This window comes from Tasmannia lanceolata, unplaced genomic scaffold (genome assembly GCF_043159265.1).
Source record: "Tasmannia lanceolata isolate RefF3 unplaced genomic scaffold, GAP_Taslan_0.1 ptg000011l, whole genome shotgun sequence".
NCBI lineage: Eukaryota > Viridiplantae > Streptophyta > Magnoliopsida > Canellales > Winteraceae > Tasmannia > Tasmannia lanceolata.
The window spans coordinates 7,694,980-7,816,875 of NW_027518688.1; the positions used below are offsets into that span (position 1 = coordinate 7,694,980).

General features: G+C 39.3%; 3 protein-coding genes across 4 annotated transcripts; 2 read left to right on the forward strand and 1 right to left on the reverse strand.

The window, feature by feature from the left end:
* Positions 1 to 52,210: 52,210 nt before the first annotated feature.
* On the forward strand, positions 52,211 to 56,318 carry LOC143886397 (Leucine-rich receptor-like protein kinase family protein). Its single transcript, XM_077390353.1, has one exon. The coding sequence runs from the start codon at positions 52,394 to 52,396 to the stop codon at positions 55,790 to 55,792; it is 3,399 nt and encodes a 1,132-aa protein (XP_077246468.1). The 5' UTR covers positions 52,211 to 52,393; the 3' UTR covers positions 55,793 to 56,318.
* A 4,091-nt stretch (positions 56,319 to 60,409) lies between these two features.
* Positions 60,410 to 120,407, reverse strand: LOC143886399 (putative 1-acylglycerol-3-phosphate O-acyltransferase). Its single transcript, XM_077390356.1, has 9 exons — positions 120,196 to 120,407; positions 103,195 to 103,431; positions 83,760 to 83,806; positions 78,696 to 78,814; positions 78,454 to 78,614; positions 63,171 to 63,277; positions 62,994 to 63,093; positions 60,899 to 61,022; positions 60,410 to 60,728 (listed from the first exon to the last, which is right to left on the reverse strand). Exons 1-9 carry the CDS (start codon positions 120,330 to 120,332, stop codon positions 60,603 to 60,605), a joined length of 1,158 nt encoding a protein of 385 aa, XP_077246471.1. The 5' UTR covers positions 120,333 to 120,407; the 3' UTR covers positions 60,410 to 60,602.
* LOC143886398 (uncharacterized) lies at positions 115,548 to 118,682 on the forward strand. Of its 2 annotated transcripts, none has more exons than XM_077390354.1 (4): positions 115,548 to 115,909; positions 116,043 to 117,850; positions 117,941 to 118,145; positions 118,245 to 118,682. In XM_077390354.1, the coding sequence occupies exons 2-4, from the start codon at positions 116,044 to 116,046 to the stop codon at positions 118,543 to 118,545; spliced, it is 2,313 nt and encodes a 770-aa protein (XP_077246469.1). In that variant the 5' UTR covers positions 115,548 to 115,909; position 116,043; the 3' UTR covers positions 118,546 to 118,682. The 2 variants fall into 2 exon arrangements, with proteins under 2 accessions (XP_077246469.1, XP_077246470.1); XM_077390355.1 differs by having other exon boundaries at positions 115,548 to 115,856.
* Positions 120,408 to 121,896: the final 1,489 nt, after the last annotated feature.

Below are 121,896 nucleotides of genomic sequence, written 5' to 3' on the forward strand. Positions count from 1 at the left end.
CCAACCTTTCATTAAGTCATGTGATTCTGTCCAATCCTTGCAAGGCATAGGATTCTGTCCAACCCTTGCAGAGTCGGGATTCTGCCCCCCACGCAAAACATAGGATTCTGTCCAACCTTTGTAAGATATTAGAAGTCTGTCTTACCCTTATGATGATAGGAATCTGTCCTCTTGACTCAAAAGCAAAAAAACATCTGAAAAATCCAAAAGCATCTGGAAAATCATGAGTCATTAAGAGTGTAGTTAGGAAAGTCTGTTTCCGAACTACGTTGGCTTGATCCCTTTCCACAGGGTACGTAGGCAGCTTGAGACTTTCATCCCAAGTTCAGTCAAACCTTTCAAAATAAACATTTCAAACCTTCTAAAAATATAAAAATTCTTCAAAACCTTTCCAAAAAGATTTTCCCCGAGAGTTAGGAGTCTATCTTAGAAGTTTGGGGTGTCTTAGAGTTAGGAGTCTGTCCTGGTTATGTTGATGCTTTTTGTGTCTTGTCGTGTGAGTGTCCCTAGAGTTAGGAGGCCTCGAGTCGTGGTTAGTTAGACATTTAGTGGAACCGATGGCTAGACTAGGATGCACTTAGTTAGCCCATTATTATCCTTATGACATACAGCCTAGTTACACATAGGATGTATGGCTCACCTGCATTAGTTTAAGGCTAAAAACTTTCATTAGTTAGGGCATATAGGGAGTCCTAAAAGTTACAATTCACTTGAACTTAAGCAATTGCACAAGAAGCTTTAAAAACTAGTCAGGTCTAGTTGATTGAGTCTATGATAGCGGTCTTAGATGGTTAAGCATCGTAGTTTAGAATAGGTCACCAAACTACGTTGACTCTGATTCTTCCCGAGGCCGGGATATGTAGAGCAACAGGGATGGCCATCCTGGTCCGAGTCAAATTTCACATTAGAGTTTAGGGTTTGTCGTGTTGAATCGTGTGTGGAGTCGAGTTGTGTTGTGTGTTTGTTGTATTTTCTTACTTTCATGTACAGACATTATACCTTTAGTTGTAGCGTGCATGTGTTTGTCCATCAGAACTTAGACACCAGTTAGGGCTGACACTCATAACCTAGCTATGTTTAGGTGACAGTTCTTTCGTTTATCTTTTGTGCGTGCTTATTATTTTCTTCCCCAAGTCATGCATGTTTAGGTAGACGTTTTCTCGGGGATATCCGTTCCCATTTCACATGATTTTAGCCCAAAATTCTTCAAAGTTAATAAATAAATGGCATAAGAGACCGGGTGTTTACACTCGGGCAAATTGGGGAGGCCTAACACCTTCCCCATTCGTCATCAGGCACGGACATTTGTATCTCTAGCTATCCGTTGCGACAGAGTATAGTATGGGATCCAGGGCCTACTTCCTTGGATGGCGACTATGAGTTATTTTAGGTACATCTCGGTTCCAGGCTTGTCTCCGAATCAAGAGGTATCTCATTTTACATCGCCACTCATGCTGTGAGGGGCACTCTTTTGAGAGTTACTTGGTAGAGCTCTCCTTCACGTGTGGAGGTCTCAGAGGATTGACGGGGATCTTGCGTCCTCGTCACCTTCCTCGGGATTGGGGTCCACAGGAGCTGATAGCCTTGTATATGGTACGCTGCCATCAACATTTTCTCATCCATCATGAATAACTCTTGATGCCGAATGCAGGCCCATTCATATTCTGGTAGACTGCTTTCCATCAGGATTCTGAGTGACGGGATTTTCAATTTGATTGGTAGGACAACTTCCTGTGGATGTACGAACAGACGTCCTGTATGCCCAAAGTGCGAATTGCAGTTTATTTAACCAATCCCTATAGGATCGGGTCATTTTTCGAAGAGTAGTCTTGATATTCTTGTTGGCTGTTTCAACAACGCCATTAGTTTGAGGCTGGTACGGAGACTACTTATGATGCTTGATTCTGAATTCTTCTCACAACAAGGCTGCCTCTTTCTTGAAGTGGGATCCATTGTCTGATATCAATTCGTGCAGGACACTATATCAGCAGATGATGTTGGCCCTGATAATCTTGAGGACTGATGCCGATGATACCGAAGCATATGACTGTGCTTCGATCCATTTGGTTTCAAAAAACGTGATTTTCGTCTCTTTTGACGGGTTTTCGAGAAGTTTCGGCGGACCGTAACTCCTCCGTTTGGACACCGAATCGCACGCGGTTAGATTCGTTGGATTCCTCGTTTCGAAGAGATTCCAATGAACCTAGTATATATGGTTTTCGGAATACGAAGTGTTTTTAGGTAAACACGAATGTTTGCCTCAAAGTTTACTTCTCGGTTGAAAGGCCGTGTGAAAACAAACTTTTTGGCCGTGCAGTGAAAGGCGAGATACTGTCTAAAGACGGGCTCTGGTTTCACCTCGGGGGTAAAGTTCATTTTTGAAAAATTGTCCTAATTCATAACCTAGAGAGATTGAGAGAAATACCATCGGTGCTATGGAACTCGTCATGAGACTCTTCCTCGCGACAACCTATCATTAGTTCCACCTTGACAAAATTTGGTGTCTACAGAGAGCAAAATCACAAAAAAATCAAACAAACAAAAAAAGAGCAATAAAACAACACCACTCTCGTGGGTGCAATGGGATAACCTCCTGAACAGGTACCACAGTTAGGTGTTGGAGCCTCCTCCCATCGGAGTCTTAAAGTTGAACTTTGATGGTTCTAGTATGAGAAACCCCAGTCTGCCAGGGATATGTGGTGTATTAAGAGATGAGGTTGGCAATACTATTTGGGTTTCTAGTATGAGAAACCCCAGTCTGGCAGGGATATGTGGTGTATTAAGAGATGAGGTTGGCAACACTATTTGGGCGTTCTCAGGCCCAATTGGGGTTGCCGAGGGGAGATGAGTATGGCGCACAAAAGAATAAGAATGTTGGAGCGAGATTGTCTAGATGATTTTAGCAAGCATTGAAACAACAAAGGATGGTGGTACCAACAACAGAGAAATGAGTTGGATTGCTGTACAATCTTTCCCTTGTGATGCAATAAAGGTCTTCATAAAAAATAGTTGGTGAATGATGTATGCACATTTTTTCTCACGCATACGTTGAAGAGTAGCCCAATTGTTTAATGATCCACCTTTTATCTTGTAAGCATTGCTTGGGATGGTTCACACCCCATAAATCCTCCCCCTCGTAATATTCTTCCAAGCCTCCAATTTGTAGAAACTTTCTTGATATTTACAGTTGCTTTATTATTTTCATACCCTCCATTTGGGGGCCATAAATGGATTTTGGACCATGTCCACCTCATAACAGTGACAAGACCTAGCATATTAATGGTTTGGATCATTGAACAAGTAGCCCCACTTGGACTTTCGTTTCTCATATTTTTCCTTCAACACGTATGATATAACACTTGTCATAAAAATATACTTTTCTTATGTAATTGTCACACAATCGATGTGCATAATCATTCTAAGGCTCTATACCCCGTAAAATGGGCGAAAAACCAACTTTACACCCGTCCAATAATATTCGACCATTTCACTTAAAACGGGCTTAAAATTCCACTTTAAAATGGGTGCAAATTTGTTTTACAACCGTTTTATGTCAAAAGAAATGGAGCCTAAGGGAAAATATATGCGGCCAAAAGCAACAGTGGGGACGTTTTGTTCAATAATTCAAGTCGTTTATCTGTCACAGGCTTTGCTATGGCTGGCTCATGCCCCAAATTCCCCCAGGATAGTTATAACCATCCAATTTGTGATCGTTAAATGAATTATGACGATTTTTAGGAAAAACTCCACATGAGAATGGATTTTGGAGTATAGCCCATCCTTTGCATGCCATAACAAATAAATGGTTTGGATTATGGAAGAAATGGGTCCCACTCATTACTTTTATCCTGTCACATTTTTTCAAGGAAATATATGAGCATCCAACATATATGTAACAGAATTCTAATATGAGGGATGCTCATCAAATAAATTTGAGCAGGCAAAATTACAAGTGGGGTCACTTTCTCAGTGATCCAAGCTGTTTATTTCTTATGCATTGACATGGATGGACCATGGAGAAAAAGCCCCTCTCACCAGACGGTTCTAACCCTCTAATTTTTCTTAATTAATACATGGCGGTGATTTTTTTTTCTATCTTCTAACTAGGGGTGTAAATGGATATTCGGAAATTACCGTCCGCATCAGAATCCATTTAAAGCGAATATTATCCGAATCCGTTTCAAGCGGATATTATCTGAATCCGTTTATGAGATATCCGGCTCTTAGCGGATGCGAATCTGGTAAATGGTATATCCGATCCGTTTAAAATCCGAATCCGAGAAGTAAATCCTTTTTATTTTTTATTAATAATATCATTAATACTTATTTTAGTAATGACACACCATCTTTTGTTTCTATAAGAAAAGTGAATATTCTTTTTAGAAAAATAAAAATAAAAACAAAAATAGCCCAAACCCATTCCATCAAATAACCCAAACCCATTCCATCATATACAAAAAAAAAGGAAACACCCAAAGACCACTACCAACACTATCATCCATCCCCATCGCCTCCCTCTCTCTCTCTCTCTCTCTATACCTTTGTTTTAAAAGGAAGAAGAGGATCTCATATATTTTAGGGTTTGAGAGTTAATTTTGTGAAGAGAATGTAGAGGTCTAGTTTTAGGGTTTGGAAAATTCATTCGAGTAAGTAGGAGAAAAAAGATAAAGTGCTGCAATAAAATGTTCGAATTTACCTGATAAACGGATACGGATAATATCCGAATTCGAACAATATCCGACGGATACGAATTCAGTAATAGATATTAAATATCCGTCGAATCCGAATTCAGATAGTATATACTGTAATCGAATTCGGATATAGCCATATCCGCTCCGAATTCGATCCGTTTACACCCCTACTTCTAACTGCCCATTTAGTGGACCATGAAATTGAAGTGTTAGAATTGTCTAATGGGGGTGGATTTTGGTCCATGACTAACAAGGCCTAGAAAATAGATAGTTTGGACCATTGAGCAAGTGGCTCCTACTTGTACTTTTCTCTGCTCATAACTTTCCAATGCATGTCAATCATATAAGAGCCCCATGTGACTCATTCTTTTTTCATCTTTTGGGGGGACCATATATGCCTCTACAAGCCTAAACAACACCTGATACATTATCTATATGTCTATATAGTAATAATATAATTTAATGTGACTAGTTCAGTTCTTCATCTCTAAATGGGTTGTCTTAATTTTCTTCACGAGAGAGAGTGAGAAAGATGAACAAATCATAAAATAAAGTTACGAAGAGCAAGGTGGAGAGACTGAAGAATAAATCATATGAACAGCAAGGAGAGAGAATTGAATAATCACAAAATAAAGATACGAAGAGGAAAGTGGAGAGAGAGAGATGGAAGAATAAATCATAAAATAAAGTTACGAAGAGGAAGGTGTAGAGGGAGAGAGAGTCATGAAATAAAGTTATGAAGAGGAAGATGGGCATGAGAGAGAGAGAGAGTGTGATGTGAATGAATCATGAAATTCAAGGTGGGCTTGATCATTAGATGTTTATAAGAGAGATGGAGAGAAGTGCTGAGCCTCTTGGTAGTTGGTAGCCATAATCACCACACCCTAGTTATAAATTTTACAGCATTCAGAGGGAAATGTCAATCAAGACAAAACATACAATGCTACTTTAATCAATAAAACAAAACAACACTTTTCATCATTTCTTGTCCACTTGGCAGCAAGGCTACACTTCAACCCCTACCATTTCGTTTCCAAACGGACACTTCCCCTTGTTGCCACCCCTAAAACACCCAAAAATGACTTGTTTCTATCATGAAGCTTTGTACAGTGTTTTCAGAATTTTCAATTTTACTTGAGAAATTAAAAAACTAAATGAGTTAGGCTATGTGATGGAAATATCGTGCACTGGAGCGTTTGAATAGCTTCCATTCAAAGGTCATTTTATTTTGAAAAAAAGAAACGTTCCAGCCGTGTTCGCTTTGGATTTTTAGAATGGATTAGAGAATTGATTATTGTCACGACCCCAACCCATCAGCACAAGCCATGGTCATGGCAGTGCCGCATGCCTATGGCCCTAACCTCATATGCATGCAACGTCTTTGTTGGAAGGTTGCCTTATTCCCAGAGTCGGTGGGAGGAAAATAGGAAAGTGGGTGTGTAGGTTTTGGAAAACCTACGGCTTTAAAAGCCCTCTTCAGCAAGAGTTTGGTGGTAGGCTGCAAAACAAGAGAGGGAAAGAGAAAAGGAAAGAGAGAGAGAGAAGAGAAGAGAGAGGGAGAGAAAGAGGGTTTTTCTCTTTGGGTTTCTTCTTGGATCCTCTTGGGGTTTCTTCTCGGGGATTTCTCTTGGGTTTTTCTCGGGTTATCTCTTGTGTGCGATCTTGGGTTGAGAAGCAAGGAAAGAGTTGCGGGTTTTGGGTTTTGGTTTAAATCCATTGTAATCCTTGTATATTTTTTTTCTCATAGTGGAAGATAGTGTTTCTCGCTCATAGAGTAGGCTTGGCCGAATCACGTAAATCTTGGTGTTCATCTTGTGGCTTGATTTGTTTATTTTACTTTTGCGTTTAATTTGTGCACGATCAGAATGTTTTGCCCGGCGGATTTTCTCAACCACTAGTATCAAAGCTCAGGTGGAGCGATCGTCGAGCCTGGGTGGAGTGATCGTAGGTGTTGTGGTTGGATCGCGGTTAGAGCGATCTTTGGGAGTAGAAAGATCGTCCAAGAAAGATTCTCGTTCGAGGTGGAGCGCTACACAGTGAAGTACAGAGTAATCTGAGATGGCCGTAAAATCAAGTTCTACTCAGTTCAACATCGACAAATTTGACAGAAATGGTTGTTTCATCCTATGGCGAGGGTGAAGGATATCCCAGTTCAACATGGCTTGGCTAAGGCGTTGAAGAGAAAGGATGGGAAGCCGGAGAAGATGACGGGTGCCTGTGGGACCCGATCCCGCGAGAGGGTCACGAGCGCGCGAAGCGCGACGCATCTCTCTTGGTCTCTCGTACCCACGCGAATGGCGTGTGATTTTTATTATCGATTTTAATTACCCAACCAAGCAGGCAGCAACCAAGCCATAGGGTGCAAACAAACGTGCAACCCAGTACCCATAAGGGCAGGGGTAAGTCGCCGAGCCTAGCAAGGTGTGATTTAATTCATCTTTTCCATGAACTTGGGATCACTAAGGCAATCCGAATTCCACGCAAAAGAGAGTGACAGAGTCGCCACCTAGATGAGGGATCTAGGACCCATAATTGACCAGAAATCTAAACTCGTTATCTGGTTACGAGAATGGAAGGTATGGGGAGTTACCACCACATGCACCATTCCTGCCCGATACTCGGTCTTCAATTCCAAAAGTTAACTCTTTTGAATTTCTTTTAAATGGCTCATTTAACTCTATATTAATGTGCGAACTATGTGACATGCATCCTAAGATCTAATTTCAATGTAATTCCTAAATGTGTATCTTGATTTTCTTAATTTGTTTGAATTCAATCTAAGTGAAAGTTCTCCTAAAATTCTAATTTGAGGGAAATCCTACATATTTTAATAAATAATTTATAAGAAAACTAATATACAAAACCCCACCACTTATGTGAGGGGCCGACTTGTGATTGGTATGCCATCAAGCATCCAAGTTGCCTACGTACCCAAGCCTCACTGGGATCAGAGTCGACGTAGTTCGGTGCACCTAAGCTAAGCTACTTATGCCTAACTCATCTAAGACACCGATCTAGACTGGATTGAATATTTCAACAATTTTAAGAGAAGTTATTTAATTCAAGTTGAAGATTTTATTATCCTAGGACTTCATCTAAGATGCTATATGATCCTATCTAAGTGCAAGTTATCCCTTAGACTAATGCAGGTTAACCTACATCCTAGGTAACCAGGTTTGTCCTAGGTGAAAAGTGAGGTGACTAGTGTAACTAGATCTATGGCACGATTGCTATCCGTAGCAAACGCCCGTGATGAGGCTGAACTCCCTAACTCTAGGACACCCTAAAACCTAGGACATGACATGACATAAGTGTTCCTAAGGGGGCCCTAAAGGTTCCTACGATGGGAAGCTGTAATCCAACGGTTCCAAAGACATGGAGTGAGTTAGTTCAATTTGTTGAAGTTGATGATTTTTTATTTCAAGGATTTTTGATTCCTAAACATCTAAGGAATATCAAAGGCTCTATGGTTCGCAAGTTTCGACCTCGAATCGCAACCATGGAATGGAATCATGCTCTCAACCCTTGTATAATTTTAGCACGTAAATTATAGTATCTTATTCCATGGCATATTTCTCAGGATTTCCGTGGACAGTGTACCTCGGAGCCAATATCATACTATAATTTACGCACTCCAATTATGCAGGATTATTCGCAATTAGTATACGATTACGGTTGCGATCTCGGCAGTTAAATTGGCACAGCATAGCCAATTTACAAAGGCAATCTATGAACCCTAAGGTTTCTCTTTCAAACAAGTTAGGGATTAAATTTATCATAAAAATTTAATGTTTTTTGGAGATTTTTACTGACTTTTGTATTGATTTGCTATTAAATTGTGATTTAATATCATTACGACCAGATTGCTAAGAATACACAGTAACCCTAAGCAATCAAACTCCAAATCAGTTGAAACTTTTTCTGTAACAAGATATGGATGATTGTGGCTTGTTGGAAAAATTTCATGAATTATCATTAAGATTTGATATCAATTTCCGATTTTTCAAAATTCAAATCAGATTATAGATTAACACAGTAACCTATATCATATCAATTTTAAATTACTCCAAACTTTTACAGAATAAAGATATAGATGATTAAATATTACTGAAAAATTTGCATGAATTAGCATTAAGATTAGATATCAATTTCTGATTTTTCAAAATTCAAATCAGATTATAGATTAACACAGCAACCTATAGCATATCAATTTTAAATCAACTTAAACTCTTACAGTCTAAAGATAATTATGAGATTAGACTACTGTATGACTTTCATAGATTTTTATTATGATTTGATGCCCATTTAAATTTACACAAAAATAAGATGAAACCAAAGAATTACTTAAAAAGCAAACCTAATGGTATCCTAAAATCAAATAAAAACTTTCAGCAGATATATAATAGATTATAAATTTATTACCAAAATTTCAAAACTTAAAACTTAAAAATCCTCCATAAAATTGCTTTTTAAATATAAGAGATCAATTTGGTTCCTAGGCGTTAAAACCCGTTTATTAAAATAAATTGTAAAACCTTATCAAATCTTTGCAAAATTAATTAAAAATATTTATTTAACATTCCAATAACCAAAGTTACTGGTCTGTAAAGAAAATTTTTTAAAATATATTAATTTAATAAGAAAAAGAATTATGGCACGTAAAACGGGGAAGCGATTAGAAAACAGTAAAAAACATATTTTTTAAAATATTTTTCAATGGAAACTTCCATTTATTATTAGGATTTAATTCTGAAAAGATAAATGATTTGGTATTTATTAAAAATAGCCGAAATTTAAAATAATTAATAATCCTATTAAATAAACTCCAAAAAATATGAAAATTTTTGGTTGATCTAAAAACCTTGTAAAACTACTAGAAACAAACTTTTACTAAATTTGGACATGATTTGATATACGTTTGGCTCTATTCATCAAGAAATAACCCTTTTCGGGGTTATTCTTTGAAAAATAGAATGAAAAATAAAACGACTGAACCGCAGTTGGAAATTAAGTTTCCAGTAGTTTTGTATTTTATATAAAACCCAGAAAATATCATCTTTTAAAAAGAACCATGTTTTCAAATACTTGTTTTGATAATCTAATTTAAATCTATATTGAATAAAAACAAAAGAAAACCATTTTTAAATGGAGAAAAATTAATTTTTGGATCAAATTTTAGATTTTGAAAACTCATAATCTATATTATAACATACTGGAATTTCAAAGAAAAATTTGTTCATTTGATCCATTAAAATTAAAACCCTAGCATGCTTTTTCTACTTCACAAAGATGAGGAATCCTTACCGATGATCGCGATCCTTGTCTCTAGGGTTGGTGATCCAAGATATACGCTTTGTCCAACCCTTTTATACGCTAAAAAAAGGTAGAAAGAACACTCCAATAATTCTTGATTGTGTGATGCCTTGGAGAAGAAGAAGGAATTCAAGAATTTCTTTTGTGAAGAACACTTGAGAGAGAGGTCACACTTAAAGAGAAAAAAAAATTCTTAGGAGGAGAGAGAAAAAGGACGAATTTGGATTTTTTCCCATCTTTTTAGGATTGTTTGCTTTAATTTTTATACAAAAAAAAAAAGCTAGGGTGAAGAGAGAAATAGTAATTTCCAATGTGAGAGCTCCCTTTTTGGCTTGTTTCTAATTTTCCCCTCTTGCTTTCTTTCTTTCTTTTTTCCAAATTGGCTTTGATTCCAATCTTAATTTCTTGTCAATCAAGACATGCTATTCTCATTCCACATTGCTTCTTTGGAAGAAAACTTTTTTAAGCAATCATTCATCTTTTCCTTCTTTCCTTCTTTTCATTTTTTATTCTTTTTATTTTTCTTTTAATAAATATGATGTCACCATTGTGACATCATCAAGGTTGGGTGCTCAACTATGTGGGTCAACAATATGGGCCGCCCACCATGGTAGTTGACCCATATGGGTGAACCCACATGAGCTCAATCTTTGCGGGCTTTAGCCCAATGGGCCATTTCACACGGGTTTCAGGTTTTTCCGTAAAAAATCAGTAAAATCTTTCTAAATTCAACATTCTATATATGAACCCAACCCATTTGACATTTATGGTGCATCCCTCACACATGATCAGACCATTTTTTTTGGAAAACAACTTTTCAGACCAAAATGCCCCTATTTGACTGTTAGACATCCAAATGCGACCAAAATACCCTCAGATTGGTTCACCCCTAAAGGGAAAAAATAAAAATGGAAAGTCTTTGTGGTCAAACTTCAAAAATAGAAACTTTTAAAATTGGGTCCTTTCGATGAGCAATATTAAACAGGATCATTTGGTATCCCCTGAAAATACCCAAAATGCCCTCAACACTTAGAATTTTCAAATTAAGCGAAACTCCTGAGAAATTCTAAATTTAAGAGGTTTTTTCAAAATTCAGGAAATTATTCATAATCTCTAAGATATATTTCGGGGATCAAAAGAATTACACAAGAAAAGACCAAATTACACCGAGGTGCTAGAATTTGGCAGGACTAAGGAAAACCTTGAGAAATTCTAAAAATAGCAGATTTTTAAAAATTTATGAACGGACTCAAGATTTCTAAGACACAACTTAGGGACTAAATATGATATGTTTGGAAATGTCTAAAATACCCCCGAAGTGCAAGACTAAGAGAAAATCTTGAGAGATCTAAATTTAGCAGGTTTCCCAAATCTTACGAAATTACTCCTAATTCATCACCCGTACCCTCGAGATGGTTTTGGACATATGAGAAATGATTGAAATATCCATAAGATGATGAAAATGTGGAAGCCTCATGAGTTTCTAAAAATAGCAGCTTTTTCAAAATTTCTAAAATCACTCAAGATTTCTCAAATATAACTCGGGGGTCAAACGAGACACATCGGGAATGACCAAAATATCCCTGCAGTGCAAAATAGGCAAAAATGAGGGAAACCCTAAAAATTCTAAAAATAGCAGGTAACTTTCACCTTCCAGAGGCCAAAGGAACCCCCTAGAGACCTTCAGGATCGCGAATCAACTTCAAAACTCACATAATGAAGTGAAATCTACCCTAAAATGCATAGATGCCTAATCTAATGCTGAATACGGACTCAAGACTCGATGATACTACCGAATCTTTCGCTTTTTAAATCGTAGCAAAATGGGGGTGTCTACAGTGCCGATTGGGAAGAGATTGAGTTGAAGGCGGTCAGCACGATTCGACTATGTCTGGCAAATAGCGTTATGTTTAGCGTTATCGAATAAGAAGATGCGTCTAAATTATAGGAGAAGTTGGAAAAGCTTTATATGTTAAAAGGCTTGGCCAACCGGTTGAATCTGAAGCGGCAATTGTACGGGCTGAAAATGTAGGTTGAATTACAAAAACTATACTCATCATGAAATTCCTATTTAAAGTTATTCAATGAAATTCACTAGATGTGAATGAATAAAGTTATTCTTGCTTATCATGATGAGTCTATAACTCCACATCACCTCATGATAAGATTCTAATAGGAATTTCAAAAATAAAAGGGGGCTCATCATGCTAAACTATACACTTGCTTGTTTTCTTTCATGATAAGTAAAATATAAGCTTTAACTTGCTAATCTATTATTATATTACGGGTCATAGGGTAGATTTATATTGGATTTATATATATATATATATATACTAAGATACACCCTAAAAATTTGTGCTAAAATTGAAATGTCTCTTTGTTTTGCCAACATAGGCTTGATTTGTTTTGTGATTATTAATTCCTATGTTGATTGTCTCTTATCATGCCATATATACTTTGGATTACACTTTGATTTTAATTGGTAACTCATGATAAGAAGTTAGGGGGAGCATCATATTCTCATTGAATATCTTTGATACTTTATGTAATAGTGCTTAAATGCTTAATCCTTCCTTTTTGCTAATGCCAAAATGGGAAGAATTTGTGTAATTGATTAGATCCATAATCATATGCATTCTTGTACAATAATTTGTTAAATATAACTTATGCATATGTTGAGGAGGAGTAGTCGCACTCATCTTGCTTATCTATTCCTCATACGAGGATCCTCCCACCTCTCTAATCAATTTGATTTGTCATCATCAAAAAGGGGGAGATTGTTAGCCCAAGGGTTCCCCATGGGTTCACTCAATCACCTTGTTTTGATGATTAACAAACGCAAATTGATTAGTCATTTATGGACTAATTATTTGCCTTGAGTGTTGTGCTATAGACAAGTAATTCACAGGTCAATCCATGCTAGCACACACACAGATGGCCTAAGCTTGAAGATGAACCAAATAAAGGACAAATGAGCTAGAGCATACTTGGACAAACCATACCTTGGAGGATCAACCAAGGAGAAGTTCCACACAACCATCTTAAAGCATTGAACAAGCAAAGGAAGATCAATGAAGGCCAAAGCTTGTGGATCAACAACTTTCAAAGGAGCTTGAACCAAATGGTGGCATCATCCTTGGAAGGTGTCAAGCAAAAACACTCAACCTTGAAAATCCCAAAGCAAGCCAAGCACACCATTGAAGATCAAATGAAGATTGGCTCAAGAGAACAAGAGAGTACTTAGAATGGTAGTATGTATCACCTATCTCTCTTGTGTTTTCTCTTATCAAGGCACATCTTAAAACCCCTAAATATCTATTTTTCAAAGAGACTAACACACCCTTTAAGGACTTAAATGGATAACTGAATGGCCATGGTGGTGTACCAACATGTTGGGACTCATATGACATTCAACACAAGAATGAACAAAACAGAGTTCCGAAGCAACAACCTGGACCAACAACTAAATCCTATCAAAACTTATTTAAAAAAATTTCAAATATTTTTAAAAATATTTTTAACAAATAGTTCTCTTTTTTCTCATATCCGTAGAGTATAAGAACATCGAAATCCGATGAGAAACGAATGAGATATGAATTTTTCAAATGGGACACTGTTTGCTGGAAATCCAGTCTCAGAACTCCGAGAACATTCTCGGAGCTCCGAGAAATGATCCAAGTTCCAAAAATTAAAAGCTCTGTTTGAATTCTTGGAACTCCGAGAATTTGCTCGGAACTCCGAGAATTTTCTCGGAACTCTGAGAAATGAGCTCGGAACTACAAGAAGTGTTTTTGTTCAAAAAAATATAGTCGTTGTGGTCCAACGGCTAGTTAACTATTTGACCCAGTTTTGACTGTTTTACCCCCCCCCCCCCCCCAAACGGTCACATGGAGTTGGGACACCATATATACCCATCTAATGGGTCTAAAATTTGAGATGAACATTGTCCAACTTCAAAAAACCCTAGAAAATAATTTATGAACTATTTTTGGGTAATTTCTCTCACCAACCTCTTATGCCTTGATTTGAGAAAATCATTTGAGATTGGTTTAGGCTTAAACTTGTTTATTCTTGAGAGCATCATTGGAGCTTCAACTTGCATTGTAGTCTACATAGAGGCAAAACTTTTATCTTCTACTTTATTCGATCGGTGGCAAGGGCATCCGTTGTTTTTAATTCCCTTGGGTGAAGCGCTTAGAACTCGGCGGAGAAGGAGAGTCATTGTAAAGGCGGAAGGGCATCCTTATTTAATTCCCTTGGATTGTAAAAGCCTTGGAGCCGGGCGTTGTGGAGGTCTCAATAGTGGAAACCCTTAAGTACGACCTTGAGAAGAGTGGAGTAGGCCGTTTGCCGAACCACTATTGTCACTTGTGTGATTGGTATTTCTCTCACTCCATCTCACTCTCTAATTTGATTATTTGTGCTTAGAATTGAGTGAGTAGTTAGCATTGATAATCAACCTAAATATCTTAACCTTGCTAACTAGGCTATTAAAATCACCTAATTAAGTTTGCTAATCAACAAGGATTTTGAACTTATATTAATTTGTAATATTGTTTAAGTTCAACTATTTCAAACTTAATTAAACAAGGGATAAGTCTTGGGTGAAATCTTAGGAAAAATTTTTAAAAGGTAAAGATTTTATAAACATCCTATTCACCCCCCCTCTAGGTTGCCAAACCAAGTCACTGCTTGGATTTCACTTACTTCTCTTCCTGATTCGTATGACAACCTGGTGACAACTTTACTGCATGGCAAGGATACGATAAATTTAGAGAAAGTCATGGCGTCGCTCTTATCGAATGAGATGCAGAAGAAACATGTTCTTTGTGGAAGTGAAGAGCATGGGTTGGTTATTCATAGTGGGAATAAAAGAGGAAGGTCGTCTAACAGGGGATCAGAAAATGGTGGGTCAAGGTCTAGGGTCGGCGGAAAGGGAGTGCAATGTTACCTTTGCAAGGAATATGGTCACATCAAGCGAGATTGTCCAAAGTGAGTGACCAGGGGACCAGAGGACAATGGTGCTATGAATACTGTGGTGGCGGTAACGGATGAGCAGAGTTTCTCAGGGGTTTCGCTTGACCTCTAGGGTGTGCCCTTGCTAAATTTTATGTGTCAAGGGCATTTTGGGTATTTTCAGGGGTACCAAATGATCCTGTTTGATATTGCCCACCAAAAGGACCCAATTTTAAAAGTTTCTATTTTTGAAGTTTGACCACAAAGACTTTTCATTTTTAACTTTCCCCTTTAAGGGGTGAACCAATTTGAGGGTATTTCGGTCGCATTTGGATGTGTAATGGTTGAATAGGGGTATTTTGGTCAGAAAAAATATTTTTTCTAAAGGGGATGGTTCGACCATATGTCGATAGTGTTACCATAAATTTCATATGGGTTGGGTTCATCAATAAAATTTTTAAATTTAAAGGATTTTATTGAATTTTCATTAAAAAAAATCCAAAATACATGTCATAAGGCCCATTGGGCTAAAGCCCACAAGGTGGGGGTCCATGTGGACCCACCCATGTGGGTCGGCCACATAAGTGGGTACCCCACATGAGGAGGCCACATGCAAAAATGACCAACATGGGATGAGGTGGTTGGTGACATCATATTTGTTTTAGAAAAATAATAAAGAAAGGAAGAGTTATAATTAGAAAGGGCTTGTATGGTCAGGTTATTAAAACGGTCATAACTTTTTATCTTTTTGTCTAAAAAATTTATAATTATACTTGTTTCGAACGTCTTGAAAAGATCTACAACTTTCTGGTTTATAAATTTTCCTGAATCAACATCTAAATAAGTAAAAAAATGAGCTCAAATGTCAGACAACCCTTTTTGGACGAAAATCATTCATAAAAGCTAGTTTCCTATGTGAGAAGGCTTCTAGATTGATCTTGAATGATCTCCATTGTGTAATTTAGCATTGCTTGGCTTGCAAGAAATCAATATTAGAAGTTAATCCAATTTAAAAGGTAAGGGAAAAATAAGCCATAGGTGAGAATTGGAAACTAACTAAAGGTAGAAGTTCTAACACTGGAAACTTCCAAATCCAATCTAACCCTAACTTTTTCTATAAAAACAAAGCAAGCACAACCTTTGGCCTTTCTCTAGAAAATTGATCAATCTCTCTCTCTTCCTCCTTGGAATTCATTCATCTCTTTTGTTGCTTTGATGTTCTTCTCTTCTACATGGTTCTTCACAAAGTGCTTTCACATATTCAATACATTCAACATATTGGAGGCTAGTTTATGATTTTTTGGGGTTTCTAGAGCGTATAAAAGGCTACGAAAAAGAGTATACCTCGGATCTACTCACCTTAGAGACAAGGAGCGTGATCAACGGTAGGTTCCTTCATCTTTGTAATATCAAAAGTAGAAAAGCATGCTAGGGTTTTTATTTTCGTATATAGTTTAAATCAGTGAATTTTTCAATAAAATTTCAGTATTATATAAATAAATAATAATTTTTCAAAATCCAGAATTTTATGGGAAAATTAATTTGTTTCCATTTAATAATGATTTTCTTTCATTCTTTATTCAATGTGGATTTGAATCGGGTTTTCAAAGCAAGTATTTGAAAACATGGGTTTTTTAAAAAACTGATATTTTCTAATTTAATATAAAATAAAAAAATCACTGGAAACTTAATTTTCAGCCACGGTTTGATCGTTTCATCTTTCGTTCTATTTGTCGAAAAATAACCCCGAAAAGGGTTATTTCTCGATAAATAAAACCAAGAGTATATCAAATTAAGTCCAAACTTCAGGAAATTTTATCTCCACTTATTTTTTAGGATTTTTAGATCACCAAAAAATTTTAATATTTTTTTGAATTTATTTAAACCGAATTTAAATTATTTTAAATTTAGCCTATTTTTAATGAATATCAAATGATTTTGAAAATTAATGAAAGTTTCCAGAATTTAAGTTCAATTATAAATTGAATTTTTCATGAAAGGAAATTTTGAAAAAAATATTTTCTTTACTGTTTTCTAATCAATGCTCCATTTTACGTTCCATAATTCTTTTTATATCAAATTAAATAATTTGTAAAACTTTTCTTTACAAACCAGTAACTTAGGTTACTGGAACATTAGAAAAACAATTTCAAAGGTTTTTACAATGTTTTGATATAATTTTTGATTTATTCATAATAAACGGATTTTGATTACAAGAAAGCATATTGATCTTTTTTCCTTTTAAAATCAATTTTATGGAGGAATTTTAATTTTTAGATTCTGAAATTTTGGTGTAAAATCTTAAAATTCATTTTATATCATATATGAGTTTTCCATCATTTTAGGATGTTAGCAATCATGTGTTTGTGATTTTTCTTTCGAAATAGTCTGATTTTGTAAGATCAAATATTGATAGTAAATCACCTCTAAAATTCATGAAAATGTTAATGTAATCTTCCCTTGTCAAGATCAAATTGCTGTAAAAATGTGAGATTATTTTAACTAGATCTAGTATAAGATACAGTGTAAATCCATGATCTGACTTTAATCTTTACAAAATAAAAAATTGATAGTAAATCATATTCAAAATTCATTAAATTTTTACAGTAGGCTATATTCATTTGTTTTTTATTGTTGTAAAAATTATAATTGATTTGGAGTTTGATTGCTAAGGGTTTCTTTGTATTTCAAACAATCTGGTCTTAATATTATTAAATCAGAAATTAATAGCAAATTATCATAAGAATCTATGAAATTTTCTCAGTAAGATGTATTCGTCTACATCATGTTACTGTATAAAATTCAACCTGTTTAGAATTCGTTTGCAATGGGTTGCTTTGTAGGGGTCATAGATTTCCTATGTAAAATAGCCTGGGTAAGATAGTTTAACCGCCAAGATTGCATTCATAATCGTATCCTAATAGTGATCAATCCTCGATGATTTGTGCATTTAAATTATAGTATATTATTGGCTCCGAGGTCCATTGTCCACGAAAATCCTGAGAAATATGCCGGGCAATAACATACTATAACTTACGTGCTAAATTATTCAAGGGTGGAAAGCACGATTCCCTTCCATGGATGCAACTCAAGGCGGAAACTTGCCAATATTAGAGCCATTGGTATTCCTTAGATTTTAGGATTCAAAAATCTTTAAGGAACTGAAAATCATTAACTCCAACAAATTGAATCAATTTAGCCCACATCTTTTGAAACCGTTGGATAACGGTATCACTTCGTAAGAACCTTTAGAACTAATTAGGAATACTTACGTCACATCCTAGGTTTTAGGGTGTCCTAGAGTTAGGGAGACCAGCCTCATCACGACCGATTGCTATTATTAGCAATTGAGTCATAGATCTAGTTATACTAGTTACCTCTTTCTTTCCATAGGACAAGGCTAGTTACCTAGGATGTAGATTAACCTGCATTAGTCTAATAGATGTCTTACACTTTGATAGGACCATATAGTATCTTAGATGGGGTCCTAGGATAATAAAATCTACTCAATTTGAATTAAATAATCTCTTGAAAACTGTTGAAATAATCAATCAAGTCTAGATTGGAGTCATAGATGTCTTGGGCATGTAGTTTAGTTCAGGCACCGAACTACGATCGACTCTGATTCCAGTGAGGCTTGGATAAGTAGGCAGGTTTGGATGCTTTGAATGGTATACCGAGCACGAGTCTGCCCACCACAAATGGTGAGGTTTTGTATATTAGTTTTTTCTAAATTCTTAATTAAATTAACTAAATATATAGGATTTTTTCCAAATTAGAATTTTAGGAGAACATTCACTTAGATTGAATCCAAATAAATCAAGAAAAATCAAGATACACATTAAGAAATACATTGACATTAGATTTCTGGATGCATGTCATATAGTTCGCATATTAATAAAGAGTTAAATGAGCAATTTAAAAGAAATACAAGAGAGTTAACTTTTGGAATTAAAGACCGGATTATTGGGCAAAAATGGTGCTTGTGGTGGTAACTCCCCATACCTTCCATTCTCGTAATCGGTAGCGAATCTAGATTTCTGGTCATTTACGGGTTCTAGATCCCTCATCTAAGTGGCAACTCTGTCATTCTCTATTACGTGGAGTTCGGATTGCTTTAGTAATCCCAAGTTCACGGAAAAGACAAATTAAATCAATAATAAATGCACACTCCAACCACGTGGGTACAAGAGACCAAGAGAGAGTGTGGCGGGTCGCGCCCCCCTCTCGCGGGATCGGGTTCAACAGATTAACAAAAGGATTCGTAGTGACGAGATCCAATTAATTGATAGGGGATGAAATCCTTGGTGACAGGATTCGACCAGTTGAGAGGATTTGCTAGTAATTTTATGGTTGACAAAGACGAAAGAATCTTTGATTGGAAATCTGGTAGCGAAAACCAGGGTTTACACGAGAGTTTATGAAATGTGGCGGACAGGCCTTGCGGTTTGCAGTGTGGAAACAATTTGAGTTCAGAGAACTCGATTGGGAGGCATTTTAGTTGTTTGGTGTAGATACCCAATTTTGTCAAGGTGGAACTAATGATAGGTTTTCGCGATGAAGAGTCTCATGACGAGTCTTAAAGCACTTGTAATCTTTCTCTCAATCTCTCTCTAGGTAACCAGGATAATTTTTCAAAAATGAACTTTACCCCTAAGGTGAAACAAAAGCTCATCTTTACACGGTATCCTGCCTTCCACGGCACGGGCAAAAAGTCTGTTCCACACGGCCTTTTCAACCGAGAAGTTAGTTTTAGGTCAAAAGCATTCATTTTTACCCAAAAACACTTCGTGTTCTGAAAACCACCGATATTAGTTTCATTAGGATCTCCTCGGAAAGAGGAATCCAACGGATTTGACTACGTGCAATTTGGGGTCCAAATGGAGGAATTACGGTTCGCCGAAACTTCCCGAAAACCAGTCAAAAGAGAGGAAAAATCACATTTTTCAAAACCTTGGCGACCTGACACTGACATGTCATGTCCCAATTCACAGGTTGCGAATTTGTATAACCCCCAATTCGAAGAGTACAGAAATTTCGCACTCTGCGAATTTGGGATCCGTCCCCCTATAAATAGGGGGTAAGAGTAAAAATTAGATTTTTAGGTTATAACTATCTCTCTGTTTCGTTTTAAACCTCTTATTTTCACCCACCTCTGGGTTTTTACTTTTTAGTTCAAAAACTCTTCTGAATATCAGAAGACCCTAGTTTCTTTGCTTTAGAAGAGAGAAAGTAGAGAAATTCATAGGTAGCTCATACTAGGTGTCGGCATTCTGCTGAATTTTTGAAGATTCAAAGTGACATCTTACAAATAGTGTCGTTACTCTGCTAAATTTCATATAACTACGAGCTATTTTTCAATGATAGCGCTGTTGTTCTGCCGAAAGCTTGGCAAACCCAAAGCCCCTTTGCCAAAATAGCGTCATTGTGCTGTTGAATTTCAGAAAACGCGAGGCCCTATTATCCAAATAGCGTCGTTGTTCTGCCTAAATCTCAACAAACCCGGATTCCCTTCATCCAAATAGCGTCGTTGTGCTACTGAATTTCGGAGAACATTAGGCTTTATTATCTAAATAGAATCGTTATTCTACCAAAATCTCAGCAATCCCGAAGCTCCCTCATCCTTGAAGCGCCGTTGTCCTGCCGAAATCTCGGCAAATCCGAAGTTCTCTCGTCTAATCAGAGCCATTACGCCGCCAATTTCTCGACAAACTCTCACACTCCTCCGGTAAATTTACATTTATTTAACGACTTTCTACATTTATATTACAAAACATGGTGCAGGGTACTTACGGGGTTTAGGGCTCCTTTTGCTCTAAATCCTGTAATGTAAACGCCTCTCATCTCTGTAAATAGGTCTATGTTCCCTCTCCTTATCCCACCACTCTGTCTCCGGTCCTACCATAGACAAACGAGACAGAGGCGAGAGCCCTGGTGCTCCACGGTATTGGACAAACGGAGGAAATCATAAACCTAATGTTTCTTTTCCTTTCAGTAATGTCCTTTTCCGTTTGATTTAGTTAACCTGATTGTGATCAGCTGCGAGATCTTTCGGGACTCACACACAACATACGATCTCAATCAGAATAAATGCCGCTTATTTTCTTTCTTTTGTAAATTCATTTTATTTACATTCTGGAATTAAGCATAATCCAAATAAAGGATAACAGTATAAGTTATCCTGGTTAAATTCTTCGAAAAATGCCAAATCAAGTTAAGAGATTGGATTCATCCGGACAAGAGGGCTGCCTAACACCTTCCCCGATTGTAACCATAACCCTTACCCAGATACCTGTAAGGACCATGCCTTAACAAACAGAGTAAAATTAACATGTTCTAGGCCCAGAGCAAAAGAACCCCTTTAGTTATTGTTCCTCCAATGAAACTCGGGTACTTCTCCCCTTTTCATCGGAAGAACAAGCATGGGTCCTAGGCCCTAACCTAGGTGGCGAGTCTTAGTTTCTCTTTCTTGCGGAGTCCGGACCACAATCCCAGGTATGCAAGAAACGCAAATCAACTAAGACTCCCAGAAAGCCCGATGTGGTGATCCCTCGCAGCCCCGGCGCGCGCGGGAAAGAACCGGCTCCCACAGACTGGCGACTCTGCTGGGGATGATCTTTGCTTAGTTGAAAATCAAAAGGTTATAGCTCTATATTGACTTGGCTTGGCATTTTCAAAAATTCAATCAAATAACTTGGTTTTTTCTGCCTATATTAGGGTTATCCTTAACCAGATGTAGCTTTTAGGGGCACCCGCAAGTTGCGAACATTTCGTAAATTGCGGATACTCCTAACAAGCGAAAATAAAACAAGTGTTAGATTTACTTTCAGTACCATACGCTTGTTATGGAGGGATTGCTTTAGCCAATGCTTTAAAATGCAACCAAATTGCGTGAAAATGCCCCAGGAGACACCCAGGCTTACCCATTTATTTTATGTCAAACACTGCACACACCATATTTTGCATACCTATTACCCTCGAGTGTAACTAGCACTTGGGACGGATGGGTGGCATTTGGGATGTCATTACCCAGATTGTTGTTTGTCATGGTTTCATTTGATGTGAAAGCACCACCTCTTTGCATGTCGCCCTTGTGGTGACTTAAAACGATGATGTATCGAGCTTCCCGCCGCACTGGGGACCACCTGGTAAGGGTTGTTCGATCACTTCGGGCAGAGGGAGCTTCAAGCCTTCATCACAATGCATAAGCCCAGCATATGCATATAGATGTATACCATGCCCACATAGGGCATGCTGAGCTTAGAGTTAGGCGAAGCCAAAACCAGTTACTCTCAAGAGATGTGAGCATATTCCCAAAATAGGAATATACTAAACATCTGGCCCACTTAGGGCATGTCGAGTGAGTCTAGAAAGGTGTCCCCGGGTTGCCTCAATTCTTGCTAGGGTTGTCATTACCCTAGCTCGATGCGCAAACGGTCACATCTCATTTTTTACCCAAAACTAGAGGTTATTCCAAACCTTTCGTTTTGTCCAGAGTCATAGATGCAAACCCATATCATCACCTTCCTTAGAAAAGAAACCATTGTACGTTGGAGGAATGTTCGTTTTACGGTTAACACGCTTAACCAAAAGACTCACATTCTGGTCCTATCTTTCATAAATAAAGGTTATTATTTCTCTTTGAAATCTTAACCCCTCATTCATCTTCCATCTTGACCACTGTTATGGTCAATGCAGCGAAGCTGTGCCCAAATAAATCTATCTTCCCGTTAGAAGATAAACCTGTTTTCGTACCGTCCTGGTCACAGCCTCACCAAGCTCTACTGTTTATCGAGTCTAGACCCGTCCTGACAATCATTATGGTCAAAACGGCGGAGCTCTGCTCAAATCTATCCTTCCACTTAAGGTAGATGTCTTGACCGTCTTGGTCACAACCTCATCAGGCTCTACTGTTTACTCATTTTAGACCTATCCTGACCATCGTTATGGTTAAGGCGCCAGAGGTTTGCTCTCGTAAGTCTATATGTTTTACAGACTTGACCCGACTGTCCGAGTTGAACCCTTCTTCGAATCTATCTTTTCACATAAAGATAGACTTTTTTAGACCACTGTTATGGTAAAAGCGGCGGAGCTCCGCCCAAATAAACTTGTCTTCTTGTAAGAAGATAGCCTTGTCATGACCATTGTTATAGTCACAGTACCTGAGCTTTGCTCAAATCAAGTCAGTCTTTCCAAAAGGTTAGACTCGTCCCAACCTTGTGTTATGGTCAAAGCAGTGGCAGAACTCTGCCCAAATTGTCTCTATCTTCCCTTGGGAGGATAAACTTTTTTTCTGGCCATCCTCATGGTCACAACTTAGGAGTCATGCTCAAATCTTTTTGTCTTCTCCAGTGAAGACAAAGCTATTCTGACCACTTTTCATGGTCAAAGCGTCAAGGCTCCATTCAAATGAATATATCCTCTCAAGAGAGGATATACCCAGCTCAACCTTTGTCGTAATTAAAGTGTCGGACCTCTATCCAATTGTTATTTCGAGATCAGGGTTAGATCTTTATCTAAACCCTGATCAAATTCAATCTTTCCAGGGGTGTCTAACCAAGTCACATACCACTGGGGCAAACCTTGTTCTCAACCCCTTGCCTGTCCGAGATCCGTCCTAAATTTGTAAAAATTACAAAGAAAAAAAACAACAAACAAAATATCAAAAACAAAAGTTTTACTGAACGTTTTATAGTTATTTTACCATGTTTTGTTCTCTGTCTTCTGTATAGATAGATCATGGACCTAGGGGAGCTGGATGATTGGATCCATAATTTCTACTATGTGAAATTTTTTGACTTTAGCCGATGGTTCACCAGTCCATTCATTCTTTCCATTACTTTCGTCCATTCAGATCGATTGGAATATCCTTAGAGTTGTTGCTCAATGTTAGGATAAAGACAATCATGTCTTTCGATTTGGATTGGATGAAACTTGTCTCACCTATGAGGAATTTTGTACCCTACTCACGGTACTGGATGAAGGACCCTCTATCAGGCCCATCATCAGGCCATGTTATGTACAACGAGTCAAGCGACTTTTCTGTATCTGAAATTCCACTTAGCAACCCAAGAGGGGGTGAATTGGGTTTCTTTTCAAATTTTAAGCATTTTGAAAACTTAGATTGCACTAGTTTTAGATTGAATAGAAACTCAAATTTAGTATTTAAAACAATAGTAAAAAGCTTACCACAAGAGAAGAGGTGAAGAGACAAAGAAGCTTTGACACAATGATTTTTATAGTGGTTCGGTCTTAGCTCAAGACCTACTCCACTCTTCTCAAGTTACTCTCCTTGAGGATTCCACTATCTTCTCCAAGGAACTTAAATACGGCATTCCTTCCGCCTTGTACAAATCGAGCTTCACGCTCCAAGGGTCTTCTACGGCGCCCTTTGTGCCAAATACAAAGAAGATGAAATGAAAAAGCTTGCTTGCCTCTAGATAGGCTAATTTAAAGTAAAGCTCACTCACTCTCACAAGAACAAGATGAATAAATGAAAGTCTTAAAGTCTCTCAAGAATAATCTAAGAAAAATGGCACAAGAGAGAGATTGAGAGTGAAGATCTTGAAGAGAAGGAGAATGAATGCCTTTTAGTGCTCTTAAAATCTTTGTAAACTCCTTAGGTGGAGTTCCAAGAGTCCCTAGATTCATATATATAGAGGGGAGAAAAATACACAATTTTTTCGCTCCCCAACGGTCTTCTCGGACTCCAGGCTCAGAGCTCCGAGTCTATTTTTTTTTAACCTGGAACAATTCTCGGAGTTCCGAGAAGCCTAAGACAGCAGATATTTTCTTATAATTTTTGCTGTTTTTGTTTGGGCTTTTGGAACTTTAATTTATCAAGTGAAATGGAATGTCATGAGGGTCCAACAATGTTGGGACACTACAATGATCATTCACAAACCCATTAAGTTCTAATTAGTTTGATTTTAAATCTTCTTTGTGCCATAGACCTAGATTAAACATGAAGGACCATTTACATTCTAAATTTACTTGGTCTTCGATCTTGTTGGCACCTTGTAGAGGCCTTGACATCTCTTCACTCAGCTCCACTGATGCTTGAGCCAAGCTTGAACTTTTGAGATGATTACCATTCTTGTTAGGCTTGAGTTCAACCTTGTCTTTGAATACCTTTGAGATGGTGATGCCTTCTTCATGCCTTTGATATCACTTTGAGCTTGAATGATTTGCCATTTATCATGCACTCTTGAGGATGCTATGCTATCAACACCATAACTTTGCCAATGGAAATCATTAGTGTATAAAACCTTTATTTTATAACAAATTGAGTTTGTTAATCATCAAAACATTTCAATGGGAGTACTTGTTGAACCCTTGGGCTAACAATCTCCCCCTTTTTGATGATGACAAACATAATTTGTTTTAGGGTAGGAGCTCCCCCTTTAGGGATGAATAAAATAATTTGGGCTCCCCCTAAGAGTTTGATTTAAATGAACATTTAAGGCATTACTTTTAATGATGAAAATTTGATTGCAAAATTTTAAGCATAGAGCTTTGCTCCCCCTTAATATATGCATGTTATTATTACTTGGGAGCTCAAATATTCTCACCCTTTTGTCATCACCAAAAAGGTGGAACAAAAGGAAAGAGGGTAGGTGTAAGCCAATGCGACAAGGGAATTGCAATGCAATAGAGAAAGCAGGCATAAGATAAGGTATGCAAGCAAAGAAATAAAACAGAGAAGCACACCGCACAGTAAACCAAAGAGATATATATAGATAGATGATGTGAAATGGCATACATAAAAGTGCATACAACCAGTCAAAGGACATAGCGTCCACGACACATCATAACAGTGACAGAAGGAGATAAACGGAATACATCCCAAAAAGATCCAACTGACTGGAGAAGGATCTAGCTAATAAGATCCATACAACCAACAGATAATAGAAACAGATAGATAAGCCTAAATTAGAGCAAAATGGGATCCACCATCAGAGAAGGAGAGCCATCTAATGCTGCGGAGGAGGCGGTGGCTGATGAGAAGAACTGCCCGGTGCCTGGCCCCACTGGTCACCGGAGAGGTAGCGATAATAGGCAGCCCACTGGTCATCAACATGGGTAGTGAAGGTCTGGAAGCGAGTCGAAATCTCAGAGTCGACATGGGTAGACAGCCGCTCAAACTGTGAGGCCATGGATCGCTCAATAGCCTCCTGCATGTGAGCCAAATCCTGGCGAGTGCAGAACTGAGAGGTATCCTGTGATGGCTGGGGTGCTGGTGCAGTCTGGGCCTCGGCTTCGTAGCCGCCTCTATCGTCAGAATCAATGTCAATCGCTGCTTGATTGAGAGCCATGCGGTTAAAGGTCTGAACATCAAACGGGGCAGTTGGAGTCATGGTCATCTCTCCATCCAAGATGATGCCAAAGTGGCGGAAGACACGAGTGAGAATCATGCCATATGGCAAGGAAGAGCGGTAACGGCCAGGGGTCTGAAACATGTAGCGAAACATGATATAAGGCAGACAGAGCTGGCGGCCCTCTAGGATGCTGTAGATAATATAGGCCTCTAAGGGTCGTAGGGCTTCACGCATCCCAGCACGAGGGATGAAGATGTGGTACATGAAGTTGTGAAGCATGCGCGCAACCGGAATGAGGTCGGCGGATTGTACGGGCATATTAGAGTGGTAGCGCCGTGTAATCCGACCATAGACAGTGTCATGATCAATATCATCAAGTGAATGGGTCCCATCTTCCGGCCAGAAATAGTGGGAGAGGCCCTCAGAGCTAATCCCAAGAAGTGTTGCAAAAGTGTGATAGTTGAGTTTGATGACTGTTTTCTTGATTTTGGATTTGATTTTGAAGAAGGAAGGGGAAATGGTGAGATTGGCACAGAAGAGACGCACCAATTGAGGGTAAACTGGTTCGTTGAGGTGAAGGATGGGTTTCCAATGAAGGGCATCAAATTTGGCCTGTAAATCAAAATTTTGAAGGACAGGGGGGTCAATGTACCTGCCAGTGAGGATGCCCCGAGTACCGACGTCGGCCCAGAGTTTCTTGGCCTTATCCCAGTGAAAAAGGAGTTGGACACAACCTCGGCCACCACAGCCTTGGCCTTGGCCTTCTTCCGTGAAGGCCCTTCTTCCTCAGGAAATTCTTCAGGAACGTATTCGGGGTCTGCAGCTTGGGAGGAGCCTCCAATGTTAAGATTTTTGGTTTTAGGAGGCATGGTGAGAGGAAATGGGGGTGTATAGAAGGATAATGTGTTAAAAAAAGAGAATAGCTCTAAAATGGAGGAAAATTAGGAGAAATAGAGAAGGATAATATGTTAAAAAAAAAGAGAATAGCCCTAAAATGGAGGAAATTAGGAGAAATGGAGAAAGGAAGAAGGAAAAAACGACAAAGGGGGAAATCCTAGGGTTTGAATGGGAAAAAAAAGGGTTTTTAGGAAGAAGAGAGTGATTTGGAAGGGAGAAGAAGGTTTTGGAGGAAGATGTAAGGAGAAAATGACAACAAAACAAGAAAGATGGAGTTAGGGTGTGATGAGAAGGGGAAGGAAGGGGGAAAGAAGAGAGAGAAATAAGAAAAAATGAACCGGGTCCAGGGATTTTAACGCTCCTGGCCCGACTCTCGGAGCTCCAAGAAAACTCTCGGAGTTCCGAGAACACGTTTTTTTTTTCTACTGGACCTAATCTCGGAGTTCTGAGAAATTTTCTCGGAGCTCCGAGGACCTCCTGGACGAAATCTCGGAGTTCCGAGAACCTTTCCAGGTGCCCTCTGTCCCTTTTCTCGGAGTTCCGAGATTTTTTTTTTTTTTTTTTAATGTATGGATGACATGATTACATGATCCAATGCATGTAAGTTACACATATGACTTATCGAAGGTTTAAATGATGGCACATGGCCAAAGTTTTAGGTATCTTAATTAAGGGTGATGGTACCGACTCCCCCTTGACATGAAGTGGGCTATGGGTACCAATTGAGTGAGTTTTAGATTTAGGGTTGGATCATCTAAAACCATGTAGTCACTATAAAAAAGAGATATATATATATATAGATAAATACATGGAGAATTGTGTCTTCTATTTATGCTTCATGTGCAAACTCTTTGACTTGATTCAAGCTCCAAATGTTGAGTCCACTCCTAAGGTCACAAAATCGATCCTCATTAAGGGGTTTTGTGAAGATATCCGCCAATTGTTCATTGGTGTGGATGTACTTAATTTCAATATCCCCTTTTTGAGAATGATCTCTTAAGAAATGATGCCTTACCTCTATGTGCTTAGTTCTAGAATGTTGAATTGGATTTTTTGTCAAGTTGATGGCACTTGTATTATCACAATGGATTGGAACATTACAAAATGCAAGATTGTAGTCCATGAGAGTGTTCTTCATCCATAGGATTTGTGCACAACAAGCGCCGGCCGCAATGTATTCTGCTTCAGTTGTAGACAAGGCTACCGAGTTTTGTTTTTTGCTAAACCAAGACACTAGAGACCTTCCTAGAAATTGACAAGTGCCACTTGTGCTTTTTCTATCAATTCTACAACCGGCAAAGTCAGCATCCGAAAATCCTACTAGTTTGAATTCATTCGATCGTTCATACCATAAACCTAAAGAAGGAGTTCCTTTGAGATATTTGAATATCCTCTTAACGGCACTCAAATGAGACTCTTTAGGACCCGATTGAAACCTAGCACAAATGCACACGCTAAACATTATATCCAGCCGACTAGCGGTCAAATATAATAGACTACCTATCATTCGTCTAAACTTTTTCTCATCAACCGGTTTCCCACTTTCATCCTTTTCTAATTTGGTGGAAGTGCTCATAGGAGTTGGCTTGATTTGTGAGCTATCCATGCTAAATTTCTTAAGGAGTTCCTTAGTATACTTCTCTTGGTTGATGAAAATTCCATTTTTACATTGTTTGATTTGAAGTCCTAGGAAATAGGTAAGCTCTCCCATCATACTCATCTCAAACTCTTTTTGCATGGATTGTGCGAATTCTTCACACATCTTATCATTGGTAGCACCAAATATTGTGTCATCTACATAGACTTGAACAATAAGCATATCTTTTCCTTTTCTTTTAATGAACAAGGTTTTGTCAACCGTGCCCATTTGAAAGCCACTCTCTAATAGGAAGGAGCTAAGCCTCTCATACCAAGCTCTAGGAGCTTGCTTTAGACCATACAAGGCTTTGTCCAACCTATATACGTGATTAGGGTATTTGAAATCCTCAAAACCGGGAGGTTGTTCAACATAAACTTCCTCCATAATATACTCATTTAGGAATGCACTCTTCACATCCATTTGCTACAACTTAAAGTTTTTATGAGATGCAAATGCAAGTAGCATCCTTATGGCTTCCAATCTAGCAACCGGAGCAAAGGTCTCATCATAATCGATACCTTCCTCTTGGTTGTAACCTTGGGCTACTAATCTAGCTTTATTCCTTTGAATATCTCCATGCTCATCGAGTTTGTTTCTAAACACCCATTTAGTCCCAATAACCGGGTGATCACTAGGCTTAGGAACTAACCTCCATACTTGGTTTATCTTAAATTGGTTTAGTTCCTCATTCATAGCAATCATCCAAAATTCATCCTTTTCAGCTTCTTTTATGGACTTGGGTTCTAATTGGGAGATAAAGGCCATGTTGGCACAAACATTCTTATAGTGAGATCTTGTCTTAACTCCTTGTGAGGTTTCACCTATGATTTGAGTAGAAGGGTGACTAGACATGATTCTACTATGTTTGGGAAGACCTTCTACTTCAAGTTCTTCTATAGGTTGACCTTCTAAATCAAGATTTTCTAAGGGTTGAACAATGGATTCTACTTGACTATGAGGCTCTAGAAGATTGACACCATCATCATCTTCATTAATGACTTTAGGAGGTTCAAATGACTCGTCAAATTTGACATGCACGGATTCTTTCACAATTTGAGTTCTTTTGTTGTAGACTCTATAGGCTTTACTATGGGTTGAATAGCCTAAGAAGATACCTTCATTTTGAATCAAACTTGTGCAAGGTGTCTTTCATGCTTAATATAAAACATTTACAACCGAACACTTTGAAATAGCTAACTTTGGGGGGTGTTCCACACCATAGTTCATAAGGTGTTTTGTTAAGGTGAGGTCTAATGAGCACTTTATTTAAAAGATAGCAAGCCGTGTGAACGGCTTCCGCCCAAAGGTTTCTTGGAACATTATGCTCATTTAACATGGTTCTAGCCATTTCAATAATTGATCTATTTTTCCTTTCAACTACCCCATTTTGTTGGGGAGTTCTTGGAGCCGAGAAATTGTGCTTGATTTCATTTTCATTACAAAAGGTATCAAACTCAATGTTCTCAAACTCAGTTCCATGATCACTTCTAATTTCATTTATGAAAACCCCTCGTTCATTTTGAATTCGCTTGCACAAGTTGACAAATTTCTTAAAGGTTTCATCTTTACTAGTTAAAAACAACACCCAAGTGAACCTAGAGTAGTCATCAACAATCACATATACATATCTACTGCCTCCTCTACTTCGAGTCTTCATGGGACCAAATAGGTCCATGTGAAGGAGTTGTAGTGGACAAGAGGTAGATAATACACTTATGGGTTTAAAAGAGTCTTTAGCATGTTTTCCTTTAATGCAAGCACTGCAAACTTTATCTCTAATGTATTTGAGTTTAGGTAACTCTCTCACAAGATTTTTTGAAGATAATCTTGAAATCAAATCCATATGAGCATGACCAAGTCTCCTATGCCATAACCAAGGGTTATCATCCATGGCGGAGAGACATTGGATGTTTTGATTTTCAAGGTCTTCTAATGCTAATGAATACATATTACCATCTCTATATGCAACAAATTCAACTTCATTATTTTTAGCCTTCAAAATCTTACATCTATTTTTTTCAAAAAGAACTTTGTGACCAAGATCACATAGTTGACTAATGCTTATCAAATTAAATGAAAGACCATCAACGAGCAAAACATGTTCAACTAAAATGTCCTTAATTTTAATGGTACCTTCACCGATGATTTTGCTTCTTGTATCATCCCCAAATGTGACATTTCCTTGATGACTCACGGTGACACATGTGAACTTGGTTACGTCTCCTGTCATGTGCCTTGAGCAGCCGCTATCCAAGAACCACTTGTCCTTTGAGGGTTTTCCTTTCAAGCACACCTACAAGAATCAAAACTCATGTTGAAGTTTTAGGTACCCACTTTTTCTTGGGTCCTTCAAGGTTAGCAACATCATAAAGCTCATCTTTTTTAACCCACATAAATTTAGATGCTCTTGATTTTTTAACATTGCATGCAAACCTTAAGTGTCCTATTCTACCACAATAGTGACAAGTAGGAATAAACGCACTAGTGTTAGCATGGATGTAAGAAGAATTCATCATAAACTTATTTTTGAATGAGACTTTTCCTTTAGAATTGGGTTGGTAACCAAGACCATTTTTTTCTAGAGAGGCAAGCTTATTTTCAAGAATTTCATCTAGTTTGTTTTTGCCACATGAGAATTTTTTAAGTGTTAAATCAAGTTCTTTGCATTTCAAAACAAGTTTCTCATTTTTCTCTTTCAAGCTTTTGTTTTCAAAGATTAATTTGTCTACTTCTTCATTCAAAGCTTTGTTTTCCAAAATCAATTTTTCACTTGTATTGATTTTTAAATCGAATTCATTTTTCAAGAACCCAAAATCCCTAGTTATATCTTGTAAGGACTTTTTCATTGTTTTGTTTTTGGCAAGTTGTAAATCCAAATTTTCATGAAGTTTTTCACAAGCAAATATTAGTTCATCATTAGAGAATTCATGAGATATATCATCAACATCATTTACCTCGGATACGGAGATATCTTGTGTCACATCGGCGAGTCCCATGAAGCAAAAGTCATCTTCATCCTTTCCATTGGATTCATTTCCGGATGAAGCACTCCCTTCATCCCAAGCCGCCGCACACAAGGCCTTTTTGCCATTTCTTCTATTCTTCTTATCCTTGTCATTGTTGTTGATGAGTGGGCAATTTGGCCTTATATGACCAACCTTGTTGCATTTATAACATCTCATTTCCTCTTTGCTTGAAGGTCTATTTCTTCCTTGGCTAGAGTTGCCTCCTTTCTTGAACTTGAGAAATTTTTTGAATCTCTTGGTGAAGAGAGCAAAATCATCTTGTGTGTCTTCTTCACTCTCTTCCTCTTCACTCTCAACTCTTGCTTTAAAAGCTATTCCTTTCCTTTTTGTATCTTCCCTCTGTTTGTTCAAGGTTTCTCTTCCTTTTAAAACTATTTCAAAAGTTATTAAGGATCCTATTAAGTCTTCTAAGCCCATTTTTTATACGTCTTTTGCTTCTTCAATGGCGGTGACCTTAGGATCCCAATCTTTAGGTAATGACCTAAGTATTTTGGTAACTAAGTCGTTGCTAGACAATTGTTTACCTAATGATCTTAACCCATTTGTTATGTTTGTGAACCTAGTATGCATTTCGGCAATGGTTTCATTTGGGTCCACTATGAATAGTTCATATTCTCTAAAGAGAAGATTCATCTTGGACTCTTTTACTTGATTTGTCCCTTCATGAGCTATCTTTAGCATATCCCAAATCTCTTTAACGGTTTCAAGAGTAGAAACTCGATTGAACTCCTCGGGAGATAAGGCACAAATCAAGGCTATCATTGCTTTTGCATTGATAGTGGACTCTTTTCTTTCATTTTCATTTTCATCCCATAGTTCCATATCAACACTAGGTTCATTATATCCACTTTGGATACTTTTCCAAACATCAAAATCTAAGGATTTCAAAAACACTTTCATTCTAGATTTCCAATATGGATAGTTTGAGCCATTGAAGAAGGGAGGTCTAGTAGTGGATTGCCCCTCATTGCTATGAGAAAATGTTGCCATTTGGATCTTTCCCTTGTAGGTTTTCAAAGAGACATCCTATGTAAGATCCTATGCTCTGATACCAAGTGAAATTCTACTTAGCAACCCAAGAGGGGGTGAATTGGGTTTCTTTCCAAATTTTAAGGATTTTAAAAACTTAGATTGCACTAGTTTTAGATTGAATAGAAACTCAAATTTAGTATTTAAAACAATAGTAAAAAGCTTACCACAAGAGAAGAGGTGGAGAGACAAAGAAGCTTTGACACAATGATTTTTATAGTGGTTCGGTCTTAGCTCAAGACCTACTCCACTCTTCTCAAGTTACTCTCCTTGAGGATTCCACTATCTTCTCCAAGGAACTTAAATATGGCGTTCCTTCCGCCTTGTACAAATCGAGCTTCACGCTCCAAGGGTCTTCTACGGCGCCCTTTGTGCCAAATACAAAGAAGATGAAATGAAAAGGCTTGCTTGCCTCTAGATAGGCTAATTTAAAGTAAAGCTCACTCACTCTCACAAGAACAAGATGAACAAATGAAAGTCCTAAAGTCTCTTAAGAATAATCTAAGGAAAATGGTACAAGAGAGAGATTGAGAGTGAAGATCTTGAAGAGAATGAGAATGAATGCCTTTTAGTGCTCTTAAAATCTTTGTAAACTCCTTAGGTGGAGTTCCAAGAGTCCCTAGGTTCATATATATAGAGGGGAGAAAAATACACAATTTTTTCTCTCCCCAACGGTCTTCTCGGACTCCGGGCTCGGAGCTCCGAGTCTTTTTTTTTTTTAACCTGGAACAATTCTCGAAGCTCCGAGAATATTCTCGGAGTTCCGAGAAGCCTACAACAGCAGATATTTTCTTATATTTTTGCTGTTTTTGTTTGGGCTTTTGGAACTTTAATTTATCAAGTGAAATGGAATGTCATGAGGGTCCAACAATGTTGGGACACCACAATGATCATTCACAAACCCATTAAGTTCTAATTAGTTTGATTTTAAATCTCCTTTCTGCCATAGACCTAGATTAAACATGAAGGACCATTTACATTCTAAATTTACTTGGTCTTCGATCTTGTTGGCACCTTGTAGAGGCCTTGACATCTCTTCACTCAGCTCCACTGATGCTTGAGCCAAGCTTGAACTTTTGAGATGATTACCATTCTTGTTAGGCTTGAGTTCAACCTTTTCTTTGAATACCTTTGAGATGGTGATGCCTTCTTCATGCCTTTGATATCACTTTGAGCTTGAATGATTTGCCATTTGTCATGCACTCTTGAGGATGCTATGCTATCAACACCATAACTTTGCCAATGGAAATCATTAGTGTATAAAACCTTTATTTTATAACAAATTGAGTTTGTTAATCATCAAAACATTTCAATGGGAGTACTTGTTGAACCCTTGGGCTAACAGTATCCGAGGGCAAGACCCTTTGGACTTCATGACCTCAGACGGTGTTCTCGTCAACCAGTTGATCGACAGCTTCTCTACTGTTCAAGATATAGAAGATGTTTCTTATCAAACGGTCCGACACAGGGCTCTCTTATTCTGTGTATACGCCAAGTACCTCACAAGGCAAGGCTCCTACGAAGCTTCATTTGGCATTCTTAGTATACTAGATCAGGTTCCTCACAAAGCCAATCCGATATCTATCATCCTAGCAGAAACTTTGAACGGATTAGACAAAGTTCGAGATAATTTTGCTGATCAGTTTACAGGTTTCCCTATCCTTCTATACATTTGGCTTTGTTTCAAACTTTATATCGCCACCACGGGTGCCCGATTAGATATTTCAATCTACAATTGCTGTAATTGGCACCACTGTCAGCATCTGGAGACGGTATCCGACTGGTTTACTTGATTGTCTAGCTTTAAAGCTGAAAATATTTATTGAAGACTTCATGTATATTGTCCCAATGTCATGTCAACACCCGGATCTTCTTACTTCCAACTCCTTTGGTTGAAAGACACTTTTTTCTATATCCCAAAACGCATCATGCGTCAATACGGAGCTAAGCAAGAAGTCATCGAACCAATCGTTCCCTTCTTTCCTCCACAAGAGTTCTCTAACGATCTTGCTAAGACCATCGCTTCTAACTGGAATAAGAGGAAAACTATCCCCACACGTGATTTGGCTACTCCACGTGGAAATGAAGTAGCAATCAATTATTACTCCATCCTCGGAAGGGATGCCTTCAGGGGACCACTGTTATCAGGTTCTGATCCACTCTACGTGGAAGATAGAGAACACTGTTTTCCTTCTTTTACCGCTTTTGCTTTGTATTTAGCCTACTATAGGCCTCTGTATAAGAGAAAAAGGAAATGTGAATAAATAAAAATTATGTGCATAGGTATTGTACTTGTCTTTTTGTTTGTCTGAAAATTTCCTTGTTATCTTCTGTATGAAGCAGACCATGACTGCAGAAATGATGTCTGGATGGATTCGAAGTTATAGTGAGTCGAAAAGCTTTCTATGGTTCAACCATCTCACCCGATATGAGCAAACATTCCCTTTGTATGAGTCCATCCAAATAGATTGGAACCTTCTCAAAGCAGCAACAAGGTATTGGGATCCCCAATACCATATTTTTCACTTTGGTCTGTAAGAAATGTGTCTTACCTTCGAAGAAGGTTGTACTTTATTACAGTTCCTACAAAATAGACCCATCATCCGTCCTGTGATTAGGTATGGATTCAACAAATTCATGTGTCTTTGGCTACTTTCTATGCTGAAGCAAGACCCAGATGACTTTATGTCATCAGATGGTGTTTATATAGATAGGCTCATCGATGCCTATGCCTCAGAGGGAGATTTAGAAGACCTGACATTTTAACACGAAGAATATATTCTGTGTATATGCTAAATATCTCCTAAACTCAGGCTAGCACAGGCCTTTTGTACAAATTATAAAAGTTGATCAGACATATGAATAAAATAAGATCATTCCCTGAAAAATCTTATTAGAAATCTTAAATTGTCTGTATAACTCTTGCTCCTTGCATGAAAAAGTTCTAAAACTAGTGTATATTCCCATCTACAGGTAGAAAGTTCGTACACTTGAAACCATTGCACTTAGGAAAGAGAAAAGCTGGTACCGAACCGATTCTCGCTTAGTGGGAACCTTAGAACTACCTAGTTCTTTAGTTACTACTCACTCAGTAGAAATTTCAGAACAACTCCTCTTGCCATCATGGCAGAACCAACGGACCAGTCCTAGGTTATCCAAGAGCTGCAACAAGCAGTAGCTGACCTCACTCAAAGTCTCTGCCAACTCTCAGAAGAGAATGCTGCACTGAGATCACCTCCTTAGGTTACTGTAGTACCTAGTACATCTCAGCAACCTCTTCCTCCTATTTAGGAAACCATACCAGCTCCACCAACCAATCAGTCTATAGCTCAGCCACTAGATCCGTTCTTAGGAGAGCAGTATGCAGATGACAACCATCCCTTTGCCCAAATTCTGAAATAGTGGGAAGATAAGTTTGCCAAGGTTAGTCAAGACCTCAAAGTTACCAAGGTTCAGGGGTCATCAGGACTCTCTTTCCGAGACATCTCTTTGTTTCTGGATGTACAGTTCCCGGCCAGCTTCAAATGGCCTGACATCAGCAAATACGACGGGACTAGTTGTCCTCATAATCACCTCACAGTATTTGAAACCATGCTGAGATCACAGGGTTTGTCCCTAGATCAGTTGGCCCTCGTATTTTAAATGTCATTGACAGGCGCGGCACAGAAATGGCTTCTGAGTTTGTCTGAGTTCCCAACTATGGGTTGGGAACGTATTATGAATGAGTTGTCCAGAAGTACTTCTCAAAAGTTTGCAAAATTCCCAAGTGTCGAAAGATACTACACCCGAGTAGCTTATGAATCTAGTTGCAGCAGTCAGAGCCTCTACAACCCTCTCATTTTCAGATCAAGATCTAACCCCTAAAGGAAAGAATCACTCCAAGCCCCTCCTCGTTACTGTGTTATGTAATCAGAAGAAGGTACATGCCGTACTCATGGACAATGGTTCTGCCTTGAACATATGTCGGCTGAGCATGGCCACAGCCATCGAATTTGGCCTCAGTGATTTCTCCCCATCTGATAAAGGCATCATGGCCTACGACAACTCCCAAAAAGATCTAGTCAGATCTCTTTCTACTGCCATCTATATGGGCGGCAAAAGTTTTTATGTTGAGTTCCAAGTGCTTGACATCAAGTCATCCTTCAACCTGTTGTTAGGACGACCTTGGCTTCACAAAGTTGGAGTTGTACCCTCTTCTTGTACCCACTATCTGAGGAGACGAAGACTTAGAAGTAGGCGTCATCTTGTCAAATCCTAATGGGAGGTCAGTAGGAGACAATGTCTATCTCAATGGCTTTCATCTTGATGTTACCACAATCAGCTGGGAACAAGCCAAGAAAGAATTAGTTCCACTCCCGTACGATATTAACCATGTTGTATCTAAAATCCTCAAGATCAACGGTTACATCCCAGGAATGGGATTAGGTCGATATCAGCAAGGAGTAGTTCAGTTCGATGATCTACATTTTCCTTCCAATGTTGGTACAACTGGTTTGGGCTACCGCAACACGTACCAAGAAGAACAAAAGATGACCCTCAACGGTCACTTCTGCAGGGAGGGAGAAGACTTCCCCTACTATCGTTTCTCAGAATGGTCCACACATCCTATGACTGGAGAAAGGGTTCTTGGGTCCCAAATCTTCTTTGCTATGGGTTGGCCAGGTGAAGAAGATGACATTTGGTGGAGAAAGCAGTACAGACGTGCAGAGACTTTAAAATTTGATTGGGCAGACTAACTAGATCCGGTGCTGATGCGATCAATGTTCCAAGAAGCTTCTTTGGCTGTTTGTATGATTAGGGATTCCGTTCCAATGTTCTCCCCTCAGAGTATGATTACCAATGCTGGCAATTCAGAACTCTCCAACTGGTCAGATACCTTTGTCCCAGTCTTTACTACAATTATCCCATCGGATACGGACTTCTCGTCCTCTGAATCAGAATCCTTTTCCGATTATGACTCATCTGTTGAAAAAGTGTCAAATGTAACCTAGCCTGAAGAAGACAGTCAGTTCTTCCTCTGAGGTATCTTTCGAATCACTCAAAGGACTTTCTCTGTACTCGCCTCTATCTCTCAATTATTTTGAAACTAATGTTTTACATAACATCAAACAACCCTCCTTGGATGAGGACTCAGATGAAACTTCCCTTGAGATTAAAAATTTAATCAAATGAGGGGAGCAACGTCGAGCAAAACCTTTAGAAGATGAGTTTAAAACTATTAACATAGGCACTGAATCCCTGCTTCAGGAGATAAAGATTGACAAAACTTTATCCCTTGAAGAGTGTGCGGAGTTAATCAAATTGTTAAAAGAATTCAGAGAAGTCTAAAATGCATAAATCCTTTAAAACATATATTTATAGGCATTCTAAGAAAGCCCTAGCTACTAATTATCCCAAAGGACCAAAATGCCCCTTTCTAAATAAGAGAGGGACAAATTTGCTAAATGGGGGTAAATTGGGCAATTTCAAATTACTATTGCGTGCCGAAGTGTCGAAATTAAAATATGAAAATGCCGGTTGTTGAGAAAACTCGTATAAATGCTAATTTATAAAAAAGATAAAATTTAAGGACCATGATGCCCTTAGATTACTTTTGGGTTCGACTAACAAATTTTGGGTTCGACAAGCAGATTTTGGGTTCGACTAACAAATTTTGGATTCCACTAACAGATTTTTCGCGTTACAGGGGTATAAGTATTGGGTTCGCGTTATTGAATGCCCTTAAGCACCAATGCTGAAGTGTCGAAAGGGTGCATGTAGAAATAGCGATTTGGGGCTTAAGAGCGTCGGATTCCTAGGGTTTGAAACACACATTCTATTTTCACCTTCTAGATAGTGTTTAGGATTTTGTTTTCCATCATTTTTTTTGGGATCTGTGGATATAGAGTTTTGTGGTCCTTAAATTCCCTTTTGCATCTCTCCATCTCGCAAAACACTTCTTTCTCTAGCGTAAAACAACTTCTTCACTGGCAATACAATCGTTTGCAGATTCTTGTGTTCTAAAATCCCAATTTGGTTATTCGAACCCAAATTTGGTTACTCGAATCCAAATTTATTTACTAGAACCCAAAATCTATTAGTCGAACCCAAAATCAGTTTGTCGAACCCAAAATCTATGAGGTGGACCCAAAATATGCTTTATCGAACCTAAAATCTGTTAGTCAAACCCACAATCTGCTTTGTCAAACCCAAAAGTAACCTAAGGGCATTTTAATCCTTGAATTTCATTTTTTATAAATTCGCCATTTTAGTCCTTGAATTTCATTTTTTTATAAATTGCATTTATTTGAGTTTTCTCAGCAACCAGCATTCTCACGTTATATTTTCAACACTTCGGCACGCAACTGCAATTTTCCCAGGATGTTATTATGAATGGCCTAGCCATACATCAAAATCCACTATCATTCTCTTTGGACAACTCTAGCCCTCGAGCTCGTTGCTTCTTTGTTTTCGCATTGTCTATTTATTTAATGGCTACAAATTGAAGTGTTGGAATTGTCCTATCAAAGTGGATTCTGTTTCACTGCCCATTAACAACAAGATCTAATAGGTTTGGATCATTAAACAATAACCCCAACAAGAATTTATATGATGGGTGGCAGTGAAAACACGTGAAGTCTGAAAAAAGTAGGTACGGCCCACTTTTCTCGATGATCCAAGCCGTTCATCTGTTTGGGCACAACTCAAATAGGTTGTGCCCCAAAAATCATTTCCATAGGATGATCCTAACCCTCCGATCTGTAGAAGATTCCATAAATGATTTTTGGAAATCTCCATTTTCAGATCAGTTTAGATCGGAGGGTTAGGATCATCCTATGGAAATGATTTTTGGGACACGCCATATTTACGTTGTGCCCAAACAGATGAACAGTTTGGATCATCGAAAAAGTGGGCCGTACCTACTTTTTTCAAACTTCACGTATTTTCACGGCCACCCATCATATAAATTCTCTAACCCCAACCACCCCACTTGTAATTTTGGAAGGGAAATGATATATTCGCCCTTTATTTCACTTCGAATCCATCATATAAGTACATATTTGCCTTTACTTTCTATTGATAGAACTAAAATGGTGCAGTTTCTAATTAAAAGGTGGCAAATACCATTTCCCTGTGTTTTACTTTATCTTTTTTTGTTTTCAAAACTCCCGCCCTGTCAATCTGTCATATCTTAAAAATCATTTGAAGTTACCCTTGTCAAGAAAATGACCCTCACATGCTTTTTTTGCAGTGTCAAAGTACTTTTGGTGTCTAGGGGTGTGTCTTAATCAAAGTGATTAAGCTCAGTAGTCAAAGGAATGAATGAAAGCTTTAGTCAACCATTTCGTCTCAGCGAATCACGGGGTTTAAAGTGGTCTTTTATTATGCTCAATTGCTGCTTTGCTTTCTTACCTATCAAAAGAGAGCAGCACAGTACAATCAATTCTAAGGACCACACGGGGACAAGTGTTATCAATACCGTTGATCTGGCATCCCATAGGTAAGACAATGAGTTACTAGGGGTGTCAATGGATCCACTTCGGGTAGGATCCACCTAGGTCACAGTCACGATCCAGTCAAATTCCTTATCGGTCAGGTTGGAGTCGGATTGTTCTTCGGATTCTACTTTCCACGTCATGATCACGATCCATTTTAATTCGGACCGTCCATCGGAGTGTCCTATTATGTCCCACTAAGCTAATTAAACAATTAATTTTTTTAGGGCGAGCAATTTAACAGGATTGGCGTTATTGTTAATGGCAGCCGGGTAGCCAAAAGAACAAAACCCTAAAACTCCTCTTTCTTTTCCTTCGTGAAAGTATGAAATGAAACAACTGAAATGAGTGAAATCGCATTCCCGTCCGATTCATTAAGTGATAATAGAGGTTTTGACCAAATTACCCTTCATAGAACGGTTAACATTAACAAAATTTCGAGGGTATTTTTGCAAAACATTTCGGATCGTGACTATCCAATGGGCATTTGTGGCGTGCCCATACCCAATCCAAAATTTTTCGGATCCTAAATTTGATGATCTGAAATATGCCCATGGATCCTATTCATATGTTTAGATCCCGTTCATTAACGTTTGGATTCGAATGATCCATCGGACCGTCAGGATCCATTGACACCCCTATGAATTACCATAGCTTTAGTTGACGAAACCGTAAAAGTGGCTTGATAGTTCCAACGCTTCAGATAATCCAATCAAGACGTCCTTGGCCAATCCAACCAAAAGATCCAATCACATGGACATGGCACAAGTAGGGCCCCGTGAGAGTCAGCATGAAATTTCTCTCTGGTGCTAGAGTTTACGGTGACTCAGGGGAGTTTTGAAACTATGAGCAGTGCACCCGGAGAGAAGGTCATGTAGGTTGTCAGCCTGAATTGCCACTCCCTAAGTTCCCTACATGTGGGCTATACACCAAATGTGGTTTGGCTGGGTACATAGGGGCCTCCTCTATGGGCGACCTCAAATTATTTTCCAATTTCCCCTCTCATGTTGGTATTTCCTTGTAGGGTATGGTGGTATTTCCATCTAGGGTCCTTGCCAGTTGCCACATGTGTTCTATTTTTTGTTCGTATTACAAAGAGGACTGCTTTAAGGGTGCCAAGGACAAGGACCACCTCCTATTTCCATAACTAGGAATTGACTAAATTTAGGACTTGTTTGGATTGCAAGAAAAACATTTCAGATAGAAATTTTTCTCTCTTTCCATGATTTAGAGCTAAACAATTTGATTATGGTTAATTTTTCTCTCTCATGTGTAAAAGTAATAAGAAATATTTTTCCTCCCCAAACTTTTCCAATGGAAATTCCTGCTATCCAGTCCAACCAGGGTCTCAAGGTTGGCCATAGAAAAATGTTAAGTGTACTTTTTTTAAAATAGAAAATAATACGAGCATGATTTGTGTGGAAAGTATGTCCTTTCATGACTTACTTTTTACGTGGTAAAAATAGATATAGATAATAATAGAAAGCTTAATAGTTCATTACCCAAACTATCATTGTTAAGATATGATTCTAATAATTACCTCGAGTCTTACATAGTGATCACATGTATGGACTGACGCCACACCAACGCCCCCATTTAAAAGATCAATGAAAAAAAAAAATCAATATTTGCCCATGAATTCAATAGATCGGGTTATTTGCGTATGATATGAGTGCTTTGAACTTTTTTATAAGATCCTTAGATTTAGATTGCAAGATAGCTTTTCAATTTTTTCTCTATTGCTAATGTTTCTTCTTTATAGGAGATTTTGTTGTCATGTACATTTACATTTATTTAAACCCGATACAATGTACAGTTGTTTCATAGGTAAGTTAGTTAGAGATTGATTACATAGGGCTCACTTTATAGGATAATCTAAAGCTTTCATTTGTTGGGCCACAACGTATTATTAGGTCGTACCCCACTAATCATCTCCATAGGTTCATCTGTAGAGGGACTGCACATTATAATATCCTCTATAGATCGGAGGTTTAACATCATCATCCTATGGTGGCCCAGCAAATGAACAGTTTTGGATCATCCTATGAAGTGGGTCCCATGTACTTCTTGAAAAATATTGGACTTCACGTGCCCACAAAACTGTAGAGAGATGGTTTTATAATGGAGTCAGAGCTCAGAAGGTTGGTGGCCCACCTGTCCACCCTCAATTTAGATAATCTTTATTATGGTTTTATTAGGAAGGAGGTTACCGCAGGCCACTTTAATTTTCCCATTAATTCTTAAGGTCCTGCTGTTTTGGATTTTAGAACGGGAGATGATATTTTCAACCCCTCAAGAGTACGCATTCGCCCCCTTATAACGTGAAAAGTGGGCAACTTTAATGTTTTTTTTGACGTCAAATCACCTTAAAAGGGGGTTGAATGCGTACGTGAAAATATCATCGCCCTATAGAAGGTCCAAAACTGATCATTGCACTAGAAATATCTGTAAGAATATAGTATTTGGATATTTTTGGTCATTAATTTTGGAGGAAGAAGATTAACAACCACTTATTTACTTATTGGGAAAATTCTCAAAAAAATATGATTTTTATCCGAAATTCTCAAAAAAGGGTTAAGTTAGCTAATTTCTCAAAAAAGGGAGAAACACATCCCAGGAGTGTTTTTGGACGAAAATGCCCTTTGGGCACTTTTCACCTACCATCTTCTTACCTTCTCCCTTAATTCTCTTGTTTTTTACTCTTTTTTGAAACTGAAATCTCCCTCCTCTTGAAACAACGAGCTCTTGGTCGGAGAAGACGAGATTTTCTGCCGAAGGTCGTTCATTTTCCATTCTTCGCAAACAGGTGCCAAATTGGCTTAATGGATCGACCTGCAGGTCGACCTTTGTAGGATATTTACAAACATGTGAGAATTTGCCTTGATAGGTCGACTTTTTCACCATTTGACCAAACAAGTAGGAAGACTAATTACAGGTCGACCTTTCCACCATTCCGTCAGACAGGTGTAAAACAAGTGAAAACGGGTCGACCACCTCCCCCCCCCCCAATTTCTACTCTGGAACCACAATTTATAGCTTGGAGCCACTACATAATGGTAAATAGTGGTTCCTACGTATAATTAGCGGTTTCTATGTATAATTAGTGATTCCTAGGTATAGTGAGTGCTTCTGAGTGTTTAAAACCCTATAAATACAGTCATTCTCACTAGTATTAAGCCATCTAAACTATGAACCACCATAACATCCGAGTGTTTAGAAAATAATTTAACCAATTGTTCATAAATTCATTGCAACATTGACACCTAATGACGTACTATTAGATTGTGTGACGCAATATTTCTACTTTGGAACCACTATTTATACTGGTAAATAGTGGTTCCTAGGTAAAATTAGTGGTTCCTGTTGTAATTGTATAGACATGAGTTTCATCCTGGTTTATTCTAAATAGAAACATAGAGGGCAATAGAGAGATAGAGAGATTATGACAATACACCATTGCATTGGAAAGAGGATGATGACAATAACAAATGCCTAACACAACTATAACAAATCCCTAACAAGTAAACAAGATGATGGCAATGCACCATAGCAGTGTAAGGAACATGTTAAATGTATGCAAATGTATCACAATAGACCTACTTGAGAAGCTTAGATTTGATAGCCAAAGAAAAATAAAAGATCCAATAAAATCTACATTTTAGGAGAGGGGAGTTTTACCTCTCTGCAATGGAATTTTGTTTGGCATTTTTACAACAGCCAATGGAGTTTGATTTTGGCGTGGGAAGAAGAAGGTAAAAAAGTCAAAATGGTAGGTGAAATGCATTGGGATTTGTTGCTTACTTTCTTGGAGGGAAAGACAACATAAGGGCATTTTTGTCCTTAAACACTCATTGGAATGTGTTTCACCCCTTTTTGAGAAATTAGCCAACTCTACCATTTTTTGAGATTTTCAGATAAAAATCAAAATTTTTTGAGAATTTTCACTTATTTATTTATTTTTATTTTTATTTTTATTTTGGGGCTGGGGGAGGGGGGTGGACATCGCCTCAACCATTGAGCTACGGGCCCAGCCCCTCTTTGGGTATCCTTAATTAAAGAGCAGCTCTCTAATGCAACAGCCATTCCATGAAATTCCTTCTGTAATTGCCCCTGGCAAATCCCAAGTGTAAAACTACTTTTATCATATACTAATTGACTTTTAACATTATAAGATAGACAAAAAAATCAAGGAAACATTTTAAAAAGTTCAATTTTTGACATTTAATAATAACATTTATCAAGCATTCTAGAGTAATTTTATTATCTGATTGAACAGACCGATTTGCACCGAACTACCCCGTTCACTATATTTTCACAATTTAGTTAAAAACTGGTCGATTTGAACCATTTTAAAAATTTGGTTGTGGCTAAAACAAATCAGACCGAAAAAATTACAGTTCTGGTCTTGTTGGATCGGTTTTTAAAACATTTCAAGCTTGGGGACTTGACTCAATGTCAAATATATACCCTGTTTATTTCCATCCTCATTCGTTTTTTACCTAGTAAATGTTTTTTAGGAAGATGTTTTGCCCTAGAAAGTCAGTTTTCCCACTTATTTCGCAACACATTTACACCTCATGCATAGCATGGTGGGGCCATTAGTTTACAACACATGTTTTGATACGGTGAGGACCATCATCTCAAGCCCTTACATAGCATGGACGGGGCCCACGCTTTTACACCTAGACTTTTCATATGGTAGGACCCATTATCTCTCCTCAAACCCATGCATGTGGTGGGGCCCACCATTTTACATCCCATCAGTGGGATCACCGTCCCCACCAAGCCCATGCATAGGGTGGGGCCTATCATTTTACACCAAATTTTGATAGGGTGGGTCCTACCAACTCTACTCAAACCTATGCATTGGATGAGGCCCAACATTTCCCCCATGTTTTGATAGGATAGGTCCCACGATCTCCACCCAAGCCCATACATTAGGGTGGGGCCCACTATTTTACAGCTCATGTTTTCATGGAGCGGTGACCATTATTTTACACGATGCATAACATGGGCCAAGAATGCTAGTATTTTTCTAATTAGCTACTAAGGCTACGAAATTTTATTTGATATGTAAGCATATATATTCACTGAACCATATAGTCAGCAAAAGTACTGTAGGGCCATACATATTTGGATGATCAAAACCATTCATTTGTTGGTCACAATCGTAGATATGTGATTCTCAATCCAACCCTTTGATATCTTGGGTGAATAGTTCAAAAAAATTATAGTATTAAAATCTCCACAAACCCTATAGAGATGATTTGTAGCGTAGGCCCATAATAGACTGCGGGGGCCAACCAATGAAAAACGTATCCAAATATGAGGGTCTCATCTCACTTTTTGACAAACAGATATTTCCACATAAACACATGCCGGCCTTACTCTATGTTTGGTTGCACGGGTGGCTCGGAGAGTAGTAAAATAAGAAGTCAAAGGGGGAGACAAGCATTTGATTTGTCTAGAATTACCGCTCGGAGAATAGTGGAATAGTGGGAGCTTAAATAATGGTTTATTACAAAAAATGATGTATTGCTAGAGTACATTAGGAGAGTAAACGGATCGAATTCGAAGCAGATATGGCTATATCCAAATTCGATTACAGTATACACTATCCGAATTCGGATTCGACGGATATTTAATATCTATTATTGAATTCAATTCCAGCGGATATTGGTAAATTCGAATATTTTACTGCAGTACTTTATCTTTCTACTCCTACTTACTCCTCGAATTAATTTTCCAAGCCCTAAAACCATATCTCTATCTTCTCTTCTCAAAATTAACTCTCAAACCCTAAACTATATGAGGTCATCTTCTTCCTTTTAAAGCATAGGCAAAGAGAGAGAGGTGGTGGGGATGGATGATGGTGTTGGCAGTGGTCTTTGGTTTTTTTTTTTTTTTTTTTTTTTTTTTTTTTTTTTTTTTTTTTACGTATATAATGGAATGGGTTTGGATTATTTTGAACATGAGAAGTAGGAGTGCTGATGGTGGAAGATAAAGAGAAATGAGGATAGAGATGAGGATTGTGTTAGAGATGGAGGTGACTAGCGGGTGATACAGCCCATATTTGTTGCTTCATAAAGAAGCCATGCCAAACTCCTAGAATGCCCTTAAAATGAGATATTACTCCATTTCCCATCCAAAACACTTTTTGCTTTGTTTTTTTTTTCTTAAAAGAAATATTAATGATATTATTAATAATAAATAAAATGGATTTACTTCTCGGATTCGGATGTTAAACGGATCGGATATACCATTTACCAGATCTGCATCCGCTAAGAGCCGGATATCTCATAAATGGATTCGGATAATATCCACTTGAAACAGATTTGGATAATATTCACTCTAAATGGATTCAGATGTGGACGATAATCGAATTTTCGAACTCCATTTACACCCCTGCATGACTATAAAATTGTTATAAAAATAATACCGTAGGGCAGGATGACCCTGGCCATTGATTCTTAGCTAGGCTTGGGACCCACAACGGTGTCATTTTTTCCGCAATTGACCGTTGTATCTATAGGAACTTTAAAAAATTCATCTATGGCAGGTATAAGTGGGGCCGGAACACAAGCAAACAAAAGTAATGAGAGAAGGAGACACAACCGTCAGATACGATCCGGAAAATTATATACTCTTGTCAAATCTGCCGTATTTACGTGACTTTTCCTTTTGTTCTCTTCCTAATTCCATTACTCCAACTTTCCAGTCTCAACTCAAAACTCAAAGCTGTTCAGGAGTTTTGCTAGGGCCACTTCCCACATATGTCTTTGTCAAGAAAGACGCTCCTAGCGCCCTAGATATTCATATAGCATAAACACGTAAATTATATGATTAAGGGCCGCCTAAACACGACTCATCGTCCCATCCTCGATATTTGATCCAACAGCAGTTCACTTTTTGAGGAGCTGCTGTTGGATCATATCAAAGGTGGTACTTTTATTTGTACAATCTTTACATGTTTATAGGGCCCTTATCATATAATTTATAATTCACATAGTACTTAAAACGGTGATTTGATGTTGATCATAGTGTCCCAACTTGATTGGATTATATTAACCCTTTATTTGTTGGGTATATAGTATAACCCTAATTATGTTCTAATATAAGCCTAATAAGATAATCGACTGGCGTAGTGGGCCTAATCGACCGGTGTAGTTGGCATACATGGGCTAGAGTCCATTAACCAGTCAATAACCCTAGTGTATCCCTATATATAGGGGCTGGAGGCAACAAACTAAGTATTTTCAAACTAGATACCTAGGGTGTAATGCTTCAAGCAATCCTTGCTTGACGTAACATTATCTCCTCTCCGTTTTTAGGTTAAATTCAATTGAGGGGACCGAGGGATGATCTAGGTACAACCTATTTACATTGTGGGCAAAAAATGAACAATTTGGATCATCCAACGAAGTGGGCAAAGTGTACATTTTGATAAATAATAGATTTCAAGCTGTTTTCTTCCTTCTTTTGAACAGAAAATAAAGTTTTTATTCGTGTACCTACACTCTTGCGCTTAATCAGGGTGTCGTGCACCATTGATATTTGACCCAAAGGCAATTGATTTTATAAGTGCTTGTCATTGGATCAAATATAAAGGGTGACACCAATGCAGAACCCCTATTAGGCGGTGCAATGCACTTACACCTTGTAAACCACAAAAATAAAATATTATATATGGTATTTGCTAGGGACCATCACAAAAGGCATTTTGCGGGCCAGCTGTGGCATGAGAGTAAATCTTATTCATTTAATTCATTGAGCCTATGTCGAGAGATGGACGTTGAAAGAGCGAGAACGAATATGCAACTAACTTTGTTTCCAGTTAGTATCTCTAAGTCACTAGGCGAACGTGGGACCGGCCTCATCGCTCGGGCATAGCTTTTCAATTGTTTTTTTGGCATATTTCATGTATCTATGTTATTTCAATTCACCTTCCAATGTGAGAATCAAAAAGTGAATTTCACCCTTTCCGCCACACGGATCCGAATCTGATGGGGATTGACTAGAGTCACAACTTAGGATAAGGCCTAGGACCCATAAATGACTTTGTAGAGGTAGTCACATCACCAATGAGACGGTTAAGCGGCTTAGTTACGAAAACAGAAGGTTTTAGGCAGCATTTCTGCTTGGAAATTCTAGTCTCCAAATCTTAATTTTGTAGTTTTATAAAGACAAATGTACTCGGAAATGGAAATGAATCTCTGGAAAATAGATTTTTGACTCGGGTGTGTGAAAATTTGTGATTGCAAGTACTAAGAGTGATTGTAGACTATAAAGTTTGCGATCAACCTCAGAGCTTGCGATCGCAAGGTCTAGTGATCTCCTACCAGTTTCAAATTTGATTTTCCTAGGATGTTTAGGTCTTGCAATTGCAAAACTCCATGTGTTTTTGCAACATATGAGTTTTGCAATCATAAAATCTGTCTTTTCCCTCTAATTTTCAATGCATCTTCTTCTTGAAAATCGAATCAATTCTCAGGAAACATTAAAATAACCTCCATTCTCTATTTATTTTAAGAAATCGTGGGAATTGGAGGTAAGCTACTCCCAATCCTCATGATTTTAGTTGTAATTGCATAAACAATTACAGAAAGAAAAAGAGAATTGAAGGATGGGAAGATGAGCTGAAGATGGATTCTATTCAAATTCACTACCACTTGTTCCTAAGATTAATTCTAACAAAATTAAGTCATGGGGGAGGCCTTGAGATTTAGGCTATGTAAGAATGCCGACGCCCAGAGATGGCAAGTCCCTTTGAGTATTTCTCTCTCTACTCTCTTTCTTTGATAACAAAAGAAACTGAAGTATATCGGAAGATATTTTCTGAGAAAATAAAAAACTAGGAAAATCCAGAGTATTTTGGTCTGGTTTTCTTACTTCTGATCTTCTGATTCTAATCTGATTTGGAACTGATCGGATTTTTTACTTCTACCCCCCTATTTATAGGGTTTTCGGGGGAAAATTACAATTTGCGATTTTAAAATCGCATTTTGAGATTTGAATCACAAATTATGATTTTGCCCTTTGAAACCTCAAGTTGCAATTTTAGCCCTGGGACAGGTGTAAGGTCGGCAACTTAGTTTTTCGGTTTTTTTTTTTCGGGAGTTTTCAGAACTTTGACAGATCATAACTCTTTCGTTTGGACTCCAAATCGCGCATGGTCAGATCCGTTGGACTCCTTGCGGCAACGAAAATCCAACGAACCTAGTGTCATGCTTTGAATCAGTGTAGGCAATTTTTGTATGTTTTTTTTACTCAAAGTTAACTTTTGGTTAAATGTCATGTAAAAACGGGCTTTTTGGTTGTGCCGTAGAAGGCAGGTGCCGTGTAAAAACGGGCTTTTTGGTTTTAACTTTAGAACAAATTCATTTTTGAAAAATATTTTCTGTTTCGCAAACTAGAGAGAGAGAGATCAGGGGTGCCTTAGGTTCGTCATAAGAGCCATCTTCGCGACAACCTATTGTTAGTACCACCTTGAAAAAATTGGGTGTCTACACTCTCTAGTTTCACTTCTACAAAGGATTTTTGGTCTAACATTTGGGTGCCGAAAATTACCGGAATCCTCATTGGAGTCTTCTTCATGGCGACCTATCGGTAGTCCGAAACTAGAAAAATGGGGGTGTCTACAACAACTTACCTCACTTTGGGGTAAATGAAGTGAGGAGTTAAGTCGTGTACAATTTTATGAGGGTACGTACTCATGGCCTTTGGAACAACCGAAAGTTTTTGTAAGAGGTAAATGAATGTTTTACCCCCTATTTACATCCATTGGGACAGACCCTAAGATAAAATAGGGAAGTGCTATTTGCAAGACAAGGGCTTAATAACAATGTGCCCTCTTTTATCTAGAAAAAATGGAAAACACTTCTAAAACAAGGCTCTCGTTTGAAAATAAAAACTACATTGCTAAATGACCAAAATACTCTTAGTTGCAGATTAAATTTTAAATGCCATCAACTAAACATGTCACTGGCTGCGGCACGAACAAAACAATGATCGAGGTCTCTCCACCTGACCAATACAGTGTTGATGGATAATCCGTCCCATAAAATTTACAATAAAATAAAGGTGTTTTTATCATTTAAAAAAAAAAAGAAAATTTCGCCAACCTTTAGGTCATGTTTGGATTTCAAAAATTTTATGGAAAAGATTGGGAAGGTGTACATTTCTAAAATTCCTTCTTTTTTTACACATGAAAAGACTATTGCAAGCAACCCTATTCAATTATTTATTTAGAGGCACCGTCAATTTAGAGGAAAGTGTTCCAGCTATAGCTCAAAAACATCCTACCCATGGAAGGGCCTTCCAAATGAATGCTTTGGATCCTCAAAAAATAATCATCCTAACCCTGCCATTTGTGGAGGGAAAAAATGGGCAGACACATGGACACACATTGTCTATCCATTTCCCCCTTCACCTTAGATTTGGTTATGATGATCATACATGGCTGATTTTTGGTACACACCCTATTCGTGGAAGGGCCTTCCAAATGAATGCTTTGAATCCCCAAAAAATATGGGGCCACATGTGTTTTTGAGCTATAGCTCAGATAAGCTTATCTGAGCTATAGATCACGAACACTTTCGTCATTCCCTTAAATTAACAATAATCCCATTATTTCCCTTTAAATTGTAGAGAGAAAATTTCGGCCATGTTTTTCTTGCAATACAAAGAGAGCCTTTTCCTCTCTTTGTCACCTTATGTGCCTCCAAATAAGTACTCCTTGCCCCTTTTGCTAGCAGCTCTCAAAAACAGTAATAGGACTCTTCGGGGAAGTGATACATTCTCCATCTTTTCTTCCATGGGCAACCCCCTCTATTGTAGTTATGAGTATGACCATGGTTTTAAATTTTGACCGAAATCCGAAATTTCGGTGGGGACCAAAACCGTAGTTATGAGTATGACCATGGTTTTAAATTTTGACCGAAATCCGAAATTTCGGTGGGGACCAAAACCGAAATTTTCAGAAATTTCATTTTTCGCCATTTATTTCGGATTTTGATAATTTTGGTCAGAAATTTATGTAATTTTGGTCCGAAATTTTGTTTAAATGCCATTATTCATTTTTTAAAAAAGTGGTACAAAATTTAGGTCGAAAATTCAGTCCGAAATTTCGAACCAAATTAAGAAATTTCGGTTTTCAGTGGGTCCTGAAACGGTTACCGAAACCGAAATTTTAAACCATGAGTATGACTACCCTTTTATACTACAAGGGGGCTCCATGGGAAAGAAAGGACAACAATATATCATTTCCCGTCTCCTTGGAATAGTTCGTTCAGTCATCTTTCCCATCAAACTTTTTTCATTTATTTTCAAGGGATTTGCTAGGGACCATCGCAGAAAGGCATTTCGCGGCTGGCTATTGCATGTGAGAACAGCCAGCTAAGATAAATTAAATAAATAAGACAAAATCTGCTTAACAGTGAACTTGTGTAGCTCCTCTCGAAAGCTACAGCCAGCCTCGAAATGCCTTCATGCGATGGTCCCTAGTGAACCCCTGTTCTCAACTATCCATTTTGTCTATAGCATGGAAAAAATGTCAGGCTCATTTACATCAAAATAAAATGCTAACCGGACACTGGGACAGTGACAATGTGAGTTACCTCATGATGATCTCCAAGATCAACGGTCTCGATAACACAAGCAACCCCCCGTGGAACCCACAAATTAAAAAGCTAGTTTTGACCTACACAAAGGTGGGGGACGAATAGATGAACGGTTTGGATCATCACAAAATCAGCCCCACTTTTTCCTCTGCCCACTTTGGATTCCGTAACCCAAGGCTTCACTGTAACCCTCTCATGCAGTTTAAAGTCGTAGCAGAGAAAGCGAGAGTAAAAACTGACAATCCCAAATACCGAAAAACGTTTTTTCAAAGAGTTTTCGGAAAGAGGGAAAAGCCAGAGAAAAACAGAGAAAGAGAGCAAGGCATTTGAAGAGAGATCATATGGCTCCTCTCTCATCCACACTATCCACAAAAAGCAAACCACAACAAAGAAAAAAAACCCTTCTCCCTCTAACCAGCTAATCTCACAAAATGCCGATTCTTTTCTTATTCCTCTATCTCTTTCTCTCCTTCTCCTTCACCTATCAGCTAAATCCAGATACCCTAACCGAGATCCAAACCCTAACAGTCTTCAAACTCAGTTTAGACGATCCTCTCAACGCATTGAACGGCTGGGATCCTTCCACCTCATCAGCTCCTTGCGATTGGCGAGGGATCGTTTGTTCTGACTCCGCCCAAGTCCTCGAGCTCCGACTCCCTCGCCTCCGTCTCGCCGGCCATCTCACCGATCAGATTTCAAACCTCCGGCAACTCCGTAAACTAAGCCTCCGTTCAAACTTCTTCAATGGAACTCTACCTTCTTCACTTTCCCATCTTTCTCAACTCCGCGCTCTTTTCTTACAATCCAACTCCTTCTCCGGCCAAATCCCGCCCGATATCGGAAACCTGACCTCACTCGAAGTCCTTAACCTCTCTCAAAATCTCCTCTCCGGCGACATTCACGGCGATCTTCCTCTCAACCTCAGATACCTCGATCTCTCCTCAAATTCTTTCTCTGGCGAGATCCCTCACAACTTCTCATTATCTTCTAAACTCGAGTTCATCAATCTCTCATTCAATCGCCTTCGTGGTCAGATTCCGGCGAGTGTAGGACAGCTTCAAGAGCTGCAGTATCTCTGGTTGGATTGGAATCTTTTGGAAGGGACTTTGCCTTCGTTTTTAGCTAACTGTTCTTCGCTTTTGCATTTGAGTCTTCAAGGGAATGGAATCAGAGGCCTTATTCCGGCCGCCCTCGGTCAGCTTTCGAATCTTCAAGTTCTTTCTCTCTCTCACAATAATCTCTCTGGTCCTGTTTCTTCTCTTTTTTACAATGTCACTTCAGCTTCTCCTTCGCTGAGGATTGTTCAGTTAGGGTTTAATGCGTTCACGGATCTGATTCCCCCGTCAAAATCTCCGTTTTTAAGTGCTTTGCAGGTTCTTGAATTACAGGAAAATCAAATCCTTGGTGAGTTTCCTTCTTGGCTGGGGAATGTGTCCACATTAACGAGCTTAGATTTTTCTGGAAATTTATTCTCCGGTCAGTTACCGATCGAGATCGGGAATCTCTCCGGCTTGCAGAATCTGAAGATCGCTAGGAATTCGATGAACGGTGAGATTCCGGCAGCGATTCTCAAATGCAGTTTGTTGCAGGTTTTGGATCTTGAAGATAATCGTTTTTCTGGAGTGATTCCTGCCTTTCTCGGAGAGCTCAGAGAGTTGACGACTCTTTCTCTTGGTGGAAATGGTTTCACTGGTCTGATTCCACCAAGTTTGGGAAATCTTTCTCATTTGGAAATACTTTCACTGAGAGAAAATGATCTGACTGGAAATTTGCCTGATGAGCTGACTCAGCTGAGCAATGTATCTGTTTTGAATCTTAGCGGCAACAATTTCTCCAGCGCAATTCCGGCAAATGTTGGAGATTTACGGGGATTGAGGAGTTTGAACTTGAGTGGGAATGGTTTTTCCGGTGAGATCCCTGCAAATATTGGAAATCTGCTAAATCTAAGGTCGTTAGATTTGAGCAGGCAGAATCTCTCAGGGGAGCTTCCGATCGAGCTTTCCGGCTTGCCGAATTTGCAGGTCTTATCGCTGGCAGAGAACTCATTTTCCGGCATTGTACCTGAAGGATTCAGCAGCTTAGTAAGTTTACAGTATCTTAATTTGACATCCAACGCTTTTTCCGGCGAGATTCCGGCAACTTATGGTTTTCTCCGGTCATTAACTGTTCTCTCCCTCTCCAACAACAATATATCCGGCATGACTCCAGCGGAACTCGGTAACTGTTATGATCTTACAGTCCTTCAGCTGCGTTCCAATCATCTAACTGGCAACATTCCTAGATCTCTCTCTCAGCTCTCTCATTTGCGTGAGCTCGATCTAGGGCAAAATGCTCTCAGTGGCACAATCCCTCCAGAGATTTCCAATTGTTCATCTCTAACTTCTCTAAAATTAGACTACAATCACCGGCTTTCCGGATCCATACCAGACTCACTCTCAGAACTATCAAACCTTACAGTACTAGATCTCTCTGGGAATAACCTTACCGGCGTCATTCCCGCAAATCTCTCACGAATCTCCGGGTTGAGATACTTGAATGTCTCTCACAACAACCTTGAAGGCGAGATTCCGGCAATGCTAGGTTCTAAATTCAACAATCCATCCTTCTTTTCCATGAATAGAAATCTATGTGGCAAGCCATTGGAAAGAAAATGTGTCACAGCCCAGAAGGCGAGAAACAAAAAGAAGAGAGAAAGATTAATTCTTCTGATAAGCATTCTAGTGGGAGCAAGCTGCATTGTAGCATTATGCTGTTGCTGTTGTATTTTCAGCCTTTTGAGGTGGAGACAGAGACTCGGAGGAGCTGCCGGGGAGAAGAAACGGAGTCCGGCAAGAGGGAGCTCCGGGACGGAGACAACCGCGGGAGAGAACGGTGGACCAAAACTTATCATGTTCAATCACAAGATAACCTACGCAGAGACAATCGAAGCGACAAGGCAATTCGACGAAGAGAATGTATTAAACAGAGGAAGATTTGGACTAGTATTCAAAGCTTGTTTCCAGGACGGCACGGTCCTCTCAATCCGGCGCCTTCCCGACGGTACAGTCGAAGAAGGCGCATTCCGTAAGGAAGCAGAGTCGCTCGGAAAGGTGAAACACCGGAATCTCACCGTCCTCCGGGGATACTACGCGGGCCCCCCACCGGACGTCCGGCTTCTGGTCTACGACTACATGCCAAACGGCAATCTCGCCACTCTCCTCCAAGAAGCCTCCCACCAGGATGGCCATGTACTCAATTGGCCAATGCGACATCTAATCGCCCTTGGCGTAGCCCGCGGGCTATCCTTCCTGCACTCTATCTCCGTGGTTCATGGTGATGTAAAGCCACAAAATGTACTATTCGACGCCGATTTTGAAGCCCACTTATCCGACTACGGTCTCGACCGCCTCGTGGTCGCGACTCCAGTAGAGGCATCCACATCAGCAACTCCGGTGGGGTCTTTAGGGTACGTGTCACCGGAGGCCGTGCTGACGGGGCAGGTTACGAAAGAGTCTGATGTGTATAGTTTTGGGATTGTGTTATTAGAATTGTTAACCGGGAGGAGGCCGGTAATGTTTACTCAGGATGAGGATATTGTGAAATGGGTGAAGAGGCAGTTACAGAGAGGTCAGATTTCGGAGCTACTTGAACCCGGTTTGTTAGAGCTGGATCCGGAATCGTCCGAATGGGAAGAGTTCTTGCTTGGTGTGAAGGTGGGTTTGCTTTGCACTGCTCCGGATCCAATGGACCGTCCGTCAATGGCAGACATTGTGTTCATGCTCGAAGGTTGCCGGGTCGGACCGGACATTCCCTCCTCCGCCGATCCCACTTCCCAGCCTTCTCCGGCATGAATTAGTTTAATCCGATACGATACGATACTGTCGCGTTTCGGTCCGATTTTTAACTTTATTTTACCCCCGCAAGCCTTTTTCTCTTTTTACTTTTCAACTTTTCCCCTTTTTTTTAAACTTTTGTTGGAATTTTGTTGCTGGGAGGCGGTAGGGAGGAAAGTCGTAGGTCGAGTCAAACGATTCGAGGGTGGCGATAGACGACAAGATGTTGTGGGCCCCACATGGTTTATTTTCCGCCCTTATTAAAAAAAAATGCCACGTTTCTCGGGGTGGGAAAGTAGCCGTTTAAATGCAATGGGCACTCGGATCCGTGACTGTGTCGGAAGCCTCTTCAAATGCATCTCAACTAAGCCACGTAGGACCCTATTTGTGGATTTATTGCCACGTGGAATATGATTCTCTCAGTACCAAATCTGTTAAATATTAAATAGAATTGAAGGGAAGAGAGGAGAGAGAGAGAGAGAGAGAGTGAAAGAGTCGTGTAATTGGGCCCCACCAATTTGATTGGATTTGTTCTGTTTACAAATTTTTAATATTTGTCTTTTTCTTCCTTTTCTTGTTGGGTTGTGTTGGGACTTGTAGTGCCAGTGTATTGTCAAATCCCAAAACAGGTGACCGTTGGCATTTTTAAAATATAATATTTCTTAGGAAAACACTTCTAAAATGGGGGTCGAGTCAGATCAATGAAGCCGATCATCTATACCTGTTATGTGTGGGGCCTAAGAAAAATAAATCAGATGATCCCAATGCCTTATTTTATGTAAAGTTGCAGCTTAAAATCCGCATTGACCCGACCTGTGCAGGATTTAGAAATCAATGGGTCTAGGGCTCGGTCGTTTCAACGACCCAATCTTTGATTGGGTTGGGGAATAAAAAAGCGGAAACCGGAGAACTCTTATAGTTGTGTTATTATTTCATTGAGGGAAATTATATCAGCACAAACATGTTTTGATATTTGAACCAACTCTTCTTTGTTACAATTTAGGTTATTACTGTCACCAAAAGTTCTCACAAGCAAATGAAAAACGAAAAGACAAGCTGGGTTTTTGAAATTATTATATCATGGTTGTGCTGAAATATCTCTTTAATATCATGAGAAATTATTTTTAGTGTATTGATATTAATTGTCTTCAATAAGGCGCTCAAGAAATTTATGATTTGCTGCTTTCTACAATCTTTGAAATTAGTCGCCATCTTGAGCAAACTAACTTTCTAATGAAATTAGTCGCCATCCTAAGCAATCTTTGAAATTAGTCTTGCTGGTGGGGTCGTGCTTACGAATCCCAGGAGTTTTCCCAACAAAAAACTCAACGGATAAAAGTTACTCTAGGGATAACAGGCTGATCTTCCCCAAGAGTTCACATCGACGGGAAGGTTTGGCAGCTTATGAATTCGCAGTAAGAAGATTGATTCTCATTCCCTATGTACGAGAGGAAAGTGTAAGTAAAGATAAGCGGTGGAAACTGTTTACCCCAAGATTGGTTGATTAGTCATCATGACTTGAACCGGGTGCAAAAGATCAACTGTATGGAGTTTCTACAATTGTTATTGTATGCATTACCATATCGGGAATCAATCAAAAATGAGTGGACGGTTAGGAACACCAAGGTACACAAAGGATTCGTCATGGAAATAATGTAAGGTATAAAAAATCAAAGGGATATTTTTGCATAAAAGGAATCATAATGAGGGCTTTAAGTTGGTAGAAATGATCAAGCAGTACTTCCCCATGATTCCGATCCGGATTATGCTCCTATCCACTGATTAAAGAAATGACTATCGGGAACGAAGTAATCCTTTATTTTTTTTTTGAGAATCCCCTCTTCTGCGAAAGAAGAACAGGAACGAAAGAAATGGAATGCAATAGGAAAAATAAATAGTAATAGATCTTTTTGAAAAACGAAAAGACAAGCTGGGTTTGTGAAATTATTATATCATGGTTGTGCTGAAATATCTCTTTAATATCATGAGAAATTAGTTTTTAGTGTATTGATATTAATTGTCTTCAATAAGGCGCTCAAGAAATTTATGATTTGCTGCTTTCTACAATCTTTGAAATTAGTCGCCATCTTGAGCAAACTAACTTTCTAATGAAATTAGTCGCCATCCTAAGCAATCTTTGAAATTAGTCTTGCTGGTGGGGTCGTGCTTACGAATCCCAGGAGTTTTCCCAACAAAAAACTCAACGGATAAAAGTTACTCTAGGGATAACAGGCTGATCTTCCCCAAGAGTTCACATCGACGGGAAGGTTTGGCAGCTTATGAATTCGCAGTAAGAAGATTGATTCTCATTCCCTATGTACGAGAGGAAAGTGTAAGTAAAGATAAGCGGTGGAAACTGTTTACCCCAAGATTGGTTGATTAGTCATCATGACTTGAACCGGGTGCAAAAGATCAACTGTATGGAGTTTCTACAATTGTTATTGTATGCATTACCATATCGGGAATCAATCAAAAATGAGTGGACGGTTAGGAACACCAAGGTACACAAAGGATTCGTCATGGAAATAATGTAAGGTATCAAAAATCATAGGGATATTTTTGCATAAAAGGAATCATAATGAGGGCTTTAAGTTGGTAGAAATGATCAAGCAGTACTTCCCCATGATTCCGATCCGGAGTATGCTCCTATCCACTGATTAAAGAAATGACTATCGGGAACGAAGTAATCCTTTATTTTTTTTTTGAGAATCCCCTCTTCTGCGAAAGAAGAACAGGAACGAAAGAAATGGAATGCAATAGGAAAAATAAATAGTAATAGATCTTTTTGAAAAACGAAAAGACAAGCTGGGTTTGTGAAATTATTATATCATGGTTGTGCTGAAATATCTCTTTAATATCATGAGAAATTATTTTTTAGTGTATTGATATTAATTGTCTTCAATAAGGCGCTCAAGAAATTTATGATTTGCTGCTTTCTACAATCTTTGAAATTAGTCGCCATCTTGAGCAAACTAACTTTCTAATGAAATTAGTCGCCATCCTAAGCAATTTTTGAAATTAGTCTTGCTGGTGGGGTCGTGCTTACGAATCCCAGGAGTTTTCCCAACAAAAAACTCAACGGATAAAAGTTACTCTAGGGATAACAGGCTGATCTTCCCCAAGAGTTCACATCGACGGGAAGGTTTGGCAGCTTATGAATTCGCAGTAAGAAGATTGATTCTCATTCCCTATGTACGAGAGGAAAGTGTAAGTAAAGATAAGCGGTGGAAACTGTTTACCCCAAGATTGGTTGATTAGTCATCATGACTTGAACCGGGTGCAAAAGATCAACTGTATGGAGTTTCTACAATTGTTATTGTATGCATTACCATATCGGGAATCAATCAAAAATGAGTGGACGGTTAGGAACACCAAGGTACACAAAGGATTCGTCATGGAAATAATGTAAGGTATCAAAAATCATAGGGATATTTTTGCATAAAAGGAATCATAATGAGGGCTTTAAGTTGGTAGAAATGATCAAGCAGTACTTCCCCATGATTCCGATCCGGAGTATGCTCCTATCCACTGATTAAAGAAATGACTATCGGGAACGAAGTAATCCTTTATTTTTTTTTTGAGAATCCCCTCTTCTGCGAAAGAAGAACAGGAACGAAAGAAATGGAATGCAATAGGAAAAATAAATAGTAATAGATCTTTTTGAAAAACGAAAAGACAAGCTGGGTTTGTGAAATTATTATATCATGGTTGTGCTGAAATATCTCTTTAATATCATGAGAAATTATTTTTTAGTGTATTGATATTAATTGTCTTCAATAAGGCGCTCAAGAAATTTATGATTTGCTGCTTTCTACAATCTTTGAAATTAGTCGCCATCTTGAGCAAACTAACTTTCTTATGAAATTAGTCGCCATCCTAAGCAATCTTTGAAATTAGTCTTGCTGGTGGGGTCGTGCTTACGAATCCCAGGAGTTTTCCCAACAAAAAACTCAACAAAACTGAAGATTGTTTTTAGGGGAGTGATATCCCCCCTCCTCCTTAACAGTTTTCGTTAAACTTTTATACTTTTGGAGTTGACGGCTGCGTCTCCACCCATTCATAAAAGTTAACGAAAACTGTTAAAGTAGGTGGGGGGGGGGGGGGGGGGGGTGGGGGGGGGGGGGGGGAAATAGCCATCAGAAGAAGGGAGGGGGGAATATCACTGCCCTATTTTTAGCGTGTTTCGGGAAAACCTGACCCACCTGACCCTAGTTGCAACCCCATCTTTAGTCATCCATAAAAGCTCTTTTGTTTGTTACAACCAACTATTCATTCTTTGGACTTGGCTTAATCAACAATGAAAGCCAACCTTATTTTGAACACAAGTGATCTTGATCACAACACACGTAGGATAAATTACTACAAAAATCAATGGTGCTTTTCTTTATGGAACTGTAAATGAAGCTTGATAGACTAATGACCTGTGATAATCTATAATGTGTTAGACTAATGACCTATTGTTGATGTTTGGATCAACGGTTCTGATCAAACACACGAAGCATAAGTGGGGTGTAGCCACACAAGAGGCATAGGGAAGGAAACATTGAAATCTCAGTACTAAGCTTGCAGTACACAATAACCTTGGAGTACAGTGGCACATTTATTCAGTCATCAATAATCTGCCCGATCCCAATATAAGTACCAAGTTTAATTATCATTGCCACATAAACTAAATCCAATCTCATACAACAATAATTTACACATTCTAGTGTCTTATAGTATACAATATTATTATACACCAAAATACCAACAAATCGTTTCGGATAGTAACAAAAGAGTGATAACAAACATAATAATAGATTAAACAAATAACGATATCGAGCACACTTTAAGCAGTGGTTACCCCGGCAGGGAGATATTGGTTCCCGTGATCTGGCGGGAGGAATCGGCGGCAGGCATAGAAGATGGCTGAGTGGAATGCTGATGGATTATCTATGAATACAAAGTGCCCAGCCTACAGAGACAAAAAAAAAAAAAAAAAAACTTAATCAATGGTGACAGAGCATAGGTAGAATTCAGAATTTTAAAACTGGGCATAAAAAGTTTAAAAGTTTAAAAGTGGGCATAAATATTTGGGACTATTTTAAAGAAATTTTCAATTATTTCGAGAATTTTGTAACTGACCTGAGGCACTCTTATAATTTCACATGGGACCTTCATATCCCTTCGGGCCTCTTGTGCGCCTTGGAAGTTCATCCAATCTTCATAGCCATATATAAAGGTGGTAGGAACTTTCCATTCCGAAGCCCTACAAGCATGAAATACGGATGCTATATAAGCATAAAACTTAAAACCACTGGAGTTAAAAGGAAAAAAAGAAAGAAAACATGAAATCATATTCGATATTTCTAGATAGATTTTCGACACTGTTAAATTTACAGATGAGTCAACATCCTTTAGAGATTGGTTTCATATTGACAATAAGGTGCCAGTCTCATCTTTCTGATGGAAAGTTTTCTCTTGATTTTTTTTCTTTCCACAATTTAGAGGGAAATGATATGATTATGGTTAATTTAGAGGGATATCATCATAAATGTGAAGGTTCCTCTAAGTAAAAATTGAATACGGTTGGTGCATTCTGTGTGTGTGTGTGTGTGTGATTTGATATGATTACGGTTAATTTAGAGGGATATCATAATAATCTTGAATCATTAAAAAAATCATAATAAACTTGAAGGTTCCTCTAAGAAAAAATTGAAAATGGTTGGTGCAAGTTATCTTTTTTTCTTTGTGTACGTGTTCAGAGAGAGAGAGAGAGAGAGAGAGAGAGAGAGAGAGAGAGTTTAGAAATATTTTTCCTTTCCAAAATATTCCAGAAAATTCATGCAATCCAAACAGGGCCTAAGGGGAAAGTACACAAAGGAAAGCCAATTTTCAATTTAAACCCTAGCGTAACACAAAAACCAATCATAGCCCATGATCTCCCAATTCTAAAGTTAGAGCTCACAATAGAAAAGAGTTCATCAAAATCCTACATGGGAAACCAAAGAAACCCCACTTTTCATGCTTGTACGGGTTTCAAACCTTTGTGTTTTGGGTTTTAGTCCCTTTAAAACTTCTCCATCTTATTTTTCAGACCTGAAAGAGGTTTCATACTTGTTAAAAAAACCTTAATTTAAACAAAATTATAGAAAACTAAACAAAACACAATTTGAAACAAGTACATCAAATAATATGGGTCACTCTGAAAGCCCTATGACCCTTCTTTCGTTTGAATTAAGGTTGCTCTTGCATCAAGAACTGGGGTGATGGATGGGTCTAGTGAACAGCTCGTGAAGACAGAGTTCTTCTAAAGATTACTATATATAGGTATGCTTTTTCATGAGAAGATCTCTACTCAAATAACCACTTCAATGAGACCCTAACCTAAGTGCGAAAAGAAAAACACAAAATCCTAATTCCTTAATAAAATAACAAGTAGGTTTTTATGAAGATCTTTGCTCAAATAACCACTTCAATGAGACGCTAAACTAAGTGAGAAAAGAGAAACACAAAATCCGAATTGCTTAATAAAATAACAAGAAGTAGGTCCTTATCTTATGCTCAGCGTAGACGGATTTCACCTGCCACAAGTTTTTCCAGTATAAGTACCAAAGATTTTAGGTAACATTTCTACAGGCCTTCATTTAAACCATGGTAGGGGTGACAGTTGGAAGGGCCTCTTATAAATAACTCTAGATATACATTGTTCTACCATGTATATGTCATTAATGGCAATCCAATAATTAGTGTTAGTCATATATAACTACATGTATTAAGCATGGGTTTCACTTATTATCTCAATACATTCAAACCCCACAAGTAGGTGGCTTCTCCTCTAGCTTCTTCTTCTTTCTCTCTTCTCCCAAATCCATTACAGATTCATGCAAATTTTACATGGCATCAGAGCCTAGGCAACCAGGATATAAAGAATATCTCCATTCAATCTAGCAGAGGCATTTCTCCTACATCTTGAAACAATAGCTTCCTCTATTCTGTCTCCCTTTCCAATTTGAAACCCTAGTTTTTATTTTTCACTTTCTTTTCAAAAACCTATCCATCCCACAGAAAAATGACTGCGTTTTTTAAAATCAAGTACACTATCTCATGCCACTAAACAAGTAACCATAGACATGGGAAAAAATATCATTACTAAAGAAAGTACATATTTATTTACATCAATAATGAAGTACTTCTATTGATTATGGGAATAATTTGAGAGCAATTATCAAATACCAACCTTTGCAGAAGGGGCAACTTCGCAAATGCTCCAAAAGAAAATATGTATTTCAAGCATAATTCTCCGCTAGCTTTGGCAGCCAATGTATGATATACATAGTCTTCCATTGAAACAAAATGAGTTAGAACACTAATAAATCAGGGTGTTTTACCTACGGATATGAGATAACAAAAATACCTGTTACCAGCTTGGCCTCCTCTTCGTTCAATCCATCACCATTATGCATGCTGAATCTAGTACTTGTATACCTTTGAACCAAATCTGGACCCCAAGGTCCTAAACCCCTGCATGACAGATATCAAAGCTTGTATAAAAATTATAGTCGAAATTGTGATTTGATGTTATTTCTTAGAAAATACAAGCAGATGAATTGCATTCTCCACGAAGAAAATATGTATTATTAGTACGAAGAGCTACTAAATGGTCTGAGAATAATTGTTCCACTTGCGAACTGGTAAGAGTAAGGAGGTGTGAGACCTGATTCCCATTCATATTCTAGCCAAGTCAACTATTCTCAATCCAATTTGTTTCTGTTCATGATGACTTAAAGGAAACGACGATAATACGGGTTTTCATTCGATTTCATCTATTTTATTGGATATCAAAATTTCTAGATTCCTTTCTTTCCGGTAAGTCAATCTCATTATTTCAGACTTAGTTCAGCTTATGATTTCTTTGATGATAGAATCATCTAAGCTTCTTTTCCCTTTGATAATTTTTCGTCTAATTTTTTCATCTAGCTTCTTTTCCCTTTGATAATTTTTCGTCTGATTTTTCATCTAGTTTCTTTTCCCTTCGATAACTTTTCGTCTGATTTTTTCATCTAGCCTTTCTTCAAAATCTTTTGTTTCTTATTATCTAATTGCAAATCCAAACCTTAGGCATTTAGGAAAACAACAAGCCTTGGTGCGACCTGACTCGGAACTGGAATTGGCAAAGAAGGAAGCCCCAGGTGCTTGAAAGACCAATACGCTCTAATGAGTCCCACTGACCAATATTTAAGGTGCACAATTCATTATTTTGTTCCTAAAACTATTCATAGTCACCTCATATATTTGACACGGTAGGAAGGAAATACAGAACGGAGTGGGGTTAATGGAACGCTAAAACCCCGGGCCCTAGCAAGGGGTCCGAGACCTGGAGGTTCATCTGTTCTTTGAAGGCAGAGTTTGACGCTCTCATTCGCTATAAAGCTGGGAAAGGACTTGAGGTTAGATTTTGGCGCGACTTATGGTGTGGCGACAAAGTATTCTGCGAGTCCTATCCGAGGCTTTTCAAGGTTGCTGTGAATCCTGAGGCATCCGTGGCGGATTACCTAGTAAGAGAGAACGACATGGGCATGGGTTTCTAGGATGTGAGACCGAGAAGGGACCTTAAAGATGAGGAATTCTCGGATCTGTAGTTGCTTCTAACTCAGTTAAACTCCATGTACTGCTCGAACTTCAAAGATGACGATAGAATATGGACACCACACGGAACGGGGAATTCTCTACCAAGTCTTTTTCTGACTCTATTAACAGTGGTCAGGCCTCTCATAGCTGCAGAGTATGGAAGTCCATGGCTCAACCAAGAGCAATGGCTTTTGCATGGACACTGGTTCACAAGCGAATTAACACTTGTGACCGGCTTAAAAGGAGTCTCCATCTAGCGAGTAGATGCATCTTGTGTTTGGAGGCGGAGGAAACCCTTGATCATCTAATGCTGCATTGCCCTTTTTCATTTAAACTTTAGACTAGGGCGTTTAGAATTTTCAGAATGTCATGGGTTTATCCTAAATCTATCAGGAGAGTATTGCTAAACTGGAACAATGGCCCTTTTGGAGAATTAGGGCGATTACTATGGAATATTTGGAACGAACGCAATAGACGGATCTTTGAGGAATCACAAAGGAGTGCAAACCGTGTTATTACGAACATCAGAGTGGAAATCATCTCCTGGGCAAAAGTAAAGAAGAGAATCCCATATGGATTATCTGACATTCAGCGAAACTGGTGGGCGATCAAATGGGGCAGAACTGTTCGGATTAAACCGATGCTAAAATGGAAGCCACCTCCCTCGGGTTGGGTAAAATTGAACTTCGATGGGAGCTCCATAGAAAATCCAGGAAAGGCTGGGATTGGGGGTCTGATAAGGAATGAAAGGGAAGTAACCATTATGTCCTACTCAGGATCGGTAGGGGAATGTGATGCAAACGAGGCAAAAGTAAGAGCCCTTCTTTTTGGCCTTCGATGGGCCTTTGAACATGATCTGAGGCACGTAATAGTGGAAGGGGCCTCAGCCAATGCAATTAGTTGGGCTTCGAATGCTTTAAGGGGTTCTTGGAGAATCCAAGGGTTAATTGCTGAGATCTTGGACCTAATATGAATCTTGGAGCCCAGGATTGAGCATAGAAGAAGGTCGGCTAATGAGGAAATCGACAACTTAGCAAAAGGAGTATTTAGGGAGAGCATGTTGGTCGTTTCTTCTGAAATCTAACTAATGTGGTAGATTCTGTAATTGCTTTACTCTCCACTTATGTACTTGGATTGGGACAACTTGTCCCCACCTTGATTATTAATAAAATTATCATTTTCAAAAAAAAAAAAAAATTATTTGACACAATAAACTAGAGGAAAATTGTCAAGGGAATAACCACTGATTCCCACCAATCCTCCCTTGAAATAGGATTTCCCACCTGTTTTACCTTCTCAAAGGGTTTCTCCTTATCCAACTCCAACCTCAACTGGTTCATCCCAAGGTTTAAAATTTCAGTTTTGGTTTCGTTCATCATCGAGATGAAAACATTTCGGCTTTGGTACGAAATTTCGGCCTAAATCTCGTAAAATCACGAAAACATTTCGGTAAAAAATAACGGCCAAAATCTAGGTAAGAGTCTTCACTAGTGGTTTTTCTTTTTTCTTTTGTCATTTTTTAGAAATATCTTAAAAGGAATCTCATTGTTCTTCTCTTTTCTACGAGTGGAGTTGATTTTTGTTAGGGTTTCTGTCGAAATGTTGACATTTTGATAGAAACTTAACTTTTTTTTGTCGAAAAAGTTGCACGTTTCGCATATTCTGACCGAATCATCAACGAAATCCCAAAATTTTGGGCAAATTTCCAAATTTTAGGTGAAATTTCAAAATTTGAGGCAAAATTCCAAAATTTCAGGTGAAATCTAGTATTTTTCTGAAAGCAAGTGGATTTCGTTTTGGTAGTAGCCGAAATCGAAATAATTAGGCCAAAACAAAATGTTTCAGAAAAATTGAAATATTTTGCACGTGATATATGTGTGTGTGTGAACACTAGGGTTATACATAAAGGCCAAAATTCCCTTCTAATACTCCCCCTCAAGCTGAAGTGTATATGTCATACAACCCCAGCTTGTTACAAATATCTCCATTTTGGACTTCCCTAATGATTTAGTAAATACATTTGCCAACTGATCTCCAGACCGAGTGAAGAATCTCTCCTCTCCAGACGAACAAAATATCCATCTACTTCAGTATGCTTTGTTTTCTCATGAAATACTGGATTGGAAGCGATATGAAGTGCTGCCGTGTTGTCACGATAGAGCGATGAGGAGGGTGAAGGAGGAAAATCGATCTGCGATAGTAGAGACCTCAACCAGGTCAACTCTCCACTTGTATGAGCCATGGCTCGATGCTCTGCTACTGCACTCGACCTAGCTACTACATCTTGCTTCTTACTCCACCAAGAGACCAGAGATTTCCTCCGACAAAGGTGCAGTAACCAATAGTCAATCTCCTATCTGCTGGAGATCCTGTCCAATCTGCATTTGTGAATTCTTCCAATCTCAGATGATTATACTTCCTGAAAAACAAGCCTTTTCCACAAGCATTTTTCAAGTATTTAAATATCTAGAGATCTGTTCCCCAATGCGAAGTATGAGGTGAACTCATGAACTGACTCGCTACCCCACTGCATAGATATGTCAGGACAAGTCACAGTCAAATAAATTAATTTACCAACAAGTCTCCTATATCATCTAGGGTCCTCCAACAACCCCCTGATCTGGATAAAGCTTCACGTTGGGATTCATAGGAACCTTAGCCGGATTTGTTCCTAGGAAGCCCATCTCCAATAATATGTCCAAAATATACTTCCTATGTGACAAGGAAAGACCACTTTGAGAATATGCCACCTTTATACCTAGAAAATACCAAAGACGTCCTAGGTCTTTGTTTCAAAACTCCGTCAAAAGGAACTTTTAAAGATGTTAAATACCTGTCTCATCATCTCCAGTAATCACAATGTCATCCACATACATAGTCAGCAGAGTATAGCCCGCAACAAAATGGGTGCTGAATATTGAGTGGTCGACTACACACTGCCTCATATCAAAACGCATAATGGCCTTGCTGAATCTACCAAACAAGGTTCGTGGAGACTGCTTCAACCCATATAACGCCTTATGGAGACGACAGACAAAACCAGTCTCCCCATGAGCAACAAACCCAGGAGGTTGCTCCATATACACCTCTTCAGAGAGGTCACCATACAAGAAAGCACTTTTCACATCCAACTTATAGAGGGGCCAACCGCAGTTAACTACCAAGGAGATAAATACTCGAACCGAAGGTATCTTGGCTACTAGAGAAAAGCTCTCCGTATAGTCCACACCAAAAGTCTGGGTATAGCCCTTAGTAACCAAATGGGCTTTCAAACAATCCACTGTACCGTCTGGCAGATACTTCACAAAAAACACCCAACGACAACCAACAACTTGGGCACCCTTAGGCAGTGGAACTAACTCCCATGTGCGGTTAGAGTAAAGAGCTTCCATCTCAGCCTCCATGGCAGAACGCCAACCTGGGTGAGCTAATGCCTCTGCAACGGACTTAGGGAGAGCAGTAGAGGATAGGGAAGAAAGAAAACTCAAATAAGATGGAGAAACGAGATCATAAGGCACAAAATGAGAGAGGGTGAGCAATAGAACGACAGCGAGTCCGAGAAGCAACAAGGGACCCTATAAAAACAGAGTCGAGTTCATCACCTGAGGGGAATCTGTAGGACTAAGGACGTGGGTCGGTGTGAGATGACTCTGAGGAAGAAGAAGGCAAATCAGCAAGCACAATCTAGCGAAGACCACGAGAATAAACCTGCAACAGTGACGGTGGAGCAGGCACACCAGAACTTGGTATAGTGAAGAAGGAGAAGAGAGAAGTGAGAGAGAAGGGAGGGAGAAAGTGAGAGTCTGTAAAAAATCAAACAACTCAAATAATGTGATACATATGTGAACACTAGGGTTATATATAAAGACTAAAATACCCTTCTAACAACTATATAAAAAGTCAACTTCTTTTATATGAAAATACATATGGCCTACTAGATATTATATACACATATCATTATTTACCCATTAAGAAGTCCATAATGAAATGACGAGAGAGCAAAGGGAAGAGCGAAGGGAAACTGATCGAGTGTCAGCTGGGTTTGGAGGAGGTGACCAGGCTCCGCCTTGGGTGGCAAGCGGAGCTAATCTAGTTCCTCTAGGTGGATCCGGCTTTGTGACTCGAAGAGGTATAGTTGGAGGCAACGGCTCTTAGAGGTCTTCATTTGAGAACATATGGGTTTTGTTAAAGGGCAAGAGATCCAAAAGGGTAGAAAGGGTGTCGAAGAGAAGCAAGGAAGGTGGGCTTGGATATTGGAGGTGCTGTAGATGTGGGTTTAAGAACTTTCAAAAAAGGTTGGTATGTTGGGAGTGGAACAAGATATGGTCAAGCCTTGATTTTAATTTTCGTCCTCAACAAAAAAGGAAAAATTTGGTCATTGGCATCCAAGAAGAAATTCAGCCAAGGAAAAGTTCAGGAAAGATTTCTCTGCAGACTTCGGAAGGAGTGGCCTTCAATCTGGAAGTGGTCCCCCTGATATTCATTAGTAATGCTGATTTGGGCATTTGGGGAAGCATTAAACCGGGTTGGTCTGGAGATTTAAAGGCTATGGAATCCTAGCTTTCTCGTAGGAGTGGATTTCAAAGTGAGGTAATAGTTTATAGGATCTCTGAGCTGGAGATATAGATTAGTCCTTTGATGGGGATTGATAGATATCAGCTCATGTCTGACTGGAAGTCTGCAGTAAATTCTCCTTTTGTTGAGCTTTTACTCTGGGATAAGAAATTTAGTGTGGAAGTATTCACTGGTGGTGCATTGAAGGCGTGCCTCCTGAGGCATGGTGTGAAGAAAACTTCAGAAGAATAGGTGAAAAAATTGGAAAAGTGGTGGAGGTGGATCTAGGGGTGTTCATTATTCGGTTATAACCGAATAACTGAACTGAACCGAACCGAATTGGTTTGGTCGGTTCGGTTCGGTTTTATTCCTTTTCGGTTCGGTTTCGATTATTTTTTTTGGAAATTGGTTTTTCGAGTTCGGGTTCGGTTATCTCAAAAAAAAAAATCGGTTAACCAAATAACCGAAATTATGGATAAAAACCGTTATTTTTCCAAAAAAAGTGCTATATGGGCACTCCGTAGGATGATCAAAACCGTCCATTTGATTGATCATAACTTAATTAGGTTGTGCTCAAAAAATCATTTCGATAGGATGATCCTAGCCCTCCGATCTAAACCGAGATTTTACTTTTTTCCTCCTTTTGTCCCACTATTCGGTTATAACCGAATAAACGAATTTTTAATCGGTTCGGTTTTTGGAAATTTCGGTTAGGTTTTGGTTATCGAAATTTGATAACCGAAATTATTTCAGTTATCAAATTTAGGTTTATTCGGTTCGGTTATAACCGAACGAACACCCCTAGGTGGATCCTTCATGTCAGGCTAGGAATGGGTACTCATTTGCCAGACTATTAATTTCCTCTGTAGGGGTGTTAGGAAAGGAGGTCTCCATTCAGGCGTCTTTAGATGGGGCCGTCAGATGGGTGAGGGTGCAAGAGGAGGAGAAGGGGAAATATATTTCTGAAAGGATATCTTCGGATCTTGATGATTCGGGAAGTGAAGATGAGGCGGTGAGTAATTTTTCGGTAGAGGAATCTTTATCTAAAGATCTCGGATCGTTGGAGATGATGGCGGATGGCGAGATCTTTCCTGGTTCAGAGGCGAACATTGTGGAAGAGGAGGCTCACGATAGCCTTGAGTGCTATCCTGCACTGCATGGGGCGCAGGTTAGCAACAGGACACTTGGCGGTGAGTTTGAATTTCAAAATGATACATCGCCAGTAGGGTACAGGTGGAGAAGTCTCAGTGGTTGAAATCTTGCAAATTCGGCAGTGGTGAACCCCTCTTTTTCAATTAATAGTTTCCTCGATATCATCGATGTGATTTCTCCAAGTTCCAATTATAAGGAGGTTTCTTTTTTGGCTAACTTTTATCGGTTTGCGGGCCAAGATAGCGTTGAGGACACAAGTGGGCCCTAGACTTTGGGCTCTAAAGATGCTGAAATCAATATTGGGCCTGGAGAAAGCCCTTTAGCAATTGAAAGTCAATCCTTGGTGGTCTTTATTGAACCTGAATGGTGGGCCCAATTCTAGTTGCCGAAGTTTGTCAGCTTCTTATGTTTTGGTGGTTCGTGAGAAGGCGAAGGGTCTACAATTGAAAACAATAGCAGTTACTCTATTTCTTTCCAGGAAGAGCTATATGTGGTGGAGGAAGATGAGGCTGGTGATCGCTTTTCGGTTATGCTGAGCAGAAACATGTTTCTAATGCTGAGCAGAAACATGTTTCTAAGGGGGATCGCTTCTTGTCTGGATTTTGATTCCGAGGGCGAGTTAGATAATGGCTAAAGGAAGATGTCTCGCTGGTTGGGGTCTGCCAGAGACCCGATTATCTATCTTTAGGTCAGCAGTTGTTGGTCCTTGTGTAGGAGGCAGGTCGTATGACCACCCCTTCTTCATTCGTTTTCTCAATCATAGGGGAGAGGATGGGATTTCGGTGAGTTTCTTTGAAAATATTCGGGTGGAGGTGCTTGGAGGGGGCCCTATTTGTTTTAATTCATTTGATAATCTGGTTACTATTTCTTTGGAAAATATGGCTCTCTTTAAGAATTTTTTGTGGATTGTTTGGGGGAAAAAAGAATCAAAGGTCTTATCGATCCAATGGAGTCGGTGGAGATATTCAGTCCTTGCCGGAGTGTTATGTTCGTCTTATGTTCGTCGAAGTGCCAAGGAGTTAAAAAAGGTGTCGGGATCTGAATTTCAATTTCTAGGCGGCTCCAAATTAGGGATATCTCATGAATTGTGTACTGAGGAACAAAATTCAAAGTCTCAGTCTTCTGTATCTATGGGTACTGAGGAGGTCTGGGAGGGATCTCGGGAAGCAGTGGTGGATTTTTGTGTGAACCATACTGTGTGTCAGCAAAGAACTGGGTTTGGTCTACGTTGGTAGTGAGGAGGTTTTCCACTCACCTATCTTTTCAGTCTCTATTAATTCATCTAATTTATTGTCAGATCCAATTTCCTTTGCTCCGTCATACATGGTTTTGTAGCACTCCACAACCATCTCTTTTGTCACCACATCCTCGCAACTACTAATGATGAGATCACTTGTAGTACGCCGAGTAACCAACGCCTCGCCACGATCATTCCAATTGATCACGTCACCCTCATAATCATTATAGTCGTCAAAACACGGTTGTTCAACCTTCGATTTGACAAACTCTTCAAATTCTTCAACCAAATTTAAATATGGTTGTTCAACTAAAACTTTCGATTCAACCGACCCATCAAATTCTTCGACCAAATTTACGTACCTTTGGTTTGGACTTGTCCGATTCTGAATTTTCCTTTCACCCGGCTCACCCTGCGGAGCACGATGATAAAGAGGGTTAATATCTTCCGAAACGAGACTGTTTTATAGCCTCTCCGAGTTTCGAGACGTGCTACGCGTTTCGTAAGTTGATGGATTTGCATCCTTAATTCTTTAACTTCATCGATTTGATGATCTCAATGATGACCCTCCATATGAAGACCTCGATCAAGCCCACGAGCCATGGTAGTTGCCTCTACACGACCAACGGCAAGGATCAATGAGAGTTTTGATACCAAATTTATGCGAGCGGAAGAAAGAAGAAATTGCAACACCAAAACTCAAATTTAATTTCTCACCTTTGATCTATGGTTTTCACAAAACCATAACAAATGAAGAGAAAAAGATGCTCACGGCCCCTGTTTCACAAAACGTGAAATATCAATTTCTTAAAATAAAAAAAAGTCCCTTTCCCCCAAATCACATACGTTATTTAATACCAAACAAAAGTCCTAAAATCATTCTAAAACTACCTACTAAAAATAGGAAAAGATCTCTTTAGATTCCAAAGAATAAAAGAGTTACTAATCTATGAAACACTTACTAACTAAAGATATCCTAAAATCCTATAATACCAATCTCTTGCTAACTAGAGAAAAGGAGAATAATTAGGAAACATATCTCAAATATATTTTTGGTTTCCGATATCTTTTGGAAACTTTGAATTTGGCATGACTCTTTCCACGTTTCCATATGATATGCCCTTTTCCATATCATGCGCCTGCATCAACATTGCAGCCCTAAGAACAGTGGAACTTTTGCCCCCCCACCCACCACCACCACCATACGCACACACATGCAGCCGCAAGAGAAGTTTCTCCCCCCTTTGTTGTTTCTCCCCTTGGCTGAAAGGTGCATCTTTCCTCACTCACTTTACTTCTTCTTCCTCCCATCTTTCTTTATCTTCTCTTGTTTTCCCCTTCTCTCTTCTTCTCTTCCCCTTCTTAATTATCTTCTCTTTTTTTCTCTCTCCACACCTTCAACTCTCCTTCTCTCCTCCCAGCCGAAAGACAGGTTGCAGTCCACGATTGCAACAGTCATATTTCTTTCTCCTCTTCCTTCTTCCCTCTCTCTTTCTCTTCTCCTCCCCCTTCCCACTTTTCTCCAATATTGAAAATACTCAGATTTCAACAAAAAAGCCCACAAACATCACGAAAGACATAAAAAAAATGAGATCAACCATACAATACAGATCTTGGCCTCTTTCCATCAGCATCATAATATCAGTTGTTAGAATAAGCTTATGTAGCCTAAGGGTATTATAGTCTTTTCATATTCTTCTCATAATAAATATATATGTGTGTGTTAGGGCAAGACGGCTAATACACAACATTTCATTCTCAAATCTCTCTGTTAACATGGTATCAGAGCCCTACGGTTCCTCGATGCCCGAGGGACCTCTATTGAAGACCTCTTTTTGTCTTCCTCCATTGAAGTCCATTCCCATGCCCTAACTCCTTCTTCCTCTTCTTTTTTTTCTTTCTTTCTCCTCCCCTTTTTCTCTGCACAAAACCCAACCTCTTCCCTGTTTGCCCCTACGCGCCCCTCCTGAAAACCCAGGTTGCCCCCCTGTGCGCCCTCCCTTCTTTTTTTTAACATCTTTCCCCATCTTCTTTGACCTATAAGGATAACGTTCTCTTCTAGCCGTCGGGTGTTCCTGCCCTACATCTTCCCGTTACATTTCTCACCTTTTTTGTCGCGGCCCCGCTTTGTTACATTTTTCTTTGATTCCTACTTGATGACTTAACCTTTGTCTCTATGTTTTGTTGTAGTTCCACAAGTATGAGGCTCCGTGCTTGTTCTTTCGGGGTCCTTCAGGCGGATGTTTGTGGTTTTTCCTTCTGATTGTTTATCTCCGTGGTGATTTGCTTGCCTATATTTGGCTGCCCTTTTCTGTGGGTGTCTGTGATTGTTGTGCTGTGTCTTGTCTGGTCTGCTTCACTGACATCCCATTTGAGTTTTGGTGTTTATTATGGCCTTGCCATCAGCTTCTTCTTTCGGTTCATTTCCGGTGTCGGTGACCTCTATGACATCCATTAAATTGGATGGTGCTAATTACCCTGCCTAGAGTCGTTCTGTTCACCTCTATCTGCGAGGTCAGGGCAAGTTACGTTTCCTCATGACGGATCCTCTGAATCCGAAAGATGCTGGGTATGATAAGTGGAGTCAGGAGGATGCCCAGCTCCAGTCTCTTCTCTGTCAGAGTATGGAACCAAAGATTGCGAGCCCCATGTTATTTCTGGATACATCACGGGCAGTCTGGTTGCGTGCTGAGGCACTCTATTCCGGCAGCAACAATCTCACGCGGATTACTGATGTTTACAGTGACTTATTTCGTATCTCGCGTGGAGATAAGACCGTCGCTGAGTACTATTCGGATTTTGTTGGTCTTTGTGAGCAGATTGATATTTATCATCCACCGTCCACCGACCTTAAGGTCTTGGCTCAACAGAAGAATGAGCTCCGTACTACTCGGTTTTTGGATGGTTAGGGCCTGTGTTTGTCCCTCTTCGGCAGCAGATCCTTGGGTTAGGCACGCTCCCATCTTTGGATGAGATCTTTTCTCGCGTTCAGCGCGCTCTACGTATCGATCCGACTATCTCTGTTGCTAGTGACCAGTCCACCTTTGCTGCCCAGTCTGGTTCCTTTCGGAGCACTCCTGGTAGGGGTCGTGGTCGTGGTCGTGGTCGCGGTCATCGCGGACAGGGCCGTGGCTTTGGCCGAGATTCAGGGGGTGGCCGTACTTATGGGGGTCGTGGCTCACGTTATTGCAGTCATTGTGACATGGAGGGTCACACTATTGATTTCTGTTACGATCTCCATCCCGAGCTGCGTCCCGCTCGAGCCGCCCACTTCGCTTCTGAGACACCTGCTGCACCTATTCCTGCTACCTCAGACACCACGTCTCTCGGACTGAGTATGAGTCACTTTTGCGCCTACAGGAGAAAGGGAAACAACCGGCTGCTCAACTTGCTACAGAAGGTAGCAACCCATCTTGCTTTCTTAGCCGCTCCGCTTCCTGGCTCATTGATTCTGGTGCCTCTCATCATATGACCGGTAACAGTACACTTCTTAGTTCCTTTACTTCTTGTGCTCCTACTAAGATGGTCACCTTGGCCAATAGGACTCGATGTCCTATTTCAGGCACTGAGACTGTTACAGCCATCTCCCACTTATCCTTATCATCTGTACTCTGTGTTCCTACTTTTCCCTACAATCTTCTTTCTGTTAGTCAGCTTACTAATCGCCTTAATTGTTCAGTAACATTCTTTCCGTCTTATTGTGTTTTTCAGGACCTTGCGACTGGGAAGAAGATTGGCTCAGGGCATGAGACAGATGGCCTATACTACCTGGATGATGCTATCACTCCCACGGCGTTTAGTACCTCAGTCGATTCCTTTATGTGGCACTGTCGGGTCGGTCATCCTTCTCCTGAGCGTCTGCAGCATTCTTCAGTTGTTTCTGGTGTTATTAGTCATTTTCATTGTGAGTCCTGTCAGTATGGAAAACACCATCGTGTTTCCTACCCGTCTCGTTCTGTTAGTCGTGTCAGTAGTCCTTTTGAGTTAGTGCATTCTGATGTTTGGGGTCCATGTCGTACTCCTATGTTTGGTGGGAAGTACTTTGTTATTTTTGTTGATGATTTTTCCAGGATGACCTGGTTTTATATAATAAATGATCGTTCTGAGGTGTTTTCTACATTTTGTTTATTTTATGCTGACATTACAAATCAATACTCATGTTCCCTTAAATGTTTACGTACTGATAATGCCCGTGAGTATTTTTCTGATCGGCACGGTTTTCAGGAGTTTCTTTCTAGTTGTGGAATTATTCATTAGTCGTCTTGTGCCCACACTTCACAACAAAATGGGGTTGCCGAGCGGAAAATATGGTATCTTGTAAATATAGCTCGCACCATTATGTATCAGATGCATGTTCTCAAATCTTTTTGGGCTGACGCTATGCTTACAGCCTGCTTTCTGGTTAATCGTCTACCCTCTTCAGTTCTTAGCAATCGGTCCACTTTTTCGGTGTTACACCCTTCTGGGGATCCGTTTCCGTTTCCTCCCAAGGTGTTTGGGTGTGTTTGCTTTGTTCAGGATCTCACTCCAAGACTTGATAAATTGGCCCCAAGGGCAATCAAGTGTGCTTTCCTGGGTTATTCACGAACCCAAAAGGGTTACCGATGCTACAGTCCTCAGCTTCGCCGCAAATTTATCAGTGCTGATGTCTCATTTTTTTAGGATACTCCCTACTTTCTTGCTTCCTCTTCTTTACCGGTATCTCCTCCTCCGTTGCCGGTTCCTGTTCCAAGTCTGCCACCGGATCCGGTTCAGCGTCCCTTCCAGGTATATACTCGCATGCGTTCTACTACTTCAGTTGAGCCTTCATGCCCTGCCATCTCTTCTCAGCAAGCAGGTCCTTCTTTACCCTCATCCTCTGATGATGATGCTCCGGTTGATGATTCTCTTGATGCCCCCATTGCAAGCCGTACTCGTTCTCGTACCACTCATCACCCTATTTCTGATGCGGTAAGTTATGCTCGGTTATCTCCTTCGTATACCGCATTTATATCATCTTTGTCACCGATTTTTATTCCTTGCTCGGCTCGAGAGGCTATGCTTGATTCGGGCTGACGGGCAGCTATGGAGGCTGAGATGGATGCTTTGGCCAAAAATCAGACATGGCAGTTAGCTTCCCTTCCTCCTGGTGCTCAGGTAGTCGGATGTAAGTGGGTGTTCACCGTCAAATACCTACCTGATGGCTCTATTGAGAGGTTAAAAGCCCGTCTTGTTACAAAGGGCTTTACTCAGACTTATGGGATTGATTATGTTGAGACATTATCTCCAGTGGCAAAGATTCCGTCCATTCGTGTATTGATTTCTTTGGCCGTGAATCAGTTTTGGCCACTATATCAGTTGGATATCAAGAATGCGTTTCTCCATGGTGATTTGCAGGAGGAGGTATATATGGAGCAACCACCAGGGTTTGTTGCTCAGGGGGAGTTGCAGCATACCGTCTATAAGCTTAGAAAGGCAATTTATGGTCTTAAACAGTCTCCTCGTGCTTGGTTTGGGAGATTCAGTGAAGCCATCCTACAATTTGGTATCAAACAATGTGCTGTAGACCATTCTGTGTTCAGCTCTCGAAGAAGGATTGTCAAATTCTCCTGGTTGTATGTGTTGATGACATTGTTATTATAGGGAATGACAAAGTAGGAACACAACCCCTCAAAGATTTCCTTCTGAATAAATTCAGCACAAAAGACCTTGGTGTTCTGAGATACTTTTTTGGCATTGAAGTAGCACATTCACAAAGGGAGCCAAAGGAAGTATGCTCTTGATATTTTGGAAGAAACAAGTCTTCTAGGGGCAAAACCTGCACAGACTCCTATGAATCCGAATGTCAAGCTTTCACCTGATCAGGGGGAGCCACTGGACGATCCTGGTCGATACACGGTTAGTAGGACGGCTGATCTATCTCACAGTCACTCGTCCAGACATTGCACATGCTGTTGGTGTGGTTAGCCAGTATATGAGTGCGCCTCGGACATCACATTGGTCAGCTGTGATTCAGATAGTGAAGTATCTGAAGAAAGCTCCCGGGAAAGGTCTTCTCTTCCGGAAGCATAACTATTTGAGAATTGAGGGATACTCTGATGCAGACTGGGCCGGATCTCCTGCTGACCAGCAATCTACTAATGGCTATTGTACCTTCATAGGTGGAAATCTAGTATCTTGGAAGAGTAAGAAACAGGACGTTGTGTCTCGATCCAGTGCAGAAGCAGAATACAAGGCCATGGCTTACACCAGCTGTGAATTAATTTGGCTACGATCGTTTATGTCAGAGATTGGATTCTCATACTCCTCACCTGCATCCCTCTACTGTGACAACAAGTCAGCCATTCACATAGCTATGAATCCGGTATTTCACGAACGAACTAAGCATATAGAAGTGGATTGTCACTTTATTCGTCACAGGATTCAGACAGGCCAAATTCAAACCGAGTTCACTCGAGCGAATGATCAGATTGCAGATATGTTTACCAAGTCGTTGAATGGAGTTCGATTGAGTGATTTATGTAACAAGCTGGACATGTATGACATTCATACTCCAGCTTGAGGGGGAGTGTTAGAATAAGCTTATGTAGCCTAAGAGCATTATAGTCTTTTCATATTCTTCTCATAATAAATATATGTGTGTGTTAGGGCAAGACGGCTAGCACACAACATTTCATTCTCAAATCTCTCTGTTAACATCAGTGATGACCTCATCTTACAACCTAATGTGTGGGACAGATTTAGAACCGCAATAAATTTCAAACTTATGCCCTTGCTCTGTGTTCATTACAAATCCAAAGATCTAGCTCAGTGTTAGTGATTCAATCATGGTCATGGTAGGCATTTCAAGTTTTCAACAATATAATGAAGGAAATACAATTTGAATCACAATCAAACCATGGGTTCGACAATATAATGAAGGATATAAACATTATTGTATGTTGCCATGAAACTAAGAGGCAAAAAACTGAAAGGACATAATTAAATAATCTAATAAGACTAAGATCACATCGATTAACAATAGAATTGCATCCCAACTACACAATCATCAACTAATAATAGAATTACAAGCCAACTACGTAGCCTACACTATACCATAGTCAAGCATTATATAAGTAGTAGTAGGAAGCAGAAGATAGTGAATTACCGGATAATCTTTTGTGGAGTAAAGTTCGACTCCCAAAGATGGCCTATGATAGCTCCTTTCCATGTTGCTCTAAATTTTGCTACCCACTCACTATTAGCATCAGATTCTGATGTAAATCCAGCAGGACCCACCAAAATCAAGTGTTGAACATGTTCCGGATGCTGGAGACAGCACAGGATATCCACATCAATAGTAAGATCAATGCTAATAAAAATTTATCAAATAGTTGGATTAAAAATCACCTTGAGGGCATACTTTGCTGCAACATATCCCCCAAAAGAATGTCCAAGTAAAATAAAATTACTGAGATTTTTGGCTTTACGCCATGCTTCAAAAGAGTCAATGAACCATGCTTCAGTTTCTGCAACCCAACACAATTAAGAAATAGATGAATACATAGAATCCTTGAGTTATTTCTACTAAACGAGGAAAAAAATCAAGAAAAGCAGAATATCCTTAAATATTATAAATTTACTTCACAATGGAATTCATTCCTATAAATTATGCATGTTTTACTCTGGGTAGTAGGCACACAAAGGTGAGGTCTGAAACACTGGCCTAAGAAAGACAAATAAATAATGTCAGCTCATCGGAAAACTTAGCTAGCAAAAAAAAAAACTTAGCAATACACAGCAGAATGCTGATGCAGATTTTCAGCCCCATCAAATGATGAAGGACGTTTCTAGAAAAGGAAACACTCGAAGGTTTTGACTGCCAATGGGTTCCAGTAGAGATAAGAAAACAAGACAACACTCCCTCGAAAAGACAAAACTAAGACAACACTAACACTCCCCCTCAAGAGAAGACAACAAAGAGGACAACATCAAGAGAAATAACAACACTCCTCCGAAAGAAAAGACATAAGGAACTACATGAGTACAACAAAGAACTATATGAGAACACTCCCCCTCAAGTTGAAGGTCGAATACCTTCAACTTGCAATGAAATGAAGACAATCAATGAACCACACCTCTCTTAGACATTTTATCAAACATTTGGTGCGCTTGAAGAAGAAGACAAGGGAACAAAGACAAACAACTCTCGGACATTTCATCGAACACTTGGTGTACCCCTTGAAGAACAACCCAGAGGCCATGAAAGCCAAGGAAGAGAAAGAGAAAACAAAGAGATGACAATAAGACAAGAACAAGAGAACCAAAAGAAAACAATACAAGACAACACTCCCCCTTAAGTTGAAATGAAAAGAAGACTTTCAACGCACAAAACCTCATTGAGACATTTCATCAAACACTTAGGGAGCACCTTGAAGATGAAGACAAAAAATGTTATACAAGCAAAAAATATAGAAAAGAGAAAAGAAAGGTTTTGAGTGGAGATTTAGGGATTCAAAAGAGAAAGAAAGGGAGAAATAAGGGATTTAGGTTGAGATTTGGGGTTTTGAGTGGAGGGCCAAAAGGGATTTAGAACGAAGATTTCTTCCCAAATGAATTCAAGAGAGACAGAAAGGAAAGATTTAGGCTTTGAATGAGATTTGTGAGTGGAGGAGAACTCAAAAATGGGTTTGGAAGTAAAATATGGGATTCACCGAAAGCCACTTTTTTCTTCTTTTTTTTTCTTGGATTTACGACGAGGGAAGTTGCCGATAAAGAGAAAACATAGAGAGAGAGAGAGAGAAATGGTGGTGTGAAGGAGATACTCTTCTTCTTGGGATAACGGCAAGCCATGTTAGAAATGTAGTTAGGGTTACAACGCGCTAATGCGCTAGAAAATGGAGAGGGCAATGCACTGATGTGCTGGAAAATGGTTTGGCGAGAGAGAGGGATGCGCAAGAGAAACAAATAGAAAGAGATCTTCTCAGAGATTTTCGATGGGAGAATGCGCTGAGACAGAGGGATAGCACTAGTGCACTAAGAGAGACGTGATGAGACAGAGAGAGATAATATAGAGGGAAGAGATTTTCGAACAACAAAAGAAAAGGAAACCAAACATAAACAGCGCACAACAAAAAAATAAAAGAGAGATATGCATCGAAGAGAGATGGGAAGCGTGAGAGGGAGACTCTTCTTCTTTCCCTTCCTTTTCAGGATCAAGATGAGGTTAGGGTTAGAAATGCCGAGAGATGAAAATGTGGAGATATTTTGGGGTTTCCACTAAAATATGAAACAAATCAGAAGAAAAGATTGCGAGGGATGAAAAAGTGAAAATCTGAGAGAATCTGGGAGGAGGGAAATTGTAGTGTTTTGGAAATAAGGATTTACGGAAAGAGAGTTGGAACGAGGGGATACAGCAACCCGAAAAAAGAGAAGGGAAATCTGGGAGAGGCGTGCGCACATGCAAACACAAAAAATTGAGTCAGGTGAGATGATTCTTCTTCTTCTTCCTTCCCAAATGATCTTTGCTCTGATACCATGTTAGAAATGAGATTAGGGTTAGGAGGGAGGAAGAAGAAGAGTGAAGAGATGGAGATTCTCCACTAGGAGCTCCTCATGTAAATGATATATGTAGGGTTTTAGAAACAAGGATTTACAGAAAGAGAGTTGAGCACGAGGGGATACAGCAACCCAAAAAAAGAGAAGGGAAATCTGGGAGAGGCGTGCGCACATACAAAGAAAGAGAATGGAGTGAGGTGAGATGATTCTTCTTCTTCTTCCTTCCCAAAGGATCTTTGCCCTGATACCATGTTAGAAATGAGATTACGGTTAGAAGGGAGGAAGAGAAGGAGATTCTCCACTAGGGAGCTCCTCATGTAAATGATGTATATACAGACCCCAAATGAGGCAACAATGTACAATGACTACAATACCCCTAACTGCTACAAGTAATGTCTAAACTACCTAATACATTATTCAACAGAAGCTATATTTGTTTTCCATTCTGAAAATACAAGAGCCTATCTCATCCCATTGTATGAGATATTTGTACCAGTATGTATCCTGGATTTAGAGAAAATATGAGCTGTATACTTGCTCTTATCTTTGCTTGTATCTAGGTCATTCCACAAGCTCAGGGAGAATAAACAATAAGTGAAATGGATCAACAAAGAACAGTGGTTAGAACGAATTGATACTTTGGTTTTATGGATATAACAGTCTTGATTAATGTAATTTTTCACGAAGCAATTCTTTGTTTGGATCACTCCTACATTTGAGCTTCTCAATTTTTTTATTTTCCATTTAACCACAACTTTTTTCAACTTTTCTGTAGCTTAAGCAGAACAAACAACTAATGTTTAATTATGTCCGGGAGAAAGGAGATACAAGTGCCTTGCGATTCTGTTTTCCGCATCAGTTTGCTTTTTTAGTTAGCTTTTTGTTTCATCAGCTCTACCAAATCACCCCACTATTACTTTGCATCTTATATATCATTTGTGGTTTTTTTTTTCTTTTCTTTTTTGGTTAGACAAAAAAATGCCTTTGCAAAACTTCTTCCTACTTACAACTCTAACTTCCACTCTCTTGCAGCAGCACCAAAAGTGCCAAAAAAGAGAGAGTTCTACTTCCTGTGTCCAACAGAAAAATGATAACATCTCCAGTCTCAATACTCTTTTTGTAGCAGAACAATCTTTATTTTGCATTTTTGTTTAAGAATATCTTCCTATTCTCTAATACCTAACAATGACCTACGATAATTTCGAATATATTGCTTCTGTTCTCTCTGCTATATATTCTATCAGCCAATACTTTTCAATTTTCTTGCAAAAAAATAAAAATAAAAATAAAAATCTGTTGACAGTTTCTTCCTGGTGTCCATTTGGGGAAGGTGAGCGAGCATTGATGTGCCCACAAGGTATCGTTTGTTTATCTCTTCCGAGGAATCTTTAGGTTTTGGCTGATCAAATTTGATAAACTCAACTGCATACGGATGATACTTCTCTTACTTAGCTTTATAATTATATTTTACTTTCTATTTTGATCTTCACATATATCCATTTGTGGTTTCATACACAAATAACTTAGGGTGGTTTATCATCTATGAAGGTCAGCAGGAAATTAAAAGCAATGCTTTTTTATGTTTATGTATTTGTAATTTTGTATTGGTTAAGACTACTTGAGATCCATCCACTATCTCAGAAGGACTTCATTGGTCACTTAGATTAATTTATATAATCTTTTTTCATCCCTAATATTTATGGTTTCTAATATCTAAGTAAAAATAAACAGTAGGTAGGGTTGGTTTGTTCTCTTGGATTGAATGAGTATTGTGTGTGGTTTCTTGGGTTCTCTGTAATTTCTTTACATGTGAATTTTCTGATGGACTCAAAAACAGGGGCTTAGGGGTTTCTGGATTTCTGCTCTTGAAGAGGTTGAATCGATGGGAGTCTTCTCAGTTTTAGGGCTTTTCTTCCATTTTGGGTCACAGCGTGAGCACATTTTCTTACCATCGTTTCCAGCCAGGAACTGTATTTTTTTCCTTTGTTTTTAAAAATTAAGTTGATCACAGAACCAAGTACAATAAAAATTAAGTTCATCACATTTGTTTTTAAAAATTAAGTTCATCACAGAACCAAGTACAATAAAGATTAAGTTCATCGCAGAACCAAGTACAATAAAGATTAAGTTCATCGCAGAACCAAGTACAAAACAAAAATATTTAGGTATAGCCTTGATAAGATATATGTAGCTTTCAGAGTCTTCATTTACTCTATGATATGACTGCTCCACTTCTTCAAAATAAACTCCTAATGCAACCAAAATTCAATTGAACTTTTAGGTTCACAACATTCAGCCACCAAACTGCCATGAATCACACTTAACTGCAACAATCAACAGCAACAAATAATACTCATTGTTATTAGTTTTCGACCATAATTGAACTTCCAAACCGTGCATCGCGCGGTTGGTCCCACGAGTTAGTGTATGTATACATATACTTCTTTTTGTGTTATGTTGTTCCATTTATACATTTTCTTTTAGTGACAATATAGAATTTTTGAGCTTTTCCAAGGCTTGATCAACTTTAATCAGCTTTTGCATAGGAATTTGGTTCTTAATTATTTTTGTAACTACTTCACTTTAGACTAGAATAAAACTGAAGTGCATTATAAAATATATTAATTTAAAAATTCAACAAATATTAGTCGAATCCACAAGTAAACTAGAAATATTAATTTGCATCGGCAGTTTTTGGACTCTAACTATATGTAATAAGATTATTCACAAGCTAGGGTGAAATAAAAAATATGAACAAAACAAAAGGGAGAGATGTATTTAAAATCCAATTGTGCATATTATAAATTGATCCTTTCATCAGTTCCACAATTTTCTTTCAACAAAAAAATTCCATTGGCAACTAAACAGGAAACAGCAAAGAGTAGCAGTCTAACCGAGTGCTTCAGGACAACTAACCTTCAGTGCTTTTACAAGTAAAATCAGGCCTGCTTGACCCGCCCCAGCTGCAAAAAAATAAATAAATAAACCGTAAGAAGGATGATTCTCATTAAGTATTGATCTAAAGAAGTTTTGTTAAGGATGTTTATCATCACGATGTTCACTCTTTAAAAAATTGGAAATCTGGAAAAATACAAAAGAGCTTAAATGCCTTGGATTGATTAACCAAAAAGAAAAAGGTAATAAGAGGATGAGTTGACGGATAGATTTGTAACCCTACAAAATCTAAAACACGAAGACAACTTTGTTAAATAAAATCAGCTCAGCCGTCCTGCAAATTGACTGACTGATTCAAACTGGAGTGAACCAATAGTTAAAGTGCACATGTAGATCAGTATCAAGCAGAAAGAATTACGAACTGGGCAATTTAGCAGATCTTGTTTGGAATTCTAGGTCTTGAATGAATTCCACAAGCTGATACCAAAAACTCTTTCTGTGATATCACCAATGGTTTCTTAGAGATTTCAACTATTAAGTTGTAAATCTCCAAGTTACTCCATTTTAGTGTACATGTACTTCCAGTCATGGTTTTAAATCTTGGTTTCAGACTCAGCCAAAACTGAAATTCCGGCCGAATTACCGAAATTTTGTTACAATCTTGGAAATTTTTTTTTTTTAAAAAAAGCATTTTAATGGAAATTTTGGTTTCGGTCTTGACCGAAATTTCGGATTTTGGTCAAAATTTAAAACAATGCTTCCACTAGCAATGTGAGCAATGTAGTTCAATTTTGCATGTGTATGTCTAGTCAATCATGAGGCATTTCAATGATGCTCCTCTTAGCATGAGGTCAATTGTAAACAAAATTGCAAATAGGCTATGATACAAGGTTATAGACAAGGTTTAAAATTTCGGTTTCGGTAACTGTTTCGGACCCCACCAAAAACCGAAATTTCGGCCGAAATTTTGTAACTTTTTTAAAATAAATAAATAAAATCTTTAAACCGAAATTTCGGTCCGAAATTTGGTATATGGCGAAAAATTGAATTTCGGAAATTTTCGGCTTCGGTCCCCACTGGTATCCGAAATTTCGGTCGAAATTTTAAACCATGGTTATAGACACAAGATACCCAGTACAACATGATACAATGCCACTAAATGTATTAGTTATTGTGGAGTAGCTGTATGATGATTTATCTGTGTTGGCATTTCATGCTTTCTCTATGATTTATGTAGTCGGCTTAGGTGAAAGGGCATTTCTGTAATTTACATCTTACAAGTTGAGTGAATAAAGGGAGCTATCCCATGAATGGAATAGACCCACTTCCATGAATTTCTTCCTCTCCATCTCTACTTTCTCTTATTCCCTCTCTTTATTTCTTCTATTATTATTTTTCCCTTGCATGATCTTCTACATGGTAACAGAGCGTTGTAGATCAAGCAACGAGGTCATGTATGTGTTTTTTAATTTGAAGCATAAAAGGTGTTTCTTAGATCTAACAAAAAGGAGATACAAGTACTTTTAGGCCGTACGAATGACTCCATCATCTGTATGATTCTCCATCGTTCAAATCTGGACAGAGATCAGATGAGTTGATGTAGGTCCCCAAGGTATTTCTGAATATTTTTACCCCATTTTTGGATTTTTTCTAGTAGTGCATGAGGAGTTTTCAAAATTTCTCAAAAAATAGAAGACAAATCTGGAAGTTTTTTTTCAATCTAAAGTCTGAGCATTATTTTAGAAGGAAAATCAGATCCCATCCCAACAGTTTTTGGCAATCAAGATAATGGGAGTGATTTGATTCAAGTCAGATAAGTTTTGAAGCTGCCGAAAAAAAAATTGGAGGTATTTTTTTATTGTACGAATGTGCGCTGCAAATATTTTCTGGGTGTATTTTTTGTTCTATGGATGTCTTTTCGATTTTTTTGGAAACATGAACGTTGAATCAAATAAATAAAAAAATCCTACATGCTTCTTGGGTGAACTACAAATGGATAATGTATGAAAGAAAATCATCAAGCAGTTATTTGACCATCTCAAGTCTACAGCAAATCCAAAGAAAAAGTTTGATGAACCATCCTGGAGTTGAGATCATGATAGTTGGAATCGACAGGGGATCAAACCATTTGGACTGGTCACACTCAACCAAAATATTTAATGACACCAAAGAAAAATTGGGATGCATAAATGGAAGAGTAAAGGAATCTAAAGAGAATGATCCCAAATATCAGAAGTAGAATCAGTATGAATCTGAATATCCCACGGTCCTGTTGTGGCTGCTACATTCCATGCAGCTTAGTATCAACCGAAATCAGCACAAACGACTGGAATATTTCCATTTTCATCCCCAATGAAACGATATTGAAAGCACCGATAAAAAAATCGTAACTGTATTAGTGGTACACTATATCAGTATGTATTACATAATTATTTTACTAGGAATTGCATGTGAAATGTGGTGTATGTATTAAATATGAATATTTATATGAATTGCGTGTAAAATAAAGCATATACTGAATTATCAGAAATGTGCGATAAAGCATTTCACTAGGCGTTCAATGTTATTAAACCATTATGGACTGGTGGCATGCTTATGTGATGGTTTCTAAGTGTGTATTTGTGCTTATTCTAACATTTTCTGATGTTTCATCTTAAAATTCTATCAATTGCATATTCTTCCACATGTTTCCGTGATTTTACAGGATTTCCAATGAAGTTTCAACCGAAACCGAAAGCTTCTATTTTGGTGACGACTGAAACCAAAACCGGAACCGAAATTTAAAACCTTTGTAAGCACAACACAAGATGGGATATAGTAGTGTAACGACCACCCTTTTGTTTCCCTCATTAATGATTATGTTAGGCTTTTAAGGCCATTAGATCATAACTTGAGGGTCTAGATCATCGATCCACCGTAGATCTATCCTTGATCTTGAATTTAATCTTTTATTCTCCCTCAAAATTTGTTTTGATCGAATGATCTAATAACCAACGGTTAGTACTTATTGTAGTTAATGCTTTATATGATTAACTATTTTCCTTGAAAACTTTTAAAAAAAAAGAAGAAAAGAACGGAAAATCTGTAATGAAATAGTGCCTTACGGAAAACAAAATCTTGTGGGCCCACTAGTAGCCTTCTTATTACATATGTAATTATTCCAGCCCTAGAAGACTAGTAGGGAGTTAAATTAGGAATGTTAAATAGCCAAAATAAATGGGAATCTAATCAAAGACAGCCAGACAAAATTTAGAAAGAGGTAAATTTTGGCTTTGGAAGTGATCTAAGAGGGATCACGATCCCCCCCAATTGAGATCAGCGTGCACAACTCAAAAAAATTGAGTCATGCATACTCCCCAAAATTTAGGTGGGTCCCATTTTCTTTTATTGAAAGCTAGTTAGAGGGAAAATCTCAATTTAAGATTCATTGAAACGTGTAGAAATGCTAACCTTCCTTATGGGAAGAGATAAGAATGAGAAACAACCAAAATAATGCAACAAATAAAGGAGTACATGTTTGGAAAGCATGCACCTAACCCAAAACCTCTTGACGCTCACCCAGTTCTGAGAAGGGAGGGAAAAGAATAAAAGAAAAGAAAAAGGAAAAGAAGAGAAGAAGAAGAAGAAAAAAAAAGGAAGGAAGGAAAAGGCTTACACTTGGTTTTCTTAACCCTAAATCTTTGCCCAAGTAAGTACATCTATACCTTGTCTAAGAATTGATCCTATGCTATGGTCTTTATAATGGTCCTTACAAGGAAAAAGGTGTTACTGTTATTTAAAAAAAATCATGGGATTCCACTTGTGTTAATATCTTGCTAATGCCATCAATGATTTTATTTAATAAAGCCATAAGGTTTCCGTTATAGTTAATTAAGGCTTGGAATCACAATTAATTTTGATTAATAAGAATTATTGATTTTCGAGTATGTAATAAATAGTTGGATGCACAGTTGATTTAGATTAGTAAAACGCAAATTTATGATTTTTTTATTTATAAAACTATGGGTTTTAATTGTATTCAGTAAATACACGAGTTATAGTTGAAAATCATGAGTTTCACTCGTATAAGTTAACAGTTGAATTAATGGTTGATTTCTTTACTTAATAAAAATCATAAAGTTTTGCTTATACCATTATCACTCAAGGGTTTACAATTTTTTTAGTAGTGAAATCATAGGCTTCATGGTGATATAATTATACGAGCCTTTCAGTTGTCTGTTTTTAAGACCATATGTCTCACAAATTTTCTTTTACAATTGATAGTATTAAATAAACCATAGGGCTCACTTGTATTAGTAAATGCTCAAATTTTATCCGCTAATGGCATATTTATGAATGTACCCTTGAGTCTAAATCTGGGCTGACATGTTACTTAATTATATGGGCGTGTGGATTTCTCGATCTACTAGATATGTATTCTAGTTATTATCCTCCTCAAATCTTTACAAACTTCATTGCATCAATTAAATACTTGAATAACAGTTGACCCTAATTAATAATAATCAAAGGTTTCATTTTTTTATTGATTATATACTCCGATCAACAGTAGGGTGTATCTTTAATAAAGATCAAAAACTTCATCTGTGGACTAATAAGTAAATTCGCATATTAGATAACTTACAACTACTGATCATATTTATATAGATGTAAGTATTTCTGTATGAAAGCTAAGACAAGAAGTGGTCATCTTTGTCGGACCTTTTGAGTGAAACTTTGATTATGCCAGCGAGATCTTAGTATATGTATCTCATCATTGCCAGGTTATCAATCTTCCCACCTCCTCCAGGGGGCTCGTCAATTTCTTATCCACAAATCTAACTTGAAGGCAGGTGACAGCTAGACCTTGGTTTGTAATTGTATTCAATATAACTTGTCATATGTAATGTAATTCTACGTATGTAACTATGTCTCAATAATAACTGCTTAGATTATTATACTTGTTTATTTGAAATGCATTGCGTAATAAACTGTTCTAACCCTCATGCAAAAGAATGCAGGAGAAGAAAAAGGCAAAGGTAATGTACCTCAAAACTCTCAATTGCATATCATACATGGGAGAGACTGAGGGGGAATTAAGGGTGTGGTGGTATCATCCTGGAACCTAAGGTCCAAAGGCCAACGCGAGAAGCGTGTACAGCCTTTCGTTGGCAAAACCATCCAAAGGGATAGTATCCCCGAAACGGCTCGGCATTAAATGCGAGACCGAAATCCAAGTCCATAATGCCACTACCTTTGGACAAGGGTAGTGGGTAGTTGTGCGGCAAGGACACCGGCAAAAAGGAGAAAGTCAGAAAAGAACTGACAGAAAAGTAAAATGGGGAAAAGCCGGATCTACCTGGGGAAAGTGCTGTCTCATTTTACATATTCGATGCACACATAACATATCATTCATTATTGTCAGTCATTCCTGTTTATACTGATATAGATGGCGTAGTTTTATTCTTCAATTATTTATTATTGCTTCTAGATGATTGCTAAGGATCTGAATTATTATTGCATGCCCTTTTATATTGTTCCTTTTACTCCGCTCGGTCTCTGGAGGACCCTGCTCTAACGTTATTTTCTCCACCACAGGGGTTGAGGCGTTAGATGGCGGAGCGTTTGCAAACGAAGAAACCATGGGATAAGGGATCGTGTGATCGGAGAGTTCGATTCATGGATTATTGCGCTATGACGTCTTGCGTCATTTTCTGTTTTTATTTTGCCGTAACTTTCTTTAGTTTGAACTTTAGTGATTAAAACTTTACTTTTCATTTGGAGTATGAGTATTGAAAGGACCTCTTGTTATGGTAAACTTATTTAATTTGGAATAAGATTTTTGTCGTGATTGTTGATTTTCTTATAAAAATAAAATAAAAATTAAAAAAAAAATTTCATGATTTTTGCGTTGTTCTTTTACTCGTAGCGACTTGACGGAATCGGGTCGTTACAAGTAGCAACTACATAATTTCATAAGCATGATATAGCTAGTGTATCAGTTACACCAAGAAATAACAAATCATGCTCAAGGGAGAGATGTCTGCTGAGGAGTATTATGGGGTGCTCAATATTAAAGTTGGATCATTACTGACCTATTTTTCCAAGCATTGAAAATAAGCACAGAACAGACAGAGAGGAGGAAAATATTTAAGTGCATATCTGGGCTAAACCCTGATGTAACGACCATTCATGTTAATAAAAATTTTTTTAACAAATCTAGTGGGTCTTCATAATAATGTATGGTAGGGCCCACTTAGAATCTAGATAATTAGAAAACTAAATAAACATACTATTTTACACTTCAAGCACTAAAGGGTATGAAAGGAATTAAATCAAACAATAAAGGGCGATTTAGGAAGCACAATGAATGGAGAATAAAAAAAAGGATTGAAATCCCTTCAATTTTGGTCATGCACAACTACCAAAAAGGGAGTGCGCTGACCCTTTCTCTCTCTCCCCGTTTTGGTTGGGGAGGGGTGTCGTTATCAAAAAAAATTGCTTAGTTGATAAACATGAGGTATTTTAGGAAAGTAAAAAAAAAAAAACTAATAGAAATAATCTAATATAATTAAGTCAAAGGGATAAAGCAATGGGGGAGATTTTATAGGATCTATAATTACACATTTTGGGGGGAGATCCACGTTTTCCCAAAAAGCACACTCCTCAAATCCGTCTGGGGCCCACTTTCTACCTATTTCTAACTAATTTAAAGAAAGACAAATACCTTACTTATTAGAGAATATCTCAAAAGGATTTTATTGTTGAAAATTTGCCTTCTATGTGGAGATTACTTTACGTAATTCCATCAAATTAAAAAAAAAGGGCCGTGTGTAGTGTCATTCATGCCCAAAACGTGAATGATAGAAAGAGAGAGTGGGATAAAAAAATAAATAAGTAAAAGATTTAGAGAGGGAGAGAAAGAGGTATAAAGAGAGACAGATTAAGAGAGTTAGAAAGTGTGTAAGGTGAAACGGAGTCAACTTAGTCTTCTTCAACCTCCGTCAAAAAAAAAATACAAGGGCATCAATTTTTTTTAGTTAGATCTCAATAGGTAAAAAAAACTAATAGCAAAAATAATAATAATAATAACCCTACATCATCAGTGGTATGAAGAAATGATTTTTATTGTAAAATATGGTACATCAGTACCATATAATATGAAAGAGAGGGAAAATTATTGTTTCTTTTTCTTTTATACAAACCCTATATCATCAGTACGTATAATATATATATATATATATATATATATATATATATATATATATATATATATAATTTTCATTTATAAAATAAGGTACATCAGATTATATGATGAGAAAGAGAAGAAACTGATTTTTGTATGTATATCTCATACCATCAGTGCATGGAAACAAAGTGATTTAACTTGTAAGAATACAATACTATGTACCTTGTAGTAAAAAGAGAGAAATAATTTTCTCGTAAGTTTTTCTTCTTTATCAGTGCGTATAAAGTATTAGGCTTTCCACTTATAATCATAAGGTACGTCAGTACCCGTAATAAAGGAGAAAAATGGCTTCTGTATGAAATCCTTTCTTAAATTAAAAAAAAAATAAAAAAATCATGAACTTGGTTGATTTTATTAGCCATCTTATGTCAAACTATATAAAGCTTAATTTTCTTTTCTGTAAACATTGTTTTTATCAAATACCCAACTACATAAATTCAATTCTCATTAGTGATGCATGAAGCCTCCTTGAAAGGACTTGTGTGTATTTCCAATCTAAATGTTGTCTGCACTTAGAGTAGATAATAATTCTTAAGTAATTAAACTGGACTTCTAGTATATCTCATTATCTTACTAACTCCCAGTACGTTAGCATTCAAAATAGGCTCATTTATTTTCTTAACTTCACAGTCTGTGTATTGAAGTATTTAAGATGGGTTCTTGTACCTAAACTTTGAAATAAATTTCTGGTCTATTTCCCTATCAGTTCTATGTACCAAAGTGTTTAAAATAAAATTTGTGCCTATTTTCCATCCTATTGGTTCCACTCACAAAAGCATGTGAAATGAATTTCCTGTCTAACTCCTTATCAGCCCTTGCATATAAGAAATTAAAAATGGAGTCCTTGTCTGTCCCTATTCATATCAAGTTCTATGTACTGGTGAATCAAATAGTTTCCAAATAAATTCTATATTGAGTGTATCAACTGATTTTGTGTATGCCCCAATGATTTTACCAGTAGTTGTGTTCATTAAGATAGATTGAATGACTTCCTTACAAATTCCACATAAATGTTTTCGCACATATTATTTTATACCGTCAGTGTGAATTTCCAAAGAGATTCTCACGTATATTCCATCTCCTCAGTACTAAAGACCCAATAGATTTTATGTGAAAATATCCTTAAATAGCACAATCTACCTATTAGTATATATACTTAAGGTTTTAAATTAATGATCGGGTCTAATCCACCTTTAACAAAATTTTAAGCTTACGAGAAACTTAGTGTTGTGGCCTCATTTTTAGGTTGGTCTTTCTCCCACCCTTGCGTAGAGACCCTTCGGTTCCTCACCACTCAGGTTTGAAAAGGAATGTGATAGCTAGACCTCATCAGTATGGATATTCAATTAATTCAATAGTGATAAAGACTTGTGTATGGTGCTAGATGGTATTTACTTTTCGTTAACTTATTTTAAATTGTTCAACCATATGTCATCTAGAATTTTAATTGCTTATTAAGATGTGAACCCAATAACCACCCCTATTTAAGCATATGAAAAGATTAAGAAGACAGAAAGAAATACATGAAAGAAGAAATGAAGACGAAAATGGGGAAGGGTGATGGGAGGCCATAGAGCTATCCCCGGATAATTAAGAAAAGATAAATAAATAAGGATGTTGGAATCCTATGAAGACTATAAGTCTCTAGGCGGTATGATCTATCGGAAAACGTCTCAGCGGAATGGACAGTGTGGGCAAAGACAACAAGCTCATGGGACCTGGAGTGTCTTGGGTTAAAAGATATGTTAATAATGATAAACCAGAAATGTAGTATATAAATTTCAGATTTCTTTATGTTATGTTGTTATAGTTCGATTTCTATTCCGTTCTTATAGTTTTAATTATCCTTAATTGATTCTTGTGCCTCATGGATTTACTGTTTCCAGCATGTCTACTCAACATTTATTTCAATTAATTATCTTGGTTTGTTGATTCTAGCATATACACATTTGTTTAAATCTGTTGTCTTAATTGGTAACCAATACTAGTATCGTCTCTATCACAAACTGCTGTGTAACCCAATTTTTCCCCACCAGGTATGGAGAATATGGAAGAGAGAGCATTCGTAAATGGGGAAACTTGAGTCAAAGGAGTGGGTCGAAAAAAATAAATAGTGAAGAAGAGGGAGACAGCGATATCCGTCAACTTCCCTGGCTTTTACTTGTTTTGCTAGTGGAGTGTCATATGTTTGTCTTGGAGACTTTGAATTTATGTTGGGTTTCAGAATATCTATGATTTCTTTTTAATTAGCATGTTTTAAAAAATATATAAATGGTGATTTTACAGGTTGAGTTGTTCGTAGAGACCCGTCAGATTGGGTTGTTGCACCTGATCTTGAGCTTCAAAGGATTCAATTCCTAAGTCCTAGGGAAAGTTTCTCTTTTACCATTTAAGACTGTCGATAAGTCTATAACTAGTTAGCTACATTAGAAGGGAGGCAAACAAGAGAGCCAATATTATAATGCCTCCCTTAGCAGTAACATTGTAGTCTGTATGACCCAAGGATTTAAATTTCAGTTTCGATATCAATTTCAGTTGTCGTGGAAATGGAAACGTTTTAGTTTCCATTGGAAATTTCGATGGACATCCTGTAAAATCAAGGATTTACGTAAAAACGTATGCAAATGATAAAATTTAAAGATAAAACTTCATGAAATGCTAGAATAAGCACAAATACACACTTAGAAACCATCCAATTAACAAGACAACCATCCATAACGGTTTAAAAACATCAAACACCTAGGGACATGTATTGTTGCACATGTCTGTTAATTTAGTACATACAAAATTTCACATGTAATTCATATAAATATAAGGGATTTGCTAGCGTCCATCGCAAAAGGCATTTCGCGGATGGCCTGTTACATACAACAGTAGCCACGTCGTGAATGAAGACAAAATCTGCGGAAAAGTGAGCCTCTGTGGCTGCCATAAGATGGAACGGACCATCCACGAAATGCCTTTTGCGATGGACGCTAGCAAATTCCTAAATATAATTATGTAATACATAACGATATAAGATATGCGTTTCGGTATTGGTTTCGGTAGATTAGGAAATGAAAATATTACGGTTGTTTCGTCTTGGTTTCGGTAGAAACTTAAAACCATGATTTTCCCTAGGTGTCAGATTCGAGACAAGGTGGTGGCTCTAGTAGATAAGCAAATAGAGGTGGAATGACAATGTTTGAGAGAGAAATCGAAATGCACTCACTCTGGGAAAAGAGACAAATCAAAGAAGATGTGAGGGGATCTCCATCCCTATTTACGACTAAGGTTCAGGAGTCTTAGTGCTCAAACAACTTCGACAGAGGGAGAGATCTCCTTTTCTCCATTCATGCTGACAAGGGTGCTCATGAAGCCCTTCCATATCCACAAGTAACGCCTCTAGAGACCAAGTCATCGACAATCATTGTAAGGGCCTTGCATTGCTAGACACATCTCCAGATTTTAGTGCCACCGTAAAGCAACTAGTTACTCATGCTTCTGCCCATCATACTTCCTTGTCTTCTTAGTCCTTCACGTTCCTTCTTCTCTTCAAAATAGTTATCTATTAGCAGTCTTACTCTTACCAAAGATCTACACTGCAATGTGATTGGGTGATGTTGTGGCACTCTCGCCTTTGTCATGTTTCGTTTTCTAGTTTAAATGGTTTGTAAAAGCTCCCCCGCCCACATCATGGTTGTGGTGGACGAGGGAACTTTCGGGGACGAATATATCAATTCAATATATATATATGAGGAAAGTGTTCCTGCGCAGGGAGCTTCCCTGCGCTTAAGTGGCTTAAAAAGCCACTGATTGGTTCGTTTATCGGGTCCACCTTTGCGGGGTCCACAAAAAGTGACCAATTGGTGGCTTTTTAAGCCACTTAAGCGCAGGGAGCTCCCTGCGCAGCTGTGCAGGAACACTTCTCTCTCTCTCTCTCTCTCTCTCTCTCTCTCTCTCTATATATATATATATATATATATATGGGAAAGGTGTGCGTACTCGGTCGAGTAGATAAGCTTATCTACTCGGTCGGGTTAAAAACAGTGGGGGCCCACATTTTTGGGGTGATCCAAACCATTCATTTGAAAGGCCCTTACCTAGATAGGGTGTCCACAAAAAAAATCAGCCCCATAGGATCATCTTAACCCATGCAACAGTGGAGGGAAAAATGGACAAACACAACTTGTCCACAAATCTGCCCATTTTTCCCTCCACTGTTGGATGGGTTAGGATGATCCTATGGGGCTGATTTTTTGTGGACACCCTATCTAGGTAAGGGCCTTTCAAATGAATGGTTTGGATAACCCGAAAAATGTGGGCCCCTACTGTTTTTAACCCGACCGAGTAGATAAGCTTATCTACTCGACCGAGTATGCACACCTTTCCCTATATATATATATATATAGAGAGAGAGAGAGAGAGAGAAAAAACGGTTCCTACACATATGTGTAGATAAGTTCTCTACACACTAGCTTAAAATACAGTGGGGGCCACATTATTTGGGTGATCCAAACCATTCATTTTTAAGGCCCTCACATAGATAGGGTGTCCATAAAAAATCAGATCCATAAGATCATCCTAACCATTCGAATTGTGGAGGCAAAAAATGGACTAATTTGTGAAGGTTTAAAGACATCCATTTTACCTCCACAAATCGTAGGGTTGGGATGATCCTATGGATCTGATTTTTTGTAGACACCCTATCTATGTGAGGGCCTTTAAAATGGATGGCTTGGACACCCAAACAATGTGGGCCCCCACTGTATTTTAAGCTAGTGTGTAGAGAACTCTCTACACATATGTGTAGGAACCGTTTTCTCTCTCTCTCTCTCTCTCTCTCTCTCTATATATATATATATATATATATATATATATATATATATATATATATATATATATATATATATATATGAGTTAAGTGAAGCTACACATACGTGTAGCTAACTTAGCTACACCGACAGCTTAAAATACAGTGGGCCCACATTATTTGGGTGATCCAAACCATTCATTTGATAGGACCTCACATTGATAGGGTGTGCCCAAAAAATCAGCTTCATTGGATGATCTCAACCCTTCAAACTGTGGAGGCAAAAATAGACAGATTTGTGAAGGTTTTTACACGTCCATTTTTGCCTCCACAAATCGTAGGGTTGGGATGATCCTATGGAGCTGATTTTTTGGGCACACCCTATCTATGTGAGGGCCCATCAAATGAATGGTTTGCATCACCCAAACAATGTGGGGCCCACTGTATTTTAAGCCGTCGGTGTAGCTAAGTTAGCTACACGTATGTGTAGCTACACTTTTCTCTCTCTCTCTCTCTCTCTCTATATATATATATATATATATATATATATATATGTGTGTGTGTGTGTGTGTGTGTGGCGGGGGGCGGGGGGGGGGGGTTTGCACATTTTTGGGGGGATCTAAATCATTCATTTGGAAGGCCTTTCTTTGGATGAGGTGTGTACCAAAAATCAGCCCTATAGGATCATCCTAACCCAATCAAAAGTGGAGGGGAAAATGGGCAGACACTGTGTGTCCATGTTTCTACCCATTTTTCCCCTCCACAAATGGCAGGGTTAGGATGATCCTATAGGGCTGATTTTTGGTACACACCCTATCCATGGAAGGGCCTTCCAAATGAATGCTTTGGACCCCCCCAAAAATGTGGGGCCACATAGGTTTGTGAGCTCCTGCTCAGATAAGCTTATCTGAGCAGCTGCTCACAAACCATTTCCTCTCTCTCTCTCTCTCTCTCTCTCTCTCTCTCTCTCTCTCTACATACATATATATATAGAGAGAGAGAGAGAAACACACACATGCTTATAGACTGTAAAACTTAGATGTGCAAATAGAAAAAAAAAACATTTATCATTGACGTAGCAACTCTCTTTAGGCAAGCAAGAAGACATTCCGTAGAAGTGTATGAAACAGCAGTAGTATTGTTAAAAAAAAATGTAACACCAATTGAAAATATGTAAATGAAAACTATGAATTCTCTCTAGCAAATCGATGAACATTGTTGATGTATGTATATGCCTATGGGCATATAGGTCATTGTATATTTCTCTCTTTATATATAAATACATAAGTGAGGGGGAGACTTCCCACTCACTAACTCTTTCTCTCATTCTCTTCGTCAGCAAGGTATCAGAGCCCTAGGGTTTTGAATCCCTAGGGACCACCCATAGCAACCCCTCTCCCCTTCCCTTCTTCTTCCTCTCTAACCCTAACCCTTTCCCCCCAAGACACCTCCCCACCTTTCCCAAACCCTAGCCCTAATCACCCTCTCCCTCTCCCTCTACTCTCAACCCCCACACCCCTACTCCAACCCCCCCCCCCTTTCCAGAACCCCCCGACCCCCTTCCCTCTACTCCAGCCGCCGCCCCTCCCCTCTCTAGCACCCCCCCCGACCCCGTCCCGTTTCACTCAACCCCCACGACCCCCGTCCCCTCTCCCTCCACCCCCCACGACCCCCGTCCTCTCTTCCTCCACCCCCAACACCCTCCGTCCCCTTCAGTCCCACCCCCGACCCACGTCCCCTCCTATCCAGGCCCCCGTCCCCCCTCTCCAGCCCCCGTCCCCCCATTCTCCACCTCCCGTACCCCCCCTACTCCCATCCCTCCCCAGCCGTGGCCCACCTACGCACCCAACAGCTCCTTGCCCGTTCTTTTTCCCCTCCTTCTGACCTATTTTTGTAACCCTCAACCCAAACAAAAAAAAAGAGACATCCAAATCATTCCACCCCCAGTTTCTCTTCTTTCCCCTTCTAATGGCCTAAATCCCTTTTTATCTCCTTCCCTCGTCTCTTCACAGCTCCGATTTTTATCTATATCTATATATAATCGCTTGTCTTCTTCATGTCATCAAGGTTCTCTCTCATGCCCTATTTCTCATTGGTCCTTTTTCGGAGCCGCGATCTCCATTATTGATCTCTCTGATCCCAGTCTCGGTATCGTTTCTTCTCGTCAGTGGACCCTCCTTTGTTTTTTCGATTACTCATTTATGGATTCCCCCGTTATTGAGAATCCCTCTCTCGGGCAGCCCCCAGTGGCTATTGTTCCTACGACTTGCCCATGCTCATCCTATTATAACCCCCCATCTTCTTCAATAGATGGTTCGTTTCCTCCCATGACCACAATCAGACTTGATGGTTCCAATTATCTGAATTGGAAAGTGGATGTGGAGATCTATCTGATTGCTAGGGGACAGATCTCTATTATTTGTCGTGACCCCCTCCTTCCAGTGATCCCACTTACGAGAAGTGGGAGCAGGATGATTCCCTTATTCGTACTCTCCCCTGGCAGAGTATGTCCCCTGAGATTGCCGGGACCATGATACACCTTCCCACTTCTCGCCAGGTTTGGGATCATAATGCTATTACCTTCTCCGGGAAAGGCAACCTATCCCGAATCTATGCCACCTATTCTCAATAGATGAACCTTCGCCATGGTGACACTCCTCTCTCGACCTACTACAGTCAGTTTGTTTCCCATTGCCAGCAGTTAGATATTCTTATGCCTCTTACACTGATTTGATTACGGCCGCTCAGCAGCGTGATCAGATACGTGTCGTTCAGTTTCTCGAGACTTTGGGTCCTGAGTTCATGCACCTTCGTTAGCAGATATTTGGGTCTGGCACGATGCCCTCTCTTCAGGAGGTTTACTTGCGTGCCTAATAGTGTGCTCTTGGTGACTCTGTGTCGGCCTTCGGTCGATATTACTACCACTGCTACCTATGGCGTAGGTGATCGTGCTACACGTGGTGGGGGCAACTTTGGCCGTGGCCGTGACTCTGGTCGTGGCGGTCGGGGCGGTGGACGTGATCTTCCTGCAGGGCGTGGTGGCCGACCACGTCCATATTGCTCGCATTGTCGTCGTGAGGGACACTATATAGAAACTTGCTATGTACTGCACCCTGAACTTCATCCTTCCTCTGAGCCTCGTTTTGGCCGCTCAGCACATCTCGCAGCACCAGAATCTTCAGATTCCTCTCCTTCAGTTCCACCCAGCACTCGGCCTCAGGCTGATGGGGTCTTTATGTCTCGTGCCTACTATAATGAGTTACAGCGTCTCAGGTCTACCAGCCATCCCCCGACTGCGACTTTTGCTCAGCCAGGTAGCTCTCCTGCATCTCTTCTTACTAGCTCCAACTCCCGGATCATTGATTCTGGAGCCTCCAATCATATGACAGGTACTTCTTCCTCAGTTCATTTCGTCCCCTTTCTGATCAGTCCATCACACTTGCTAATGAGAGCTCCACTCCTACCTCTAGTGTTGGTGATATTTCTCCTCGTGTTGGTTTAACATTGTCCTCAGTCCTATGTGTGCCAAAGTCACCCGTTAGTCAGATTACTAAAATCTCAACTGTTCTGTCTCATTTTATCCCTCTTATTGCTTGTTTCATGATCTCTTGAATGGGAGGATGATTGGCTCGGGCCATGAGATTGATGGCTTTATCATCTGGATTGTAGCCCTCCACGTGCCATTTTACACAGCTCCAGCGATGCATATCAGTGGCACTGCTGTCTTGGACATCCCAGCCTTGATCGTTTGCAGCGGACATCTATCGTTTCTTCTTCTGTTAGCCCTTTTTCGTGCGAGGCCTGTGAACTTGGGAAACACCATAGGGTGTCCTTCCCGTCTAGGCCTGTTAATCGAGCCTCACACCCTTTTGATTTAGTGCATTCCAATGTATGGGGTCCCTCGCGGACTACCTTTGTTTTTTGACATCACTATTTTGTCATATTTATTGATGATTATTCACGTATGTGTTGGCTTTACTTACTTAAAGACCGCTCAAAAGTGTTCTCTATTTTTCGTACTTTTCATTCAGAAGTTACTAACCAATTTAATTGCACTCTTAAATGCCTTCGCACTGATAATGCCAGGGGATATTTCTCCAAATCCAATGGTTTTGAGGAGTTCCTTTCCACTCGTGGTATCCTTCATCAATCTTCATGTGCTCAACAGAATGGTGTTGCCGAGCGGAAAATGTGATCCTTATTGGATGGAGCTCGCACTCTTCTCTTTCAGATGCGAGTTCCCAAGTCTTATTGGGGTGATGCAGTTCTCACTGCTAACTATCTGGCTAATCGACTTCCTTCCTCGGTTCTAGGCGGTTCATCCCCTTTTTCAATTTTACTTCCTCATCATGAGCTGTTTCCTACTACTCCTCTGGTCTTCGGGTGTGTTTGCTTTGTCCACAACCTTGGGCCTGGATTGGATAAATTAGATCCTAAATCTGAACGATGTATTTTTCTCGGCTACTCATGAACCCAGAAAGATTATCGCTATTATAGCCCTCGGTTACGTCGATCCTATGTCTCGGCAGATGTTACCTTCTTCGAGACTTATCACTTCTTTCTGAGCTCTCCGGATGCGACCCCTCTCTCTCATTCTTCAGATCTTCCTCTACTGATTCCCGTTCTTCCTGACCCGATAGTCAGTCCATCTCCATCGTCTCTCTTACCTTCCCCTGTTGTGGTTCGTGTTCCAGAGACCTCTCTTCCCTTACAGGTACCTACTCGGCCTCCAACTCCAGTCACTCAGAAGACCTATCAGCGCCGCCATACCTCTACAGCTCATCCATCTCCGGCAGCACCATCGTCAGCCCATCAGGAGCTCCCTCCTTCCACGTCCGAGGTATCTGTCGACTCTCATATTGCCTCCCGCACTCGTTCTCATAGTACTTCTCATCCTATGTCGTATGTTCTTTCATATGATGCTCTCACGCCTGTTTTTCTCAGTTTTGGGTCCTCTCTATCTTCTGTTTCTTTGCCAAAGCCCTTCGCTACATCACTTGATCACCTGGGGTGGCGCGTTGCTATGGACCTTGAGATGGATGCCCTTCAGCCCAATCAGATTTGGGATTTAGTTCCTCTACCTCCTGGTGCACGCCCTGTTGGGTGTCGTTGGGTCTAAACAGGTAAATATTTACTTGATGGCTCTGTTGAGCACCTTAAGGCGCGCTTGGTTGCAAAAGGGTACACTCAGACATTTGGAGTGGACTATTGTGAGACCTTTTCTCCTGTGGCAAAAATTCCCTCAGTCCGTGTTCTACTTTCTCTTACTGTCAATCAGGTCTGGCCTCTACATCAGTTGGATGTCAAAAATGCATTTCTTCATGGTGAGCTCACAGAGGAGGTTTACATGGAGCAACCTCCTGGGTATATGTTGCTCAGGGGGAGATGTCGTCCTCTGTGTGTCGATTTAAGAAATCCATTTACAGTCTCAAGCATGGTTTAAAATTTCGGTTTCAGACCCCTGAAATTTAGAAATTTCGGACGGAAATTTTGTAACATTTCCTTTTTTTTTAAATTACATTTTCTCGAAATTTCAGACCGAAATTCTCGAAATTCGAAATTTATCCAAATTTCGGTTTCGGTCCCCACCGAAATCCGGTCCAAAATTTCGGACTTCGGCCGAAATTTAAAACCATGGTCTCAAGCAGTCTCCTAGAGCATGGTTTGGAAGGTTCAGTGGTGCCATTATGCGCTTTGGCATGAAGCAGTGTGCAGTTGATCATTCTGTCTTCAGCTGTCAATCTACAGTTGGGCGTGTACTCTTGATAGTCTATGTCGATGACATCATCATCACTGGCAGTGATACAGCTGGGATCCAGAAATTGAAGACCTTCTTGCAAAATGACTTCTCTACCAAAGATTTAGGTCGTCTTAGATACTTCTTGGGTATTGAAGTTGCATATTCTACAAAGGGGATTTCCCTCTCACAGAGGAAATATGTCTTAGACTTACTTGAGGAGACAGGTCATCTTGGAGTGAAACCTGTCTCGGTTCCTATGGACTTAAATGTGAAGTTGCTACTTGAAGAGGGAGACTTGTTAGATGACCCAAGCAGATAAGGAGGCTGGTTGGTAAACTTATCCATCTTACAGTCACACGCCCAGATATCTACTTTGCTGTTGGTGTTGTCAGTCAATATATGAATTCACCTCGTACTTCACACTGGGCAGTGGTTCTTCAAATTCTTCGGTATTTGAAAGGTGCCCCAGGTAGAGGGTTGTTATTCAAGAAACATGGACATCAAAAGATAGAAGGGTACACAGATGCGAATTGGGCAGGATCTCCAGCTGACAGGAGATCTACCACAAGATACTGCACATTTGTGGGAGGTAACCTGTGTCATGGCGAAGTAAAACAGAATGTTATCTCCAAATCTAGTGCAGAGGCGGAATATAAGAGCGATGGCGCACACAAGTGGAGAGCTCATTTGGTCACGCTCTCTCTTGTCAGAGATTGGTTTCTCCCCATCATCTCCTTCTCAGTTATACTGTGAGAACAAGGCAGCAATTCACATAGCCACAAATTCAGTCTTTCATGAGAAAACTAAACATATCGAGGTTGATTGCCACTTCATCCGACATCAAATTCAAAGAGGAGAAATATGCACAGTGTTCACTAGATCGGTGGACCAATTAGCGGATATGTTTACCAAGCCGTTGAACAAAGCCAAATTGAGTGATAATTGTAGCAAGCTAGGAATGTTTGACATATACATTCCAACTTAGAGGGGGAGTGTTGATGTATGTATATGCCTATGGGCAGATAGGTCATTGTATATTTCTCTCTTTATATATAAATACATAAGTGAGGGGGTGACTTCCCACTCACTAACAGTTTCTCTCATTCTCTTCCTCAGCAAACATATTAGACAACAAAATGTGTAGCAGGGAGAGGACTCCAGAACGTTTGTAAAGACATTTTAAGGAAACTCATACGGAAACTCACAGTTTGGTTTTGATGTCATGTTAACTTATAGGTAAAGTTGCTAAACAGTTTCAAATACTGTATCAAACAAAAAACAATTATTGTACTAGAGTTATAATCCATCTAACATCAGGAGATCATCACACTAGAGGATTCAAAGAGGGGATAAGTGGATGTCATTAAATTTCCATCTCTGCAAGAAAATAAAAAAACAGTGCGAAATCCAGACATTTGTAAATTCTCAATAAATGAATAAAGAGGATAATGATAGGAAGTTTCTTAATCAATTAATTACTCGCAATATATAAATTGGGTTCAGAGTTTAGAGTTCAGACACTAGACGTTCACCTAATCCTAAGCATGATCTTTGTTGGGAGCTACACTCCTAATTATTTAGTTAAAGAGAAATGCAACCGAAGCACAGAACAATAAAAATCAAAATAAATCAATAAATAGAACCACAACTGAGATGTATTTGAATACAAGATAGAGGTTGGGCATGATGATGAACTCACCCAAGTTGGTCAATAGCAATGACCTGGAATTTACTGGCAAGAGCATCATAGTTTCGAAAGAAAAATCCTTGAGAAGCACCATATCCATGAACCATAACAAGAGTAGGAGAGTTCTCCTGACTATTGAAGGTAACTGTATTGATAAACCTAGGCTTGTCACTGGAGGACCTAAACCATCTGACTTTTGACCCAGGTGGCCCTGATCCTATGTTTACCTGTTCTTGAACATAGGGGGTTCTGAAAGAAAGGCATTCAGCAAATTAACCAAAGAAGAACAAATTATAAAATGAACAAATATATAATGAAATAAAAAGGAAAATAAAATCTAGAATCTAGAATTATTGACTCTCAATAATGAAAGGATATAAAGAAACAAATAATTGAAATGGGACTTGTACACATGAGTTTTGATAAATAAAGACTAAATAGCAGTAGGACCAATAGGGACTAAAAACATGCAAACAATTCAAGTTAGGAGTTGCTATGCCTCAACCATCATGCGATTGTTGCCTAGAGTCCTTGTTTGTTTGGTCTCTTAGTTGTTTGGTGTTTTAGTTCTTTTGGTTGTTTGAATTTCAAATTAAGAGTTGGTTTTGATAAGGTAGAGTTGTAGGACGTAAGAGGAATTGTGGGGACTGGTTAGGGAAGGGAATAAAATATGGAAAATGTATAAATGGAGAAATCCAATGAATATTCAAGAAAGCTATTTCTAGTAAGGTTTCACCCTAGATGAGGGAATTATCGTTTTGCTGATTGTTAAGAATGGTCGTATTATACACCTCCCATGTGGAGGGGTATTTATGTCTTTTTATGTATCATGCATATATTGTGTGTGTGTGTGGAAAGAGTTCCTACTCCCCAGAGTAGATAACTTATCTACTCCGTGGGCTTAAAAGATAGTGGGGGCCACATTGTTTGGGTGATCCAAGCATTCATTTGATGGGCCCTCACAGAGATAGCGTGTTCCCAAATAATCACCTCCATAGGATCATCCCAACCCTTCGATTTGTGGCGACAAAAAAAGGACAGATTTGTGAAGGTTTACGCCCGTTCATTTTTGCCTCCACAAATCGAAGGGTTGGGATGATCCTATGGAGCTGATTTTTTTGGTACACTATCTCTTTGAGGACCCATCAAATGAATGCTTTGGATCACCCAAACAATGTAGCCCCCACTGTATTTTAAGCCCACGGAGTAGATAAGTTATCTACTCTGGGGAGTAGGAACTCCTCCTCCTCCTCCTCTCTCTCTCTCTCTCTCTCTCTCTCTCTCTCTCTCTATATATATATATATATATATATATATATATATATATATATATATATATATATATATATATATATTATTGTGCGTGAGAGATGTACTGACTCTCTCATTCACGAGTTCTCTTTCCCATCTCTTCTCTCTTCTCTTGAAGAATAGAGAGTGGAGAAGAGAGTGAAATATTGAAGATCGAGATTGGAGATCCCTAACCCTAACTCTAAACCCATAACCAAAACAGCATCGTGCACCCTTCCCTAAACCTAATCCTAATCAACCCTAACCCTAATCGCACCCCTCTTTTTGTCCCTTTCCTCTTTGTCGTACCACCCTAAATCATCTTTTTGTGGATTTTTACCACCCCAATCCACTCGCACCCCATCTTTTCCACCCAAACAGTGCCATGGACCCCCAAAACACTTTTTTGTGGATTTTTACCACTTACATCCCACCCTTTCTACGCTAAGCGTGCCATACAACCATTAAACCTAGCCTCAAATACTAACCATAACCCATTTCTCTATACAAATCAGTCCCTAAACTCACTTTAATCCACTTCCAACTGTTTGTATTCATGGTCTAAACAAGTATTCTTCGATCTTTATCATCTCGTGGTTGGTTCCAGGCATTTGTTTGGTGATTCTCTCATATTGGTGGTGTATGTTTGTGGTGTTGTCGTCCCTTTCTATCCTGGAATTGTGTCTTAATGTGTGAGACAGGATATGTGGATGCTTTTGTTGGTAGCCTGTTCGCGATTTGATGGGGATCAGTTGTTGGTGGTGTTTGTCGTTGGTTTGTTGGATTTGGTGATATTCGTAGTGGTTCGTTGGCGGCTTGATTTACAGGGCTGTTCGTAGTTAATATGAGTTGGTGGTGGTTATTGGTCGAGTACATGTGGTACTTGTTGGAGGTGTGATTCTGGCTAGCCATTATTCTGTATTAGTGACTCTGTTCTGTTTGTGGTGGTTTGTGCTTGGTACTTTGTGGATTGTGAGTTATTCCGTGATCACTGTTTACGGTGTTGGTGGATGATAGTCATGTTGGTGGATCTGTCTGAGATTGTTCATGTGGTATAGTTGATGGGGTGGCTCATTGGTGGATCATTGGTTTGTGTTCGTGCCTTTACTAGTAATTGCAGTTCCTTGGTGTTGCAGTTTTGAGTAGATATTCAAAATGACTGCACCCACCGCTTCGTCTACTGTTTCTGGCCCTTTCCCTGTCACTTCTATAACTTCCATCAAATTTGATGGATCAAACTATCCTGCATGGAGTTAATCTGTTAAGCTTTATCTCCGTGGCCAGCGCAAATTAAGTTGTATTACTTCGGATCCACCATCACCTAAGGACTCCTCCTATGACAAGTGGAGCCAAGAGGATGCACTTCTTCAGTCGGTGCTATGCCAGAGTATGGAGCCCAAGATTTCTAGTCACATGTTGTTCCTAGGGTTATAACGAATTATCTGGTCACGTGCAGAGATACTCTACTCAGGAACCAACAATCTTACGAAGATTTGTGATGTTTACACAGACCTTCTCAATTCGAAGAGAGGCAAACGGTCTGTTTATGAGTTCTACTCGGAATTTATTGGTTTGTGTGAGCAGCTGGACTCTTACCTGCCACCCTCTACAGATCCTGTTGTGCTGGCCAAACAAAAAGAGGAGTTACGTGTTGTCGTGATACACGTGGTGGTCGTGGTCGTGGTCGTGGCCGTGGTCGCCGTGGTTATGGTCGAGGTATTGGTCGTGATTCAGGTAGAGGTCGTAGTACTGGTGGTCGTGGATCCCTTAGTGCACACACTGTGATATGGAGGGTCACACTGCCGATTTTTGTTATGACTTGCATCCGGAGTTACGGCCCCCACAAGCTGCACATCATGTTTTTGCGACTCCCACGGAGAGTTAGATTGTCATCTCTTCCACGCCCGGTTCTTCTGATACACTAGTTGTTTCCCGTACTGAGTACGAGTCTCTATTGCACCTACAGGAGAAAGGAAAACAACCCAATTCCACTCTCACGACGGAGGGTAGCAACCCATTCTGCTCTCTCGGTAGCTCTAGTTCATGGCTCATTAACTCTGGAGCCTCACATCATATGACTGGTAACAGTAGTCTTCTTAGCCCCTTTAAGCTACTTCCACTTCTACATCAGTCACTTTGGATAATGGGGCTATGCGCCCTATTTCTGATATAGGGGACACATCTCTTAGTTCTCATTAGTCTATCTCATCTTTTTTATGTCTTCCTAGTTTCCCTTGTAATCTACTTCCTATTAGTCACTTGTCGCTTATTCTGTGACCTTCGTTCCCTGTTATTGTTCTTTTCAGGATCTTGCAACTGGGAGGAGGATTGGTTTAGGCCATGAGGGATGGACTCCACTACTTTCACGGTGATACTCCGCCCATTGCGTTGCGCACCTCGATTGATTCATTCATGTGGCACTGTCGTCTTGGTCAACCACCCAGCGGATCGTCTATAGTACTCTTCAGTTTCATTGTGATTCTCGTATGTATGGAAAACACCATCATGTTTCCTTTCAATCGCGTTCTGTTAGTCATGTTTCGAGTCCGTTTAAGCTGGGGCATTCTGATATTTGGGGTCCATGTAGAACTCCTATATTTGGGTATCGATATTATATTGTATTTGAGGACAATTAAAGGATGTCGTTGTTATATGTAATAAAAGATCGTTCAGAAGTTTTTTCTGTCTTTCGGTCATTTTATGCTGGATTACTAACCAGTACTCTGCGTCTCTTAAATGCTTGCGTACTGACAATGCACGTGAATAATTCTCTGTTTCTAATGGGTTTTGGGAGTTTTTATCTAGACTTGTAGACATGGTTAGGACTCTTCTTTATCAGATGCATGTCCCAAGGTCATATTGGGCCGATGCCATTCTCACATCTTGCTTTCTGGCCAATCGTCTTCCATCATCAGTTCTCCAAAATCGTTCACCATTTTCTATTTTATATCCCTCTGGGAATCCATTTCCATTACTTCCTAGAGTCTTTGATTGCACATGCTTTGTTCATGATTAACGTCTGTATCTACCTGGATCCTCTAATTACTCTCCTTGATCACGTGAAAGCTTGACATTTGGGCCCATGGGAGTTTGAACTGGCTAAGCTCCTAGAAGACCAGTCTTATCCAATATATCCAGTGCGTATTTCCTCTGTGATAGGAATAGTTCTTACAAGAATATGCTACCTCTATCCCTAGAAAATATCTCAGACGGACAAAATCTTTAGTGCAGAATTCCTTCTGGAGGAAGTCCTTCAGTCTTTGTATCCCTACACTGTCACTCCCTGTAATGATGATATCATTGACATACACAATCCGAAATATCCCAACATCTTTGCCCTGAGAGCTGAACATTGAATGATCTACATCACACTGTCTATCCCCAAACGCGTCACTGCCTCACTAAATTTGCCAAACCAAGCATGAGGAGATTGCTTCAAACCATATATCGCCTTTTGTAACCTGCAAAAAGCATTCTTCATCTCCCCCTAAGCAACGAACCTAGGAGGTTGCCCCATATAGACCTTTTCCTGTAGATTACCATGCAAGAAGGCATTCTTAACATCCAACTGATAGAGAGGCCACGATTTGTTGACGGCAAGGGATATATCAAAACTCTGATGGAAGGAATCTTTGCCATAGGAGAGAATGTGTCTGTGTAATCAACGCCATATGTTTGTGTATATCCCTTTGCAAACAGTCAAGCCCTGAGTCGTTCTACGGTCCCATCTGGGAGGCACCTGTGCGCCTGGAGGAAGAGGGACCAACTGCCATGTGTGATTTTCCTTCATAGCCCCCATTTTTGCATCCATAGCTGCTCTCCAACCTGGATTAGCCAAAACCTCGACAAACCTCGACCACAGAGTGAGGAATAGAAACCGAAGATAGGGATGACAAAAAGGAATTATAAGAAGGTGACACATCAACATAAGAAACAACATCAGATATAGGATGATGAGTGGTACGAGATCGGGTACGAGATGCAACAGGAGAATCAACAGAAGAATCACTTACCTCTGGAGCAGTGGGTTGTCCAGCGAACTGTTAGGGCATGAAGTGTCATCTGGAGCTGCAAGTTGCTTAGGACGACGAGAATAAACTTGCAAAGGTTTGGGTGGAACGATAGGGGAGGAACTCGGTACGGAGATAGGAACGTTTACAGGTAATGGGACGTCAGGGTCTGGAATCTAGGTAGAAATAGATCCAGCATAATAAGGCATATCATCGAAAAAATAAACATCAGTAGACACATAAGCACGACAAAGCTGAGGACTATAACACCGACAGCCCTTTTGAGTGCAAAAATAGCCCAAAAAAATACACTTAATCGATTGAGGTTCCAATTTATCTAATCCAGGGGTAAGATCATGAACAAAACACGTACACCCAAACACTCGTGGAAGTAAGGGAAATGGGTTACCAGGTGGATGTAAGACAGAGAAAGGCGACCGATTCTCAAAAAACAGATGATGGAAGACGAATCGCCAGAAAACAAGATGTAAGAACTGCTTCGGCCAAATAGTATTTAGGAACATGCATCTGATAAAGAAGGGTCTTAGTTGTGTCCATAAGATGTCGAATTTTCCTCTTTGCAACCCCATGTTGCTAAGAGCTATGGCACAAGACTACAGATACCACGTGAAGAAAAAAATTCCTGAAAACCATTAACAACAGAGAAATATTCACGTGCATTATCTGTGCGCAAGCATTTAATAGAACATGAGTACTGATTAGAGATCTCGGCATAAAAGGAATGAAATATATTAAAACTTCATAATGATCTTTCATTACATATAACCATGTCATCCGTGAATAATCGTCCACAAAGATAATAAATACTGATACCCTAATAATGGAGTCTTACATGGACCCCAAACATCAAAATGAACCATCTTAAATGGACGTAAGACACGACTGACTGAACGTGACTGATAGGAAACACGATGGTGTTTCCCATACTGACAAAACTCACACTGAAAGCAACTAAGTGACCAGACATAACTGAAGAATACTGCATATAATCAGCTAAAGGGTGATAAAGACGGCAGTGCCACATGAAAGAATCAACCTAAGTATTTAGCGCAGTAGGAGCAGTATCACCGTCAAAATAGTAGAGGCCATCCACTTCACGACAAGAGCCAATCCTTCTAGTTGCCAGATCCTGAAAAGAACAAGATGGAAAGAATTTCACTGAACAATTAAGACGACGAGTGAGTTGACTAACCGAAAGAAGATTACAGGGAAAACTAGGTACGCATAAAACAGAAGAAAGTGATAAATGAGAACTAACAGAAGTGTCCCCTATACCAGAAATGGGACACTTTGCCCCATTAGCCAAAGTAACTAATGTAGAAGAAGAATTAGGTTTAAAGGTACTAAGGAGGCTACTGTTACCAGTCATGTGATGTGAGGATCCAGAGTCAATGAGCTATGAACTGGAATGACTGAAAGAGCAGGATGGGGTACTACTTTCCTTAGCAAGAGTGGCAGTTGGTTGTTTTCCTCTCTCCTGTAGGCGTCAAAGAGACTCGTGTGTGATATCACGAGGGCGTCTAAAGAGTCAGTAGATACAGCCGCGGGAGTCTCTGTAGAAGTCCCTGAAACGTGATGTGCAGCTCTAGAGGGGCGCAACTCCGGATGTAAATCATAACAGAAATCAATAGTATGACCCTCCATATTACAATGGGTACAATAACAGGATCCACGACCACCAATGGTACGGCCCCCCTCCCCCTAAATCACGGCCAAAGCCCCGACCAGAACCTCGGCGGCAAAGAAGAACAACCACTACCTCGAGTGTCGCGACTGTAACCAGACTGAACAGCTAGAGCTGACTGCTCACAAATCATATCACTCTGAGGCATGGTTTTAAATTTCGACCGAAATCCAAAATTTCAGACCAAAATTTCAGATTTTGGTCAAACACCGACACTGAAACGACTGAAATCCGAAATTACCGAAACGTACAAAATGTTGGTCGAAATTTCGGAAATTTTGGTAATTTCGATGAAATTTCATAAAAAAAAGTTAATTTTTTATTCCTTTAAAAAATTTCAGCCGAAATTACTGAAATTTCGGTTTCGGCTAGGACTGAAATATATGCCGAAACCGAAATTTCAAACCATGCTCTGAGGATCAACCCGCAATGCTCGCTGAACTTGAGAGAAGATCTCATCAATGTCTGGTAAAGTACCGAGACCTAGGATTTGCTGATGAAAATCTTAACCAAGTCCATCCAAAAACCGAACCACTCGTATCGCATTTTTCTGTTTTTCTAACTCAGCAAGGTCAGTAGAAGGAGGATGATAGAGATCAATCTACTCACATAAGCTAACAAAATCAGAATAGTACTCAGACACAGATCTGTCGCCCCGCTTCACAATGAAGAACTCAGTGTAAACATCACAGATCCGAGTCAGATTGTTAGTCCTCGAATAGAGAGTCTCTGCACGTAACCAAACTGTGCGAGAGGTATTCATGAATAACATATGACTAGCAATCTTCTGATCCATGCTCAGACATAATAGGGACTGAAGCTGGGCATCCTCCTGACTCCACTTGTCGTAGGAGGCATCCTTCAAATTGGGGCGTCCGACGTAATAAAACTTAACTTGCCCTACGCATGGAGATATAGCTGAACAAAACGACTCCAGGCAGGATAGATCGAACCATCAAGCTTGATGGACGTCATAGAAGTCACAGGAAAATAACCAGATGTAGTAGAAGATGTGGAATGCATAGTCGTATCGAACCCCAAAGAGAATGCAATAATCCGAATCTGTGAGTATGCTATAGGACCAGCAACAAACAACCACCAGCAGTGACGAACAAAGAGACAACAACGCTCAATACTCCACAGCCACCAATAAGAACCGACACAAAAAATCAACCAATCCGTGCACAACAAAAAACAACCTAGGCACGGAGATCACCAACAATCATCACGATGCACACAATCTCGTAATAACCAACCAGAACTACGGATCACCACCGTCAAAGCAATCACCAACAACGGCATCTCGAGATGTAGTAACACAGAACACCATCTAGTCCCGGCATAGAACGAACCACGAACACCAATAGAACAATAAATAAATCACCAACACCCGGAAACATCCGCAAAATGAAAAAAAGTCACGATTAGTTGTTTAGAACATGAGAAGTATTAAGAAAGAGAGGTGCATTTGGGACAGATTTGGAGAAAGAAATTAATTAGGGTTTGGGAACAAACATGAGGGGGGGCTGCAGCAATGAAAAATAAGGGGGGGCTTAGCTGTGAGAGAAAATATTTACGGGGTCTAAGGGAGGGTGGAAGTAGGGTTTTTCAAGGGTTTGGGGGCTGATGAGGCTTAGGGTTAAAAACCCAACAGAAGGGAAAAAAAAAAAAAAAGGAGGGGCAAAAATGTAGGGGGGAGCACAAGAGAGGGTGTGGTAGGGTTAGGCAAAGGTTTGAAGGCATAGTTAGGGTTAGGGTTGAAAACCCAACAAAAGGAGAAAAAAATAGAGTTAGGGTTAAGCAGCGAAGGTTAGGGTTTGTAGGTTGGTTGAGGGTTAGGGTTTTGGTACCTTAATCACAATCTTCAATCTTCTTCAAGCTTCAACGCGATCAAAGCTTTGATACCATGTTTATCTACATTGAAGAGAAGAAGAGAAGAAGTGGAAGAATGTGTGAATGACAGAGTTCAAGAGAGAACCCCCACACGCACAGTATTATACACACACACACACACACATATAGGGAAAAGTGAATAAAATGGAAAGATAGAAATACGCCTAAGAAGTAGGGGTGTGCACTATTCGGATATAACCGAAATAACCAACCGAACCGAATTCGGTCATTCATTTCGGTTCGGTTCCTAAGTGTAACAGTTCGGTGTCGGTTATTAATTTAAAAAAAAATTGGTTTACGGTTTCGGGTTCGGTTATTGTTTTCAAAATTTCGGTTTATCCGGAGAACCGAAGTTTAGGGTTGGAAATAAACTTTTCTGAAGAAAGTGAATTATGCACGCTTTTTTTTACTTTGGAGTTTGTACTTTGTACAACCCCCAACCACTAAAGACAATTAAATAATAAAAGAGTAAAAGAGACTAGTCAACTCAACTGTGACCTGTCAACATCAAGGCTCAAGTGCTCAAGGGGTGTCCCGAGTAAAAATGGGTGCATAATATAGTATTAGACTATTAGTCATTATACCCAAGGGTTTCATTTTTCATTTTCAAAGTTTCCAAGAGGAAGAACCGAGGAAGAGTTGAAGAGGAACGAGAGGAACAGAACCTTGAGAGCTGAGACTTGAGAGATCAAGTGATCGACCGGTGGCAATGGCCTACGAGTCTACGGCTACGCCCCTACCAAACCCTCCTTCGATCTATGGTAGATCGGTCTCAGTCTTTGAATCCGAAGTTCCGATTCTTCCGAAGAATCCGAGCCCTTCTATTAATGTGATCCAAATCTTTGTGATCCAAACCGCACCAAATCTCAGTCTTTCTACGTCTATCGATTCGATTTAGGGTTTCAAAGAGAGTTTGGGCATTTGGCACTTTGGTTAAGAAAGAGAAAGAGGGTTTGACCATTTGAGAGGTTCTATTATTAGGGTTTCGAGAGAAACCGAGAGAAGAAGAAGGGGATTTTTTTGGACTTGTAACTTCAAGGAGCAAATCATAGAGATAGAGGGTAATACTCTTAAATCTTCTTGTTTTTCTTTGAATTTTCATCCTTTTGCTCGGTAAATCTGATTGTAATTTGGGGTTTTAGTTTTGGGAGTGGCTCTTATCTGTTTATATGGTGAATCGGTGATGTTGGTTGTTGCTTGTTGGGCTTCTAAATTCGTTTTGCATGGCTTTTTTGCATTTTCATCCCCAATCTATAATTATTCGGTTATAACCGAACTAACAGAAGAACCGATTTATTTTTCGGTTTCTGAAAAGGTTTGGTTACTATAAATTTCGGTTCGGTTTCAGTTCCCTATTCTCAGTAACCGAAATTTTTCGGTTCGGATATATTTGGTAAATTCGGTTCGGTTTTAACCGAATGAACAACCCTACTAGGAAGGGAGATGCGTATAACTCAACAAAATTATATACAGAACTTGGCTGAAAATCAAGTGGATGATGCTCTTCTTGGGTTCCAGCGTCGGATGCTACCATAATGGCCGTAACGTCTCCGGTTCCTCAATGGTTGGATTAAGTTAAACGTTCTTGGGAGGTCGATCCAATCTTACATGAAGTAATTGATGAATTGCAAACTGATTTGGAATCACAACCACCATACAATTCACAGAACGAAAACCTTCTTTACAGGAGTGATTGGTAGTGGGCCACAACCCTTCACTCTGAAATCAGTTGATAATGGAGGTGCATATCAGCCCCATTGGAGGCCACTCAGATGTTCAAAAATCAACGCACGGTATGAGAGGCTTGTTATATTGGAAGGGATTAAGAAAAACATGCAGAAATTCGTTGTGGAGTGTGATACTTGCCAGTGTAATAAGAGTGAAACTATGGCTTATCCAATTTTGTTACAACCCCTCCCAATCCCAACTAGACTTTAGGTTGATATCTCTATTGATTTTATCGAGGGGTTGCCGAGCTCACATGCAAAAGATGTTATTTTTGTTGTTGTCGATCACATTTCAAATACTACACATTTTATTCCACTATCACAACCCTATATGGCTAAAGACATTGCACAAGTTTTCCTTGACAACATTTGTAAACTGCATGGGATGCTTCATCAATAGTTCGTGACCCCAAAGCAGTGTTTACAAGCTATTTTTGGACAGCATTATTCCATCTGCAAGGGACCCAATTGAAGATGAATTCTGCGTATCATCCGCAAATCGATGTACAAACAGAAATTGTTAATAAGTGCCTCGAGAACTACCTCTAATGCATGACTGGAGATCGACCCAAGCAGTGACCCAGATGGCTTTGTCTCACCGAGTGGTGTTATAACATGAACTTCCACACAGCTACGAAAACTTATGTCTCTGGTGACTTTTGTGTCGCCAATTTGGATCAACAACTAAAGGAGCATGAGTTAGTTATCTGTCTCGAGAGAGAAAATTTGCACCAAGCTCACTCAAGCCCATATGAAGAAGAGTACTGATTTGCACTGTAGTGAACAAGAATTTAAAGAAAGTGATCGGGTTTACTTGCGTTTGCAACCATACAAGCAATCCACTGTGACACTTCGATGCAATTACAAATTAGCTCCCAAGTACTTTGGGCTCTATCAAATATTACAGAGAATTGGCAAAGTTGCTTACAAGCTTGAGCTGCCCTTCTCTTACCAAATTAACCGGGTCTGTCATGTCTCTTGAAGAAAAATCTTGGACAACAGATGTGTACCCCAAACCCAGCTTCCCATGGCTGACGATGAGGGGCGAATTCAATTGGAACCGTTGGACATTCTAGATCGGCATATTTTCAACCGAAACAATCAGGTTGTTACGCAAGTTCTCGTGCAACGGTCTAACTCGTTTGCAAAAGACGCTGCTCGGGAAGAGTGGCAAGCTTTCTCGGTATCTCAATTTGTAACCTTGAGGACAAGGTTATTTTAATGGGGGGACTGTCATGTTAGGAGTTTATATGCCTCACACATCATGAGGTTCATGGCTAGAGTCCTTGTTTGTATGGTCTCTAAGTTGTTTGATGTTTAAGTTGTTTTGGGTTTTTTAATTTCAAATTAAGATTTGGTTTTGATAAGGTATAGTTGTAGGATGTAGGAGGAGGGAAGGGAATAAAATATGGGAAATGTATCAAGGGAGAAATCACAAGGATATTCAAGAAAGCTATTTCCAGGAAGGTTCCCCCCTAGACGAGGGCATAGTTGTAAATACCGTTTCGTTTCGTCCGGAATGGACGAAACGAACCGGTTTCGTTCAAATTCCGGAATGAAATTGGCAAAATTTCGTTTCGGACGAAATTTCGTTCCATTTCGTCCATTCCGGACGAAATTTTCCGAAATCCGGAATTTCGTCCATTCCGGACGAAATTCTCCATTCCGGCCGAAATCGTCCATAACGGCTAGTTTGACTTGCAGAATTTACGACAATGCCCCTGCAACGGCTCTTTTTGGTTTTTGACAATTTTAACCTCAAAATGTGACCGTTTATAGCTGTTGGGAAGGGTATTTTAGTCATTTTTAAATGCACAATTAATAAAAAACTCTATAAATAGCATTTTCCCTACCTTCTTTTCCTCCACCTTCACATAAGTGATTCTCCTTCTCTTCTCTACTTTCACTTACACTATCTATTCTACTAAATTTCCTACAAGTCTACCCTCTTCTTCAACTCAATCCAAGTCTATTTTGGAGCAAAGGGAAGGCATATATTCAACTTACCACTACAAGAAGTCAAGAACTATTTCCAAAGGCTTATTTCAAGTGAGTGAAGGCTAATTTTTTCTTCTTCTCTTCAACTCAAGTTCAACCCCAAGGTTCTCTTTATTTCTTTCCATTTCCTTTCTTTTATTTCTTACTTCATTTGTCCCCTTCTACTTCATTTTTTTGTAATTTGTTTCAATATTCTTTCTTCTAATTCATTTTTCCCCTTCTTCTACTTCATTTCAGAATGAGTGGGTCGGGTTCGGGACCTTCTGCAGGAGCATCCTCTATTGGTTCGGCACCCGCTAGATCGGATGACCCGGCATGGTCTTACGGTACATTGGTTCCGGGTCAAAGAAATAAAATAACTTGCATATTCTGTGGCAAAGTCATATCGGGTGGAGGTATAACCCGCTTGAAAGAACATTTAGCGGCTGTTCCTGGTGAAGTAGCATCATGCAAAAAAGTGACTGAAGATGTAAAATATCGAATGAAGCACCTTTTAGATGCAAAGAGAAAAGAAAGGGCTAGGATGAGCATATCCAGAGCAGAGGTTGGAGGTTTTTATGGCACACCAGACGAAGAAGAAGAGCAGGATGAAGAAGACCTTGGCACACAATTGCCTCAAGTCCCTCAACGAAGAGGTAAGGAAGTTCTTGTAGAACCGAGTGGTACAAAAAGGAAGAAGAAGGGAATCACAGGAGGGATCAGGAATTTCTTTGCAGCACGAACAACCCCTGGAGCCCAGCCAAGCATTAAAAGTGCTTTGGCTACTAAAGAAACAATGGATAGAGCAGACATGGCGGTTGGCATGCTTTGCTACGATGCCAATCTCCCTTTCAACGTTGCCAATTCACCTTTCTGGCAACCTATGTTTGACGCTGTGAATGCCGTGGGTTCGGGTTATAAGGCACCTACTTATCATGCTTTAAGGGGTCCCATTTTGAAGAATACAGTGGATGAGGTAAACAACTACTTGGAGGAAATTAAGATGTCGTGGAGATACACTGGTTGTAGCATTATGGCAGATGGATGGACAGACACCAAACAACGTTCCCTAATCAACTTTTTGGTGTACTGCCCTAAAGGAGTCATATTCCTCAAATCCGTTGATGCATCTGGCATAGTGAAGAATGCCGATGAATTATACAATATCTTTGCAAAGATTGTCGGAGAGGTGAATCCGGAATATGTGGTGCAATTTGTAACTGACAGTGAGCCAAGTTACAAAGCTGCTGGGAAAAGACTAGAAGCCGCGTTTGGTACATTCTTCTGGACTCCGTGCGCAGCTCATTGCTTAGATCTCATCTTGGAGCATCTGTGCAAACCGACTGTATTTCCTCACATAGCAACCACAATTGAGAGGGCTCGAACGATTACAAAGTTCATCTACAACCATGGAAGCCTCTTGAATTTGATGAGGAAGAAGTTCACAGGAGGGAAGGAGTTGTGCCGCCCTGCTGCAACCAGATTTGCTACAAATTTCATTAGCATACAAAGTCTGGTGTTGAATCGGAAAGCACTTCAGCAGATGTTTGTGTCTGATGAGTATAGTACTAGTAGGTTTGTCCAACACCCACTGAGTGAAGGGGTAGTTAGTACTGTGTTGGATAAATCTTTTTGGGACCAATGCAAGTACATTCTAAACATCAGCGAGCCTTTAGTGAGAGTGCTGCGCTTGGTAGATCGGCAGGACAAACCGGCGATGGGTTACCTATATGAGGCTATGGATAAGGCCAAAGAGAACATCAAGGAGAGGTTGAAGAGAAAATCAGATTACAATCCCATCTGGAGGATCATCGACCAAAGATGGGATAGGCAACTCCACAGTCCCCTCCATGCAGCAGGATATTTTCTTAACCCTGCTCTCTTTTTCACTCCTACCTTCTCTAGGCACAGTGAAGTAACCAGAGGCTTGTTGGCATGCATCACTCGATTGGTACCTGATGAAGGTACACAAGACCTCATCACCAATCAGATTGAGGATTATCGAGAGGCTAAGGGTATGTTTGGAATGAAGCTTGCAATCCGCAACCGAACGAAGTTGGGACCAGGTATATTTGAGTTTTTTGTTTAATTAAGTATAATTCATTTTAACTTTCAGTTTCTCAACAAATAATGATTTACTATTTGTTACTTTACAGTTGCATGGTGGAATCAATTCGGAGGTGACGTGGAAGAATTACAGACATTTGCGATCAGAATTCTCAGTCAGACCTGCAGTGCGACTGGGTGTGAAAGGAATTGGAGCACCTTCGAACACATTCACTCTGCAAAGAGAAATAGGTTGGAGCACCAGAGATTAGATGACTTGGTGTTTGTCCATTACAATCTTAAGTTTCGAGAAAGGTATACAACGTAATATAATGTTTTCAACTCTCACCTCATCACTTTAAGCTTTTAAGTTTAACCTTTGACATTGATTAAACTTAATGTTTTCCTTTTCAGGGACTTGTTGAGGAAATCATCTACCACTAGTGACCCTTTGAGCATAGACCATCTGGATGTCAAGATGGATTGGGTTGCAGAAGAAGAAGATGTCATATTCACGCCGGAAGACATTGGGTGGGAAAATCTTGAAGCACCTACTGTTGTGGTTGGGGCCGGGGACGACAACGATGACTTTCTCATGCCTCTTGAAGAAGATGTCCATACTGGTGGTCCAGGTGGTGATGACGGCGGCGGCGACGACGACGACGACGACGACGAAGAAGACATTGAGTATGATCATCCGGGTTATGATGACTGAGAGTTGTTGCTACTAGCTATTGTCTATGTTTCATTTTCATGTATCTTTTTTTTTTAATGTTTTTCTATGTATCAGACTATCAGTTGCACTTGTGCAAGACTTTATGTGTTTAAGTAATGAATATGCCTTTTGGGACACATATTTTGGACTATTTATTAGTTTTTCATCTTTTTCTATTGATTTTTTATTTTTTTGGATTTTTCTCATATTTTTTAATATATTTTTTGTGTGAACGAAAAGTTTCGACCGAAATGCACCGAAATGACCGAAATCCCACCGAAATTCCGTTTCGGTGGCCAAAACGAAATGGCGACCGAAACGGAATTTACAACTAAGGACGAGGGAGTTATCGTTTTGCTGATTGCATCTCTTCTCCCTAAAGCACTGGGTAAAGGAGAAGAAGAGGATATACATTTCAATGGATTTGAACATGGGTAGTAAGAAAAGAAATTCAGGGAATTTTCTAAATTTGAATATTCTTGGTGTAATGTTTCCTAGGCAAAGACTAACCTGATAAACCAGAATTACAGCAACTAAGAGTTCACCTACAAAATATATTTGAGGACTTTGTGGTGTTATACAGAAGTAATTTGGGAATTTCTCCGAATTTGAGTATTTTGAAAACAGCATTTCCTTTGAAGAAGCCAACTCGACAAATCAGAATATCGAAAATTTCATGATCTCCATTACAAAATCATAGAAACTTGGGGACCCTGGAATGTCAGACAGAAATAATTTGGGGAAATCTCTGAATTTTAGTATTTTGGGACTAGCATTTCATTGGCAGAGACCGACTACACGAATCAGAGCTTCAAAAAAAAAAATTTGAAGCTCCCTCGTATGAAATCTTAGTATTTTTCGGACCCAGTAATATCAGCCAAAAAGCAATTTGGGAAATTATCTAAATTTGAGTATTTGGGGACTGGCCTTTCCTTTCCAGAGGCCAAATTAACAAATCAAATTTTCGCAATTCAGAATTCCCACAAATGAAATCAAAGAAATTTATGGTACCTGGATTGTTAGACAATTTGGGTTTTCTTGTGCGCATTCAAAGAACCGATATTTCGAGAAAACTGTAAGGGCTCGTTTGGATACCTCAGATTTTGTATTTGGATTTGGAATTGAGTTTTCAGTACAAAATGAATAGATCTGCCTGCTCATGTTGAGGGAGACAGAGAGGGAAGGGGGTAATTCCAGCTGCAGGGGAGAGGTTGAGGAGCCAAGAGGGTGAACGAAACTGCCAGATCTGTGGATTTCCAATTTCTTATTTCCACAGCTTATTTCGAAATCTGATTTTTTTTCACTGTCAGTTGCTGAATTGGAAATTCAAGGATTTGATCGGGATCCAAAAGTCAACACAAAAACGGCAGCAAATGTGAGAATTCCAAAGGGGACTAGCATTTCCTCGCCAGAGGCCAACTTGACAAATCAAAATTTCCCAATTTAGATTTCCCCCAAACAAAATCGGAGAAATTTAACAACCCTAGAGTCTAAGACGATTTGGGTTTTCTTATGTGTATTCAAGGAACCAAGATTTCGAGAAATTTCTGCTTAATTGACGTTACTATATATATAAGATGGTGATAATTAAAAACTAATCAGAACAAAAATGCACAAAATAATAAATTGGGGAAAAGAAAAGAAGCCTACTTTAGGAGGGAGAGAAGGCGCTTTTCGGAGGCGATAACACGATCGGTTGAAGTGGGAACCCATCGAAGGCGGCAACTACTCGATTTCGAATCAGAAGCTGATGAATCGGCGTTCGTTTTGGTATTTTCTTCGGACATTGTTGAAATGGAAATGGTGGTGGTGTTGGACGTGGAGGGGCAAAAATATATGAAGAAAGGAGATTGAAGAGGAAGGAAGGTCTCCTTCTAGAGAGTTACCCAACGTTGACCAGGGGGAATTTGGATGGTGAAATGGGTTCCACCATGCGTGGGTCACCATCTGTTTGGATCTCAAATTAGTGGGATTTTTCATCTTCCAATCAGACCATCCATGGGAATGCCCTAGGTCTACCCATTTAAAATGGTACAGATCACATCAAAACACAACATCAATAGGTTGTGGCCGTAAAATCATTTCCATTGGCTGATCCTAGCCCTCCAATCTATCGAGGTTTCCATGATTGTTGTTCCTCTTAAGGTGCCCAGAATTCGTCAATATTTTTTTTTACAGGTGTCCACATTCGTAATATCAACATTTCTATAATTTAACCCGCACATAGTGAATAAGGAAAAGTAGTTTTTTCATCATCGTTAGGGGTGCAACTTGGGTGTCAACCCGACCCAATTCGGGTTGGGTTGGGTCAAGCTGACCTGATTTGATACGGTACCAATTGTTGACCACCTCAACTCAAGCCGGGTTGTTTTGGATTTTGAGAACCAATAGTGAGTCACCAATAATCAGTTTTTAACCCACAATCGGTTCTCAAAATCCAAATCAAACAAGGACTAACAATTAACAAAGGGAAATATTATCCGCACTACTATATTTTGATGATCACACGGTCGCACCTTAGGATTATCCAAACCGTTCATTGTGGAATGTGGAGACTATTTGAATGTTGGAAAAGAAAAACACACATATACAGAACTTCTTCAGATGGAACCCAAATTCGGGTTTCGGGTTGGGTAGGGTTGCCCGACAGCCCAACCCAATTTCCAATTGGGGTTGATTTTTTGCAACCCAGCCCAACCTGATTTGCGAAAAAGCTTAACCCGACCCAACCCAAATTCGGGTTGAACCCGACCTGCGTGGGAACATCCAAGTAACAACGACAGTTGGAAATTATATATAGTGCTAATGTCCTCACTATCATATTTATAATGGCACTACTCACCGTATTTTGATGATCGCAGTCCTCGCTCTATTAAAATGTACGGTATGGCCCATATCCTATGTCGGTACTTTTCGTATGTAGATTACGATTTTATCCTGAAATAATTTCTCATAGAGATAGATGTTAGATATCAGCAAAGGGGTTAATGGTAAAACAATAATGCTGACGTGTAAATCCCAGACAAAAAGAAAAGAAATTTATTTTGGATGGGGCACTTCCTACATAGGTTGTGCCCCAAAAATAATTTTAATAGGTTGATCCGAACCCTCCGATCTATAGAGGGTTATAGGTTGATCTAAACCGTCCATGTGATGGAACACAACATCAATCGGTTGTGCCCGTTAAACTATTTCCATAGGTTGATTCTAGCCCTCCAATCGATATAGGCTAATCCTAGCCCTCCAATCGATAGGGGTTTCCATAATTGTTGTTCCTCTTCAGGTGCCCGGAATCCATCAATATTTTGCAAGTGTCCTGCATGAGTAATATAAAGTAGTTCTTTCGTCATT

What these genes read in the sequence shown, in the direction of transcription:
- LOC143886397 (XM_077390353.1), top strand. Translation starts at nt 52,394, where the DNA reads ATGCCGATTCTTTTCTTATTCCTCTATCTCTTTCTCTCCTTCTCCTTC.
- LOC143886398 (XM_077390354.1), top strand. Translation starts at nt 116,044, where the DNA reads ATGAGTGGGTCGGGTTCGGGACCTTCTGCAGGAGCATCCTCTATTGGT. An exon ending in CCGAACGAAGTTGGGACCAG is followed by an intron (nt 117,851 to 117,940) that starts GTATATTTGAGT and finishes GTTACTTTACAG; the next exon opens with TTGCATGGTGGAATCAATTC. An exon ending in AATCTTAAGTTTCGAGAAAG is followed by an intron (nt 118,146 to 118,244) that starts GTATACAACGTA and finishes TTTCCTTTTCAG; the next exon opens with GGACTTGTTGAGGAAATCAT.
- LOC143886399 (XM_077390356.1), bottom strand. Translation starts at nt 120,332, where the DNA reads ATGTCCGAAGAAAATACCAAAACGAACGCCGATTCATCAGCTTCTGAT. An exon ending in CGCCTTCTCTCCCTCCTAAA is followed by an intron (nt 103,432 to 120,195) that starts GTAGGCTTCTTT and finishes CCTTTCTTTCAG; the next exon opens with AACCCCCTATGTTCAAGAAC. An exon ending in ACTCCACAAAAGATTATCCG is followed by an intron (nt 63,278 to 78,453) that starts GTAATTCACTAT and finishes TCTGTCATGCAG; the next exon opens with GGGTTTAGGACCTTGGGGTC.